The sequence below is a fragment of the Primulina eburnea genome, chromosome 16, assembly GCF_022965805.1.
Source record: "Primulina eburnea isolate SZY01 chromosome 16, ASM2296580v1, whole genome shotgun sequence".
NCBI classification, from domain to species: Eukaryota; Viridiplantae; Streptophyta; class Magnoliopsida; order Lamiales; family Gesneriaceae; genus Primulina; species Primulina eburnea.
The window spans coordinates 10,040,215-10,184,393 of record NC_133116.1 but is presented as its reverse complement, the minus strand read 5'-3'; the positions used below and the strand labels follow the sequence as shown (position 1 = coordinate 10,184,393).

General features: G+C 36.7%; 7 protein-coding genes, 6 long non-coding RNA genes and 3 pseudogenes across 18 annotated transcripts in view; 7 read left to right on the top strand and 9 right to left on the bottom strand.

Annotated features, from left to right (window-relative positions):
• The window catches only part of LOC140816010 (PP2A regulatory subunit TAP46-like), a 43,330-nt gene extending 15,194 nt beyond the window's left edge, over positions 1-28,136 (bottom strand). Inside the window, exons 1-5 of the mRNA XM_073175077.1 lie at positions 28,056-28,136; positions 27,833-27,955; positions 27,531-27,617; positions 27,328-27,432; positions 27,065-27,226 (exon numbers count right to left, since the gene is read on the bottom strand). Of these exons, the coding sequence (XP_073031178.1) occupies positions 27,065-27,226; positions 27,328-27,432; positions 27,531-27,617; positions 27,833-27,955; positions 28,056-28,136 (558 nt within the window). The remainder of the gene's footprint in view (positions 1-27,064; positions 27,227-27,327; positions 27,433-27,530; positions 27,618-27,832; positions 27,956-28,055) is intronic.
• Positions 2,549-4,503, top strand: LOC140817427 (uncharacterized). 3 transcript variants are annotated; one of them, XR_012114763.1, is made up of 4 exons: positions 2,549-2,769; positions 3,818-3,934; positions 4,116-4,161; positions 4,348-4,503. It is a non-coding gene; the product is annotated as an uncharacterized lncRNA (long non-coding RNA). The 3 variants fall into 3 exon arrangements; XR_012114762.1 differs by having other exon boundaries at positions 4,343-4,503; XR_012114764.1 differs by having other exon boundaries at positions 4,111-4,161.
• Positions 16,344-20,269, top strand: LOC140817426 (PP2A regulatory subunit TAP46-like). The gene is made up of 10 exons (XM_073177095.1): positions 16,344-16,665; positions 17,200-17,280; positions 17,381-17,503; positions 17,721-17,807; positions 17,906-18,010; positions 18,112-18,273; positions 18,886-18,921; positions 19,017-19,088; positions 19,461-19,741; positions 19,844-20,269. The coding sequence occupies exons 2-10, from the start codon at positions 17,200-17,202 to the stop codon at positions 20,091-20,093; spliced, it is 1,197 nt and encodes a 398-aa protein (XP_073033196.1). The 5' UTR covers positions 16,344-16,665; the 3' UTR covers positions 20,094-20,269.
• LOC140817536 (phytolongin Phyl2.2-like) lies at positions 24,648-26,051 on the top strand (annotated as a pseudogene).
• Positions 28,137-37,857: 9,721 nt separating the features above from the next.
• LOC140816009 (PP2A regulatory subunit TAP46-like) lies at positions 37,858-41,198 on the top strand. The gene is made up of 10 exons (XM_073175076.1): positions 37,858-37,898; positions 38,181-38,277; positions 38,378-38,500; positions 38,716-38,802; positions 38,901-39,005; positions 39,107-39,268; positions 39,882-39,917; positions 40,013-40,084; positions 40,390-40,670; positions 40,773-41,198. The coding sequence occupies exons 1-10, from the start codon at positions 37,858-37,860 to the stop codon at positions 41,020-41,022; spliced, it is 1,254 nt and encodes a 417-aa protein (XP_073031177.1). The 3' UTR covers positions 41,023-41,198.
• Positions 41,199-45,687: 4,489 nt separating this feature from the next.
• Positions 45,688-46,855, top strand: LOC140816720 (phytolongin Phyl2.2-like; annotated as a pseudogene).
• An 818-nt stretch (positions 46,856-47,673) lies between these two features.
• Positions 47,674-69,347, bottom strand: LOC140816008 (PP2A regulatory subunit TAP46-like). The gene is made up of 7 exons (XM_073175075.1): positions 69,153-69,347; positions 68,536-68,616; positions 68,313-68,435; positions 48,555-48,641; positions 48,352-48,456; positions 48,089-48,250; positions 47,674-47,745 (listed from the first exon to the last, which is right to left on the bottom strand). Exons 2-7 carry the CDS (start codon positions 68,614-68,616, stop codon positions 47,674-47,676), a joined length of 630 nt encoding a protein of 209 aa, XP_073031176.1. The 5' UTR covers positions 69,153-69,347.
• A 26,438-nt stretch (positions 69,348-95,785) lies between these two features.
• LOC140816664 (uncharacterized) lies at positions 95,786-97,876 on the bottom strand. The gene is made up of 3 exons (XR_012114609.1): positions 97,693-97,876; positions 96,288-97,359; positions 95,786-96,153 (listed from the first exon to the last, which is right to left on the bottom strand). It is a non-coding gene; the product is annotated as an uncharacterized lncRNA (long non-coding RNA).
• Positions 97,877-98,494: 618 nt separating this feature from the next.
• LOC140816796 (uncharacterized) lies at positions 98,495-101,355 on the top strand. Of its 4 annotated transcripts, none has more exons than XR_012114647.1 (4): positions 98,495-98,746; positions 99,805-99,921; positions 100,098-100,148; positions 100,325-101,355. It is a non-coding gene; the product is annotated as an uncharacterized lncRNA (long non-coding RNA). The 4 variants fall into 4 exon arrangements; XR_012114648.1 differs by having other exon boundaries at positions 100,330-101,354; XR_012114646.1 differs by having other exon boundaries at positions 100,103-100,148; positions 100,330-101,353.
• A 2,777-nt stretch (positions 101,356-104,132) lies between these two features.
• LOC140817126 (uncharacterized) lies at positions 104,133-105,583 on the bottom strand. Its single transcript, XR_012114719.1, has 4 exons — positions 105,232-105,583; positions 104,615-104,695; positions 104,392-104,514; positions 104,133-104,177 (listed from the first exon to the last, which is right to left on the bottom strand). It is a non-coding gene; the product is annotated as an uncharacterized lncRNA (long non-coding RNA).
• A 5,779-nt stretch (positions 105,584-111,362) lies between these two features.
• On the bottom strand, positions 111,363-113,311 carry LOC140816463 (uncharacterized). Its single transcript, XM_073175751.1, has 4 exons — positions 113,048-113,311; positions 112,147-112,219; positions 112,004-112,059; positions 111,363-111,612 (listed from the first exon to the last, which is right to left on the bottom strand). Exons 1-4 carry the CDS (start codon positions 113,092-113,094, stop codon positions 111,498-111,500), a joined length of 291 nt encoding a protein of 96 aa, XP_073031852.1. The 5' UTR covers positions 113,095-113,311; the 3' UTR covers positions 111,363-111,497.
• Positions 113,312-113,465: 154 nt separating this feature from the next.
• On the bottom strand, positions 113,466-115,481 carry LOC140816743 (uncharacterized). The gene is made up of 2 exons (XM_073176167.1): positions 114,821-115,481; positions 113,466-114,142 (listed from the first exon to the last, which is right to left on the bottom strand). The coding sequence occupies exons 1-2, from the start codon at positions 115,297-115,299 to the stop codon at positions 113,692-113,694; spliced, it is 930 nt and encodes a 309-aa protein (XP_073032268.1). The 5' UTR covers positions 115,300-115,481; the 3' UTR covers positions 113,466-113,691.
• A 4,911-nt stretch (positions 115,482-120,392) lies between these two features.
• Positions 120,393-123,152, top strand: LOC140816960 (uncharacterized). The gene is made up of 2 exons (XR_012114698.1): positions 120,393-120,848; positions 122,948-123,152. It is a non-coding gene; the product is annotated as an uncharacterized lncRNA (long non-coding RNA).
• Positions 123,033-123,711, bottom strand: LOC140816961 (uncharacterized). Its single transcript, XR_012114699.1, has 2 exons — positions 123,170-123,711; positions 123,033-123,132 (listed from the first exon to the last, which is right to left on the bottom strand). It is a non-coding gene; the product is annotated as an uncharacterized lncRNA (long non-coding RNA).
• Positions 123,712-126,241: 2,530 nt separating this feature from the next.
• LOC140816007 (uncharacterized) lies at positions 126,242-129,611 on the bottom strand (annotated as a pseudogene).
• Positions 129,612-140,408: 10,797 nt separating this feature from the next.
• Positions 140,409-140,933, bottom strand: LOC140816006 (uncharacterized). The gene has a single exon (XM_073175073.1). It carries the CDS (start codon positions 140,931-140,933, stop codon positions 140,409-140,411), a length of 525 nt encoding a protein of 174 aa, XP_073031174.1.
• Positions 140,934-144,179: the final 3,246 nt, after the last annotated feature.

The window sequence follows — 144,179 nt, the reverse complement described above, 5'->3', positions numbered from 1 at the left end:
TCATCTTCATCCTCTCCATAATCTCCCTCACTATGAGATTCATACTCCCCATAATTATTCAACGCCATCACCCTTTTATTGGGACATTGGCTAGCAATATGTCCAACTCCTTGACACCTAAAACATTTAATATCTCTAGAACGATTAATAGGAGTTTCAGGTTTACCTTGCATTCCCTGCTTAGGCGCCTCTTGTTTCATGTCAACTTTGGGCTTGACCACTACCTTGCTTTCTTCACGTTTAACAACATTGGAACGCCAAGGTGTTGATGTATTCCCAGCTTGTGTAGTACGACCAACTCCTCTCCTCTTGAGTTGTTGCTCCACTTTTATCGCCATCTGCACCATTTCATCTAGATCCAAGTAATGTCTAAGCTCCACTTGGTCTTGAATTTCCCTGTTCAAACCACACAGAAAACGAGCCATAGTAGCCTCACTATCCTCATCTATGTTTGCTCTAATCATGACTACTTCCAATTCTTTATAGTAGTCCTCAACACTCTTCACACCTTGTCTCAAAGTTTGTAGCTTCTTAAACATTTCTCTATAGTAGTGATTTGGTACAAACCTCTTCCTCATTACGCTCTTCATTTCAGCCCAAGTTTCTATAGGTCGCTCATTGCATCTTCTTTTTGTGGTCACTAATTGATCCCACCAAATAAGTGCATAATTAACAAATTCAACAACGGCCAACCTAACCTTCTTTTGTTCGGAATAATGGTGACAATCAAACACGAATTCAACTCGCTTTTCCCACTCTAAATAAGCCTCTGGATCCGACTTACCATTGAACGATGGAATTTTCATCTTAATACTACCTATGTTATTATCTTCCTTATTCCCATCTTCGTACCTACCACGTAAGGCTTCTCTTCTTCCTCTACCAAATCCTCTACCTCTTCCACCTCTACCCCAGTTCTCGTTTTGACTTTCCTCTTCTCCTCCCAAATCATATTCATACTCTTCTTCTTCTTCGATTCTACCCAAACCTTTAGGCTTAGATTTATTTCCACTAGTACTAGCCTCAAGCTTATCCAACCTCTCATGTATAGGATCAAACTCGGCCCGCATCATTCTACTAAAATATTCAAATATCTCCTCCTTAGACAACCCCTGGTTCGAACCCTCTCCTACTTCCCTCTCCATTTTAATTTCAGATTTTGTACCTGCAATAAAATGTTAGTAGAAATAAAAGATTTTCCTCACCCAAATTCTCATGATCACTCCAAAGAAATAACACTCGCACTCAAATTTTTTTTTTTCACTCGAATTTGATAGTTCTCTCAAAGGTGTGCTCAATCTTTATATTTTCTTTTTATCAAACTAACAAGATTCAACTTGTGAACACTTGCAACTGTTTCACTTGGATTGCACAAAAACAAGAACGACAGAATAACACAGAACAATTTTTTTTTTTTCAATGATTCTGGATTATCAAATAACAAAGGATGATAGAAATAACGTAGATCTTAAAATAGAACAAAGGATAACACAAAACTGAAACAGAATGAATTTTTGTTTTTGTTTTTGATAGATATGACGATAGAAACAAAAAAAAAATACCACAGATCTGAGAACAGAACAAAGGATAGTCAGATCTGAAAATAACAACAAAGATAACTTACTTGAATTCAATGAGCCAAAGCTCTGATACCAAATGATACGAATCCTCGTACGAATGAAAGGCAAGCACGAATATAGAAATCGCACCCTCAATTCAATAACCAACAAGGAACGATTATATTGTCCCGATCTTTTGAAACAAGTAAAGATTTTGTGATATTCACCTCTAAGCGATTTAACTTAGCAACAAATATCAACGATAATAACAATTGAATCAAGAACGAACCTTCAAAGAACAAAGCCTATGACAATCCGAGCGAGAAACAATCGACAAACGCCACAAAGATTAAATCTTTGATAAGTTTGATTTGTTTTGGATACAAAGCACAAAGCCTTGAATGTTGAGAGAATTCTCAATCAATTTTCATATATCATTCAATGTATTTCGTTCATCAATAATACATGCATTATATAATCATTAAAAAACAAGAAAAGTAGTGTGAAAAGCTTAAATGAGATAATTAGCAACTTTGACACGGAAGTGCACTAAAGGACCACGGGTGCGGTGCAACTAGACCGCGGGTGCGGTGTGATTGCGTCAAAAACCGCGGGTGCGGTGAACGACCGCGGGTGCGGTGCATCAAACGACCGCGGGTGCGGTATGGCTTCGGCGAATCTTCTTAAATTCTATTATGTTGGACCGCGGGTGCGGTGCTTGCAGGACCGCGGGTGAACTCTTGCTTCGGCAATTGAACTTGAATAACATTCCAAAAATCTCCAATACTATTTCCATAATTCCCAACCTCCTCCAATTTAGACATCCAACTTTTAGCTCCTACTTGGTAGTTCATTATGAGTCCTTGAAGTTCTTCTTTGAACTTCTTGCTACGTCCCCTCGTTATAGGTCCTTCGGGCAACTCCAACGACTCTCATACTTTCTTTGGTGCTTGATCAACCATGTTTGCATCACCCCCATCGGCCCACGGGCAAACCACTGCTCTTACGCGATCGAGCGATCAATCCCATTTCCCCTTCTCCGTAAAAAACCTCAGATCAAATATTTCACCGTCTCTTCTACAATCCCATTTTGTTTTTTTTTCACAAAAAGATTATTGGAAAAAAAAAACAAAAAGAAGAAGTAACAGGAGTGAGGGTTCATGACAAAGGCACAAGTCTTGAAGAAATCAATAATGAAACATTGGATCTGGTACAATTGTTTTCCCAGTTTGATTCTTGATTATTCAACGAAATCTTGAAGTGGGATTTATGATTTTTTGTTTTGTTTCTGCTTCGAATTGAATCTGTGACGAAAACTGTTATTTCATTATTGCGTTTCCTGGAGATTCGTTTTATTTGCAATTTGGGGATTGACTTTTAGTGGAAAGGTTTTTTTAATCACGTGATTCCAAAAAAAAAAGGTGTGATTTCATATCACCAAAAAGTTTAATCCCTTATTTTTAACCTGTGAGTTGAAAATTCTGAAAGATTTTAGCTTTGCTGACTTAAACAAGAGTTTTTTTGGAAGGAAAAAAAATTTCGCATCCTTTTATATATAAACACAAGTAACCAAAGAATAATCTATGGATTCAGTACCCACATTTTCCTTTAAATCAGTGTTTACTTTCATAAGTTTTGCCTCCTGCGTCATAAAACAATTAGGGTTGCCAATTATCAAGCATCACAAATAAATAGATTATTATTGATCCTTGATCTCAGTTTATAACAGTTGTTTTAGCTGATGGATATGTTCTTGAAATAAAGCATTCTGGCCAAATAAAAAATAAAAAATAAAAAATAAATAGAATTCCAGATTTCATCCATATAATAAACTATGATCAATGCAAAGGAAGTTGAATCAACTATGCATGTCACATTATGGTTCATACAATTAAATGTAATTGAATATAAAAACATATATTATAGCATATGTACTAGACGATTACCACAGCCGAATACATGAATGATAACTCAAATTGATATTGTTATGAAACGAAAACAAATCGATACTGTAACTAATGGATATGGATTTTATACACAACGACATTAACGAGATCACCTTCCTAGCCCTAATTTTGCTTAAACTTTTTCCCAACTGTTCTTCCACATGTACTAACTCTTTAATAGAACACGAATCTATATTTTCTCCCAAGAGTTTTCTGCAAATATTTTTGCAATCATTAGATGCTTTGCTTTCAAGTTTCCGTATGATTTTTCCATACCCCCTCATTAATTAATTTTATATTGATTACAAACAGATTATACTAGCAACCAAAACCTACTGACTTTGCTCCCAACTCCTTTATCGAGATAGCAGAAGGCTCAATCGGACTCACCATTGACTGAATTACTCATCTGGAAGGCCAACAATCCATGTAAGAATCGGCTACACATGTTTGATAAGTTGCAAATTCAAATGGAGTTTTACTTCACTGTCTTAACAAGGAAAAGTAGTACAAAAGAAATCAAGAAAAAGGAACAATCCACACTGCATTCCAGAAGAGTAGAACTTTTAGTTTCAGGGATTTTCACCATAATATTTTTATTCCAGTGCAGGACTCACCATTGACCGAATTACTCATCTGGAAGGCCAACAATCCAGGTAAGAATCGGCTGTACATGTTTGATAAGTTGCAAATTCAAATGGAGTTTTACTTCACTGTCTTAACAAGGAAAAATAAGTACAAAAGAAATAAAAAAAAAAAAAGGAACAATCCACAGTGCATTCCAGAAGAGTACAACTTTTAGTTTCAGGGATTTTCACCATAATTTTTCTATTCCAGTGCAGTTTGGACATCACAAGTTTAAATACATCACAGAAATGCACTAAACCGTTCATTATTCCTCTGAGTTTGCATTCACTCGAGATAGAGCAATCAATGCTCCTTCACCTCAAAAAGGCCATCTGGACCTGCCTTCACAAAATGTATTTTAGATAGACAGTTTCACATTAGTGCTGTGCTTGGTAGGCATGATTAGGTGTGATTCACTAATTTTTTCCAGCCTAATCCCTTGCTTGGTTCAAATTTAATTAAACCAACTCAATCTATTGTGCAAAGGACAAAGTGGGACAAAGCAGGTTAATTTTAACCCATGTCCAATGACATTATTATTAGTCCTCATCTCTATCACACGCCACTTTCCTATAATACCCTTTGACAACCGACGTCAAAATCAAAACATCATAGTACTGGCCCAGCTGAAGAACAAGGTATGGACGAAGACCGGAGTGCACTTTAGGGTTTCTCACTGAATCCGTTCCTCTTCTTCTGAAATCAGGTTCTTTGTGTATTAAAATTCTTTGTCTCCCAATTGAATATGCAGTAGCTGTTTCCGGAAAGCAATTTTCTGAATATTACATTTGTTTGATATACCGTGCTAAATTTTTCGGAAATATCCGGAAGCGCGCAGCGTCTCGTTAAATGCACTTTCTTTCTGTTAAATCTTTTGCGTAAGCAGAAAAATGTTTCTGCTACATTTTCCGGTGGATTATCGACGGAAGATTAACGTGCGGAATACGAAATCCACGCCTTCAGATGTATGATTCAGCAGCAGAAATTCAAGATCCACACATTTTGGGGAAGAAGGCGTACATCGATATATGACGAAATATCTACGTTGCTGTGTGGTAGGGTTTTCTTCGAACAGATTGTGTGGACGAATGTTTTGGAAGGAAATGTGAAAATAGCGTACAGAAGTGGGTGGGAATTTAGTAATGAAACAAAAATAGGAAAGGGTAGTTTTGGTACAATAAAGTTAATGGAGTAGGTAATCACACACATAAAAAACAAACCAAACAGGACAAGGATTTTGGCATAACATATTAATCTGTAAATAGTCATTTATTTTATCATTTACGTGTCAATCATTTAGTAATCCTATCCTTTCAACCAAACGTAGCCTAGAAGCATAAAAAATGACTACTTTATTTTATAACATAAATGTCCCATTAAACTTTGCTCGGATGCACTTTTTCAAGCATTGTGAGCGCGACCCACATGCTGAAATTCTATTCTGTTGAAAGGACGGTAATAAGGCCTGATTGAATATTTGTAGTTGCAATTGAGACTCCACGAAACATGCTTTTCAGACTGATCGTGTTGATACTATCCCAAATAAATAAAAAAATCACACATCCCACAGACACATGTACAATTACGTCAACCACTTCGATCTACAATAGGGGAATTTAGAACAAAGAGTAGGAAATACAAAGGAAGTCTGACGCTAAAAATTAATAATAAGAAGTAGAAGAAGACGACACACAGAAGAAGCCCAAGGTTAGGATTCGTTTGATTCAACATAATGATCATTTAAAGATAGCTTGATACAATAGTTATGATTGAACTTAGAAAAGGTGTCCTTTTCGAAATCCTTCAATAAATAGATTACAAGAGTCTACCTCAATTATCCCATAATCATGGTTTTATAAATTTAAATTAAATATATGTTTTTGGTAATGTTGATAACATTTACTTGGTAACTGCGGCTGCTTCTGCTTGAATGTCCTTATTTCAAGGACAATCTTGGTTGTACTGTTCATTGGTTGTTTGAAACTCAAATAACAAGTGAACTTAGGAAAATTCAATTTATTTGTCGATTGTCTTACTTATTGATGCTTTTCTTTATGATTATTTTTACTTCCTTCAGCATTTTGATACAATTGATGGCAACAATATTGTGCAATTTATGTATCTTGATCATATTTATTTTTGGTTTAGCTTCGCGAAATTCGCTTCAATCTTTCAAATGTTATATCTCAAAAATGTTTAAACTTTCTTTCCTTTGATTTTGTTGGTAAAGATCTTTCACACAAGACTTTCTTTCCTCTGAATTTTTTTCTTTGACTTCACGAATTTCGAATAACTTTTTCAAATAATGTAAGTTTCCTTCCACTTAATCTCACTGGTTTTTCTTGGTTTTCATTTAACATGTAACGATGGTTTATACATTTTTTGGGTTATTATTGTAGAACCCGTAAATTAGACTGCGTATAAGCCATGCATAACTCCTAGTATTTAATTTAAAATGATTTTTATTGCATGAGTATTTAAATTCTTTTCTTTAAATTTATTTATTTTACGCAGTAGTTTAATCGTCATCTTTTCAGTATATAAGTGAGGCCGGACTGGAGATGGAGTATTGAGATAAATTAATAAAGTCATGTTTAATTATTTTATGCATTTTATGCATAATTCATGCATGATAGGATTTGCTTCACGAAATTTTAAAAGTTCGTGCATTAGAATTTTAAGTTGCATTTCACGTTCGAGCGAGGATCGGAGACCGGGAAATTTTCAGGAAATTATTTTAGTTACACGATTAATTTTTTATAAATTAATTTAGAGCATTTTAAGTGTATTGTTCAAAAATAGGATTTTATTAGGGTATTTTTACCCGCGAGACTTTATTTTTAGCGTTTCGTGAATTTTAGCGAATCGGGGGACTTTTTAAGAGTTCGGCTAATAGTTTAAAAATCTTTTCAACTCGTTATATTTTTCGGGAGTGGGTTCGAGCTTAATGGGCCTACTTTTGAGTTGATATGGCTTAATCATCTTTTAATAATTAAATTAAACAATCTAGGCCCATTAACTATTATTATATCTATATAATTAGCACCTAAGTGTCATTAACCTAAACCTAAAAACTCCCATCAGCCGACACCCTCCCCAGCCGCTGTCACTCTCGGTTTCAGCAAGAGGCCCCATAGATTTTGTCTTGCTCTTGCATTAGAATTTCCTCCGGCCTTCATCTCGGGTCCCTCACGAGTAAGCATCATTTAAGGCACGCTTTTGTATCTTTCTTCATGCATCATTCGCGCTGTATATACTGGTTTATGCTTGTGTGTTTTGAAACCTCTCGATCTGTCCATGAACGCTAGTGTCAAAGAAATTTTCATGGGTTTCCTTACATTCTTTTTCGGTGCTCACGATTTTTCTAAGTTTCTTGCGAGGGGCCGCTGTTCTTGGTTGTCTAGGAGTTACTCATGATGGGTCCGAACCATGTCCTGGTATAGTCCTAGCACTGCTGGACCGATCCCTTGAGCGAGACATTGGTACCGAATGCAAGGAGAGTCGGGGGAGTCACTTTTGGTGTCTAGCGGGTGAGGTGTTAGTGGAGGTTGCATGGGGCCGATTGTGTGGTTAAATAAGGTTCATTAGAGTCTAATCTAAGTCCATGTTAGGTGGGTTAAGAGCTGGTGAATCGGTGATTAGCCGATGGAGTGAAATTGGGAAAAGGGTGCATGAAGTGGTGAATTGTGAATGGACCGAGAGCTTTGTTTTTCATTCTAGAATAGTGGCCGAGAGTTTTGGGTCTAATATTATAGTATTAGGAGCTTTTTAGTATTTTTTTAAGTTATGGTAAAAGTCGTAGAAGAATTGGGTAAATTTTCGATTTATTCAGATTAAAACCGGAACCCCGACCCGAGTTTTTAAAACGAATTAGATAAGTTATGATACGGGCTCGAGTTTACATCTAGGAATATTTTAAAAATGTTTCGGAATATTTTAAGGAGTTTGGTAAGCTTCGGATCAATTTTAGAGGTCCAGGGTTGAAACGATAATTTTTGGGTTTATAGGGGCAAAATTGTCATTTTGCACCCGGGGTGAGATTTGAGTCCTAGCAGCGCCCTGAGCACGAATCATAATATTTTTAAATGTTCATGCATCACGTTTACGATTTTTATGCTATTTTAATAATTATGGTGCATGCTTAATTTAAAGGAATTAAGTGAGGAAGAGAAGAGCAATCCGTCTCCGCCGCGCCGCGTCGTTATTTTGTTTGTTTTATGTCAAAACAAACCAAGGCATGTATATACTTTTTCTAAACCTCAATCAAGTCATATAGGTATTTTTAAATATCGCAAGTATATGATTTTAATGCAAGAAAATCGAAGTTGTTCATATTTAATTATGTTATTTAATTATATTACGTGCATGAAAACAGAAAATGATTATTTTTGAGATTTATGCGATACGGCTTGTGGTTCATTCACTATGTGGGAGTGATATTATTTATACGGTCGCCAGTGACCGCTCAGTTCAGGTTGGTACCACCCGGTCGCCAGTGACCGATCAGTTCAGGATGGTACCATCGGGTCTTCAGTGACCGACAGCTCAGTTCAGTTTCAGCCTCCCCGGTAGTCAGTTACCGATCAGTTCAGCTTAGTGCAGTGGCCACAGGCGTAAAACATAATCTCAACAGAAAATTTTATCAGTTATTTCAGTACAGGGCTTCAAGGAGCAAATATTTTTACTGTGATTATCAGTTCAGTTATGCACGTATTATAATTGCTCAGTACAGATTATTTTCAGCAGTTACCGATCAGTTCAGCTTAGTGCAGTGGCCACAGGCGTAAAACATAATCTCAACAGAAAATTTTATCAGTTATTTCAGTACAGGGCTCCAAGGAGCAAATATTTTTACTGTGATTATCAGTTCAGTTATGCACGTATTATAATTGCTCAGTACAGATTATTTTCAGTATGCCTCATGACATGATATTTTACCCCATGCATATTTTTACTCAGATTTTACTCGTTACCTGCGATATATGCATGCTGAGTCTTTAGGCTCACTAGACTTGATTGTTGTAGGTACTGATGAGGTCAGTGCCGAGGGCGGGGACCAGTGAGCCAGCTTGGGTCGGCAGTAGTGGCACCCGAGGACCTCAGCGCAGCAGTGTTTATTTTATTCCGCAAACTAAATTTTTATCAGTCATCGAACATTTTTAAATTGTTGTTGTTGGAAAACAATTATTTTCTTCCGCTGCTTTTATTTTAAACATTGAACTCGATTCATCAGTTGATCTTATGAGAAAGGCCAATTAAGTTCTTTTAAAAAGAAAATTTTTAATTTTCCGCAAATTTTCAAGCAAGAAGTTTTAGGGGCCTTCACAGTTGGTATCAGAGCCTATGTTCTTGTAAAGGGTTACACTACTACTGACCACGAGAAGCTCACGAAGTCACGCCTTCGGTCTGTAAGTTTTACTTTTCAGCATTTTATTTAAAGCACGAATTATTTTGACAGCATGCTTCCATGAAATAATTTCGACCAGATTTTCAGTATTTCAGTGTTCATTTCAAATAAATTATGGAATTATGCATGTTAGTTACGTATGGGTTATGTTGGAACAGTATGCCTCCTAGACGCCTTGTTTAGCGCGCGAGGGATGATGAGTGCCGTCATGAGGACGATGAGCATCAGAGGTAGGAGGGAAATGCACCTCCACCCCCACCAGACATAAATAAGAATTTTGCTATTGGGCATTAGGAGAGGTCGTAAATTATTTGACTATATTAATTTTTGGGTTAGTAGTACTGATGTTCTACTTATGGGCCATAAGTTAAACTTAAAAATTATGAATGCTTCTGAGACTTGTAGAATTTCTAAAAAAATTATTAATGGTTCTTGGTTGCTAGTAGAGTAAATTTTTGAGGATTTCATATAAGCAATAGCGATTCGAAGACTACGACAATCTTTAAGATTATAAATGTACAATTTGAGGATTTTAAGTATCTATGGAAATGTAAGATTAATTATGAGAATTTATTTAGGATGCATGCTCTACATAGTTGGATTTAAGTATTGAATTGTAGGAATTGAGAATTTTAAGGACCTAATTGTAATAACCAATGATTTGAGGACATAGGTTCAAAAATAAAATTCTAAGGGACTATTTTTGAATTTACCAAATTTTGGGATTTAATTTTGAGTTCGAGAATTTAAAAGTTTAATGAGGTAAAGATGGAAAATTTTATGGGGACAATGATGCAAATTTCTAAGAGTTGTAGGGCTAAAATGTAAATTTGGAGAACTGTAAGAGTCAGATTGCAATTTCAAAATTTTAAGGATTAAATGCGAATTTTGAGGAATTGGAATTTTAAGTATTTATAGGAATGTAAGACGTGTTATGGGAATTAATTTTGGGTTTAATAAACTTAAGGCTATTGAACCTTATGATGCGGGAAATCTATAAAAATGAAATTGGGAATACTGAGAACTAATGGGTAATTGTGGAATTTCGAGATTTAGGACAAAAAAAAATTGGATGATATTCGAGGAAAGTAAGAATTAATTTTACAATTTTAAGAAACTTGAGAACTTATTTAGTAGTAAGTGAGAATTGAACGTTTTAAATTATAGGAATTTTCGGTTATTTAGGCTCGAAGGAAATATAGAATATTTAGATATTTGGGTTATAATGTCATAATGAATGGTAACCAAGGACATTGTAAGATGAATCAATCTTAGGCGTGAAAGTTTAAACGTTAGTGAAATAATGTTGTGGCAAATCAAGAATTTAAAGTGATGACGATTTAAGGTAAATTTGATCGGTTAGTTAAGTTATAAGGATAGACATTGAGTTAGTAAATTTTTGGGAACATAAGTTTGATGTGTCACAAGTTTTAGTCATGATCTTAACAGTTAAGATTATACCTTGTGAGAATATAAAATTTTAAAAAATTGGGGTACGATGATGGTTAGTTTAATTGGTAGACGCACGTAAGAGGTGAGGTAGACACCTTGCCTTGAGAAATTTTGGAAGTCATTAACAAACTTGGGACTAAACGGATATGTGTATTGGGATTATTTTATTCAAAGCTATTTGGATTAGGTAAATTTTAATTTCAAATTTATGGGATATTTGCTCATACGGATATTTTGGGTGAAATAAAAACAAAAGGGAATTTGTTGTGTTCAATATAAGTTATCAATGGATGAATATGAAGATTTTTATCAAGTAAGAAATCTAAAAGCTTGATATGGGGATTCTAGAATTTTATGGGTTATAAGTGAAGTTGATTTATTAGAGTTAGTCCAACATTAATGTGGGATGATTTAGTAAGTTTTATACGCTAGTACTAATTAAGAATTAAGGATACGTAAGAATGCGACATTTATTTCAAGGAGAAAGGTCCAAGGGTCTTAGGTCTCAACTTTAATGTAATTGGGAAGATAATAGTTTAAGCATGTAATTGATACTAGAAGGATTTTATTATTAAGGTAGAAGAGCGATATTGTATAATTGGGTTTTATGAATTAACGTTACTCGAGGTTTAAGAATGTGCAACAATTTTACATTCGGGAGGTACTCGTAAATAATTAAGTTATGTGAGTTTGGTGCTGTAAGATAAAGATTCGAATCAAGAATCTTAGCATAATATTATTATGAGGTTGAGATAAGGTTTAACAGTTAAGTATATTATCGAGTATAAGAATCGATCAGTAAATTCTGATGCAAAGGTTTCTTAAGTCGAACTGCATAAATGCTATTATAATAGGTCGATGAAGGTTACGAGTATATTATAAGAAAAGTAAGGTGCGATAAGTTTAGACATCCATCTCTAGTATAAGAAACTGCGGGATAAGTCATAATTCGGGGCTATAGTTCAATAGAACTAAGTTATCATACGTTGTTTTAAGTTGCGATTCACAAACGAGGATTTCGATAGACAAATTTAATTAGGATCGAGGAGGCGTAAGGACAGCTCGGCATTTATTTTATCAGAGTAGCGCAACGGAAGCATGTTTTATTGGGAGGGTAGAATTAAGAGTTTAAACTTTTGTGTATCAAGGATGAGCGAATTTCGAGGACGAAATTTCTTTTAAGGGGGGAAGGATTGTAGAACCCGTAAATTAGACTGCGTATAAGCCATGCATAACTCCTAGTATTTAATTTAAAATGATTTTTATTGCATGAGTATTTAAATTCTTTTCTTTAAATTTATTTATTTTACGCAGTAGTTTAATCGTCATCTTTTCAGTATATAAGTGAGGCCGGACTGGAGATGGAGTATTGAGATAAATTAATAAAGTCATGTTTAATTATTTTATGCATTTTATGCATAATTCATGCATGATAGGATTTGCTTCACGAAATTTTAAAAGTTCGTGCATTAGAATTTTAAGTTGCATTTCACGTTCGAGCGAGGATCGGAGACCGGGGAATTTTCAGGAAATTATTTTAATTACACGATTAATTTTTTATAAATTAATTTAGAGCATTTTAAGTGTATTGTTCAAAAATAGGATTTTATTAGGGTATTTTTACCCGCGAGACTTTATTTTTAGCGTTTCGTGAATTTTAGCGAATCGGGGGACTTTTTAAGAGTTCGGCTAATAGTTTAAAAATCTTTTCAACTCGTTATATTTTTCGGGAGTGGGTTCGAGCTTAATGGGCCTACTTTTGAGTTGATATGGCTTAATCATCTTTTAATAATTAAATTAAACAATCTAGGCCCATTAACTATTATTATATCTATATAATTAGCACCTAAGTGTCATTAACCTAAACCTAAAAACTCCCATCAGCCGACACCCTCCCCAGCCGCTGTCACTCTCGGTTTCAGCAAGAGGCCCCATAGATTTTGTCTTGCTCTTGCATTAGAATTTCCTCCGGCCTTCATCTCGGGTCCCTCACGAGTAAGCATCATTTAAGGCACGCTTTTGTATCTTTCTTCATGCATCATTCGCGCTGTATATACTGGTTTATGCTTGTGTGTTTTGAAACCTCTCGATCTGTCCATGAACGCTAGTGTCAAAGAAATTTTCATGGGTTTCCTTACATTCTTTTTCGGTGCTCACGATTTTTCTAAGTTTCTTGCGAGGGGCCGCTGTTCTTGGTTGTCTAGGAGTTACTCATGATGGGTCCGAACCATGTCCTGGTATAGTCCTAGCACTGCTGGACCGATCCCTTGAGCGAGACATTGGTACCGAATGCAAGGAGAGTCGGGGGAGTCACTTTTGGTGTCTAGCGGGTGAGGTGTTAGTGGAGGTTGCATGGGGCCGATTGTGTGGTTAAATAAGGTTCATTAGAGTCTAATCTAAGTCCATGTTAGGTGGGTTAAGAGCTGGTGAATCGGTGATTAGCCGATGGAGTGAAATTGGGAAAAGGGTGCATGAAGTGGTGAATTGTGAATGGACCGAGAGCTTTGTTTTTCATTCTAGAATAGTGGCCGAGAGTTTTGGGTCTAATATTATAGTATTAGGAGCTTTTTAGTATTTTTTTAAGTTATGGTAAAAGTCGTAGAAGAATTGGGTAAATTTTCGATTTATTCAGATTAAAACCGGAACCCCGACCCGAGTTTTTAAAACGAATTAGATAAGTTATGATACGGGCTCGAGTTTACATCTAGGAATATTTTAAAAATGTTTCGGAATATTTTAAGGAGTTTGGTAAGCTTCGGATCAATTTTAGAGGTCCAGGGTTGAAACGATAATTTTTGGGTTTATAGGGGCAAAATTGTCATTTTGCACCCGGGGTGAGATTTGAGTCCTAGCAGCGCCCTGAGCACGAATCATAATATTTTTAAATGTTCATGCATCACGTTTACGATTTTTATGCTATTTTAATAATTATGGTGCATGCTTAATTTAAAGGAATTAAGTGAGGAAGAGAAGAGCAATCCGTCTCCGCCGCGCCGCGTCGTTATTTTGTTTGTTTTATGTCAAAACAAACCAAGGCATGTATATACTTTTTCTAAACCTCAATCAAGTCATATAGGTATTTTTAAATATCGCAAGTATATGATTTTAATGCAAGAAAATCGAAGTTGTTCATATTTAATTATGTTATTTAATTATATTACGTGCATGAAAACAGAAAATGATTATTTTTGAGATTTATGCGATACGGCTTGTGGTTCATTCACTATGTGGGAGTGATATTATTTATACGGTCGCCAGTGACCGCTCAGTTCAGGTTGGTACCACCCGGTCGCCAGTGACCGATCAGTTCAGGATGGTACCATCGGGTCTTCAGTGACCGACAGCTCAGTTCAGTTTCAGCCTCCCCGGTAGTCAGTTACCGATCAGTTCAGCTTAGTGCAGTGGCCACAGGCGTAAAACATAATCTCAACAGAAAATTTTATCAGTTATTTCAGTACAGGGCTTCAAGGAGCAAATATTTTTACTGTGATTATCAGTTCAGTTATGCACGTATTATAATTGCTCAGTACAGATTATTTTCAGCAGTTACCGATCAGTTCAGCTTAGTGCAGTGGCCACAGGCGTAAAACATAATCTCAACAGAAAATTTTATCAGTTATTTCAGTACAGGGCTCCAAGGAGCAAATATTTTTACTGTGATTATCAGTTCAGTTATGCACGTATTATAATTGCTCAGTACAGATTATTTTCAGTATGCCTCATGACATGATATTTTATCCCATGCATATTTTTACTCAGATTTTACTCATTACCTGCGATATATGCATGCTGAGTCTTTAGGCTCACTAGACTTGATTGTTGTAGGTACTGATGAGGTCAGGGCCGAGGGCGGGGACCAGTGAGCCAGCTTGGGTCGGCAGTAGTGGCACCCGAGGACCTCAGCGCAGCAGTGTTTATTTTATTCCGCAAACTAAATTTTTATCAGTCATCGAACATTTTTAAATTGTTGTTGTTGGAAAACAATTATTTTCTTCCGCTGCTTTTATTTTAAACATTGAACTCGATTCATCAGTTGATCTTATGAGAAAGGCCAATTAAGTTCTTTTAAAAAGAAAATTTTTAATTTTCCGCAAATTTTCAAGCAAGAAGTTTTAGGGGCCTTCACAATTATGTTATTTTATTTCTTGAGTCATTGAAACTTAAACATGTCTACACCAATATCTAAGAGTTGCCTTCTAAATATTGTCAAAGGTTTAAATATTATTTAGCTTCAATTTCTTCTCCTTCTAAATATCGTCTACTTACAATATTTCGGTTTTTTGGACACATAAAAGGAGTTTGCCAATTTCTACTTTATTTGTAATGTATTTATCGAAATCCTTGCAGTAGTTTATATTTTGTTTTGTCATATCGATTTTTTATAGCACACTTTAATAGATCGTTCTATTTATTTTGTTTGTTTATGTTGTACTATGTTATTATTCGATAAAATGAATAATTTCTTACTACGCTTGCCCAAAGAGTGTTTAGCATATGCATAAAATGCTTAAAGATATCTACAACTTGATTTTTTTTTTCAATTTATTAAATGAATGTAGAAATAAATTTTAGGTTTTGATATTCAATAAATTTTAGTGCGATGATATTCTCATGTTTTTTAGACAATATTTTGACTATTTGTTTAATTATTTTTAATGGACTTCTATCATTGTTTCACATTAGATGATATTACTGTTTCAAAAAAATATTATTTTTTATGATCAACATCTATATCATTTAAGGTAACAAGTTGAGTTTGACCTATTTTTTTAAGCTTTGGAATCTCTTGCTTTTCATGGATCAAGTGCAAAAATTTTACTGTCTTGGTGTTTTAAAATCATGAAGGTTTGATATATTAGCCTCATATATTCATGACACACGCAACGCGTGTGCCTCGGTGGCTAGTATATATATATATATTAAGAACTTATTATTAGTTATTGAAATCATATTCGATCATACTTAATGGATTTTATTATATGTACAATTTATGATGAAACCATGATGAGTAGGTCTTTTGTGAAACGGTTTCATGAATTTTTATCTGTGAGACATGTCAACCGTACCGATATTCACAATAAAAAGTAGAACTCTTAACATAAAAAGTAATAATTTTTCATGGATGACCCAAATAAGATATCTGTCTAACAAAATACACCGTGAGACCGTCTCACACAAGTTTTTGTATCACATATGGCCACATACACAATTTGTTTCTTTAGTAGAATCTCTAAATTTTTCAAAAAAAAAAAAATATTTTACTTTGAATTTTTTTAATATATATGCACATAGTCAAATTAAAATGGTATTTGATTTTTTTACAAAGAAAATTTAAAATGGTATTTGCTCAAGAAAATATTAGCAATACATCCATATAGTTTTGGTTTATTATCGATTCAGTCTCTCATTTAGGTCGAGATGCCAAAACGGTCACCTTGTGTTTTTAATGTTGTCCGGTTAAATCCAGCATCAACGGACCCTCCAAAAAATCGAACCCAATTAAAACCCTTTAATAAAAGAACCCAAATTGAGATTCAATATTCACCCATTTGAAACCCTCGACCCTGATCTCCTCACGACCTCACCCACACATCGAATTATCATCCGGAGATTCTAAACCGTAGCTTGTGAAATCGGCGAGGCAGCAGAAGCAGGAAACTTTGCGACTCAGCAGGTAAAATCGACCCTTAAACCTGAAAAATCGTATTAGATAGCTCACAAGTTTTTACATATCTAAAAAGTTGCTTAAATACAAAATTTAATTTCAATTAGATAATGGAGACTACACGGTTGTACCCGAGGAGCTTGAAACTAGGATTTGTATGATTATGGCAATATGATACAAAAGTGCAACCATCAGAGGTGCATGGTTATGGTCGCTCCAACCCCTTTGGTGGAATCGGATTCCATAAGGAATGGAATAACCTGGTTCTCATCGTGTGTATGGGAGGGAGAATTAGGGATTTTTTTAAGGAGATATGGGGATTTTGAGTCTCAATTTGGCGTATTTCCATCATATCATCAAACCCATTTTCACCCAAAAAAAGGAGAAGAAAAAAAAATCCAAACCCTCGAATTTCAGATTTTGAACGTTCATTAATTTACTTAGTCACATACACAAAGTTCTTGGAATCTTGTCTGATTGAAATTCGCGTATTCAATTTCAGAACTTGAGTGACAAAACCTAATCAGCTTTGTGGAATTACAGATGGAGGACATTACGTTGCCGATTCTATTCGAGCAGGCTCAAAAGATTCACCAAATCGCCTCCGATTCTTCAATCGAACAGGTTTTAGAGTGACTGTGTATTAGATGTGTGTTATATTCTGTTATCTTTTCCTTTGAGTATTATTTCATGTATATGTTTCATTCTTAATAATTATTGTCAGGAAACTGTGAGAAACGGTTGCGAGCTTTTGAGGAAATGCGAGGATATGATTGGAAAGTTGGGGTTATTTTCATCTAATGAGACGAAGGATGATATCAGTACTAACAACCTCAAATATCTTCTTGTAGGTGTTGAATATTTTTTTAATCTTCATGAAAGGCAAAGTAATCTAAATGGATGAATGTTCTGGTTTTGTTTTCCGCTTTAATCTTTAAACTCACTTTCTTGCAAATGTGATAAAAAAAAACGTGAGCTGATTTTCGTTTCTGTGATAATCTGATGTATTGTTCGTGTCTGAAAGTTATCGTTTAAAAGTATTTAACTCATGGTCTTTGATGCAGGTTCCATATTATCTCGGTGAGCTAACAGAAAAAAATTCACAGGAGAACCGGATTCAGATTCTTAAAGCTTCACCAGCCAAGCTAAAGGTACTAGATTTAGATTTTGGTCACACGATAAGGCAATGTGCTCAAGGAAGCTATTGATAATTTTTTGAATGTCGAATTTTCATTTGGCCATATTCTAGGAGTTTATTTCATTTTGTGAAGCTATGGAGCTAGTACCAGAAGATGAACTGGAATCATCTATGCAATCAAGGAGCAATTCATCTGCTGATCAAAGAGCTAAGAAGGTTGGCATTCTTCCTCGGACATGTTTCATTGAACTTCATAGTTCCATTTGTTGAATAAGTGATAGTACTCCTCTGCATCTAATACTTGGGATTTACTTCAGATTGCTCGGTTCAAATGCACAAAAGCGGCCGAGTCAAAATTGCTTGAAATAAAGGAACGGAAGGAACGTCGTGGGCGCTCAACTAGAGCATCTGCACTATCTACTCCCATAGAGAGGGAGGAACAAGATTTAGAGGATGATGACGGAGAAGAGGAAAGGGAAGTAAGTTGTTTATTGAGAATTCATTTAATCAATGTGATGTTCTTTATAGAATAGGTTTCTAGCGTGAGTTACACTGTGTCTCCTGGCTCTTCTTAATGCCAAAAGCACATAATATACAATTTTATGATGCACATTTCACTGCTGCTTGTAATTAGAATACATGTGGCCAATCTATGTAGCTGCTCTGAATCATGATAAAGAGGAATAATTCACCATTTTATGGTCGTAATAACTTGAACAGACATATCTGGACTGAGAATTCATCTCTATTTAACACCGGCACTTTCTTGTTGGCTTTAAGGCTTATTTTTTGCTGGTCATTTATTTTTCCTCTGTGTCAGTATTATGAGGAAAATTCACCCTCGCAATTGCCTATGTCACCATCTGATATGTGCTTTCTATTCTATTTTGAAGCATAAACATGTTAAATTGTTTGTTATAACACATTTTTCCCTGATTGTTGTCAAAATTGTTGAAATCAATGCGCTAATTCTAAAAGGCATCCCTCGATGACACTGCTCAATTAAGAACCATTGTTTTTATTTGTTCCTCCCCTTCCCTCCATACCATTGCATGGATCATAATGATGATTGTTTGGTTAGATGCCTGCAGGCATGGATAACCACCATCTCCTTGGCACTATGTAAGGTTGGTCTGGATGTTTCTGATCTTTGGAGACTGTCCTTTGTATTTTTAACTTCTTTCTCTTGTTTCCTTGGTACTTACCCACATGCCTATAACAGTCGTTTGATTTGTCGGAGATGCTTAAGAAAGAGGAAGAAATGCTCTTAGCTGTAAAGGAGAACCAATCCAAGGTATGTAGTCGGTAATATATTTTCTCTCTATCATGTTCATGCATCGTCTTGGGAATGCATTCTTTCATGAAATTATATGCCACGGGTCTGGCAACATTTCCTTCTGTTCCCTTCAGTTCTCTTACAATGTGACTACTGTATAGGTGCTTCCCCGGCCTTCTGTTGTCAAGTTCATGGTTGCTTCGATACTACATTTTATTGTTTTCCTCGCGTGACCTGAATCCTCCTGTTGTCAAGTTCATGGTTGCTTCGATACTACATTTTATTGTTTTCCTCGCGTGACCTGAATCCTCAACTCTGTGTTTATTTCATATACCATATTCAACTTTCACAATTATGTTCTGTGTGCAAGTGATACTACGCCTTTTATAGGAAGGGGACGGCAACTATTCACAATCTACTCTTAATGAGCGCACCCACAAAGCTGAATCCTGGCATCGTGATGCTGCGGCAAGGGCTCGATATACTAAACCTGCAACTCCTATTACATGTGCTACTTTTGCTCAAGATGTTTTAGAAGGTCGAGCAAAGGTGTCACGGTTTCACGAGCACAAGCACCAACGTATGATATTCGGACCCGCTAGCCTTGTTTCCAAAAACCCAACAAGCGAGAGAGAGAGAATGGCAGCCCAGGTTTTCCAACCTCATCACAGGTATGCTGCTGCTAGTCTTAATAACTCAAAAATCACCCGACTCTTCGCTTTGAACACGCACTTGAGGAAAAGAAAATAAATAAATATGGTTCGCATTTACAGAATGCCAACTATGAGTATCGAAGAAGCTGGGCTGAAGGAGATGAATATTATGAACAAATGGCAAGAGAATAATGCAAAGCTCATGGAAGAAGCGAACTCATCATGGTACAAGGATAATCGTCAGTCAAAACCAGGCGAGGACGATGAGGAAGATGATGATGCGGCACAAGAGAAGGCAAGGGTGTGGGACGACTGGAAAGACGACAACCCTCGTGGGGCAGGCAATAAGAAGCTCACACCCTGTGGCTAAGACTGAAGATATTGTTGAAATTTCTTTCATGTCACTAAGTAGAATTACACAAATAAAATTGGCGGATGATTGCTTCGGTTTTCCGTGTCTGCCTAGTGATTCAGTTCCAGTTTTGTGGTGCTGCTGTTATAAATTATGAACATTTCCTTGTATGATAGACGTAGCCGATGAGTACGTGTTTTGTGCGTTCGAAAAATCACCTGATATTTGTTTTCTTGAATTAATATATTTTTCAAAAAGGTAAAATTTGAAATTCAACATGGCTACGGAAAGATATATTTGAGTTTTCTAAATAAATTCAAAATTATGAATTTTAAATATTCAATCCAAATACATCATAAATTACCAATATAATTTGTGTCTGCTTAGATTTAGGCTAACAAAATCTCCATTTACATTTTTAAAATCCTATTGGATTTCCAAAACCTGATAAATTTAAACTTAAAACAAATTCTATTAATAAATCGTCCAGAATTTGGAAGAAAAATAACTAATCGACATAAATAAAAAAGATAATATAGACATCACACAAACTTTGATAACTCCCTGCAAAAATTCATAGACAGCTCAAGCATTTTCATTGTTTTGTACAAATTTCCGACATATTTTATTTTAAAGTTCCATGATATTTAAGCTCCTACTGATTTGTATATATACATGATAATATTGATATTTTATTTCTTCAAATTTGGTCTTTAGTTTTAAAGTTGTATTTGTTTTAGAGATTATATGGCGGATTTGTATCAATCCTTATTTTATTAGCTTAAATTAAAATATTCAAATACAAATTATGTAATAACTCACAATCAATCCGGTTGTTATGGACTATGGTGGACCAAACTCAGGTACTCTTCGAAGTTCTATCCATATGTTTTCATATAATATATTATTATTAAAAATAAATAAATTAATGTAAATTAAAAAATTTATGGATTGCTTTGAATACATTTAAAGATAATTATAAAAATATATTTTAATTAAAATAAGAGAGAAATAATTCCTGATAAGATCGCACCGTCCCCACCAGCCCACGCCAGCCCATGGAGAAGTTGTTCGGGGCCAATTAAAAATCTAACCCTAAGCAAATTTTAATTTTATATATTAGTCTTTTAGAATTCAAAATTTGATAAATAACATCCACTTAAAAAAATAATTAAAACAAAATAAGCATACAATACAAAACAAAAAGAGGAGAAAGAAAATGGGTTTTTGTTCTCTCCATTCTTTTCATCCTTCTTACAACGATTCTTCTTTTCTTCATCCTTCACTCATTGGTCTTCTCTTCAATTTTTTTCTTCCTCTACATTAAGCAAGAGAATATTGTAGTCATTTGTTTTCCTAAAAAAAGTTTCAATTTTTCTCGACATTGTCAAATATTTTAAATCATGTGTAAGTTCTAATGTCATGTCAATTTTTTTATCGATTTACCGGTTTTTATTAGAATGTATATATTGTAAATATAATTTTTCATATATTTCATTCTTAAATATTCTGTCGCCCAAATATTATGGGTTCAGTCGCTTAATTCTGTTTTCAGTCGCTCAATTCTGTTTTCAGTCGTCCACTTTGATATGTTATGTCATCCGATTATATGTTAAATCATTTAATTTTTATGACATATTTATTGCTTATTTTGTACTTTTACTAAAACATATTGTTTTTTGAAAGTGGATGGTTGTATGTATTTTTTTTAAATGCAATTGAATATTAATGATTTAGTATGAATGAATCGAAGATATTTTGTACTATTCAATGTATAAAGGTGATCAAGTTAATGTTTTGTGGACTATTTACTATATTATAGTGTATTATAATCGTGTGAGTATAAAATATAAAAGTGGCGTAAAATAATTAAAAAAGCGACTGAGAGCGACTGAGTGATATATGATTTTTATAATAGAAAATACGAGCAACTTCATGTTTGAGGTATATTTACTCTATTTTAGTATAGTATAATGGAGTGATAGTGTAAAATATAAAAATAATATCATAATACAAAGAGCGACTGAGTGATATATGAGTGATCTAATAGAACCACTTGATGTACTAGAAAATACTGTTTTTTGGAAGTGGAAGTTTGGATGTTTTTTTAAAAAAATGTAATTGAACATTAATGATTTAGTATGAATGAATCGAAGATATTTTATATTATTCAATATATAAATGGTGATCGAATTGATGTTTTGTGGACTATTTACAATATTATAGTATATTATAATCATGTGAGTATAAAATATAAAAGTGGCGTAAATTAATTCAAAGAGCGACTGAGTGATATATGATTCTTATAATAGAAAATACGAGCAACTTCACGTTTGGAGTCTATTTAATCTATTTGAGTATAGCATAATGGAGTGATAGTGTAAACTATAAAAATAATGTCATAATACAAATAGCGACTGAGAACGACTGAGTGATATATGCGTGATCTAATAGAACCACTTGATGTACTAAAAAATATTGTTTTTTGGAAGTGGGAGGTTGGATGTTTTTTTTTAAATGTAATTGAACATTAATGATTTAGTATGAATGAATTGAAAATATTTTGTATTATTCAATGTATAAAAGGTGATCAAATTAATGTTTTGTGGATTATTTATTATATTATAATATATTATAATCGTGTGAGTATAAAATATAAAAGTGACGTAAAATAATCCATAGAGCGACTGAGTGATATATGATTCTTATAATAGAAAATACGAGCAACTTCACGTTTGGGGTCTATTTAATCTATTTAAGTATAGCATAATGGAGTGATAGTGTAAACTATAAAAATAATGTCATAATACAAAGAGTGACTGAATGATATATGAGTGATCTAATAAAACCACTTGATGTACTAGAAAATATTGTTTTTACCTTATTTCACACTATTTTTCATTTTATAATCTCTTATCCATAAAAATATATCATAATATATTAAGTAGCATATAAAACATGAACTTGCTCACTATTTTTTACTATATAACTCAGTCGTCATTCGGTCGCTCCCAGTCGCCATTCAGTCGCCCTCAGTCATTTTTGTCTTATTTCACAATACGTTTAATTTTGTAATTTCTTATACATGAAAAATATCATAATATAGTAAATAAGATATAAAACACGAATTTACCCACTTTGTTTTTATCATATCACTCAATCTTCATTCGGTCACCCTCAATCGCTGTTTAGCTTATTTCACACTATTTTTCATTTTATAATCTCTTATCTATAAAAATATATCATAATATATTAAGTAGGATATAAAACATGAACTTGCTCACTATTTTTTACTATATAACTCAGTCGTCATTCGGTGCCCCTCAGTCGTTTTTGCCTTATTTCACACTATGTTTAATTTCGTAATTTCTTATCCATGAAAACGTACCATAATATAGTAAATGTGATATAAAACACGAATTTACTCACTTTGTTTTTACCAAATCACTCAATCATCATTTGATCGCTCTCAATCGCTTTTTAGCTTATTTCACACTATTTTTCATCTTATAATCTCTCATCTATAAAAATATATCATAATATATTAAGTAGCATATAAAACATGAACTTGCTCACTATTTTTTACTATATAACTCAATCGTCATTCGGTCGTTCCCAGTCGCCATTCGGCCGCCCTCAGTCATTTTTGCCTTAATTCACACTATGTTTAATTTCATAATTTCTTATACTTGAAAACACACCATAATATAGTAAATATGATATAAAACACGAATTTACTCACTTTGTTTTTACGACATGACTCAATCGTCATTTGGTCGCCTTCAATCGCTTTTTAGCTTCTTTCACATTATTTTTCATTTTATAAACTCATATCCATAAAAAATATATTATAATATATTAAGTAAAATATAAAACTTGAACTTGCTCAATATTTTTTTACTATATAACTCAGTCGACATTCGGTCGGTCTCAGTCGCCATTCGGTCGCCCTCAGTCATTTTTGCCTTATTTCACACTATGTTTAATTTCGTAATTTCTTATCCATGAAAACGTACCATAATATAGTAAATGTGATATAAAACACGAATTTGCTCACTTTGTTTTTATCATATCACTCAATCGTCATTCGGTCGCCCTCAATCGCATTTTAGCTTATTTCACACTATTTTTATCTTATAATCTCTTATCCATAAAAATATATCATAATATATTAAGTATCATGTAAAACATGAACTTGCTCACTATTTTTTACTATATAACTCAATCGCCATTCGGTTGCTCCCAGTCGCCATTCGGTCACCTTAGTCATTTTTGTCTTATTTCACACTATGTTTAATTTCGTAATTTTTTATCAATGAAAACATACCATAATATAGTAAATAGGATATAAAACACGAATTACTCACTTTGTTTTTACCATAACCCTAAAAAAAAAAAGAACAAATGAGCAGCCCAAAGGAAGAAGAAGAAGAAAACATTAGTTTAGGTTCTAAGAAAAAAAAAAGGATTTGAAAATATTTAAAATAAGGGTAAAATAGACATTTCAAAAGTGAGTGCTAGTTTTTTAAATATGTTGTTGTTGAGTGTTATTTACCTAAATTTCCCAGTTGTTCGAGGCTTCTTCTCCTTTTCCGGCGGCTGAAGCGACTTCTCGCAATCCCTAGAGTTGTTTCTTTCGGCGTTTTTGACGCCGTTTCCGCATGTTGCCCTACCTCAAAGGGGTTGATTTCGATAAACCCACAATTGTATACGTACTTGAAGCAACCATCCAATTGGATTTTCCTTTTTCAGGAATAGAAGCGAAAAGGGGATTACGAAATAAGAAATTTTTTTTGGGTATTAAGGGTTGCATTGGATTTGTACGATGGTGTTGTATCCGGATGTGCTACACTACGCCTGCATTGCGAAGGGCACCACCGTTTTGGCGGAGTTCAATTCCAGGGACGAGACCCTAGGTGCTCTTGCCGCGAAATGTTTGGAAAAGACTCTGGCTTTTCATTCCACCTTCTCCCACACCGTCCGCTCCCGCACCTACTCTTTCTTGATCGAGGACCCTTTCGTTTATTTCGCGATTTTCGATGTGAAATTGGAGAATTCGGAAGGTTGGGCATTTTTGAAGAGCGTGAAAGACTCTTTTGAGGACGTTTTTAACGGGGATCCGGGGAAAAAGAGTTTGGAACTTTTGAGCTCACATTGTTTTCAAGGTGAATTTAACCCGGTTTTCCATCAACTTCTAGGTCATGCTCTCGGCACAGACGTGGAGGGCTTCGGGTCTCCCAGGGGGATGAGAATGAACCCAAACAGGATGTTGTGGTCGGGGCCCTGTTCGGTGGGAAGACATAATTCGGATGCTGCCATGACGTTCAAGATGATCAAGAAAAAGTGGTTCGGAGAATTCAAGGAAAAGGGAAGAATGAACACCGAAAAAGGAGAAAACCGAGTTTGTGAAGAAAATGAAAATCATGGGAATAGGATCTGGCCGAGAATTTTCTCTTGTTATGCACAAGAATGGAGTTTATTCTACAGAATTATTGGGGCTACACAACCATCACAAGGCAAAGAATGTTTGGAAAAAGCAAGTTTGGATTGTTTTGTCCCTAGATCTGATCATTTGCACCATCTTGTTTGCAGTTTGGTTGTGGGTTTACAGTGGGTTTAAATGCGTTGACCGCTGACAGCTGAACAAATTTGGAAAAAGATCAAAGGTTTTTTTTGTCTTGTTTTTGTATTACACAGATAAGATGCATTGGCATATTTTGGATGCAAATCGACCGCAAAATGTGGTTTTTTGGCGTTTGCTGGTAAAGTTGATTTTTTTTACCAATGACAATCAAATCTATGTGATAGCACAGGACGAGTTGATTTATGCTGCTGTTGTAAACATTTTGTGTTGAAGGCTTCTTCAGTGTGTATAGTAGGTGTTGTATAGAATTCATATGCAAGGCGGTGGATTCTGTATGTTTTCTTGAACTTTGTTGGTGTGCAATGAATTGTTTTTATATATTTTTTATTATTTGTCTGAGTCTTAACTATGGCAGTATTTAGTGTATTTTTAACTTGGAATACCTAAAAATAACACTTTAATCTCCCTTCAAATTCTCTTTTTTTCCCTGCTTACGAATTTACTTTAGATTTTGGATCAATGAAGTGTATTGATTACAGTCGAATCCTAAATCAAATATTTATTCAATTAATATTAAATTTCAGAAGGTTAAGAAAATTCCAGATAATATATACAAGTAAGGTGATAAAAGACTGTAAAACCAGTGTTTATTACAAGTAGTTTACATATTACACACACAAAAATCATCAAAACACCAATATGTACACACAACAAAAAGTATTATTTAATTTTCTTTAAAAAATTCAAAATCGAGTTATATGGGTTGATGGCTTGATTCGGGTTTAGGTTTGGGTTGAGCAATTTTTGAATAATACTTTTGCTCAACCCCACCCAACCCACTCGAATTGACACTCGTGATATGAATTAGAATTATTTGAATAAAAATAGAAAATGCAACATTACGATTTATTAAATCAGTTCACAATCAATGTAATCATTAAAATTTACATGAAAAATGTGTTATAACAAACAATTTAACATGTTTATGCTTCAAAATAGAATAGAAAAGCGCGTATCAGATGGTGACATAGGCAATTGCGAGGGTGAATTTTCCTCATAATACTGTGACACAGAGGAAAAATAAATGACCAGCAAAAAGTAAGCCTTAAAGCCAACAAGAAAGTGCTGGTGTTAAATAGAGGTGAATTCTCAGTCCAGATTTGTCTGTTCAAGTTATTACGACCATAAAATGTTGAATTCTTCCTATTTATCATGATTCAGAGCAGCTACATAGATTGGCCACATGTATTCTAATTACAAGCACCAGTGAAATGTGCATCATAAAATTGTATATTATGTGCTTTTGGCATTAAGAAGAGTCAGGAGACACAGTGTAACTCATGCTAGAAACCTATTCTATAAAGAACATCACTTTGATTAAATGAATTCTCCATAAACAACTTACTTCCCTTTCCTCTTCTCCGTCATCATCCTCTAAATCTTGTTCCCCCCTCTCTATGGGAGTAGATAGTGCAGATGCTCTAGTTGAGCGCCCACGACGTTCCTTCCGTTCTTTTATTTCAAGCAATTTTGACTCGGCCGCTTTTGTGCGTTTGAACCGAGCAATCTGAAGTAAATCCCAAGTATTAGATGCAGAGGAGTACTATCACTTATTCAACAAATGGAACTATGAAGTTCAATGAAACATGTCCGAGGAAGAATGCCAACCTTCTTAGCTCTTTGATCAGCAGATGAATTGCTCCTTGATTGCATAGATGATTCCAGTTCATCTTCTGGTACTAGCTCCATAGCTTCACAAAATGAAATAAATTCCTAGAATATGGCCAAATGAAAATTCGACATTCAAAAAATTATCAATAGCTTCCTTGAGCACATTGCCTTATCGTGTGACCAAAATCTAAAACTAGTACCTTTAGCTTGGCTGGTGAAGCTTTAAGAATCTGAATCTGGTTCTCCTGTGAATTTTTTTCTGTTAGCTCACCGAGATAATATGGAACCTGCATCAAAGACCATGAGTTAAATACTTTTAAACGATAACTTTCAGACACGAACAATACATCAGATTATCACAGAAACGAAAATCATCTCACGTTTTTTTATCACATTTGCAAGAAAGTGAGTTTAAAGATTAAAGCGGAAAACAAAACCAGAACATTCATCCATTTAGATTACTTTGCCTTTCATGAAGATTTAAAAAATATTCAACACCTACAAGAAGATATTTGAGGTTGTTAGTACTGATATCATCCTTCGTCTCATTAGATGAAAATAACCCCAACTTTCCAATCATATCCTCGCATTTCCTCAAAACCTCGCAACTGTTTCTCACAGTTTCCTGACAATAATTATTAAGAATGAAACATATACATGAAATAATACTCAAAGGAAAAGATAACAGAATATAACACACATCTAATACACAGTCACTCTAAAACCTGTTCGATTGAAGAATCGGAGGCGATTTGGTGAATCTTTTGAGCCTGCTCGAATAGAATCGGCAACTTAGTGTCCTCCATCGTTAATTCCACAAAGCTGATTAGGTTTTGTCACTCAAGTTCTGAAATTGAATACGCGAATTTCTATCTATTCTATTTTACTAGAGTGTCGTGAATATGAGAAGCCCTAGGTGGATTTAAAGAGAAGCTTTCTCTCATTCGTTTGGGCCTAGGCCAATCGTATTTCCATTGTGATTGCATTCTAAATGGGCTAGGCTTTTGATAAAAAAAAAAAAACCCAAGTACTATTTGGGGATTGTAATGTGTTTATATATATATAGGTAAGGGCGGCACATCAATTCTTGAGGTGTCTTACCCAGCTCTGTAGTCCAACATATAAGCATTTATATTTATCTCAAGATCAATTAATCATATGTTCATATTTGTTTAGGTCTTATTTAATAATTTAATTTTAAAAACCATAATATTTGGTTATAGTAATTTTTTATTTACTTTTATATTTGTAGTCTATTTCAAGTTGACATTATACTTAACAAAGTAAAAAAAAAATGGAAAAACAAAGAATTTATAAAATTGAAAATAGTTAAGGAAAATATTGAGTTGATATTAAAATAGGAGAATTTTAATAACAAGTCTCGAATTGGACATAACGTATATGTTCATCTTAAAATTTAATAATAGATCTACTCCATAAATTTGTTATCATAAATTCGAAAAAAGAACATCCATAAATAAATCAGGGTAGTGGTTGTAAGGGTGCCTCACTTAATGATATAGTTGACGCTAATGGTTTTACGAACGCGACAACTTTAACTTAAATATTAGTTGTAATATGAATCATTAAACAATCGGTAAGAGCATTTAAAATATTAGTGTCATCAAAGAGCTTTGAAAACTCGTTAATGTAGATAGGATTTCAATAGAAATAACATTTTTTACTTGAGATTTTAGTTGATGTATTTATGAATTTTGTAACTTCGAGTTTTTAAGATATTTAAATATGATAATCAATTTAATTCACAAGATAGCTGAATAGATGATTACATCGAGAGACTAACAAAAGAAATCAAAGTATATGAATAGACAAGAAGGATGATAACAACTCATTTTTGTAAATATAATTTTGATATTTCAAACATCAACGAACATGTCACAAAAAATTAATGTTTCTCACAATATGTTTGTGCGCGACGATAACATAACTGTCAACAAATGCATCCGAACTCCAAGTAAACAACCAATTTGTTCTCGTTACTTAGTAAAGGAGATTACAAATAATTGTGTTGTTCAAACATACGGGTTCTTCCCATGAATTCAAGTTCCGAGGAACACATTTGTGCACTTTTTATTTGCACCCTTTGGTCTCGTCTACATAATTTAATTCAAAAAGTCATATTTTTGTCACTTTTTCGACATAGTTTCATTAAAAAAAAGCTCAAATTTAGGAGCACATTCTGTTTCTCCTTTAAAAAAAAAAAACAAATTTACTGAGAACACTCTTTATGTTTTTGTATCGCTGATTAGCAATGGTCTCAACAATTAGAGCTTGTACCATATTAAAATTTATATTCAAGTGATTAGTAAATAATTAATTTTTTTAAAGCAATGCATAACACTTCATCAACTGATAATCATATCTACAATTATATCCTTTGTGCAAAATAGAGGAATTAAGTCTCAGAAATCAGTAGTAGATTTTAGTCCCTGGAAAAATGTACACCCACTACAAAAAAACGGAAGGATTAGCGACGGTTTTAGTAAAACCGTTGCTCAAATAGCGACGGTTTTTATTTCTCGTCGCTATATAGCGACGGTTCTTATTAGAACCGTCGCATATTAAATTAAGCGACGATTTAATTAAACCCATCGCTACCGTCGCTATTATAGCGACAAATTTTCATAAACCGTCGCTTAATTTAATAGACGACGGTTTTAATAAAAAAGGATGTTAAACGCAAGGTAAAAAAGCGACGGTTTTCTTGCACAAACCGTCGCCGATTCAGATCGGCGACGGTTTGCCTTTACCGTCGCTACTGTAGCGACGGGTTTTTCACCCGTCGCTAATTTAGCGACAGGTTCTCTTTACTCGTCGCTATATAGCGACGGTTTTTGAAACACCGTCGCTATATAGCGACAGGTTTTTACAAACTGTCGCTATATAGCGACGGGTTTTTAAAAACCGTCGCTATAGTTCTTTATATACCGAGCTTCGCGATCATTTTCTAAAACGATTTTTCACCTCTATCCGGTAGTAGCGAAACTTTATCCATTTTTTCAAAGTTTCGATTTTTTTGTTTTGTACTAACAATTTTTCGTAAAATATTTTGTAGATTTCCTCGTCGGTGCGATCTTCCGTTACATAAAGCTGCATGTCTTCGTGCAAATTAGGGTAAAGTTTTTTTTTTTTACAGAAAATTTATTAGTAGTTTTTTTAGTGCGATATTCCGTTCGTAATTTTTTTATATGAATTTTATGTATAAACACCGTCGCTACTTAAGCGTCGGTTTTTTTAAAAAACCGTCGATTAATATAGCGATGGATTTAAAATCCGTCGCTTAATATAGCGACGGTTTAATATAAACCGTCGCTTAAAGTAGCGACGGTATATTAAACCGTCGCTTAAAGTAGCGACGGTGTTTTTATAAACGCCGTCGCTATATTTGCGACGGTATTAACGCCGTCGCTATTTTTACCGTCGCAAATATAGCGACGGCGTTCTTCATAAAAACCATCACTATATAACAACGGGAGTTGAACAACCGTCGCTTTTTGAATGCGACGACGCCTCCTGTTACGGTTAGCCAAACTGTCGTTAAAACCGTCGCCTTACCCTTTTGGCAACGCTGTTGGATAATTAACCAGGGAGTTGTATATATGGGCTTGGACAACCCTCCCCCCTTGAGCTAGCTTTTGGGGTTGAGTTAGGTCAAAGTTCCAATCTTAACATGGTATCAGAGCCCGGGTTTTACCGTTATGTGTTGGACTGTCTAAACCGTCGCTAATCCAATTTTTTTTTTTGTAGTGACCATTAGTTAATTTTCAACAGACGTTAGGCTTTTGAATTTAACCATGATTATTGAATTATAATGCAAGCAAATTAAACAAATTCGATGATTAGGTGCCATGTTTTGTTCTGGTAAACAAGTTTAACTCCCACAATGTACGTTCATGGAATCTGTAGAAGAAAAATATTTTTGAATTGGCAGAAATGACACTATAATATTAAAAGAAATCTGATTTTGAAGTGGTGAACAAGATGCGACATTCTTGAACATAAATATAAAAAAAAAATATACGGTTTTTACTCTCTCATAAGTATTACACTTTACCCATAAACTACTTCATCTAGTACGTACCATTCATCTAAGAAAAATTATACATGGAAACATACACTCACCTCTGCTGAATGAGAAGCAAAAGGAGCAGAGTTACTTTAAAATTTACAAAAAAACAATTATATAGCACACAACCATAAAAAAAACTTCATCATGGTTACCATACATGCACTGAATTTCAAGTTCTTATGGCATAATCACAATATTGAGGCATATATAACTCATAAAAAGCTTGCATTGTTCACCATAAATGACTAACAGATTATGTAAACATGAATTCAATCTTGTAAGTTACGCTGCCAGAGCCGAGCTGGCGTGCATCTTTGGCTACAAAGGAGAAACAACATGTAACAGTTGATCATCCGTCTCTTAAAGCTAAGGTAATTTAAATCTGCAGGGAAAATAAAAGGTTTTGAAAGTTTGCAGGAAGCCAAATCATGAAAGACCGAAGTTTCATGGTCCACCTGACACCGTTGGATCATTCCGTTGTATATTTTTTCTTTTATGGAATATGAAGGATGCGACGGTGTGGGATGGAAAATGACTAATCCAGTTGATCCGAGTTCAATATAGAATTTCCTTCCAAACAAGAGCAATGAAACTCACCAGTAACATCTTATCCATATGCCATTTAATTAACATATATATGTATAACCTGATCGATCTTGGAACGAGATACAGGGCAGCCCCATTTCTGGGCCTTAATTCCATTCAAACAAGACATGCACCCAGCCATGTGCCCACATGGGACACAAGCTCCCTCCAGTGGAGCGTGTAGGCATAATATTGTACAAGATATAGAAACCACACCATTTTCATACATTTCACCTGTACTACCAGAAATGGAAAGCCCAGATGGTGGAGATAAATTGACAGGGCTAGTGTCGATTGAATCAATTGATGGTTGAGGTCGTTTTTTTGGCTGATGTCATCTTTTTGCTGCATTGTTAGGAGTCAACAACTTCTGAATATAGTTGGCTAAACAAGATTCATGTTGAGGTTATCACACGCTTAGGCTTGATCCCCCTCGGTGTACTTATGCTTCATTTTTATAGACAAGTCTCCTTAGTTCCCCATCGCTTGGGGTTCTCTTAAAAAAAGCATATCAACGGAAAAAATCTGCTTCGCTTGATGGATCTCATTAAGAGTTTACATAAAACAACATATTCATATCGTAAAGAAACCAGATATGGTAGACAATATACACTGTTAATGTCTATCCAGGTCTTATAAAAAATCAACAATACTCATTAAAATTGTGTTTAAATAATCTGGCGATCAAGAACGACGCAAAAGGGAAAAAAATAACTCAATAACACGGCCGACTACGATATCAACAATTTCAGGCTTGTACCTACGACGAAATGAAACACACAGATAAGATTACAATTCTCGAGATCAAACTTTTCAGGTGAAAAACAACAATGAAACCTGGCTCTCGACGTCCTAACATAATTTCTTGAAGAAATAGGCAGCTGTATTAACGGCTGGGGTAGTAATTGTGTCAGTAACAATACCACGGCCCAATCTTTCACCTGGACACTTTAATGTAAACATCAAAAGAAAGTACAATCCACGACGATCAACAAAAGCAATTCTACGAAATCCATCTTGGATTTGGACGTTCAACAAATAGTGCAAAAGAGTTCTTACAATGCCACAGACACTTTTCCTGAATAATCAATATACCGAGAATTTTTTTTAAATTATCAGGCATCGGAAAAACTGTTTTACTTCCAAATATGTTTCACAATAATCAAGAAAATAAAAATATGCTAGAAGAAACACACAAATGAGATTTCATAACCGAGAAGTCAAGTAAAGAAAAATCGAAATCAAAGAATATGTTGAATTAATTAAAACCATACCGGCATGAATCGCGACGCTACCATCCAAATTCAAAAAGGAAGCGTATTTGAAAGGACGCGACCTCAAATCGTACATTTTCCCGATCAAAAGTAGTATTTTCAGCCACAATCACCTCGTCAACCGGCGCGGAGGCGGCCACAGCCGCAGCAACGACAGCCTTAGCTGCGAACTTGAAATCCAAGTCACCCTGGTCGTTTAGCCACGAAACAGCCACAACCTGCGCCACACCAATGTTGCTACAGTTCCGTCGCGCCTTGTTGCTCAGCTGCCTAATGAAATTTGGTGGGAATTTTTAAATCCTTGAGGAAAGTCCGTAGACCGACATCGCGCCGTGGAGCATCGGAGGCTTGATTTTCCTACCGGACGGTGCAGCAGTCCGCGTGCAATCAAGATCGGAGCGGCACTCGAAGGCCGGAAACGCCATTGCGTAGCTTGAGATGGCCGGTAGGGCTCGAAATGGAAGATTAGCCGATTATTGAGTATATCGAGCAGGAGACGCGATACTCGTCTCTCCTCTTTATATGCATAAAAGAAAATAAAAGAGAAAACCGAATGCTGTAGGTGACACAAGCGTGGTTTATTGACACCACAGACTTCTGCTGTGTTGGAGAAAGAATGGTAGGCCACGTGTATTTTAGATGACTGAAAACCGTACAAAAACAGGCCCATTTCAATTTATTCATGCTTTCATATATATTATGTAGATTAAGGCTGAGCACCTTATAAAAACTGCCAAGGAGAACACTAATTTATTTATTTCCTTTTTTGCCCCTGATCATCTTTGTTTAATTTGATCCGACATCTTTCAGCCCATAACCCCCCATCGGCCCACGGGCAAACCACTGCTCTTACGCGATCGAGCGATCAATCCCATTTCCCCTTCTCCGTAAAAAACCTCAGATCAAATATTTCACCGTCTCTTCTACAATCCCATTTTGTTCTTTTTTCACAAAAGATTATTGGAAAAAAAAACAAAAAAAAGAAGAGATCTAACAGGAGTGAGGGTTCGTGACATAGGCACAAGTCTTGAAGAAATCAATAATGAAACATTGGATCTGGTACAATTGTTTTCCCAGTTTGATTCTTGATTATTCAACGAAATCTTGAAGTGGGATTTATGATTTTTTGTTTTGTTTCTGCTTCGAATTGAATCTATGACGAAAATCCGATGATTTTCCCTGTTATTTCGTTATTGCGTTTCCTGGAGATTCGTTTTATTTGCAATTTGGGGATTGACTTTTAGTGGAAAGGTTTTTTTTATACACAACGACATTAACGAGATCACCTTCCTAGCCCTAATTTTGCTTAAACTTTTTCCCAACTGTTCTTCCACATGTACTAACTCTTTAATAGAACACGAATCTATATTTTCTCCCAAGAGTTTTGTGCAAATATTTGTGCAATCATTAGATGCTTTGCTTTCAAGTTTCCGTATGATTTTTCCATACCCCATCATTAATTGATTTTATATTGATTGCAAACAGATTATACTAGCAACCAAAACCTACTGACTTTGCTCCCAACTCCTTTATCGAGATAGCAGAAGGCTCAATCGAACTCACCATTGACCGAATTACTCATCTGGAAGGCCAACAATCCAGGTAAGAATCGGCTACACATGTTTGAGAAGTTGCATGTTCAAATGGAGTTTTACTTCACTGTCTTAACAAGGAAAAGTAGTACAAAAGAATTCAAGAAAAAGGAAAAATCCACACTGCATTCCAGAAGAGTAGAACTTTTAGTTTCAGGGATTTTCACCATAATTTTTTTATTCCAGTGCAGGACTCACCATTGACCGAATTACTCATCTGGAAGGCCAACAATCCAGGTAAGAATCGGCTGTACATGTTTGATAAGTTGCAAATTCAAATGGAGTTTTACTTCACTGTCTTAACAAGGAAAAATAAGTACAAAAGAAATAAAAAAAAGGAACAATCCACACTGCATTCCAGAAGAGTACAACTTTCAGTTTCAGGGATTTTCACCATAATTTTTCTATTCCAGTGAAGTTTGGACATCATAAGTTTAAATACATCACATAAATGCACTAAACCGTTAATTATTCCTCTGAGTTTGCATTGCATTCACTCGAGATAGAGCAATCAATGCTCCTTCACCTCAAAAAGGCCATCTGGACCTGCCTTCACAAAATATATTTTAGATAGACAGTTTCACAGTTGAAGCATAAAAAAGGACTACTTTATTTTATAACATAAATGTCCCATTAAACTTTGCTCGGATGCACTTATTCAAGCATTGTGAGCGCGACCCACATGCTGAAATTCTATTCTGTTGAAAGGACAGTAATAAGGCCTGATTGAATATTTGTAGTTGCAATTGAGACTCCACGAAACATGCTTTTCAGACTGATCGTGTTGATACTATCCCAAAGAAATAAAAAAATCACACATCACACAGACACATGTACAATTACGTCAACCACTTCGATCTACAATAGGGGAATTTAGAACAAAGAGTAGGAAATACAAAGGAAGTCTGACGCTAAAGATTAATAATAAGAAGTAGAAGAAGACGACACACAGAAGAAGCCCAAGGTTAGGATTCGTTTGATTCAACATAATGATCATTTAAAGATAGCTTGATACAATAGTTATGATTGAACTTAGAAAAGGTGTTCTTTGCGAAATCCTTCAATAAATAGATTACAAGAGTCTACCTCAATTATCCCATAATCATGGTTTTATAAATTTAAATTAAATATATGTTTTTGGTAATGTTGATAACATATACTTGGTAACTGTGACTGCTTCTGCTTGAATGTCCTTATTTCAAAGACAATCTTGGTTGTACAAAATTTTTTACTGTCTTGGTGTTGTAAAACCATGAAGGTTTGATATATTAGCCTCGTATATTTTGATACATCACAAAATACATCACAGACATCACAACTTCTGCTTGAATGTCCTTATTTCAAGGACAATCTTGGTTGTACTGTTCATTGGTTGTTTGAAACTCAAATAAAAAGTGAACTTAGGAAAATTCAATTTATTTGTCGATTGTCTTACTTATTGATGCTTTTCTTTATGATTATTTTTACTTCCTTCAGCATTTTGATACAATTGATGGCAACAATATTGTGCAATTTATGTATCTTGATCATATTTATTTTTGGTTTAACTTCGCGAAATTCGCTTCAATCTTTCAAATGTTATATCTCAAAAATGTTTCAACTTTCTTTCTTTTGATTTTGTCGGTAAAGATCTTTCACACAAGACTTTCTTTCCTCTGCAATTTTTTCTTTGACTTCACGAATTTCGAATAACTTTTTCAAATAATGTAAGTTTCCTTCCACTTAATCTCACTGGTTTTTCTTGGTTTTCATTTAACATGTAACGATGGTTTATACATTTTTTGGGTTATTATGTTATTTTATTTCTTGAGTCATTGAAACTTAAACATGTCTACACCAATATCTAAGAGTTGCCTTCTAAATATTGTCAAAGGTTTAAATACTATTTAGCTTCAATTTCTTCTCCTTCTAAATATCGTCTACTTACAATATTTCGGTTTTTTGGACACATAAAAGAAGTTTGTCAAGTTCTACTTTATTTGTAATGTATTTATCGAAATCCTTGCAGTAGTTTATATTTTGTTTTGTCATATCGATTTTTTATATCACACTTTAATAGATCGTTCTATTTATTTTGTTTGTTTATGTTGTACTATGTTATTATTCGATAAAATGAATAATTTCTTACTACGCTTGCCCAAAGAGTGTTTAGCTTATGCATAAAATGCTTAAAGATATCTACAACTTGATTTTTTTTTTCAATTTATTAAATGAATGTAGAAATAAATTTTAGGTTTTGATATTAGATAAATTTTAGTGCGATGATATTCTCATGTTTTTTAGACAATATTTTGACTATTTGTTTAATTATTTTAAATTGAGTTCTATCATTGTTTCACATTAGATGATATTACTGTTTCAAAAAAATATTATTTTTTATGATCAACATCTATATCATTTAAGGTAACAAGTTTAGTTTGACCTATTTTTTTAAGCTTTGGAATCTCTTGCTTTTCATGGATCAAGTGGTGTTGTAAAATCATGAAGGTTTGATATATTAGCCTCATATATTCATGACACACGCAACGCGTGTGCCTCGGTGGCTAGTATATATATAAGAACTTATTATTAGTTATTGAAATCATATTCGATCATACTTGATGGATTTTATTATATGTACAATTTATGATGAAACCATGATGAGTAGGTCTTTTGTGAAACGGTTTCATGAATTTTTATCTATGAGATATGTCAAACCTACCGATATTCACAATAAAAAGTAGTACTCTAAACCGTAGCTTGTGAAATCGGCGAGGCAGCAGAAGCAAGAAACTTTGCGACTCAGCAGGTAAAATCGACCCTTAAACCTTAAAAATCGTATTAAATAGCTCACAAGTTTTTACATATCTAAAAAGTTGCTTAAATACAAAATTTAATTTCAATGAGATAATGGAGACTACACGGTTGTACCCGAGGAGCTTGAAACTAGGATTTGTATGATTATGGCAATATGATACAAAAGTGCAACCATCAGAGGTGCATGGTTATGGTCGCTCCAACCCCTTTGGTGGAATCAGATTCCATAAGGTATGGAATAACCTGGTTCTCATCGTGTGTATGGGAGGGAGAATCAGGGATTTTTTTTAAGAAGGAGATATGGGGATTTTGAGTCTCAATTTGGCGTATTTCCACCATATCATCAAACCCATTTTCACCCAAAAAAAGGAAAAGAAAAAAAATCCAAACCCTCGAATTTCAGATTTTGAACGTTCATTAATTTACTTAGTCACATACACAAAGTTCTTGAAATCTTGTCTGATTGAAATTCGCGTATTCAATTTCAGAACTTGAGTGACAAAACCTAATCAGCTTTGTGGAATTACAGATGGAGGACATTACGTTGCCGATTCTATTTGAGCAGGCTCAAAAGATTCACCAAATCGCCTCCGATTCTTCAATCGAACAGGTTTTAGAGTGACTGTGTATTAGATGTGTGTTATATTCTGTTATCTTTTCCTTTGAGTATTATTTCATGTATATGTTTCATTTTTAATAATTATTGTCAGGAAACTGTGAGAAACGGTTGCGAGCTTTTGAGGAAATGCGAGGATATGATTGGAAAGTTGGGGTTATTTTCATCTAATGAGGCGAAGGATGATATCAGTACTAACAACCTCAAATATCTTCTTGTAGGTGTTGAATATTTTTTTAATCTTCATGAAAGGCAAAGTAATCTAAATGGATGAATGTTCTGGTTTTGTTTTCCGCTTTAATCTTTAAACTCACTTTCTTGCAAATGTGATAAAAAAACGTGAGCTGATTTTCGTTTCTGTGATAATCTGATGTATTGGTCGTGTCTGAAAGTTATCATTTAAAAGTATTTAACTCATGGTCTTTGATGCAGGTTCCATATTATCTTGGTGAGCTAACAGAAAAAATTTCACAGGAGAACCGGATTCAGATTCTTAAAGCTTCACTAGCCAAGCTAAAGGTACTAGTTTTAGATTTTGGTCACACGATAAGGCAATGTGCTCAAGGAAGCTATTGATAATTTTTTGAATGTCGAATTTTCATTTGGCCATATTCTAGGAATTTATTTCATTTTGTGAAGCTATGGAGCTAGTACCAGAAGATGAACTGGAATCATCTATGCAATCAAGGAGCAATTCATCTCCTGATCAAAGAGCTAAGAAGGTTGGCATTCTTCCTCGGACATGTTTCATTGAACTTCATAGTTCCATTTGTTGAATAAGTGATAATACTCCTCTTTATCTAATACTTGGGATTTACTTCAGATTGCTCGGTTCAAACGCACAAAAGCGGCCGAGTCAAAATTGCTTGAAATAAAGGAACGGAAGGAACGTCGTGGGCGCTCAACTAGAGCATCTGCACTATCTACTCCCATAGAGAGGGGGGAACAAGATTTAGAGGATGATGACGGAGAAGAGGAAAGGGAAGTAAGTTGTTTATTGAGAATTCATTTAATCAATGTGATGTTCTTTATAGAATAGGTTTCTAGCGTGAGTTACACTGTGTCTCCTGGCTCTTCTTAATGCCAAAAGCACATAATATACAATTTTATGATGCACATTTCACTGGTGCTTGTAATTAAAATACATGTGGCCAATCTATGTAGCTGCTCTGAATCATGATAAAGAGGAAGAATTCACCATTTTATGGTCGTAATAAATTGAACAGACATATCTGGACTGAGAATTCACCTCTATTTAACACCGGCACTTTCTTGTTGGCTTTAAGGCTTATTTTTTGCTGGTCATTTATTTTTCCTCTGTTTCAGTATTATGAGGAAAATTCACCCTCGCAATTGCCTATGTCACCATCTGATACGTGATTTTCTATTCTATTTTGAAGCATAAACATGTTAAATTGTTTGTTATAACACATTTTTCCCTGATTGTTGTCAAAATTGTTGAAATCAATGCGCTAATTCTAGAAGGCATCCCTCAATGACACCGCTCAATTAAGAACCATTGTTTTGATTTGTTCCTCCCCTTCCCTCCATACCATTGCATGGATCATAATGATGATTGTTTGGTTACATGCCTGCAGGCATGGATAACCACCATCTCCTTGGCACTATGTAAGGTTGGTCTGGATGTTTCTGATCTTTGGAGACTGTCCTTTGTATTTTTAACCTCTTTATCTTGTTTCCTTGGTACTTACTCACATGCCTATAACAGTCGTTTGATTTGTCGGAGATGCTTAAGAAAGAGGAAGAAATGCTCTTAGCTGTAAAGGAGAACCAGTCCAAGGTATGTAGTCGGTAATATATTTTCTCTCTATCATGTTCATGCATCGTCTTGGGAATGCATTCTTTCATGAAATTATATGCCACGGGTCTGGCAACATTTCCTTCTGTTCCCTTCAGTTCTCTTACAATGTGACTACTGTATAGGTGCTTCCCCGGCCTTCTGTTGTCAAGTTCATGGTTGCTTCGATACTACATTTTATTGTTTTCCTCGCGTGACCTGAATCCTCAACTCTGTGTTTATTTCATATACCATATTCAACTTTCACAATTATGTTCTGTGTGCAAGTGATACTACGCCTTTTATAGGAAGGGGACGGCAACTATTCACAATCTACTCTTAATGAGCGCACCCACAAAGCTGAATCCTGGCATCGTGATGCTGCGGCAAGGGCTCGATATACTAAACCTGCAACTCCTATTACATGTGCTACTTTTGCTCAAGATGTTTTAGAAGGTCGAGCAAAGGTGTCACGGTTTCACGAGCACAAGCACCAACGTATGATATTCGGACCCGCTAGCCTTGTTTCCAAAAACCCAACAAGCGAGAGAGAGAGAATGGCAGCCCAGGTTTTCCAACCTCATCACAGGTATGCTGCTGCTAGTCTTAATAACTCAAAAATCACCCGACTCTTCGCTTTGAACACGCACTTGAGGAAAAGAAAATAAATAAATATGGTTCGCATTTACAGAATGCCAACTATGAGTATCGAAGAAGCTGGGCTGAAGGAGATGAATATTATGAACAAATGGCAAGAGAATAATGCAAAGCTCATGGAAGAAGCGAACTCATCATGGTACAAGGATAATCGTCAGTCAAAACCAGGCGAGGACGATGAGGAAGATGATGATGCGGCACAAGAGAAGGCAAGGGTGTGGGACGACTGGAAAGACGACAACCCTCGTGGGGCAGGCAATAAGAAGCTCACACCCTGTGGCTAAGACTGAAGATATTGTTGAAATTTCTTTCATGTCACTAAGTAGAATTACACAAATAAAATTGGCGGATGATTGCTTCGGTTTTCCGTGTCTGCCTAGTGATTCAGTTCCAGTTTTGTGGTGCTGCTGTTATAAATTATGAACATTTCCTTGTATGATAGACGTAGCCGATGAGTACGTGTTTTGTGCGTTCGAAAAATCACCTGATATTTGTTTTCTTGAATTAATATATTTTTCAAAAAGGTAAAATTTGAAATTCAACATGGCTACGGAAAGATATATTTGAGTTTTCTAAATAAATTCAAAATTATGAATTTTAAATATTCAATCCAAATACATCATAAATTACCAATATAATTTGTGTCTGCTTAGATTTAGGCTAACAAAATCTCCATTTACATTTTTAAAATCCTATTGGATTTCCAAAACCTGATAAATTTAAACTTAAAACAAATTCTATTAATAAATCGTCCAGAATTTGGAAGAAAAATAACTAATCGACATAAATAAAAAAGATAATATAGACATCACACAAACTTTGATAACTCCCTGCAAAAATTCATAGACAGCTCAAGCATTTTCATTGTTTTGTACAAATTTCCGACATATTTTATTTTAAAGTTCCATGATATTTAAGCTCCTACTGATTTGTATATATACATGATAATATTGATATTTTATTTCTTCAAATTTGGTCTTTAGTTTTAAAGTTGTATTTGTTTTAGAGATTATATGGCGGATTTGTATCAATCCTTATTTTATTAGCTTAAATTAAAATATTCAAATACAAATTATGTAATAACTCACAATCAATCCGGTTGTTATGGACTATGGTGGACCAAACTCAGGTACTCTTCGAAGTTCTATCCATATGTTTTCATATAATATATTATTATTAAAAATAAATAAATTAATGTAAATTAAAAAATTTATGGATTGCTTTGAATACATTTAAAGATAATTATAAAAATATATTTTAATTAAAATAAGAGAGAAATAATTCCTGATAAGATCGCACCGTCCCCACCAGCCCACGCCAGCCCATGGAGAAGTTGTTCGGGGCCAATTAAAAATCTAACCCTAAGCAAATTTTAATTTTATATATTAGTCTTTTAGAATTCAAAATTTGATAAATAACATCCACTTAAAAAAATAATTAAAACAAAATAAGCATACAATACAAAACAAAAAGAGGAGAAAGAAAATGGGTTTTTGTTCTCTCCATTCTTTTCATCCTTCTTACAACGATTCTTCTTTTCTTCATCCTTCACTCATTGGTCTTCTCTTCAATTTTTTTCTTCCTCTACATTAAGCAAGAGAATATTGTAGTCATTTGTTTTCCTAAAAAAAGTTTCAATTTTTCTCGACATTGTCAAATATTTTAAATCATGTGTAAGTTCTAATGTCATGTCAATTTTTTTATCGATTTACCGGTTTTTATTAGAATGTATATATTGTAAATATAATTTTTCATATATTTCATTCTTAAATATTCTGTCGCCCAAATATTATGGGTTCAGTCGCTTAATTCTGTTTTCAGTCGCTCAATTCTGTTTTCAGTCGTCCACTTTGATATGTTATGTCATCCGATTATATGTTAAATCATTTAATTTTTATGACATATTTATTGCTTATTTTGTACTTTTACTAAAACATATTGTTTTTTGAAAGTGGATGGTTGTATGTATTTTTTTTAAATGCAATTGAATATTAATGATTTAGTATGAATGAATCGAAGATATTTTGTACTATTCAATGTATAAAGGTGATCAAGTTAATGTTTTGTGGACTATTTACTATATTATAGTGTATTATAATCGTGTGAGTATAAAATATAAAAGTGGCGTAAAATAATTAAAAAAGCGACTGAGAGCGACTGAGTGATATATGATTTTTATAATAGAAAATACGAGCAACTTCATGTTTGGGGTCTATTTACTCTATTTTAGTATAGTATAATGGAGTGATAGTGTAAAATATAAAAATAATATCATAATACAAAGAGCGACTGAGTGATATATGAGTGATCTTTTGGGGTCTATTTACTCTATTTTAGTATAGTATAATGGAGTGATAGTGTAAAATATAAAAATAATATCGTAATACAAAGAGCGACTGAGTGATATATGAGTGATCTAATAGAACCACTTGATGTACTAGAAAATACTGTTTTTTGGAAGTGGAAGTTTGGATGTTTTTTTCAAAAAATGTAATTGAACATTAATGATTTAGTATGAATGAATCGAAGATATTTTATATTATTCAATATATAAATGGTGATCGAATTGATGTTTTGTGGACTATTTACAATATTATAGTATATTATAATCATGTGAGTATAAAATATAAAAGTGGCGTAAATTAATTCAAAGAGCGACTGAGTGATATATGATTCTTATAATAGAAAATACGAGCAACTTCACGTTTGGAGTCTATTTAATCTATTTGAGTATAGCATAATGGAGTGATAGTGTAAACTATAAAAATAATGTCATAATACAAATAGCGACTGAGAACGACTGAGTGATATATGCGTGATCTAATAGAACCACTTGATGTACTAAAAAATATTGTTTTTTGGAAGTGGGAGGTTGGATGTTTTTTTTAAATGTAATTGAACATTAATGATTTAGTATGAATGAATTGAAAATATTTTTTATTATTCAATGTATAAAAGGTGATCAAATTAATGTTTTGTGGATTATTTATTATATTATAATATATTATAATCGTGTGAGTATAAAATATAAAAGTGACGTAAAATAATCCATAGAGCGACTGAGAGCGACTGAGTGATATATGATTCTTATAATAGAAAATACGAGCAACTTCACGTTTGGGGTCTATTTAATCTATTTAAGTATAGCATAATGGAGTGATAGTGTAAACTATAAAAATAATGTCATAATACAAAGAGTGACTGAATGATATATGAGTGATCTAATAAAACCACTTGATGTACTAGAAAATATTGTTTTTACCTTATTTCACACTATTTTTCATTTTATAATCTCTTATCCATAAAAATATATCATAATATATTAAGTAGCATATAAAACATGAACTTGCTCACTATTTTTTACTATATAACTCAGTCGTCATTCGGTCGCTCCCAGTCGCCATTCAGTCGCCCTCAGTCATTTTTGTCTTATTTCACAATATGTTTAATTTTGTAATTTCTTATACATGAAAAATATCATAATATAGTAAATAAGATATAAAACACGAATTTACCCACTTTGTTTTTATCATATCACTCAATCTTCATTCGGTCACCCTCAATCGCTGTTTAGCTTATTCCACACTATTTTTCATTTTATAATCTCTTATCTATAAAAATATATCATAATATATTAAGTAGGATATAAAACATGAACTTGCTCACTATTTTTTACTATATAACTCAGTCGCCATTCGGTGCCCCTCAGTCGTTTTTGCCTTATTTCACACTATGTTTAATTTCGTAATTTCTTATCCATGAAAACGTACCATAATATAGTAAATGTGATATAAAACACGAATTTACTCACTTTGTTTTTACCAAATCACTCAATCATCATTTGATCGCTCTCAATCGCTTTTTAGCTTATTTCACACTATTTTTCATCTTATAATCTCTCATCTATAAAAATATATCATAATATATTAAGTAGCATATAAAACATGAACTTGCTCACTATTTTTTACTATATAACTCAATCGTCATTCGGTCGTTCCCAGTCGCCATTCGGCCGCCCTCAGTCATTTTTGCCTTAATTCACACTATGTTTAATTTCATAATTTCTTATACTTGAAAACACACCATAATATAGTAAATATGATATAAAACACGAATTTACTCACTTTGTTTTTACGACATGACTCAATCGTCATTCGGTCGCCTTCAATCGCTTTTTAGCTTCTTTCACATTATTTTTCATTTTATAAACTCATATCCATAAAAAATATATTATAATATATTAAGTAAAATATAAAACTTGAACTTGCTCAATATTTTTTTACTATATAACTCAGTCGACATTCGGTCGGTCTCAGTCGCCATTCGGTCGCCCTCAGTCATTTTTGCCTTATTTCACACTATGTTTAATTTCGTAATTTCTTATCCATGAAAACGTACCATAATATAGTAAATGTGATATAAAACACGAATTTGCTCACTTTGTTTTTATCATATCACTCAATCGTCATTCGGTCGCCCTCAATCGCATTTTAGCTTATTTCACACTATTTTTATCTTATAATCTCTTATCCATAAAAATATATCATAATATATTAAGTATCATGTAAAACATGAACTTGCTCACTATTTTTTACTATATAACTCAATCGCCATTCGGTTGCTCCCAGTCGCCATTCGGTCGCCTTAGTCATTTTTGTCTTATTTCACACTATGTTTAATTTCGTAATTTTTTATCAATGAAAACATACCATAATATAGTAAATAGGATATAAAACACGAATTACTCACTTTGTTTTTACCATAACCCTAAAAAAAAAAGAACAAATGAGCAGCCCAAAGGAAGAAGAAGAAAACATTAGTTTAGGTTCTAAGAAAAAAAAAGGATTTGAAAATATTTAAAATAAGGGAAAAATAGACATTTCAAAAGTGAGTGCTAGTTTTTTAAATATGTTGTTGTTGAGTGTTATTTACCTAAATTTCCTAGTTGTTCGAGGCTTCTTCTCCTTTTCCGGCGGCTGAACCGACTTCTCGCAATCCCTAGAGTTGTTTCTTTCGGCGTTTTTGACGCCGTTTCCGCATGTTGCCCTACCTCAAAGGGGTTGATTTCGATAAACCCACAATTGTATACGTACTTGAAGCAACCATCCAATTGGATTTTCCTTTTTCAGGAATAGAAGCGAAAAGGGGATTACGAAATAAGAATTTTTTTTGGGTATTAAGGGTTGCATTGGATTTGTACGATGGTGTTGTATCCGGATGTGCTACACTACGCCTGCATTGCGAAGGGCACCACCGTTTTGGCGGAGTTCAATTCCAGGGACGAGACCCTAGGTGCTCTTGCCGCGAAATGTTTGGAAAAGACTCCGGCTTTTCATTCCACCTTCTCCCGCACCTACTCTTTCTTGATCGAGGACCCTTTCGTTTATTTCGCGATTTTCGATGTGAAATTGGAGAATTCGGAAGGTTGGGCATTTTTGAAGAGCGTGAAAGACTCTTTTGAGGACGTTTTTAACGGGGATCCGGGGAAAAAGAGGTTGGAACTTTTGAGCTCACATTGTTTTCAAGGTGAATTTAACCCGGTTTTCCATCAACTTCTAGGTCATGCTCTCGGCACAGACGTGGAGGGCTTCGGGTCTCCCAGGGGGATGAGAATGAACCCAAACAGGATGTTGTGGTCGGGGCCCTGTTCGGTGGGAAGACATAATTCGGATGCTGTCATGACGTTCAAGATGATCAAGAAAAAGTGGTTCGGAGAATTCAAGGAAAAGGGAAGAATGAACACCGAAAAAGGAGAAAACCGAGTTTGTGAAGAAAATGAAAATCATGGGAATAGGATCTGGCCGAGAATTTTCTCTTGTTATGCACAAGAATGGAGTTTATTCTACAGAATTACTGGGGCTACACAACCATCACAAGGCAAAGAATGTTTGGAAAAAGCAAGTTTGGATTGTTTTGTCCCTAGATCTGATCATTTGCACCATCTTGTTTGCAGTTTGGTTGTGGGTTTACAGTGGGTTTAAATGCGTTGACCGCTGACAGCTGAACAAATTTGGAAAAAGATCAAAGGTTTTTTTTGTCTTGTTTTTGTATTACACAGATAAGATGCATTGGCATATTTTGGATGCAAATCGACCGCAAAATGTGGTTTTTTGGCGTTTGCTGGTAAAGTTGATTTTTTTTACCAATGACAATCAAATCTGTGTGATAGCACAGGACGAGTTGATTTATGCTGCTGTTGTAAACATTTTGTGTTGAAGGCTTCTTCAGTGTGTATAGTAGGTATTGTATAGAATTCATATGCAAGGCGGTGGATTCTGTATGTTTTCATGAACTTTGTTGGTGTGCAATGAATTGTTTTTATATATTTTTTATTATTTGTCTGAGTCTTAACTATGGCAGTATTTAGTGTATTTTTAACTTGGAATACCTAAAAATAACACTTTAATCTCCCTTCAAATTCTCTTTTTTTCCCTGCTTACGAATTTACTTTAGATTTTGGATCAATGAAGTGTATTGATTACAGTCGAATCCTAAATCAAATATTTATTCAATTAATATTAAATTTCAGAAGGTTAAGAAAATTCCAGATAATATATACAAGTAAGGTGATAAAAGACTGTAAAACCAGTGTTTATTACAAGTAGTTTACATATTACACACACAAAAATCATCAAAACACCAATATGTACACACAACAAAAAGTATTATTTAATTTTCTTTAAAAAATTCAAAATCGAGTTATATGGGTTGATGGCTAGATTCGGGTTTAGGTTTGGGTTGAGCAATTTTTGAATAATACTTTTGCTCAACCCCACCCAACCCACTCGAATTGACACCCGTGATATGAATTAGTATTATTTGAATAAAAATAGAAAATGCAACATTACGATTTATTAAATCAGTTCACAATCAATGTAATCACTAAAATTTACATGAAAAATGTGTTATAACAAACAATTTAACATGTTTATACTTCAAAATAGAATAGAAAAGCACGTATCAGATGGTGACATAGGCAATTGCGAGGGTGAATTTTCCTCATAATACTGTGACACAGAGGAAAAATAAATGACCAGCAAAAAGTAAGCCTTAAAACCAACAAGAAAGTGCTGATGTTAAATAGAGGTGAATTCTCAGTCCAGATATGTCTGTTCAAGTTATTACGACCATAAAATGTTGAATTCTTCCTCTTTTTCATGATTCAGAGCAGCTACATATATTGACCACATGTATTCAAATTACAAGCACCAGTGAAATGTGCATCATAAAATTGTATATTATGTGCTTTTGGCATTAAGAAAAGCCAGGAGACACAATGTAACTCACGCTAGAAACCTATTCTATAAAGAACATCACATTGATTAAATGAATTCTCCATAAACAACTTACTTCCCTTTCCTCTTCTCCGTCATCATCCTCTAAATCTTGTTCCCCCCTCTCTATGGGAGTAGAGAGTGCAGATGCTCTAGTTGAGCGCCCACGACGTTCCTTCCGTTCCTTTATTTCAAGCAATTTTGACTCGGCCGCTTTTGTGCGTTTGAACCGAGCAATCTGAAGTAAATCCCAAGTATTAGATGCAGAGGAGTACTATCACTTATTCAACAAATGGAACTATGAAGTTCAATGAAACATGTCCGAGGAAGAATGCCAACCTTCTTAGCTCTTTGATCAGCAGATGAATTGCTCCTTGATTGCATAGATGATTCCAGTTCATCTTCTGGTACTAGCTCCATAGCTTCACAAAATGAAATAAATTCCTAGAATATGGCCAAATGAAAATTCGACATTCAAAAAATTATCAATAGCTTCCTTGAGCACATTGCCTTATCGTGTGACCAAAATCTAAAACTAGTACCTTTAGCCTGGCTAGTGAAGCTTTAAGAATCTGAATCCGGTTCTCCTGTGAATTTTTTTCTGTTAGCTCACCGAGATAATATGGAACCTGCATCAAAGACCATGAGTTAAATACTTTTAAATGATAACTTTCAGACACGACCAATACATCAGATTATCACAGAAACGAAAATCAGCTCACGTTTTTTTTATCACATTTGCAAGAAAGTGAGTTTAAAGATTAAAGCGGAAAACAAAACCAGAACATTCATCCATTTAGATTACTTTGCCTTTCATGAAGATTAAAAAAATATTCAACACCTACATGAAGATATTTGAGGTTGTTAGTACTGATATCATCCTTCGTCTCATTAGATGAAAATAACCCCAACTTTCCAATCATATCCTCGTATTTCCTCAAAAGCTCGCAACCGTTTCTCACAGTTTCCTGACAATAATTATTAAAAATGAAACAAATACATGAAATAATACTCAAAGAAAAAGATAGCAGAATATAACATACATCTAATACACAGTCACTCTAAAACCTGTTCGATTGAAGAATCGGAGGCGATTTGGTGAATCTTTTGAGCCTGCTCGAATAGAATCAGCAACGTAATGTCCTCCGTCTGTAATTCCACAAAGCTGATTAGGTTTTGTCACTCAAGTTCTGAAATTGAATACGCGAATTTCTATCTATTCTATTTTACTAGAGTGCCGTGAATATGAGAAGCCCTAGGTGGATTTAAAGAGAAGCTTTCTCTCATTCGTTTGGGCCTAGGCCCAGCGCATTTCCATTGTGATTGCATTCTAAATGGGCTAGGCTTTTGATAAAAAAAAAAAACCCAAGTACTATTTGGGGATTGTGATGTGTTTATATATATAGGTAAGGGTGGCACCTCAATTCTTGAGGTGTCTTACCCAGCTCTGTAGTCCAACATATAAGCATTTATATTTATCTCAAGATCAATTAATCATATGTTCATATTTGTTTAGGTCTTATTTAATAATTTAATTTTAAAAGCCATAATATTTTGGTTATAGTAATTTTTTATTTACTTTTATATTTGTAGTCTATTTCAAGTTGACATTATGCTTAACAAAGTAAAAAAAATATGGAAAAACAAAGAATTTATAAAATTGAAAATAGTTAAGGAAAATATTGAGTTGGTATTAAAATAGGAGAATTTTAATAACAAGTCTCGAATTGGACATAACGTATATGTTCATCTTAAAATTTAATCATAGATCTACTCCATAAATTTGTTATCATAAATTCGAAAAAAGAACATCCATAAATAAATCAGGGTAGTGGTTGTAAGGGTGCCTCACTTAATGATATAGTTGACGCTAATGGTTTTACGAACGCGACAACTTTAACTTAAATATTAGTTGTAATATGAATCATTAAACAATCGGTAAGAGCATTTAAAATATTAGTGTCATCAAAGAGCTTTGAAAACTCGTTAATGTAGATAGGATTTCAATAGATATAACATTTTTTACTTGAGAATTTAGTTGATGTATTTATGAATTTTGTAACTTCGAGTTTTTAAGATATTTAAATATGATAATCAATTTAATTCACAAGATAGATGAATAGATGATTACATCGAGAGACTAACAAAAGAAATCAAAGTATATGAATAGACAAGAAGGATGATAACAACTCATTTTTGTAAATATAATTTTGATATTTCAAACATCAACGAACATGTCACAAAAATTTAATGTTTCTCACAATATGTTTGTGCGCGACGATAACATAACTGTCAACAAATGCATCCGAACTCCAAGTAAACAACCAATTTGTTCTCGTTACTTAAACCGAATCATGGTGTTAGTAAAGGAGATTACAAATAGTTGTGTTGTTCAAACATACGGGTTCTTCCCATGAATTCAAGTTCCGAGGAACACATTTGTGCACTTTTTATTTGCACCATTTGGTCTCGTCTACATAATTTAATTCAAAAAGTCATATTTTTGTCACTCTTTCTACATAGTTTCATTCAAAAAAGCTCAAATTTAGGAGCACATTCTGTTTCTCCTTTTAAAAAAAAAATATTTACTGAGAACACTCTTTATGTTTTTGTATCGCTGATTAGCAATGGTCTGAACAATTAGAGCTTGTACCATATTAAAATTTATATTCAAGTGATTAGTAAATAATTAATTTTTTTAAAGCAACGCATAACACTTCATCAACTGATAATCATATCTACAATTATATCCTTTGTGCAAAATAGAGGAATTAAGTCTCAGAAATCAGGAGTAGAAAAAAAACGGAAGGATTAGCGACGGTTTTAGTAAAACCGTTGCTCAAATAGCGACGGTTTTTATATCCCGTCGTTATATAGCGGCGACCGTTTAATTAAACCCGTCGCTATAATAGCGACTGTCTTATTAAAGTCGTCGCTATATTAGCGACGGTTTACAATACACCATTGCTATTATTGCGACTGTTCCACAAACCCATCGCCATTTTGTGCGATTGGTATTTTACACGTCACCACGTGCGACGGTCTTGTATCCTACCGTCGCTATTATAGCGACAAATTTTCATAAACCGTCGCTTAATTTAATAGACGACGGTTTTAATAAAAAAAGTCGCTAAAGGGGAGGTTTGGGCAAGGTAAAAACGCGACGGTTTTCTTGCACAAACGGTCGCCGATTTAGATCGGCGACGGTTTGCCTTTTACCGTCGCTAATTTAGCGACGGGTCTTTTTTACCCGTCGCTATATAGCGACGGGTTTTAAAAATCCGTCGCTATAGTTCTTTATATACCGAGCTTCGCGAACATTTTCTAAAACGATTTTTCACCTCTATCCGGTAGTAGCGAAACTTTATCCATTTTTTCAAAGTTTCGATTTTTTTGTTTTGTACTAAAAATTTTTCTTAAAATATTTTGTAGATTTCCTCGTCGGTGCGATCTTCCGTTACATAAAGCTGCATGTCTTCATGCAAATTAGGGTAAAGTTTTTTTTTTTTACAGAAAATTTATTAGTAGTTTTTTTAGTGCGATATTCCGTTCGTAATTTTTTTATATGAATTTTATGTATAAACACCGTCGCTACTTAAGCGTCGGTTTTTTTAAAAAACCGTCGATTAATATAGCGACGGATTTAAAATCACCGTCGCTTAATATAGCGACGGTTTAATATAAAACCGTCGCAAATATAGCGACGACGTTCTTCATAAAAACCGTCACTATATAACAACGGGAGTTGAACAACCGTCGCTTTTTGAATGCGATGACGCCTCCTGTTACGGTTAGCCAAACTGTCGTTAAAACCGTCGCCTTACCCTTTTGGCAACGGTGTTGGATAATTAACCTGAGAGTTGTATATATGGGCTTGGACAACCCTCCCCCCTTGAGCTAGCTTTTGGGGTTGAGTTAGGTCCAAGTTCCAATCTTAACATGGTATCAGAGCCCGGGTTCCACCGTTATGTATTGGACTGTCTAAACCGTCGCTAATCCAATTTTTTTTGTAGTGACCATTAGATATTAATTTTCCACAGACGTTAGGCTTTTGAATTTAACCATGATTATTGAATTATAATGCAAGCAAATTAAACAAATTCGATGATTAGGTCCCATGTTTTGTTCTGGTAAACAAGTTTAACTCCCACAATGTACGTTCATGGAATCTGTAGAAGAAAAATAATTTTGAATTGGCTGAAATGACACTATAATATTAAAAGAAATCTGATTTTGAAGTGGTGAACAAGATGCGACAATCTTGAACATAAATATATAAAAAAAAAATATACGGTTTTTACTCTCTCATATGTATTACACTTTATCCATAAACTACTTCATCTAGTACCGTACCATCCATCTAAGAAAAATTATACATGGAAACATACACTCACCTCTGCTGAATGAGAGGCAAAAGGAGCAGAGTTACTTTGGGTTTTTTAAAAATAATTTAATTTTAAAAAACTTTTTCAAAAATAATTAAAAAAAACATTTTCAAAATTACTGTAATTTGCGCTCCGTGACAGCGTCCGCGCTTACGAAGCGCGGACGGTGGTCCATGTCAGCAGCATATTATTTTAGCGACGGAATTTATAATACAACCGTCGCTAATTTGCAACGGTTTTAGAATACAACCATTAGCGCGGACGGTGGTCCATGTCAGCAGCATATTCTTATGAAATTATGCGTTTTTAGCGACGGTTGTATATGCATTTAGCGACGGTTTATAACCTGTCGCTAATTAGCGACGGTTTACAACCGTCGCTAATTCAATTTCAGCGACTGTTTTATTATAAATTCCGTCGCAAATTAGCGACGGTTGTATTATAAATTCCGTCGCTAAAATAATATGCTGCTGACATGGACCACCGTCCGCGCTTCGTAAACGCGGACGCTGCTCCACGTCAGCAGCGTCCGCGCTCACGGAGCGCGGATTACAGTAGTTTTGAAAATGTTTTTTTTTAAATTATTTTTGAAAAAGTTTTTTAAAATTAAATTATTTTTAAAAAAACCCAGTTACTTTAAAATTTACAAACAAACAATTATACAGCACACAACCATAAAAAAACTTCATCATTGTTACCATACATGCACTGAATTTCAAGTTCTTATGGCATAATCACAATATTGAGGCATAGATAACTCATAAAAAGCTTGCATTGTTCACCATAAATGACTAACAGATTATGTAAACATGAATTCAATCTTGTAAGTTACGCTGCCAGAGCCGAGCTGGCGTGCATCTTTGGCTACAAAGGAGAAACAACATGTAACAGTTGATCATCCGTCTCTTAAAGCTAAGGTAATTTAAATCTGCAGGGAAAATAAAAGGTTTTGAAAGTTTGCAGGAAGCCAAATCATGAAAGACCGAAGTTTCATGGTCCACCTGACACCGTTGGATCATTCCGTTGTATATTTTTTCTTTTATGGAATATGAAGGATGCGACGGTGTGGGATGGAAAATGACTAATCCAGTTGATCCGAGTTCAATATAGAATTTCCTTCCGAACAAGAGCAATGAAACTCACCAGTAACATCTTATCCATATGCCATTCAAACAACATATATATATGTATAACCTGATCGATCTTGGAACGAGATACAGGGCAGCCCCATTTCTTGGCCTTAATTCCATTCAAACAAGACATGCACCCAGCCATGTGCCCACATGGGACACAAGCTCCCTCCAGTGGAGCGTGTAGGCATAATATTGTACAAGATATAGAAACCACACCATTTTCATACATTTCACCTGTACTACCAGAAATGGAAAGCCCAGATGGTGGAGATAATTTGACAGGGCTAGTGTCGATTGACAAGTCTCCTTAGTTCCCCATCGCTTGGGGTTCTCTTAAAAAAAGCATATCAACGGAAAAAATCTGCTTCGCTTGATGGATCTCATTAAGAGTTTACATAAAACAACATATTCATATCGTAAAGGAACCAGATATGGTAGACAATATACACTGTTAATGTCTATCCAGGTCTTATAAAAAATCAACAATACTCATTAAAATTGTGTTTAAATAATCTGGCGATCAAGAACGACGCAAAAGGGAAAAAAATAACTCAATAACACGGCCGACTACGATATCAACAATTTCAGGCTTGTACCTACGACGAAATGAAACACACAGATAAGAATACAATTCTCGAGATCAAACTTTTCAGGTGAAAAACAACAATGAAACCTGGCTCTCGACGTCCTAACATAATTTCTTGAAGAAATAGGCAGGTGTATTAACTGCTGGGGTAGTAATTGTGTCAGTAACAATACCACGGCCCAATCTTTCACCTGGACACATTAATGTAAACATCAAAAGAAAGTACAATCCACGACGATCAACAAAAGCAATTCTACGAAATCCATCTTGGATTTGGACGTTCAACAAATAGTGCAAAAGAGTTCTTACAATGCCACAGACAATTTTCCTGAATAATCAATATACCGAGAATTTTTTTAAAATTATCAGGCATCGGAAAAACTGTTTTACTTCCAAATATGTTTCACAATAATCAAGAAAATAAAAATATGCTAGAAGAAACACACAAATGAGATTTCATAACCGAGAAGTCAAGTAAAGAAAAAGCGAAATCAAAGAATATGCTGAATTAATTAAAACCATACCGGCATGAATCGCGACGCTACCATCCAAATTCAAAAAGGAAGCGTATTTGAAAGGACGCGACCTCAAATCGTACATTTTCCCGATCAAAAGTAGTATTTTCAGCCACAATCACCTCGTCAACCGGCGCGGAGGCGGCCACAACCGCAGCAACGACAGCCTTAGCTGCGGGCTTGAAATCCAAGTCACCCTGGTCGTTCAGCCACGAAGCAGCCACAACCTGCGCCACACCAATGTTGCTACAGTTCCGTCGCGCCTTGTTGCTCAGCTGCCTAACGAAATTTGGTGGGAATTTCTAAATCCTCGAGGAAAGTCCGTAGACCGACATCGCGCCGTGGAGCATCGGAGGCTTGATTTTCCTACCGGACGGTGCAGCAGTCCGCGTGCAATCAAGATCGGAGCGGCACTCGAAGGCCGGAAACGCCATTGCGTAGCTTGAGATGGCCGGTAGGGCTCGAAATGGAAGATTAGCCGATTATTGAGTATATCGAGCAGGAGACGCGATACTCGTCTCTCCTCTTTATATGCATAAAAGAAAATAAAAGAGAAAACCGAATGCTGTAGGTGACACAAGCGTGGTTTATTGACAGCACAGACTTCTGCTGTGTTGGAGAAAGAATGGTAGGCCACGTGTATTTTAGATGACTGAAAACCGTACAAAAACAGGCCCATTTCAATTTATTCATGCTTTCATATATATTATGTAGATTAAGGCTGAGCACCTTATAAAAACTGCCAAGGAGGACACTAATTTATTTATTTCCTTTTTGCCCCTGATCATCTTTGTTTAATTTGATCCAACATCTTTCAGCCCATAACCCCCCATCGGCCCACGGGCAAACCACTGCTCTTACGCGATCAAGCGATCAATCCCATTTCCCCTTCTCCGTAAAAAACCTCAGATCAAATATTTCACCGTCTCTTCTACAATCCCATTTTGTTCTTTTTTCACAAAAAGATTATTGGAAAAAAAAAAGAAAGAAGAAGAGATCTAACAGGAGTGAGGGTTCGTGACAAAGGCACAAGTCTTGAAGAAATCAATAATGAAACATTGGATCTGGTACAATTGTTTTCCCAGTTTGATTCTTGATTATTCAACGAAATCTTGAAGTGGGATTTATGATTTTTTGTTTTGTTTCTGCTTCGAATTGAATCTATGACGAAAATCCGATGATTTTCCCTGTTATTTCATTATTGCGTTTCCTGGAGATTCGTTTTATTTGCAATTTGGGGATTGAATTTTAGTGGAAAGGTTTTTTTAATCACGTGATTCCATAAAAAAAGGTGTGAATTCATATCACCAAAAAGTTTAATCCCTTATTTTTAACCTGTGAGTTGAAAATTCTGAAAGATTTTAGCTTTGCTGACTTAAACAAGAGTTTTTTTGGAAGGAAAAAAAATTTCGCATCCTTTTATATATAAACACAATTAACCAAAGAATAATCTATGGATTCAGTACCCACCTTTTCCTTTAAATCAGTGTTTACTTTCATAAGTTTTGCCTCCTGCGTCATAAAACAATTAGGGTAGCCAATTATCAAGCATCACAAATAAATAGATTATTATTGATCCTTGATCTCATTTAATATCTGTTGTTTTAGCTGATGGATCTGTTCTTGAAATAAAGCATTCTGGCCAAATAAAAAATAAAAAAAATAAATAGAATTCCAGATTTCATCCATATAATAAACTATGATCAATGCAAAGGAAGTTGAATCAACTATGCATGTCACATTATGGTTCATACAATTAAATGTAATTGAATATAAAAACATATATTATAGCATATGTACTAGACGATTACCACAGCCGAATACATGAATGATAACTCAAATTGATATTGTTATGAAACGAAAACAAATCGATACTGTAACTAATGGATATGGATTTTATACACAATGACATTAACGAGATCACCTTCCTAGCCCTAATTTTGCTTAAAATTTTTCCCAACTGTTCTTCCACATGTACTAACTCTTTAATAGAACACGAATCTATATTTTCTCCCAAGAGTTTTCTGCAAATATTTGTGCAATCATTAGATGCTTTGCTTTCAAGTTTCCGTATGATTTTTCCATACCCCCTCATTAATTGATTTTATATTGATTGCAAACAGATTATACTAGCAACCATAACCTACTGACTCCTTTATCGAGATAGCAGAAGGCTCAATCGAACTCACCATTGACCGAATTACTCATCTGGAAGGCCAACAATCCAGGTAAGAATCGGCTACACATGTTTGATAAGTTGCAAATTCAAATGGAGTTTTACTTCACTGTCTTAACAAGGAAAAGTAGTACAAAAGAAATCAAGAAAAAGGAACAATCCACACTGCATTCCAGAAGAGTAGAACTTTTAGTTTAAGGGATTTTCACCATAATTTTTTTATTCCAGTGCAGGACTCACCATTGACCGAATTACTCATCTGGAAGGCCAACAATCAAGGTAAGAATCGGATGTACATGTTTGATAAGTTGCAAATTCAAATGGAGTTTTACTTCACTGTCTTAACAAGGAAAAATAAGTACAAAAGAAATAAAAAAAAAGGAACAATCCACACTGCATTCCAGAAGAGTACAACTTTCAGTTTCAGGGATTTTCACCATAATTTTTCTATTCCAGTGCAGTTTGGACATCACAAGTTTAAATACATCACAGAAATGAACTAAACCGTTCATTATTCCTCTGATTTTGCATTCACTCGAGATAGAGCAATCAATGCTCCTTCACCTCAAAAAGGCCATCTGGACCTGCCTTCACAAAATGTATTTTAGATAGACAGTTTCACAGTAGAAGCATAAAAAAGGACTACTTTATTTTATAACATAAATGTCCCATTAAACTTTGCTCGGATGCACTTATTCAAGCATTGTGAGCGCGACCCACATGCTGAAATTCTATTCTGTTGAAAGGACAATAATAAGGCCTGATTGAATATTTGTAGTTGCAATTGAGACTCCACGAAACATGCTTTTCAGACTGATCGTGTTGATACTATCCCAAAGAAATAAAAAAAATCACACATCACACAGACACATGTACAATTACGTCAACCACTTCGATCTACAATAGGGGAATTTAGAACAAAGAGTAGGAAATACAAAGGAAGTCTGACGCTAATGATTAATAATAAGAAGTAGAAGAAGACGACACACAGAAAAAGCCCAAGGTTAGGATTCGTTTGATTCAACATAATGATCATTTAAAGATAGCTTGATACAATAGTTATGATTGAACTTAGAAAAGGTGTCCTTTGCGAAATCCTTCAATAAATAGATTACAAGAGTCTACCTCAATTATCCCATAATCATGGTTTTATAAATTTAAATTAAATATATGTTTTTGGTAATGTTGATAACATATACTTGGTAACTGCGACTGCTTCTGCTTGAATGTCCTTATTTCAAGGACAATCTTGGTTGTACTGTTCATTGGTTGTTTGAAACTCAAATAAAAAGTGAACTTAGGAAAATTCAATTTATTTGTCGATTGTCTTACTTATTGATGCTTTTCTTTATGATTATTTTTACTTCCTTCAGCATTTTGATACAATTGATGGCAACAATATTGTGCAATTTATGTATCTTGATCATATTTATTTTTGGTTTGGCTTCGCGAAATTCGCTTCAATCTTTCAAATGTTATATCTCAAAAATGTTTAAACTTTCTTTCCTTTGATTTTTTTGGTAAAAATCTTTCACACAAGACTTTCTTTCCTCTGCAATTTTTTCTTTGATGACTTCACGAATTTCGAATAACTTTTTCAAATAATGTAAGTTTACTTCCACTTAATCTCACTGGTTTTTCTTGGTTTTCATTTAACATGTAATGATGGTTTATACATTTTTTGGGTTATTATGTTATTTTATTTCTTGAGTCATTGCAACTTAAACATGTCTACACCAATATCTAAGAGTTGACTTCTAAATATTGTCAAAGGTTTAAATACTATTTAGCTTCAATTTCTTCCCCTTCTAAATATCGTCTACTTACAATATTTCGGTTTTTGGACACATAAAAGGAGTTTGCCAATTTCTACTTTATTTGTAATGTATTTATCGAAATCCTTGCAGTAGTTTATATTTTGTTTTGTCATATCGATTTTTTATAGCACACTTTAATAGATAGTTCTATTTATTTTGTTTGTTTATGTTGTACTATGTTATTATTCGATAAAATAAATAATTTCTTACTACGCTTGCCCAAAGAGTGTTTAGCTTATGCATAAAATGCTTAAAGATATCTACAACTGATTTTTTTTTTCCAATTTATTAAATGAACGTAGAAGATAAATTTTAGGTTTTGATATTCAATAAATTTTAGTGCGATGATATTCTCATGTTTTTAGACAATATTTTGACTATTTGTTTAATTATTTTAAATTGAATTCTATCATTGTTTCACATTAGATGATATTACTGTTTCAAAAAAATATTATTTTTTATGATCAACATCTATATCATTTAAGGTAACAAGTTGAGTTTGACCTATTTTTTTAAACTTTGGAATCTCTTGCTTTTCATGGATCAAGTACAAAATTTTTTACTGTCTTGGTGTTGTAAAACCATGAAGGTTTGATATATTAGCCTCATATATTCATGACACACGCAACGCGTGTGCTTCGGTGGCTAGTATTCGATCATACTTGATGGATTTTATTATTAGTTATTGAAATTACTAATAACTTATTATTAGTTATTGAAATCATATTCGATCATACTTGATGGATTTTATTATATGTACAATTTATGATGAAACCATGATGAGTAGGTCTTTTGTGAAACGCTTTCATGAATTTTTATCTGTGAGACATGCCAACCCTACCGATATTCACAATAAAAAGTAGTACTCTTAACATAAAAAGTAATAATTTTTCATGGATGACCCAAATAAGATATCTGTCTAGCAAAATACAACCGTGAGACCGTCTCACACAAGTTTTTGTATCACATATGGCCACATACACAATTTTTTTCTTTAGTAGAATCTCTAAATTTTTCAAAAAAAAAAAATATTTTACTTTGAATTTTTTAAATATATATGCACATAGTCAAATTAAAATGGTATTTGATTTTTTTACAAAGAAAATTTAAAATGGTATTTGCTCAAGAAAATATTAGCAATACATCCATATAGTTTTGGTTTATTATCGATTCAGTCTCTCATTTAGGTCGAGATGCCAAAACGGTCACCTTGTGTTTTTAATGTTGTCCGGTTAAATCTAGCATCAACGGACCCTCCAAAAAATCGAACCCAATTAAAACCCTTTAATAAAAGAACCCAAATTGAGATTCAATATTCACCCATTTGAAACCCTCGACCCTGATCTCCTCACGACCTCACCCACACATCGAATTCTCAGCCGGATATTCTAAACCGTAGCTTGTGAAATCGGCGAGGCAGCAAAAGCAAGAAACTTTGCGACTCAGCAGGTAAAATCGACCCTTAAACCTGAAAAATCGTATTAGATAGCTCACAAGTTTTTACATATCTAAAAAGTTGCTTAAATACAAAATTTAATTTCAATGAGAAAATGGAGACTACACGGTTGTACTCGAGGAGCTTGAAACTAGGATTTGTATGATTATGGCGATATGATACTGTAGTGACCCGTTCCAGAATCACCTACTAATCAAGAACTAAGCATGCTATTAACTTAATTAATAATAATCAGAGATAACAGCGGAAATATGGCCAACGACAATAGTTATACAACCCAATCGAAAACAGAACAACTCAAAACATATTCGGTACAACCATATCGAAATAGAATAGCACTGAAAACCAACCAGCTACTCACTGTCCTCCTCCTGCTCTTCCTGAGCCCTCCAACCTGAGGCCTGCCCCGTGGGAATGGGGTGTCCAAGATAAACAAAAACCGAGGACGTGAGCGATAAGAACGCCCAGTACAAAAGCATGAGTATACAAACCTATATGAAATGCACATGCTATGATATGATACCAGGGTAGTCAAGAAACAGGAGTAACAAAGGATCTCAAAATGCTCAGTCTAGAGGCGCCAAGTGGATAGTGCCGCGCGATACTCCTCTGGGTCACTGCATCCACTACAAGAACAGACGTGGACCTAAAATGTCCCGGATCACCGAAGCCCTCCCGACCCGTCGGCCACTGTGTACTCTCGGTGTCCATGCGTCCACAAGACAAGACAGGGCTGAGCGGCCCCACAAGATATAGCTTATCTCGAAAGAGATACAGCTCAACAGTAAAGGCTATCTCGAAGGAGATACGGCTCAACATGAAATGCAACATGCATCATACAGCGTGACATAATAGCATGCATCATATGACATATAATAATGCAGCAGATAATCATGCAACACATATAAGGATGTATACTCGACCAGGATATCTCGGATAGTACTTTCGTACCTCTATCACAGCAAGCCTAGCCTTACGCAACACCGCTAATCAGGTCTAGAACAAGCCTACGCATCAAAAGCATACCCAATGAACAATACTACCATGCTCAACTAGCAAAACCAGTACTACCAAAGGTTTAGGGTTTACCTTCGTCCGTCGACAGCCCTTTGATGTCGATTGCCTCGTAACTCAGGCGTCGCTACACTACCAATCCTGGCAGCTCTTGGCTATCGCTCGACCGACAACTAACCCTAGAAACCTTCCAAACCTCTCAAATATGAGACACAACTTCAAGAACTTGCAATGCAAAATGAGGAAATCCGAGCACTATTTATAGGCTATGTTCGGATCCACCGAACCCACTTCGGAACGTCCGAACTCCTACGTGTCCATCAGCTCTTGACACCTCATGATCGGATCCACCGAACCTACACTTCGGATCATCCGAACTTCTACGTGTCCATCGGCTCTTGACACCTCATGATCGGATCCACCGAGCATACACTTCGGATCATCCGAACTTCTACGTGTCCATCGGCTCTTGACACCTCATGATCGGATCCACCGAACCCACTTCGGATCGTCCGAACTCTTCGGTGCTACCGAACCATCTTCGGTCCGTCCGATCATGACCACGGTCAAAATTACACATTAAACCTTCTTAATTACCATTAATCCGTTAATTACCCAATTTGGAATTCGGGCTACTACAGATACATAAGTGCAACCATCAGAGGTGCATGTTTATGGTCGCTCCAACCCCTTTGGTGGAATCGGATTCCATAAGGAATGGAATAACCTGGTTCTCATCGTGTGTAGGGGAGGGAGAATCAGGGATTTTTTTAAGAAGGAGATCTGGGGATTTTGAGTCTCAATTTGGTGTATTTCCACCATATAATCAAACCCATTTTCACCCAAAAAAGGAGAAGAAAAAAAATCCAAACCCTCGAATTTCAGATTTTGAACGTTCATTAATTTACTTAGTCACATTCATTAATTAAATGAATTCTCAATAAACAACTTACTTCCCTTTCCTCTTCTCCGTCATCATCCTCTAAATCTTGTTCCCCCCTCTCTACGGGAGTAGATAGTGTAGATGCTCTAGTTGAGCGCCCACGACGTTCCTTCCGTTCCTTTATTTCAAGCAATTTTGACTCGGCCGCTTTTGTGTGTTTGAACCGAGCAATCTGAAGTAAATACCAAGTATTAGATGCAGACGAGTACTATCACTTATTCAACAAATGGAACTATGAAGTTCAATGAAACATGTCCGAGGAAGAATGCCAACCTTCTTAGCTCTTTGATCAGCAGATGAATTGCTCCTTGATTGCATAGATGATTCCAGTTCATCTTCTGGTACTAGCTCCATAGCTTCACAAAATGAAATAAATTCCTAGAATATGGCCAAATGAAAATTCGACATTCAAAAAATTATCAATAGCTTCCTTGAGCACATTGCCTTATCGTGTGACCAAAATCTAAAACTAGTACCTTTAGCTTGGCTAGTGAAGATTTAAGAATCTGAATCCTATTCTTCTGTGAATTTTTTTTTGTTAGCTCACCGAGATAATATGGAACCTGCATCAAAGACCATGAGTTAAATACTTTAAATGATAACTTTCAGACACAACCAATACATCAGATTATCACAGAAACGAAAATAATCTCACGTTTTTTTTATCACATTTGCAAGAAAGTGAGTGTAAGGATTTCGCAATACATACAAACCTGAAACCGTAAACTAACAATAAAAGGAGAAAAGGGAAGAAACAACCAAATACGTGGTTCAACCAGAAAAGGAACGCCGATCTACGTTCACAACGAGCTCAGACTCAAGCCAATGCACTACCGATCTCAGATATCTCGGTACTCTCTGTCACAAGATACCTCAGACATCAACGCACATGAACCCTAGTAAACACGGTCTCACAACCTGCTTCTCACAAGGAAGCGCAGACAAGAAAGCAATACCGCTAATGCCTGATGATCAAGATGATCAACCGGAGAGCCGATCAAACCCTAGGAGTACAGAGGAGAGGAGAGTATCCTTTTTGGGAAAGAAGGCGCACCAAGAGAAAACCAGAAGAATCGAGAGTGTTGAAAAAATTATATTTCCCCCAACCCAAGAGCCCAGGTAATATATAAGAGTTCTAAATGGGCTTAGGAAACGTACACAGTACACCACTTGGGCCCAAAGATGAAGCCAGCAAAAATATGGACTTGGGCTTCCATCCAGACCAGCAAGGTAGGAGACTTGGGCTTCGTTACTAACATACTCCACCTTGAGGCAGAAGTCTCCAATCTATCATCGATCCAAAATAGTGCATTAAATGGCTCATGAGTATCATCATCGCTCTTAAACCAGCCCGAGGTAGGAGATTATCCCATGCCCAGTAGATTAAGACAGTGTCTAAACTTAGGGGCTGGAACAATCTTAGTCCCCATGTCTGACGGGTTGTCCTCGGTGGGAACCTTCACAACCTTAACTTTACCTGCAGCAATCATGTCTCTAACATAGTGGAATTTTATATCTACATGCTTAGTCCTATCATGGTAAACAGGGTTCCGGCTAAGATGAATTGCACTTTGATTATCACATAGTACAGTAGGAGTATCAGAAATAACATCAATTTCAGATAGCAAACCATGTAGCCAAGCAGATTCTTTAATGCAATCACACATAGCAACATATTCAGCCTCAGTAGAGGATAAGGCTACTAAAGGCTGCAGCTGTGATTTCCAAGAAATACAACTATTCCCTAGCATGAAACAGTAAGCAGTGGTAGATTTCCTAGAGTCACGATCCCCAGCAAAATCAGAATCAACATAACCTTTAAGATTAAGGACATCTGACTTACCATAGACCAAACCAATATCCACTGAAGAATTAACATAATTCAAAACCCATTTCAAACCACGCCAGTGATCAATACCAGGATTAGACATGTATCTTGACAGCACTGATATAGCAAATGATAAATCAGGGCGAGTACAGATCATTGAATACATGAGAGATCCAATCAAATTGGCATAAGGCTTATCTTGCATTTTAGCTAACTCACTATCAGATTTAGGGCATTGACCCTTATGGAGTATAAAATGATTAGCTAATGGCAACTTAACAGGTTTAGTTTCAGTGTTACCAAACAGAGATACCACCTTCCTTAAGTAAGGTGTTTGATGCAGCTTTAGGTAATTCGTTTCCCTATCTCTTTCAATATACATCCCCAAAATCTTCTTAGCATGGCCAAGATCCTTCATGTCAAACACAGAGCTAAGAGAATTTTTCATATTAGTAATAAGAGACATAGACTTACTAATCAATAGCATGTCATCAACATATAACAGTAAATACAAAGGGATGTTATCAACAGATTTATAGTAGAAGCAGCTGTCATAGCTACTCCTTTTAAAGCCAATTCCAATCACAAATGAGTCAAACTTAATATACCATTGTCTAGGAGACTGTTTTAAGCCATACAATGACTTTTTCAGCAAACACACAAAATCAGGATGATCTTTATCAATAAAACCTTCAGGTTGAGCCATCACAATAGTCTCATTCAAATCACCATGCAAGAAGGCAGTGGTAACATCTAGTTGTTCAAGTTCAAGATCAAATTGGACAACAAAAGCAAGCATAATTCTAATGGTTTTGTATTTAACAACAGGGGAGAAAATCTCATTAAAGTCAATGCCTTCCCTTTGAGTGAATCCCTTAGCAACTAACCTAGCTTTAAATCTAGGTGGATCACTGGGATTCAGACCTTCTTTGATTTTAAACAACCATTTACATTGAACAACTTTCTGATTTTTAGGCTTTTGAACGAGCACCCAAGTTTTATTTTGTTTAAGAGACTCAAGCTCACTTATCATGGCATTCATCCACTGATTTTTGTCCTTAGACTCTATGGCTTCTTTATAGGTGTTTGGCTCAGAATACTGGACATTTTGAGCTGCTATGAGTGCTGTATAAACTAAATCAGCATAGGTGAATCTGGGGTTAGGTCTCCTAGCCCGGGGTTCCCTATCTCTAGTCAATTGATAGTTGTTTAACTCATCATGAACTAGTTCCTGAACCTCTACCTCATGGTCCACAGGTTCTTCACCATCATTAACCTCAGGTGTTGGGTTCTCATTATCCACAGCCTCATTATCCCTATGATGATTATCCCCTAAGGGAATGTCACCAAGAACAGCCCCTTGTTGAGTCTCCACCTCAAAAGGTGTAGTCTTAGCATCTCTCAAGTTCTCACTCTCTGGTTTAGCAGCATTGTCCTGCAGCTTACACGGAAAAGAGTCTTCATTAAAAATCACATCTCGGCTCACAATGATCTTGACACCTCTAGTGTTTCTATCCCACAATCTATATCCCTTAGTCCCATGTTGCTGTTGGTAGCCTAGAAAGACACACTTTAAGGATCTGGGATCCAGCTTACCATCTTTGGTGTGTGCATAGGCTGCACAGCCAAAGATCCTAAGGTGACTAAGGCTAGGTTTCCTGTTAGTCCATCGTTCTAAGGGAGTTTTGAAGGCTATAGAACTGTTAGGACTCCTATTGACAAGGTAGGTGGCAGTATATAGGGCTTCCCCCCAAAAGCCCCGAGGTAAACCAGCAGTAAACAACAAGCACCTAACCTTTTCTAATAGAGTTCTATTCATTCTTTCAGCAACACCATTTTGTTGTGGTGTGTTCCGAACAGTCCTATGTTTTAAAATACCATTTTCAGAACAAAACAAGTCAAACTCATTGTTACAAAACTCTAAGCCATTATCAGTTCTCAAAATCTTGACTTTACAGTCAGTTTGATTTTCCTCTAAGGTTTTCCAGCTTTTAAATTTTTCAAGAGCCTCATCCTTAGTTTTTAAAAGGAAGGTCCAAACATAACGAGTAAAATCATCCACAATACACAAGAAATACTTGTTATTACCATGTGAGGGACTCTTTTCAGGGCCCCTCAAATCAGCATGCACATATTCCAGTTTGGACTTAGATAAATGAGTACCCTTAATGAATTTAAACCTATGTTGTTTACCTAGCACACAAGTTTCACAAAAGGGAACTTCTGAAAAAGAATCTTTTCCTAGTACTCCACTGTTGTGGAGTACTTGAAGCCCCTTGTTGCTCATGTGTCCTAACCGAAGATGCCATCTTTGTGTATCTGCAGGATTAGTACTAACAACAGTATTTGCACAGGTATTTACATGAGAACCATTCAATATATACAGGCCAGAGACTTTTGAACCATACAAGATTAACTTGTCACCCTTATAAACATTCAATAAAGATTTTTCAGCTTTATAACAGCAACCTATATCATCTAGGGTACCAAGGGAGATCAGATTACGTTTCAAACAGGGGATATATCTCACATTAGTCAGCCTAATCTTCTTATTATTATCAAGACAGAGAAGTACATCACCAATTCCTTTAACTTTACAGGAATTGTTATTTCCCATGAACACCGTTTCATTACACGATTCATTCAAGTTCTCAAAGCAAGAAAGATTAGGAGACATGTGAAAAGAACAGCCAGAATCAAGAATCCAGCGGTCACTAATAGGAATATCAGAAACATTCAGAACCTCCTACACATCAGAATGACTTCCTGATATACAAGCAACATTAGACCCTTTAGTTTCCTTATCTTTTCCTTTTTGAGTAGAAAGAAACTTATAGCATTGTTTTTTAAGATGACCCTTTTTACCACAGAAGTGACAATTTCTAGTTTCTTTCTTCTTATTCTTCTTATCCTTTCCGGGTTTGTCATTAGAAATAGTTTCTACCTTATTGGTTTTAACAAACAGATTGTTCCCTGTTCTTTTCTGAGTCTTAAGTTCATGTTCTCTAGCCCTAAGCCCATTCACAACTAATTCAAGCTTAGGAACTACCCCAGTGTATTGCAAGGAGTCTTTAACAACCTGATATTTTTCAGGCAAAGAATTTAACAGAATCATAGCAAGGCTAGAATCATCAAGTTCTTGCTGAGTCCCTTTAAAGAGCAAAGTCAGTTTCAAAAATTCATCAAGATTATCATCAAGAGACTTAGAACTGTCCATTTTATAAGAAAACAGAGAACCCTTTAAATATATGAGATGAGAAGCAGATAGCGTGGTATATAGGGAATCGAGTTTACCCCAGATGGCTATGGGGTCATCACAGCCATCTACCTGTCTCAGGATGGCATCGGAAAGACTGAGAACAATAAGATTGTAAGCAATCTCATTGATCTCAGTCTTCTTTGCTTTCTGAGCATCGGACCACCTTTTCTCATCAACTTCTAGAGCAATCAGCACCTTGTTATAGGACAGTAGGGCCTTCATTTTCTTTTTCCAGGAACCGAAGTCCCCTTTTTCCATCAAATGGGAGTGTCTCAACTCTTGATGCCATGGCAGTGCCTCGCAAGCACCAAAAGACAAAACCAAAATTAAAGAGAACAAGACACTGTACACAGTAAGACTCACAGAACCGAACAAATCTTGGGACAAGAACTGAAACAAGAACAGTCAACCGGTAAAGAACTCATAAACGAGAATATCAACCAGTAAGGTACCGAAATCCTAGTTCTCAACGGAAGTCAAGAAACCGAACCAAGAAACCAAACCTGGCTCTGATACCACTGTAAGGATTTCGCAATACATACAAACCTGAAACCGTAAACTAACAATAAAAGGAGAAAAGGGAAGAAACAACCAAATACGTGGTTCAACCAGAAAAGGAACGCCGATCTACGTTCACAACGAGCTCAGACTCAAGCCAATGCACTACCGATCTCAGATATCTCGGTACTCTCTGTCACAAGATACCTCAGACATCAACGCACATGAACCCTAGTAAACACGGTCTCACAACCTGCTTCTCACAAGGAAGCGCAGACAAGAAAGCAATACCGCTACTGCCTGATGATCAAGATGATCAACCGGAGAGCCGATCAAACCCTAGGAGTACAGAGGAGAGGAGAGTATCCTTTTTGGGAAAGAAGGCGCACCAAGAGAAAACCAGAAGAATCGAGAGTGTTGAAAAAATTATATTTCCCCCAACCCAAGAGCCCAGGTAATATATAAGAGTTCTAAATGGACTTAGGAAACGTACACAGTACACCACTTGGGCCCAAAGATGAAGCCAGCAAAAATATGGACTTGGGCTTCCATCCAGACCAGCAAGGTAGGAGACTTGGGCTTCACTACTAACAGTGAGTTTAAAGATTAAAGCGGAAAACAAAACCAGAACATTGATCCATTTAGATTACTTTGCCTTTCATGAAGATTAAAAAAATATTCAACACCTACAAGAAGATATTTGAGGTTGTTAGTACTGATATCATCCTTCGTCTCATTAGATGAAAATAACCCCAACTTTCCAATCATATCCTCGCATTTCCTCAAAAGCTCGCAACCGTTTCTCACAGTTTCCTGACAATAATTATTAAAAATGAAACATATACATGAAATAATACTCAAAAGAAAAGATAGCAGAATATAACACACATCTAATACACAGTCACTCTAAAACCTGTTCGATTGAAGAATCGGAGGCGATTTGGTGAATCTTTTGAGCCTGCTCGAATAGAATCTGCAACGTAATGTCCTCCATCTGTAATTCCACAAAGCTGATTAGGTTTTGTCACTCAAGTTCTGAAATTGAATACTCGAATTTCAATCAGACAAGATTTCAAGAACTTTGTGTATGTGACTAAGTAAATTAATGAACGTTCAAAATTTGAAATTCGAGGGTTTAGATTTTTTTCTTCTCCTTTTTTTGGGTGAAAATGGGTTTGATGATATGTTGGAAATACGCCAAATTGAGACTCAAAATCCCCAGATCTCCTTCTTAAAAAAAATCCCTGATTCTCCCTCCCATACACACGATGAGAACCAGGTTATTCCATTCCTTATGAAATCCGATTCCACCAAAGGGGTTGGAGTGACCATAACCATGCACCTCTGATGGTTGCACTTTTGTATCATATCGCCATAATCATACAAATCCTAGTTTCAAGCTCCTCGGGTACAACCGTGTAGTCTCCATTATCTCATTGAAATTAAATTTTGTATTTAAGCAACTTTTTAGATATGTAAAAACTTGTGAGCTATCTAATACGATTTTTCAGGTTTAAGGGTCGATTTTACCTGCTGAGTCGCAAATTTTCCTGCTTCTGCTGCCTCGCCGATTTCACAAGCTACGGTTTAGAATCTCCGGATGAGAATTCGATGTGTGGGTGAGGTCGTGAGGAGATCAGGGTCGAGGGTTTCAAATGGGTGAATATTGAATCTCAATTTGGGTTTTTTATTAAAGGGTTTTAATTGGGTTCGATTTTTTGGAGTGTCCGTTGATGCTGGATTTAACCGGACAACTTTAAAAACACAAGGTGACCGTTTTGGCATCTCGACCTAAATGAGAGACTGAATCAATAATAATCCAAAACAATATGGATGTATTGCTAATATTTTCTTGAGCAAATACCATTTTAAATTTTCTTTGTAAAAAAATCAAATACCATTTTAATTTGACTATGTGCATATATATTAAAAAAATTCAAAGTAAAATATTTTTTTTTTGAAAAATTTAGAGATTCTACTAAAGAAACAAATTGTGTATGTGGCCATATGTGATACAAAAACTTGTGTGAGACGGTCTCACGGTTGTATTTTGTTAGACAGATATCTTATTTGGGTCATCCATGAAAAGTATTACTTTTTATGTTAATTTGTACTTGATCCATGAAAAGCAAGAGATTCCAAAGCTTAAAAAAATAGGTCCAACTCAACTTGTTACCTTAAATGATATAGATGTTGATCATAAAAAATAATATTTTTTTGAAACAGTAATATCATCTAATGTGAAACAATGATAGAATTCAATATAAAATAATTAAACAAATAGTCAAAATATTGCTTAAAAAACATGAGAATATCATCGAACTAAAATTTATTGAATATCAAAACCTAAAATTTATCTTCTACGTTCATTTAATAAATTGAAAAAAAAATCAAGTTGTAGATATCTTTAAGCATTTTATGCAAAAGCTAAACACTCTTTGGGCAAGCATAGTAAGAAATTATTCATTTTATCGAATAATAACATAGTACAACTTAAACAAACAAAATAAATAGAATGATCTATTAAAGTGTGCTATAAAAAATCGATATGACAAAACAAAATATAAACTACTGCAAGGATTTCGATAAATATATTACAAATAAAGTAGAAATTGGCAAACTCCTTTTATGTGTCCAAAAAACCGAAATATTGTAAGTAGACGATATTTAGAAGGAGAAGAAATTGAAGCTAAATAGTATTTAAACCTTTGACAATATTTAGAAGGCAACTCTTAGATATTGGTGTAGACATGTTTAAGTTTCAATGACTCAAGAAATAAAATAACATAATAACCCAAAAAATGTATAAACCATCGTTACATGTTAAATGAAAACCAAGAAAAACCAGTGAGATTAAGTGGAAGGAAACTTACATTATTTGAAAAAGTTATTCGAAATTCGTGAAGTCAAAAAAAAATTGCAGAGGAAAGAAAGTCTTGTGTGAAAGATCTTTACCGACAAAATCAAAGGAAAGAAAGTTGAAACATTTTTGAGATATAACATTTGAAAGATTGAAGCGAATTTCGCGAAGCTAAACCAAAAATAAATATGATCAAGATACATAAATTGCACAATATTGTTGCCATCAATTGTATCAAAATGCTGAAGGAAGTAAAAATAATCATAAAGAAAAGCATCAATAAGTAAGACAATCGACAAATAAATTGAATTTTCATAAGTTCACTTGTTATTTGAGTTTCAAACAACCAATGAACAGTACAACCAAGATTGTCCTTGAAATAAGGACATTCAAGCTGAAGCAGTCGCAGTTACCAAGTATATGTTATCAACATTACCAAAAACATATATTTAATTTAAATTTATAAAACCATGATTATGGGATAATTGAGGTAGACTCTTGTAATCTATTTATTGAAGGATTTCGCAAAGGACATATTTTCTAAGCTCAATCATAACTATTGTATCAAGCTATCTTTAAATGATCATTATGTTGAATCAAACGAATCCTAACCTTGGGCTTCTTCTGTGTCGTCTTCTTCTACTTCTTATTATTAATTTTTAGCGTCAGACTTCCTTTGTATTTCATACTCTTTGTTCTAAATTCCCCTATTGTAGATCGAAGTGGTTGACGTAATTGTACATGTGTCTGTGTGGTGTGATTTTTTTATTTCTTTGGGATAGTATCAACACGACCAGTCTGAAAAGCATGTTTCGTGGAGTCTCAATTGCAACTACAAATATTCAATCAGGCCTTATTACTGTCCTTTCAACATAATAGAATTTCAGCATGTGGGTCGCGCTCACAATGCTTGAATAAGTGCATCCGAGCAAAGTTTAATGGGACATTTATGTTATAAAATAAAGTAGTCCTTTTTTATGCTTCTACTGTGAAACTGTCTATCTAAAATACATTTTGTGAAGGCAGGTCCAGATGGCCTTTTTGAGGTGAAGGAGCATTGATTGCTCTAACTCGAGTGAATGCAATGCAAACTCAGAGGAATAATGAACGGTTTAGTGCATTTATGTGATGTATTTAAACTTGTGATGTCCAAACTGCACTGGAATAGAAAAATTATGGTGAAAATCCCTGAAACTAAAAGTTGTACTCTTCTGGAATGCAATGTGGATTGTTCCTTTTTTTTGATTTCTTTTGTACTTATTTTTCCTTGTTAAGACAGTAAAGTAAAACTCCATTTGAATTTGCAACTTATCAAACATGTACAGTTGTTGGCCTTCCAGATGAGTAATTCGGTCAATGGTGAGTCCGATTGAGCCTTCTGCTATCTCGATAAAGGAGTTGGGAGCAAAGTCAGTAGGTTTTGGTTGTTAGTATAATCTGTTTGCAATCAATATAAAATCAATTAATGAGGGGGTATGGAAAAATCATACGGAAACTTGAAAGCAAAGCATCTAATGATTGCACAAATATTTGCAGAAAACTCTTGGGAGAAAATATAGATTCGTGTTCTATTAAATAGTTGGTACATGTGGAAGAACAGTTGGGAAAAAGTTTATGCAAAATTAGGGCTAGGAAGGTGATCTCGTTAATGTCATTGTGTATAAAATCCATATCCATTAGTTACAGTATCGATTTGTTTTCGTTTCATAACAATATCAATTTGAATTATCATTCATGTATTCGGTTGTGGTAATCGTCTAGTACATATGCTATAATATATGTTTTTATATTCAATTACATTTAATTGTATGAACCATAATGTGACATGCATATTGATCATAGTTTATTATATGGATGAAATCTGGAATTCTATTTATTTTTTATTTTTTATTTGGCCAGAATGCTTTATTTCAAGAACAGATCCATCAGCTAAAACAACAGGTATAAACTGAGATCAAGGATCAATAATAATCTATTTATTTGTGATGCTTGATAATTGGCTACCCTAATTGTTTTATGACGCAAGAGGCAAAACTTATGAAAGTAAACACTGATTTAAAGGAAAAGGTGGGTACTGAATCCATAGATTATTCTTTGGTTACTTGTGTTTATATATAAAAGGATGCGAAATTTTTTTTTCCTTCCAAAAAAACTCTTGTTTAAGTCAGCAAAGCTAAAATCTTTCAGAATTTTCAACTCACAGGTTAAAAATAAGGGATTAAACTTTTTGGTGATATGAATTCACACCTTTTTTTATGGAATCACATGATAAAAAAAACATTTCCACTAAAAGTCAATCCCCAAATTGCAAATAAAACGAATCTCCAAAAACGCAATAATGAAATAACAGGGAAAATCATCGGATTTTCGTCACAGATTCAATTCGAAGCAGAAACAAAACAAAAAATCATAAATCCCACTTCAATATTTCGTTGAATAATCAAGAATCAAACTGGGAAAACAATTGTACCAGATCCAATGTTTCATTATTGATTTCTTCAAGACTTGTGCCTTTGTCACGAACCCTCACTCCTGTTAGATCTCTTCTTCTTTTTGTTTTTTTTTTTCCAATAATCTTTTTGTGAAAAAAGAACAAAATGGGATTGTAGAAGAGACGGTGAAATATTTGATCTGAGGTTTTTTACGGAGAAGGGGAAATGGGATTGATCGCTCGATCGCGTAAGAGCAGTGGTTTGCCCGTGGGCCGATGGGGGGTTATGGGCTGAAAGATGTCGGATCAAATTAAACAAAGATGATCAGGGGCAAAAAAGGAAATAAATAAATTGGTGTCCTCTTTGGCAGTTTTATAAGGTGCTCAGCCTTAATCTACATAATATAATATATATGAAAGCATGAATAAGTTGAAATGGGCCTATTTTTGTAGGGTTTTCAGTCATCTAAAATACACGTGGCCTACCATTCTTTCTCCAACACAGCAAAAGTCTGTGCTGTCAATAAACCACGCTTGTGTCACCTACAGCATTCGGTTTTCTCTTTTATTTTCTTTTATGCATATAAAGAGGAGAGACGAGTATCGCGTCTCCTGCTCGATATACTCAATAATCGGCTAATCTTCCATTTCGAGCCCTACCGGCCATCTCAAGCTACGCAATGGCGTTTCCGGCCTTCGAGTGCCGCTCCGATCTTGATTGCACGCGGACTGCTGCACCGTCCGGTAGGAAAATCAAGCCTCCGATGCTCCACGGCGCGATGTCGGTCTACGGACTTTCCTCGAGGATTTAGAAATTCCCACCAAATTTCGTTAGGCAGCTGAGCAACAAGGCACGACGGAACTGTAGCAACATTGGTGTGGTGCAGGTTGTGGCTGCTTCGTGGCTGAACGACCAGGGTGACTTGGATTTCAAGCCCGCAGCTAAGGCCTGTCGTTGCTGCGGCTGTGGCCGACTCCGCGCCGGTTGATGAGGTGATTGTGGCTGAAAATACTACTTTTGATCGGGAAAATGTACGGTTTGAGGTCGCGTCCTTTCAAATACGCTTCCTTTTTGAATTTGTATGGTAGCGTCGCGATTCATGCCGGTATGGTTTTAATTACAGTCGAATCCTAAATCAAATATTTATTCAATTAATATTAAATTTCAGAAGGTTAAGAAAATTCCAGATAATATATACAAGCAAGGTGATAAAAGACTGTAAAACCAGTGTTTATTACAAGTAGTTTACATATTACACACACAAAAATCATCAAAACACCAATATGTACACACAACAAAAAGTATTATTTAATTTTCTTTAAAAAATTCAAAATCGAGTTATATGGGTTGATGGCTTGATTCGGGTTTAGGTTTGGGTTGAGCAATTTTTGAATAATACTTTTGCTCAACCCCACCCAACCCACTCGAATTGACACCCGTGATATGAATTAGATTATTTGAAAAAAAATAGAAAATGCAACATTACGATTTATTAAATCAGTTCACAATCAATGTAATCACTAAAATTTACATGAAAAATGTGTTATAACAAACAATTTAACATGTTTATGCTTCAAAATAGAATAGAAAAGCACGTATCAGATGGTGACATAGGCAATAGCGAGCGTGAATTTTCCTCATATTACTGTGACACAGAGGAAAAATAAATGACCAGCAAAAAGTAAGCCTTAAAGCCAACAAGAAAGTGCTGGTGTTAAATAGAGGTAGAATTCTCAGTCCAGATATGTCTGTTCAAGTTATTACGACCATAAAATGTTGAATTCTTCCTCTTTATCATGATTCAGAGCAGCTACATAGATTGACCACATGTATTCTAATTACAAGCACCAGTGAAATGTGCATCATAAAATTGTATATTATGTGCTTTTGGCATTAAGAAGAGCCAGGAGACACAATGTAACTCACGCTAGAAACCTATTCTATAAAGAACATCACATTGATTAAATGAATTCTCCATAAACAACTTACTTCCCTTTCCTCTTCTCCGTCATCATCCTCTAAATCTTGTTCCCCCCTCTCTATGGGAGTAGATAGTGCAGATGCTCTAGTTGAGCGCCCACGACGTTCCTTCCATTCCTTTATTTCAAGCAATTTTGACTCGGCAGCTTTTGTGCGTTTGAACAGAGCAATCTGAAGTAAATCCCAAGTATTAGATGCAGAGGTGTACTATCACTTATTCAACAAATGGAACTATGAAGTTCAATGAAACATGTCCGAGGAAGAATGCCAACCTTCTTAGCTCTTTGATCAGCAGATGAATTGCTCCTTGATTGCATAGATGATTCCAGTTCATCTTCTGGTACTAGCTCCATAGCTTCACAAAATGAAATAAATTCCTAGAATATGGCCAAATGAAAATTCAACATTCAAAAAATTATCAATAGCTTCCTTGAGCACATTGCCTTATCGTGTGACCAAAATCTAAAACTAGTACCTTTAGCTTGGCTAGTGAAGCTTTAAGAATCTGAATCCGGTTCTCCTGTGAATTTTTTTCTGTTAGCTCACCGAGATAATATGGAACCTGCATCAAAGACCATGAGTTAAATACTTTTAAATGATAACTTTCAGACACGACCAATACATCAGATTATCACAGAAACGAAAATCAGCTCACGTTTTTTTTATCACATTTGCAAGAAAGTGAGTTTAAAGATTAAAGCGGAAAACAAAACCAGAACATTCATCCATTTAGATTACTTTGCCTTTCATGAAGATTAAAAAAATATTCAACACCTACAAGAAGATATTTGAGGTTGTTAGTAGTGATATCATCCTTCGTCTCATTAGATGAAAATAACCCCAACTTTTCAATCATATCCTCGCATTTCCTCAAAAGCTCGCAACCGTTTCTCACAGTTTCCTGACAATAATTATTAAAAATGAAACATATACATGAAATAATACTCAAAGGAAAAGATAGCAGAATATAACACACATCTAATACACAGTCACTCTAAAACCTATTCGATTGAAGAATCGGAGGCTGATTTGGTGAATCTTTTGAGCCTGCTCGAATAGAATCGGCAACGTAATGTCCTCCATCTGTAATTCCACAAAGCTGATTAGGTTTTGTCACTCAAGTTCTGAAATTGAATACGCAAATTTCTATCTATTCAATTTTACTAGAGTGCCGTGAATATGAGAAGCCCTAGGTGGATTTAAAGAGAAGCTCTCTCACATTCGTTTGGGCCTAGGCCCATCGCATTTCCATTGTGATTGCATTCTAAATGGGCTAGGATTTTGATAAAAAAAAAAACCCAAGTACTATTTGGGGATTGTAATGTGTTTATATATATATAGGTAAGGGCGGCACCTCAATTCTTGAGGTGTCTTACCTAGCTCTGTAGTCCAACATATAAGCATTTATATTTATATCAAGATCTATTAATCATATGTTCATATTGTTTAGGTCTTATTTAATAATTTAATTTTAAAAGCCATAATATTTTGGTTATAGTAATTTTTTATTTACTTTTATATTTGTAGTCTATTTCAAGTTGACATTATGCTTAACAAAGTAAAAAAAATATGGAAAAACAAAGAATTTATAAAATTGAAAATAGTTAAGGAAAATATTGAGTTGGTATTAAAATAGGAGAATTGTGAGGACCCGGACGCTAATCCAGTTCTTAATCATCATTGGGACTAATTAATCAATTATAAAACATGGTCTAATTTTTTTTTTTAAATGCGGAACGTAGTGAAATCAAACTCATATACATATCAGTATAAAATACAATACAAGTCCTGTACTGCATGCATTCAAACTAAACTAAGGCTTAACAACTAATGTCAAGTGTTCAAATCCTATTATACATCATAATCAAAGTCCGTAGTCTCCACTCTAATCACGATCTCTCTCTTCATCTCCTGGACCCTGATCCTGTCCCACCTGTTGTCATGTACACATACAGACAAGACAACAGCCGGATAATTCCGGTGAGAATATAATCCCAGTATAAATCAACGAAACATGCAATCATATAAATAAATATACAGCATGTAACAGGTAAAAGAAATATGTATCAAAATCTGAAACATAATCAATCACAGACTGTCGACAATGCTCGTAACTCTATAATTTAGACTAGACTCGATCCTAGTCTAGGGATCCCGGTTTCCAGATGTGGTGTTCCTATATCGAATTCCGTAATAGAAGGAACAGTGATTCCATTACTCGATATAACCAAATATGGTGTTCCTATATCGAATTCCGTAATAGAAGAATTCCAATTCTATTTACTCGATATAACCAAACATTCGGTGTCCTGACCTAACCGTCATGGACTGTAGCTCTATCGCTAATATCCTATCTTGAGACATCGTGCAATGTGCCCATGGCGATACCACCACTATCAGGCACTTATGTCACAAGATTACTTGTCTAACACCTGTCATCTATAATTCAAGAAAACAAGTACATCAGTAAATTCACTGCAAATGTCAATGCAATAAAATAAAGTATGTGATTTAGGGAAACTCAAGTCTAAACCGACTTAAGTCGATCTCCCAATACCACATTGACTTATACCTTTCGTTTGTAGTCTCGGTCTGAAGCAATCTCAGTTCTGAACTCAAGACTGTCTCTGCAAATCTGAAACGACATAACGAGAATACTAATATCAATATTCCAATCTCAATTCAACACTGAAACTGATTAATCTGGATTTAATTCAAATCATCGGCATAACGGTACAAACTCAGTATCCCCGTCAATACCACATCACCAGATAACAATTCCCTCAATTCATAATCGATACCAATACAATCTGATATCATATCTCAATCAATTAACTTCAGAAAATCATAACAATTCCATAATCAGTCCGTTTCTTAATCTGACTTCGATTCTATGATGTCTAATATGTCAAGAACAACATATATGAGTTCCATTCAATTTTGACAATATCATAATTCCAAAACATGTCAAAACGTAGTAAAACTTACGTCCAGTTGTAGCCTACGTTGCTAGGAACTCAGTACCGAAGTCGGATTCAAAATAAGACGGACGGATTTCTCGCGAATCGAATTCGAATATTAAGGATCAAAGTTTCCCCTGGAATTCCGTTTTCTGAAGCTTAAACGTATGTACATATATATATATATATATATATATATATATATATATATATATATACATACACTTACATGCATCAAGGCAAATTGCGCACCCTTCATGCAACACGTCTCGCGCATATGTGCGACATCTATCGGCGCATATGCGCGAGACACTAAATCTCGGCGCGTGACTGGCACCTCGCCTCGCGCATATGCGCGCCCCTGATCGGCGCATATGCGCGAGTAATTCTTCACAACTCTCGGGTTGTGTCGCGCATGTGCGCGAATCCAAGTCGCGCATGTGCGCCAACCTTTCTGGACCTCTCGCGCATGTGCGCGCATAAAGTCGTGCATGTGCGCCGATGCTACTGTCTTGCATCATGGGCTACTGCCTTACTCGCGCATATGCGCGCCTACTCTTCGTGCATATGCGCGAGACCTTCGGCTCTCGCACATATAATCTCACATAAACAATTTAATTCGTGTCTCGGTTAATCCCATCGTAATCGTATCAAATTATAAATCAATAATTATAGATTACTAGGATTACATTTCCGGGCATTACATTTCTCCCCCCCTAAGATACGATTTCGTCCTCGAAATCACAGATAGTCAAATCATATCATACAGAAGGAATGTAATCCAAACTGAACAAATATTTACATCACTGAAATAATGCTGGGAATTCTTGTCTCATGTCAGATTCAGTCTCCCAAGTCGCTTCTTCCACGCCATGACGAGTCCATTGCACTTTCACAAGAGGAATCGTCTTTGTTCTGAGCTGTTTTTCTTTACGATCGATAATCCGAATCGGTTTCTCGACATAACTCAATGTCTCATCCAGCTCGGTCTCGTCTGGCTGAATCACATGAGAATCACTAGGGAGATACTTCCGCAGCATCGATACATGAAAGACATCATGTATTCCAGATAATGAAGGTGGCAAAGCAAGTCGATAGGCACGATCTCCTATCTTTTCGAGAATCTCATATGGACCAACGTATCTTGGAGACAATTTCCCCTTCTTGCCAAATCTGAAAACACCTCTGAAAGGAAAAATCTTCAAGAATACTCGGTCTCCTACCTCAAATACCAACGGTTGTCTTCTGAGGTTGGCATATTTGGCTTGTCGGTCCTGAGCTGCCTTCATTTTCTTCTGAATCAATTTCACTTTTTCAGTCATATCTCTGATCATATCAGGTCCAGTCTCAGAAATTTCAGAGATATCATCCCAGTAAAGAGGGGATCTGCATTTCTTTCCGTACAACGCTTCGAATGGAGCCATCTCAATATTCGTTTGATAACTATTGTTGTACGAAAACTCGCAAAGAGGCAATGCATCTTGCCAATTATTGCTAAAATCAAGCACCATGGCTCTCAGCATATCCTCCAGTATTTGGATAGTCCGCTCTGACTGTCCATCGGTCTGTGGATGATACGCGGTACTCAGATGTAACTTCGTACCAAGAACCTGCTGTAAACTCTGTCAGAAGTGCGAAGTAAACCGAGGATCTCGGTCTGAAACAATCGATTTCGGCACTCCATGCAATCTAACCACTTCTCGGACATAGATATCAGCCATCTGATCATATCTATACGTCATTTTGTATGGAATAAAACATGCAGATTTGGTCAATCGATCAATCACGACCCAAATTGCATCATTACCTCGGGAGGATCTTGGTAATTGTGTCACAAAATCCATGGAAATGTGATCTCATTTCCATTCAGGAATCGACAAACCCTGTAATAACCCTCCTGGTTTCTTTCTTTCAGCTTTCACCTGTTGGCAATTCAGACACTTGGCTACAAATTCAGTAACCTCAGATTTCATCTGTTTCCACCAATACCGTGTCTTCAAATCATTATACATTTTCCTGCCACCAGGATACCTGTTGTGCGCTTCTGTCATTATTCGTTGTCTCAATTCTGAAACATTTGGCACAACCAGACGATTATTCACATACAAAATGCCTGTCACAAATTCGATATTCCGATTGATGACCAGCCCTGACCATTGCAATCGAATTCTGTATATTCTGATCAACCTTCTGTGCCTTTTTGATTCTCACTATCAATTCTGGTTCAGCTCAATCGCACATAATCTCAGAGGCTGACAATCCGTTCCAAAAGCTAATCCAGACAAACAGCAGTCTTCTTTCAAATTCGAAACACCCATAGTCGATAAGGATAAAGAACATATCTTTTGACTTAGTGCATCAGCTGCTGCATTGGACTTCACTGGATAATATTTAATCTCACAATCAAAGTCCTTCAATAAATCCAGTCATCTTCGCTGTCTCATATTCAACTCTGATTGTGAAAACAGATATTTCAAGCTTTTGTGATCAGAATAAATCTCGAATTTCTCAACGTACAAATAATGTCGCCATATTTTCAATGCAAAGACTATGGCTGCCAATTCAAGATCATGAATTGGGTAACGAGATTCATGGGGTTTCAGCTGTCTCGAGGAAGCAATCACATGCCCCCGCTGCATCAAAACACAATCCAATTCGCGGTGAGATGCATCACAATAAACGACAAAATCACCAGTACCTGAAGGAATCGTCAACACAGGCACACTGGTCAATCTCTTCTTCAATTCGAGAAAACTGGTCTCACATTCTTCAGACCAAACAAATGGAGCATTTTTCTGAGTTAACTGTGTAATTGGTTTCGCAATACTCGAAAAATCTTTAATGAATCTGCGATAATATCCTGCCAAACCCATAAAACTGCGAATCTCGGGTGCTGATGTCGGTCTCGGCCAAGAAATCACTGCCTCAACCTTACTGGGATCAACGGATATCCCGTCTCCGGATATAATATGTCCCAGAAATATCACATGTTTCAACCAAAACTCGCATTTCGACAGTTTAGCATATAACTTCTCCGCCCTCAAAATTCTCAACACAGTTCTTAAGTGCTCAGCATGCTCCATCACATTCTTCGAATAAATCAAAATATCATCGATGAATATGATAACAAAATCATCCAGATATCTCTGAAAGACGCAGTTCATCAATCCCATAAACACCGCCGGTGCATTCGTTAACCCAAAAGGCATGACAATAAATTCATAGTGTCCATACCTGGTTCTGAATGCTGTCTTTGAGATATCAGAGTCCCTGACTCTCAATTGATGGTATCCAGATCTCAAGTCGATCTTGGAATACACCGAAGAACCCTGCAACTGATCAAATAAGTCATCAATACGAGGCAATGGACAGTTATTCTTTATTGTTGCCTTGTTCAGTTGCCTGTAGTCGATACAAAGTCTCATCGACCCATCCTTCTTTCTCACGAACAGTACCGGAGCACCCCAAGAGATACACTCGGTCTGATATACCCCTTGGCCAGTAAATTCCTCCAACTGTTCTTTCAACTCTTTCAATTCGATCGGTGCCATCCTGTATGGAGTCCTCGAAATCGGAACTGTTCCTGGCATCAACTCAATGCTGAAGTCTATCTCTCGAATCGGAGGCAATCCAGGAATCTCATCCGGAAATACATCAGCAAACTCACACACCACTGGCAAGTCCGCCAATGATGGGCTCGACTTCAATAATCAACTGAATATACTAGGAATCCATCCGCTCCCTTCTGCAATAATCGAGTCATATTTATTGCAGATATCAAAGGAATTCTGGCACGAGAACCCTTACCATAAAATTTCCACTCCTCAGCCATTTCAGGTCAGAATCGAACTATCTTGTGGAAACAATCAACTGTAGCTCGGTACTTGGTTAACATATCGATACCGATAATACAATCAAAATCAGATAACCCAAGCACAATACAATCTAATTCAATCGTATATCCATCGTAATGCAGTATACACGATTTAACAGATTTTACTGATATCAAACATGTTCCTAACGGAGACGTGACAGATACTACAGTGGCTAAGGACTCAACAAGCAATGTATGCATTAATGCAAATCTCTCAGATATAAAAGTATGAGATGTACCAGTATCAATCAATACATACGCAAGATAACCAGAAATAAAACAGTTACATGCAACTACATCGTCAGGTGCATCCTGTGCCTGCTACTCGGTCAAAGCAAAAACTCGGGCCTGTTGTCTCGGAGGCTGGCTCACTGTCTGGCCTCCTTCAGGCCTCTGCTGTTGTGGGGCCCTTAGCTCCTAATCGTTATTACAAGGCAATCTGATTATGGTTAATTAATCACAGCGGAAAACGAGTTTAAATTTTCTTTACAATGAGCCCAAATCATTTCATTTGAATACTAAAAATAGTATTTCATCTCACGTCATAAAACACGCCCACACGTAATCAAAACCAATCACATACAAACAACTCATATCCTCGGGACATGCCTCGGTATATAGATACATATACGTATATACTGGGAACAAAATATAAAACCTCAACTCAACAGTGGCTACCTCCAGAAGTACCCTCTCCGGTCTCCTGATATCCTGGAGTACCTACCATTGTCCACACACAAAGACAACAACAGCCCCCCTTGGGGGTGAGCAAAGCTCCGTATGGAACAACCAATCATATATACCACAGATATCTAAACAATGATATATGGTATGCAATGCATGTATGTCGTGGAGGTATTAGGTCAAATGCCCATCCACTGAGCACATGTCAGAATCAATCGAATCGCTATCAAATCAATGCTCGAGCTGGCACACCGGCCGATATGGGAATCAAAGTATGATAGCTTCGGCAAAGCGCCATCAAATCCCACATCTCATATCCAATCATATGGGGCCACAATTGTCTATGCTTTACGGGTCATATAATACCGGCATAGCGATTGTGTTCACAAACCCCGGAATCCAATCCAATCATATCAAGGTATCCAAGGATCATAGCTCAACGTGCATGTCATGTATCGATGTATGCATAAAATGATGTGTGTTAACAAAAAATTTATTTTATACATCGATATCTCGAATCTCAATGTCATGTATGCCACATAAATCACAAATAGGGCATATAGACACATAATCTCATTCCAATCAATCCGACATATATCATATAATACAGATACCTGTCGTATGTTACCCGGTCGCAACATACCTCAATTCTTCGTTCCAGTTGATGTAGCCTGAAGATATTGATATTACACTTTATCTACATCAATAACATACTCATTCCAATCAATAACATATTCCAAAATCATTAATATGAGTTTCAAATATCATTTGAAACTTCAAAAATTCATATCAAATCAAAATCATATCATAATTCAATTCCGACTTCGAATATGAGTTTCTTGTCGGTTATTCTACTACATATCAGAAATTCAATTTCAAATACATGCTATTCCAGCACTTTGATATTTAGAACTGCTGGAACTAGAAGAAAATTACCTCCGTCAGAAGCCCTCGACGCGACAATCACAAATATATAATGTGTTTCGCGTTTAGACGACGTTTCGAAGTCGAATCGGAAGAAAGAAAATCGAATTCTCTCGAAGCCTCTCGAATTATACGATAAACATTGACGGAGGAAGGAAAGAAAGAATTTATTCTTCTCCCACCGCCTCTCGCGCTCGGGCGGTAGAATTCTCGCGCCCGAGTGCGAGATGTTCTACCCCCGAGTGTGATTTATGCCGCGCTCGAGCGGTCAAAAGTTACCGCCCGGGCGCCGCAAGTTCTGCCCGAACACTCTCATATTCTACATTGGCGCTCGGGCGGTCATTTTCTACCGCCCGGGCGCCACATGTTCTGTACCAAATGTTGATTTTGGTATTGCATTGGCTGTCCAGCCTCTTCAATCGAGCTCTTACAACGTCAATTCATATTCAATATTCATTTCTCAATTCCATTGTCACGATATACATCAAATACACAATCACATGACAGTTTCATTAATTATCGATAATCACACAGGATTTACGATAATACGATACACGATCCTTACATTTCTCCCATTCTTAAAAGATTTCGCCCTCGAAATCTCAAACATCACTTATACATAACATTGGCAAACATATATATGTCATCCTGTTATAGTACATATCAAAGCTAAAATCAGAAAAATGATCATAATACATCGAATACAATGGAACAGATGTCATAGAATCAAACAAATGCGGATACGAATCTCGCATCTTGCTCTCCAATTCCCACGTCGATTCTTCAACACCATGTCGTGTCCATTGCACTCGTACCAGAGGAATCGATTTATTTCTCAATATCTTCTCCTTTCGATCCATAATGCGAACAGGTTGTTCAACATAGGAAAGAGAAGGATCCAGTTCAACCTCATCAGGCGCAAGCACATGTGATGGATCAGGTTCATATTTCCTCAACATAGAAACATGAAACACGTCATGAATAGCAGATAGAGCTGGTGGCAATGCCAATCGATACACAAGATCACCAACTCGATCGAGAATCTCGTATGGACCAACATAACGAGGAGATAACTTCCCTCGCATGCCAAATCGAACAGTGCCTCTAAAGGGAGATATTTTCAAAAACACTCTGTCACCTTTCTGGAATTCCAAGGGTCGTCTTCGTTTATTCGCATAACTCGTTTGACGATCCTAAGCAGCTTTCATCCGCTGCCGAATTAACTGAACCTTATCGTTCATTTCCTGTATCATTTCAGGTCCAGTCAATTGTCTCTCACCAATCTCATCCCAGAATAACGGTGAACTACATCGTCTCCCATATAGAGCTTCAAACGGTGCCATACCGATACTCGTCTGAAAGCTATTATTATACGAAAATTCAACCAATGGCAAGGCATCTTGCCATCCCATTCGGAAATCCATCACAATCGCACGCAACATATCCTCTAAAGTTTGAATAGTACGCTCAGTCTGGTCATCAGTTTGAGAATGATAAGCAGTACTCATAGCCAAACGCGTACCCATCGCTTCTTGAAAACTACCCCAGAATTTAGAAGCAAATCTGGGATCACGATCAGATACAATTGAGACTGGCACACCATGCAGTCTCACAACATTCTCAATGTATAAACGGGCCATTCTTTTATAAGGATAAGTCCGCTCATACGGAATGAAATGCGCAGATTTTGAAAGCCGATCAATAATGACCCAAATAGCATCACAGCCCTTGGGCGAACGAGGTAAATGAGTCACAAAATCCATAGCAATATGTTCTCAATTCCATTTCGGGATTTCAAGACTATGGAGCAATCCTCCAGGTTTCATTCTCTCGGCTTTCACTTGCTGGCAGACAAGACATTTCGAAATAAACTCAGCAATGTCCTTCTTCATACGTTTCCACCAGAATTGAGGTCTCAATGTCAAATACATTTTTCGACCTCCAGGGTAAATACTGTATTTGCTACAATGTGCTTCTCGAAGAAGGGCAGATCTCAAATCAGAGTCATCAGGAACTACCAGCCGACCATTAAGTCGTAAAGAACCATCAGAAGAAATCTGAAATCCAGACTGATGTCCAGCCGATACAAGTTCTTTCGAATTTTGGATCTGAGCATCGCTTCGTTGGGCCTTTCGTATCTTCGATATCAAATTCGGCTCAATTTGCAATGATGAGACAGTGACAGAATTCCAATTCGAGTGAAAAGTTCAGCCAGAAGTACATATATCCTCATGTACCTTGGCGACACTGACAGAAGCTAAAACAGAATCATAAACTTTACGGCTCAGGGCATCCGCAGTAACATTCACCGATCCAGGGTGATATTGAATCTCACAATCAAAATCCTTCAGGAGATCCATCCACCTGCGTTGCCTCATAGTCAAATCAGATTGAGAAAAGAGATATTTCAGACTCTTATGGTCCGAATATATAACAAACTTTTCTCCGTACAAGTAATGGCGCCAAATCTTCAAATCAAACACAATGGCAGCCAATTCGAGATCATGAACAGGATAACGAGTTTCATGAGATTTCAATTGACGAGACGCATAAGCAACCACTTTGCCATGTTGCATCAGAACACAGCCTAAACCTTTACCAGACGCATCTGTACAAACCACAAATCCTCGGGTACCTGAGGGAATAGTAAGCACAAGTGCTTGTGGTCAATCTCGTCTTCAATTCAAGAAAACTAGCTTCACATTCATCTGACCAAATGAATCGCTGATTCTTCTGTGTCAGTTGAGTAATAGGTTTAGCTATCTTCGAAAATCCTTCAATAAAACGACGATAGTATCCCGCTAAACCCATGAAGCTACGGATCTCAGGAACATTCGTAGGTCTTGGCCAATTCAACACAGCTTCGACCTTCGAAGGATCAACAGATATGCCATGTCTCGAAATGACGTGGCCCAAAAATACCACTTTGTCCATCCAGAATTCACATTTGGACAATTTGGCATACAAATGACTAGTACGAAGAGTCTGAAGTACCAGTCTCAGATGTTCAGCATGCTCCTTTTTTCGATTTCGAATAGACAAGAATGTCATCGATAAACACAATAACGAATCGGTCAAGATAATCTCGAAAGACACGATTCATTAAATCCATAAAAATAGCAGGAGCATTCGTAAGACCAAAAGGCATAACCAAAAATTCATAATGGCCATACCTCGTACGAAAAGCAGTTTTGGGTACATCTTCGTCTCGAACACGTACTTGATGATACCCAGAACGAAGATCAATCTTCGAGTATACAGAAGTACCCTGAAGCTGATCAAACAAATCATCAATACGAGGAAGTGGGTACTAGTTTTTCACAGTAGCCCGATTCAACTGCCTATAATCGATACACATTCGCATAGTACCATCTTTCTTTCGAACAAATAAAACCGGAGCTCCCCAAGGTGATACACTCGGTCGAATATATCCCTTATCGAGAAGATCCTGTAATTGTTCTTTCAATTCTTTCAATTCCAATGGTGCCATGCGATAGGGAGCTTTCGAAATAGGCGCAGTCCCCAGCACAAGATCAATACCAAACTCAACTTCTCGATGAGGAGGAAAATCAGGAATCTCATCGGGAAATACATCCGGGAATTCTTTCGCAACAGGAATCTCAGATAAAGAAGACTCCTTTTTCGAAATATCAATAGCGTAGATAAGATAACTCTCATCTCCGCCAGCCAACAATCGGGACATTTCCAAGGAAGATACCAATGGAATTTTGGCTTGGGAACCTTTGCCATAAAAATTCCACTTGGGTCCATCAACTAATAACAAGTGCCAAACATACCTCGATACGGCTCAATAGTATGTTTACCTCCACAATGGCTACAGTAGGGAGCAATCACAGGACTCCCTCTCTGTGATCCACTAGAGCTCAAAGAAGACGAGGAAACAGAACCAGTCTTCTTGAACTTCTTACCTCTCGGCCGCAAAGTAGGCTGTTGAGCTGACACCGGTGGTGGAGGAGTATACTGTGGACCTCCTCACCTAAGTCCAGCCTCGGCTGCCTTAGCTCGTTCCACTGCCTCTGCGTAGCTGGTAGGCAATCCAGAAACAACATATGTATATAAAGCAGGATGTAAACCATTTACAAACCTGTTATATTTTGCCCTCGCATTCCCAGCCACGTGAGGTGCATACTTCAATAAAGTAGAAAATTTTGAAGCATACTCTGCAACAGACATCGTTCCTTGCTGCAGATTATTGAATTCATTCTCCTGGGCAGTATAATAAGAAGGAGGAGAATACTGCTCCAAAAACTGAGCTTTGAAGACATCCCATGTGACTTCAATCCCAACTTCTTTCAGTCCAATCTCAGCGGCTTCCCACCAAGACTTAGCTCGGTCCTTCAACTGATAAAGAGCAAGTTTCAGTCTCCGAGCCTTAGAATATTCCACAATATTAAACAAGTGCTCGATATCCTTCAGCTAGGCCTCAGCTCTTTCAGCACTCTCAGTGCCAAAGAACCTCGGTGGTTTCAGATCCTGGAATCGAGCCATTACAACATCCATGGACAATCCTTCAAATTTCCCAACAATTCTCTCAGTACTGCTACTCGCAGTTTCATTTGTGGGATCCATCTACAAATTAAAAGATGAATATCACAATTTCATATCAATATCACATCATCATCATCTCATATCATCAATCTCATCAAATACTTACTCAATTCAAATCAAATAAGAGCAAGTAACACAAATAAATCAAACTCATGCGCACAATTCATTCGTGCCTATTCAAGTGTACACAAGACTCAATAGAGCATTCCCAGCTATGCTCTGATACCATCTAGTGTGGGGCCCTTAGCTCCTAATCGTTATTACAAGGCAATCTGATTAGGGTTAATTAATCACAGCGGAAAACGAGTTTAGAATTTCTTTACAACGAGCCCAAAACATCTTTTCTAGATTTATAATACTAAAAATAGTATTTCATCTCAACTCATAAAACACGCCCACACTAATCAAAGCCAATCACATACAAACATATCATATCCTCGGGACATGCCCCGGTATATAGATACATATACATATACACTGGGAACAAGACATAAACATAAACCTCAGCCCAAGCTGTGGCTCCCTCCAGAAGTACCCTCTCCGGTCTCCTGATATCCTGGAGTACCTGCCATTGTCCACACACAAAGACAACAACGGCCCCCCTTGGGGCTGAGCAAAGCTCCGTATGGAACAACCAATCATATATACCACAGATATCTAAACAATGATATATGGTATGCAATGCATGTATGTCGTGGAGGTATCGGGTCAAATGCCCATCCACTGAGCACATGTCAGAATCAATCGAATCGCTATCAAATCAATGCTCGAGCTGGCACACCGGCCGATATGGGAATCAAAGTATGATAGCGTCGGCAAAGCGCCATCAAATCCCACATCTCATATACAATCATATGGGGCCACAATTGTCTATGCTTTACGGGTCATATAATACCGGCATAGCGATTGTGTTCACAAACCCCGGAATCCAATCCAATCATATCAAGGTATCCAAGGATCATAGCTCAACGTGCATGTCATGTATCGATGTATGCATAAAATGATGTGTGTTAACAAAGCATTTATTCTATACATCGATATCTCAAATCTCAATGTCATGTATGCCACATAAATCACAAATAGGGCATATAGACACATAATCTCATTCAATCAATCCAATCAATCCGACATATATCATATAATACAGATACATGTCGTATGTTACCCGGTCGCAACATACCTCAATTCTTCGTTCCAGTTGATGTAGCCTGAAGATATTGATATTACACTTTATCTACATCAATAACATACTCATTCCAATCAATAACATATTCCAAAATCATTAATATGAGTTTCAAATATCATTTGAAACTTCAAAAATTCATATCAAATCAAAATCATATCATAATTCAATTCCGACTTCGAATATGAGTTTCTTGTCGGTTATTCTACTACATATCAGAAATTCAATTTCAAATACATGCTATTCCAGCACTTTGATATTTAGAACTGCTGGAACTAGAAGAAAATTACCTCCGTCAGAAGTCCTCAACTCGACGATCACAAATATATAATTTATTTCGCGTTTAGACGACGTTTCGAAGTCGAATCGGAAGAAAGAAAATCGAATTCTCTCGAAGCCTCTCGAATTATACGATAAACATTGACGGAGGAAGGAAAAAAGAATTTATTCTTCTCCCACCGCCTCTCGCGCTCGGGCGGTAGAATTCTCGCGCCCGAGCGCGAGATGTTCTGCCCCCGAGTGTGATTTATGCCACGCTCGAGCGGTCAAAAGTTACCGCCCGGGCGCCGCAAGTTCTGCCCGAACACTCTCATATTCTACACTGGCGCTCGGACGGTCATTTTCTACCGCTCGGGCGCCACATGTTCTGTACCAAATGTTGATTTTGGTATTGCATTGGCGTCGGCCTCTCCAATCGAGCTCTTACAACGTCAATTCATATTCAATATTCATTTCTCAATTTCATTGTCACGATATACATCAAATACACAATCACATGAAAATTTCATTAATTATCGATAATCACACAGGATTTACGATAATACGAAAGACGGTCCTTACAGCTGTGACTGAGTAGACGGTGCTGGCTGAAAAGAATGACCGGCAGATGGTCGTCTACCTGCCTGAGCCATTGATCCCGATGACTCAGCTGCCTGTGATCCCTGGGCACTCCTCTGTGGACACACTCGGGCAAAGTGTCCCTGCTGTCTACAGATACGACAGCTACCAACCACTCCTCGGCACTGCTCTGTGGAATGCCTCCCTCCACAAGTGCTACAGTATGGTCCTGTATAACTCTGGCCCTGACCAGTCTGTCTCGAGCCACTTGAACTGGACGAGCTAGTTTCCGATTTCTTGAACTGCTTCCCTCTAGCCTTCAAGAAATCCTTCTTCCTGCCACCACTACCACTCTCGAATCTAGGAGGTGGTTGATGTGGTGCCAGTACTGGAGGCTCAAACAAAGCTTCTCTCTGTCTCAGTAAACCGGCTTCAGCTCCTTTAGCTCGGTTCAGTGCGTCAGTAAAATTGTTCGGTCTCCCAGTGTTTACCAACATAAAGATTTCAGGATTCAGGCCATTTATGAACTGGTCAGCAACGGCCTCATCATGTTCAGCTACATGGGGAGCAAATCGGAGCAGTGTAGAGAACTTGGCCACATAGTCCTCAATGTTTAGTTGGCCCTGTCTCAAGTTTGCAAACTCAGCTCCCTTGTCCTTCCTATAAGAAACTGGAAAGAACCGTTGATAAAATTCAGTCCTAAATACACTCCAGGTAATGACCGTACCTCGTTGTTCCAATGCCCGTTTCGCTGTGATCCACCAGTTTTAGCAACATCCAGCAACTGGTGTCCGATCAATTTCACCCTCTTCTCATCAGTATACTCTAAGGACTCGAACAACATCTCAATGTTATCCAACCAACACTCACATTCCACGGAATTCTCCGTACCTTTCAAAGTCGGTGGATGGAATGACTGAAATCTTTTCAATAATTTCTCCATTGGTGTGGGTGTCACATCCATGGGAGGATTCGATGTACTCCCTTGTTCTGGTATTCTTCTCGGAGGCATATCTGAAACCAAAAGGATTAGCAACCCCAAACCAAAGTTCTATTTCAGTCCTCCTCTGATCATCTTACTGCTGATCCAAAATCGGCTCTGATTCGTTCTCAATAACACATGTCTCCAAATCAAGTCAGATAAACAGATAAAAATGTATTATAAAGCAGTAAATCATGCTAGCAATCAAAAGCAGGAAAGAAAACACATTCTACCCCGCTCACTAGCTCATATTTCAGTCTAAAGGATCTATCACTCTGATACCACCTGTTGTGGGGACCCGGACGCTAATCCAGTTCTTAATCATCATTGGGACTAATTAATCAATTATAAAACAGGGTCTAAATTTTATTTTTTTTTAAATGCGGAACGTAGTGAAATCAAACTCATATACATATCAGTATAAAATACAATACAAGTCCTGTACTACATGCATTCAAACTAAACTAAGGCTTAACAACTAATGTCAAGTGTTCAAACCCTATTATACATCATAATCAAAGTCCGTAGTCTCCACTCTAATCACGATCTCTCTCTTCATCTCCTGGACCCTGGTCCTGTCCCACCTGTTGTCATGTACACATACAGACAAGACAACAGCCGGATAATTCCGGTGAGAATATAATTCCAGTATAAATCAACGAAACATGCAATCATATAAACAAATATACAGCATGTAACAGGTAAAAGCAATATGTATCAAAATCTGAAACATAATCAATCACAGACTGTCGACAATGCTCGTAACTCTATAATTTATACTAGACTCGATCCTAGTGTAGGGATCCCGGTTTCCAGATGTGGTGTTCCTATATCGAATTCCGTAATAGAAGGAACAGTGATTCCATTACTCGATATAACCAAATATGCTTGTTCCTATATCGAATTCCGTAATAGAAGAATTCCAATTCTATTTACTCGATATAACCAAACATCCGGTGTCCTGACCTAACCGTCATGGACTGTAGCTCTATCGCTAATATCCTATCTGGAGACATCGTGAAATGTGCCCGTGACGATACCACCACTATCAGGCACTTCTGTCACAAGATTACTTGTCTAACACCTGTCATCTATAATTCAAGAAAACAAGTACATCAGTCAATTCACTGCAAATGTCAATGCAATAAAATAAAGTATGTGATTTAGGGAAACTCAAGTCTAAACCGACTTAAGTCGATCTCCCAATACCACATTGAATTATACATTTCGTTTGTAGTCTCGGTCTGAAGCAATCTCAGTTCTGAACTCAAGACTGTCTCTGCAAATCTGAAACGACATAACGAGAATACTAATATCAATATTCTAATCTCAATTCAACACCGAAACTGATTAATCTGGATTTAATTCAAATCATCGGCATAACGGTACAAACTCAGTATCCCCGTCAATACCACATCACCAGATAACAATTCCCTCAATTCATAATCGATACCAATACAATCTGATATCATATCTCAATCAATTAACTTCAGAAAATCATAACAATTCATAATCAGTCCGTTTCTTAATCTGACTTCGATTCTATGATTTCTAATATGTCAAGAACAACATATATGAGTTCCATTCAATTCTGAAAATATCATAATTCCAAAACATGTCAAAACGTTGTAAAACTTATGTCCAGTTGTAGCCTACGTTGCTAGGAACTCGATACCGAAGTCGGATTCAAAATCAGACGGACGGATTTCTCGCGAATCGAATTCGAATATTAAGGATCAAAGTTTCCCCTGGAATTCCGTTTTCTGAAGCTTAAACGTATGTACACATATATATATATATATATATATATATATATATATATATATATATATATATATATATATATATATATATATATACATATACATACACTTACATGCAGCAAGGCAAATGGCGCACCCTTCATGCAACACGTCTCGCGCATATGCGCGACATCTATCGGCGCATATGCGCGAGACACTAAATCTTGGCGCGTGACTGGCACCTCGCCTCGCGCATATGCGCGCCCTGATCGGCGCATATGCGTGAGTAATTCTTCACAACTCTCGGGTTGTGTCGCGCATGTGCGCGAATCCAAGTCGCGCATGTGCGCCAACCTTTCTGGACCTCTCGCGCATGTGCGCGCATAAAGTCACGCATGTGCGCCGATGCTACTGTCTTGCATCATGGGCTACTGCCTTACTCGCGCATATGCGTGACTACTCTTCGCGCATATGCGCGAGACCTTCGGCTCTCGCACATATAATCTCACATGAACAATTTAATTCATGTCTCGGTTAATCCCATCGTAATCGTATCAAATTATGTATCAATAATTATAGATTACTAGGATTACATTTCCGGGCATTACAAGAATTTTAATAACAAGTCTCAAATCGGACATAACGTATATGTTCATCTTAAAATTTAATCATAGATCTACTCCATAAATTTGTTATCATAAATTCGAAAAAAGAACATCCATAAATAAATCAGGGTAGTGGTTGTAAAGGTGCCTCACTTAATGATATAGTTGACGCTAATGGTTTTACGAACGCGACAACTTTAACTTAAATATTAGTTGTAATATGAACCATTAAACAATCGGTAAGAGCATTTAAAATATTAGTGTCATCAAAGAGCTTTGAAAACTCGTTAATGTAGATAGGATTTCAATATATATAACATTTTTTACTTGAGAATTTAGTTGATGTATTTATAATTTTGTAACTTCGAGTTTTTAAGATATTTAAATATGATAATCAATTTAATTCACAAGATAGCTGAATAGATGATTACATCGAGAGACTAACAAAAGAAATTCAAGTATATGAATAGACAATAAGGATGATAACAACTCATTTTTGTAAATATAATTTTGATATTTCAAACATCAATGAACATGTCACAAAAATGTAATGTTTCTCACAATATGTTTGTGCGCGACGATAACATAATTGTCAACAAATGCATCCGAACTCCAAGTAAACAACCAATTTGTTCTCGTTACTTAAACCGAATCACGGTTTTAGTAAAGGAGATTACAAATAATTGTGTTGTTCAAACTTACGGGTTCTTCCCATGAATTCAAGTTCCGAGGAACACATTTGTGCACTTTTTATGTTTTTGTATCGCTGATTAGCAATGGTCTGAACAATTAGAGCTTGTACCATATTAAAATTTATATTCAAGTGATTAGTAAATAATTAATTTTTTTAAAGCAACGCATAACACTTCATCAACTGATAATCATATCTACAATTATATCCTTTGTGCAAAATAGAGGAATTAAGTCTCAGAAATCAGGAGTAGATTTTAGTCCCTGGAAAAATGTACACCCACTACAAAAAAACGGAAGGATTAGCGACGGTTTTAGTAAAACCGTTGCTCAAATAGCGACGGTTTTTATATCCCGTCGTTATATAGCGGCGACCGTTTAATTAAACTCGTCGCTATAATAGCGACGGTCTTATTAAAGTCGTCGCTATATTAGCGACGGTTTACAATACACCGTTGCTATTATTGCGACTGTTCCACAAACCCATCGCCATTTTGTGCGACGGGTATTTTACACGTCACCACGTGCGACGGTCTTGTATCCTACCGTCGCTATTATAGCGACAAATTTTCATAAACCGTCGCTTAATTTAATAGACGACGGTTTTAATAAAAAAGTCGCTATAGTGACGGTTTGGGCAAGGTAAAAAAGCGACGGTTTTCTTGCACAAACCGTCGCCGATTTAGATCGGCGACGGTTTTCCTATTACCGTCGCTCATTTAGCGACGGGTTTTCTTTACTCGTCGCTATATAGCGACGGTTTTCGAAAAACCATCGCTATAATTCTATATATACCGAGCTTCGCGAACATTTTCTAAAACGATTTTTCACCTCTATCCGGTAGTAGCGAAACTTTATCCATTTTTTCAAAGTTTCGATTTTTTTGTTTTGTACTAACAATTTTTCGTAAAATATTTTGTAGATTTCCTCGTCGGTGCGATCTTCCGTTACATAAAGCTGCATGTCTTCGTGCAAATTAGGGTAAAGTTTTTTTTTTTTACAGAAAATTTATTAGTAGTTTTTTTAGTGCGATATTCGTTCGTAATTTTTTTATATGAATTTTATGTATAAACACCGTCGCTACTTAAGCAGTCGGTTTTTAAAAAAAACCGTCGATTAATATAGCGACGGATTTAAAATCACTGTCGCTTAATATAGCGACGGTTTAATATAAACCGTCGCTTAAAGTAGCGACGGTGTTTATATAAACGCCGTCGCTATATTTGCGACGGTATTAAAACTGTCGCAAATATAGCGACGGCGTTCTTCATAAAAACCGTCACTATATAACAACGGGAGTTGAACAATCGTCGCTTTTTGAATGCGACGACGCCTCCTGTTACGGTTAGCCAAACTGTCGTTAAAACCGTCGCCTTACCCTTTTGGCAACGGTGTTGGATAATTAACCTGGGAGTTGTATATATGGGCTTGGACAACCCTCCCCCCTTGAGCTAGCTTTTGGGGTTGAGTTAGGTCCAAGTTCAAATCTTAACATGGTATCAGAGCCCGGGTTCCACCGTTATGTGTTGGACTGTCTAAACCGTCGCTAATCCAATTTTTTTTTGTAGTGACCATTAGATATTAATTTTCCACAGACGCTAGGCTTTTGAATTTAACCATGATTATTGAATTATAATGCAAGCAAATTAAACAAATTCGATGATTAGGTGCCATGTTTTGTTCTGGTAAACAAGTTTAACTCCCACAATGTACGTTCATGGAATCTGTAGAAGAAAAATAATTTTGAATTGGCAGAAATGACACTATAATATTAAAAAAAATCTGATTTTGAAGTGGTGAACAAGATGCGACAATCTTGAACATAAATATTAAAAAAAACGGTTTTTACTCTCTCATAAGTATTACACTTTACCCATAAACTACTTCATCAATAGTACCGTACCATCCATCTAAGAAAAATTATACATGGAAACATACACTCACCTCTGCTGAATGAGAAGCAAAAGGAGCAGAGTTACTTTAAAATTTACAAACAAACAATTATACAGCACACAACCATAAAAAAAACTTCATCATCGTTACCATACATGCACTGAATTTCAAGTTCTTATGGCATAATCACAATATTGAGGCATAGATAACTCATAAAAAGCTTGCATTGTTCACCATAAATGACTAACAGATTATGTAAACATGAATTCAATCTTGTAAGTTACGCTGCCAGAGCCGAGCTGGCGTGCATCTTTGGCTACAAAGGAGAAACATGTAACAGTTGATCATCCGTCTCTTAAAGCTAAGGTAATTTAAATCTGCAGGGAAAATAAAAGGTTTTGAAAGTTTGCAGGAAGCCAAATCATGAAAGACCGAAGTTTCATGGTCAACCTGACACCGTTGGATCATTCCGTTGTATATTTTTTCTTTTATGGAATATGAAGGATGCGACGGTGTGGGATGGAAAATGACTAATCCAGTTGATCCGAGTTCAATATAGAATTTCCTTCCAAACAAGAGCAATGAAACTCACCAGTAACATCTTATCCATATGCCATTTAAACAACATATATATGTATAACCTGATCGATCTTGGAACGAGATACAGGGCAGCCCCATTTCTTGGCCTTAATTCCATTCAAACAAGACATGCACCCAGCCATGTGCCCACATGGGACACAAGCTCCCTCCAGTGGAGCGTGTAGGCATAATATTGTACAAGATATAGAAACCACACCATTTTCATACATTTCACCTGTACTACCAGAAATGGAAAGCCCAGATGGTGGAGATAAATTGACAGGGCTAGTGTCGATTGAATCCATTGATGGTTGAGGTCGTTTTTTTTGGCTGATGTCATCTTTTTGCTGCATTGTTAGGAGTCAGCCACTTCTGAATATAGTTGGCTAAACAAGATTCATGTTGAGGTTATCACACGCTTAGGCTTGATCCCCCTCGGTGTACTTATGCTTCATTTTTATAGACAAGTCTCCTTAGTTCCCTATCGCTTGGGGTTCTCTTAAAAAAAGCATATCAACGGAAAAAATCTGCTTCGCTTGATGGATCTCATTAAGAGTTTACATAAAACAACATATTCATATCGTAAAGGAACCAGATATGGTAGACAATATACACTGTTAATGTTTATCCAGGTCTTATAAAAAATCAACAATACTCATTAAAATTGTGTTTAAATAATCTGGCGATCAAGAACGACGCAAAAGGGAAAAAAATAACTCAATAACACGGCCGACTACGATATCAACAATTTCAGGCTTGTACCTACGACGAAATGAAACACACAGATAAGAATACAATTCTCGAGATCAAACTTTTCAGGTGAAAAACAACAATGAAACCTGGCTCTCGACGTCCTAACATAATTTCTTGAATAAATAGGCAGGTGTATTAACTGCTGGGGTAGTAATTGTGTCCGTAACAATACCACGGCCCAATCTTTCACCTGGACACATTAATGTAAACATCAAAAGAAAGTACAATCCACGACGATCAACAAAAGCAATTCTACGAAATCCATCTTGGATTTGGACGTTCAACAAATAGTGCAAGAGAGTTCTTACAATGCCACGGACACTTTTCCTGAATAATCAATATACCGAGAATTTTTTTAAAATTATCAGGCATCGGAAAAACTGTTTTTCTTCCAAAAATGTTTCACAATAATCAAGAAAATAAAAATATGCTAGAAGAAACACACAAATGAGATTTGATAACCGAGAAGTCAAGTAAAGAAAAAGCGAAATCAAAGAATATGTTGAATTAATTAAAACCATACCGGCATGAATCGCGACGCTACCATCCAAATTCAAAAAGGAAGCGTATTTGAAAGGACGCGACCTCAAACCGTACATTTTCCCGATCAAAAGTAGTATTTTCAGCCACAATCACCTCGTCAACCGGCGCGGAGGCGGCCACAGCCGCAGCAACGACAGCCTTAGCTGCGGGCTTGAAATCCAAGTCACCCTAATTGTTCAGCCACAACCTGCGCCACACCAATGTTGCTACAGTTCCGTCGCGCCTTGTTGCTCAGCTGCCTAACGAAATTTGGTGGGAATTTCTAAATCCTTGAGGAAAGTCCGTAGACCGACATCGCGCCGTGGAGCATCGGAGGCTTGATTTTCCTACCGGACGGTGCAGCAGTCCGCGTGCAATCAAGATCGGAGTGGCACTCGAAGGCCGGAAACGCCATTGCGTAGCTTGAGATGGCCGGTAGGGCTCGAAATGGAAGATTAGCCGATTATTGAGTATATCGAGCAAGAGACGCGATACTCGTCTCTCCTCTTTATATGCATAAAAGAAAATAAAAGAGAAAACCGAATTCTGTAGGTGACACAAGCGTGGTTTATTGACAACACAGACTTTTGCTGTGTTGGAGAAAGAATGGTAGGCCACGTATATTTTAGATGACTGAAAACCCTACAAAAACAGGCCCATTTCAACTTATTCATGCTTTCATATATATTATATTATGTAGATTAAGGCTGAGCACCTTATAAAAACTGCCAAAGAGGACACCAATTTATTTATTTCCTATTTTGCCCCTGATTATCTTTGTTTAATTTGATCTGACATCTTTCAGCCCATAACCCCCCATCGGCCCACGGGCAAACCACTGCTCTTACGCAATCGAGCGATCAATCCCATTTCCCCTTCTCCGTAAAAAACCTCAGATCAAATATTTCACCGTCTCTTCTACAATCCCATTTTGTTCTTTTTTCACAAAAAGATTATTGGAAAAAAAAACAAAAAGAAGAAGAGATCTAACAGGAGTGAGGGTTCGTGACAAAGGCACAAGTCTTGAAGAAATCAATAATGAAACATTGGATCTGGTACAATTGTTTTCCCAGTTTGATTCTTGATTATTCAACGAAATCTTGAAGTGGGATTTATGATTTTTTGTTTTGTTTCTGCTTCGAATTGAATCTGTGACGAAAATCCGATGATTTTCCCTGTTATTTCATTATTGCGTTTCCGGAGATTCGTTTTATTTGCAATTTGGGGATTGACTTTTAGTGGAAAGGTTTTTTTTATCATGTGATTCCATAAAAAAAAGGTGTGAATTCATATCACCAAAAAGTTTAATCCCTTATTTTTAACCTGTGAGTTGAAAATTCTGAAAGATTTTAGCTTTGCTGACTTAAACAAGAGTTTTTTTGGAAGGATAAAAAAATTTCGCATCCTTTTATATATAAACACAAGTAACCAAAGAATAATCTATGGATTCAGTACCCACCTTTTCCTTTAAATCAGTGTTTACTTTCATAAGTTTTGCCTCCTGCGTCATAAAACAATTAGGGTAGCCAATTATCAAGCATCACAAATAAATAGATTATTATTGATCCTTGATCTCATTTAATATCTGTTGTTTTAGCTGATGGATCTGTTCTTGAAATAAAGCATTCTGGCCAAATAAAAAATAAAAAAAAATAAATAGAATTCCAGATTTCATCCATATAATAAACTATGATCAATGCAAAGGAAGTTGAATCAACTATGCATGTCACATTATGGTTCATACAATTAAATGTAATTGAATATAAAAACATATATTATAGCATATGTACTAGACGATTACCACAGCCGAATACATGAATGATAACTCAAATTGATATTGTTATGAAACGAAAACAAATCGATACTGTAACTAATGGATATAGATTTTATACACAATGACATTAACGAGATCACCTTCCTAGCCCTAATTTTGCTTAAACTTTTTCCCAACTGTTCTTTCACATGTACCAACTCTTTAATAGAACACGAATCTATATTTTCTCCCAAGAGTTTTCTGCAAATATTTGTGCAATCATTAGATGCTTTGCTTTCAAGTTTTCGTATGATTTTTCCATACCCCCTCATTAATTGATTTTATATTGATTGCAAACAGATTATACTAGCAACCAAAACCTACTGACTTTGCTCCCAACTCCTTTATCGAGATAGCAGAAGGCTCAATCGGACTCACCATTGACCGAATTACTCATCTGGAAGGCCAACAATCCAGGTAAGAATCGGCAACACATGTTTGATAAGTTGCAAATTAAAATGGAGTTTTACTTCACTGTCTTAACAAGGAAAAGTAGTACAAAAGAAATCAAGAAAAAGGAACAATCCACACTGCATTCCAGAAGAGTAGAACTTTTAATTTCAGGGATTTTCACCATAATTTTTTTATTCCAGTGCAGGACTCACCATTGACCGAATTACTCATCTGGAAGGCCAACAATCCAGGTAAGAATCGGTTGTACATGTTTAATAAGTTGCAAATTCAAATAGAGTTTTACTTCACTGTCTTAACAAGGAAAAATAAGTACAAAAGAATCAAAAAAAAGGAACAATCCACACTGCATTCCAGAAGAGTACAACTTTTAGTTTCAGGGATTTTCACCATAATTTTTCTATTCCAGTGCAGTTTGGACATCACAAGTTTAAATACATCACAGAAATGCACTAAACCGTTCATTATTCCTCTGAGTTTGCATTCACTCGAGATAGAGCAATCAATGCTCCTTCACCTCAAAAAGGCCATCTGGACCTGCCTTCACAAAATGTATTTTAGATAGACAGTTTCACAGTAGAAGCATAAAAAAGGACTACTTTATTTTATAACATAAATGTCCCATTAAACTTTGCTCGGATGCACTTATTCAAGCATTGTGAGCGCGACCCACATGCTGAAATTCTATTCTGTTGAAAGGACAGTAATAAGGCCTGATTGAATATTTGTAGTTGCAATTGAGACTCCACGAAACATGCTTTTCAGACTGATCGTGTTGATACTATCCCAAAGAAATAAAAAAATCACACATCACACAGACACATGTACAATTACGTCAACCACTTCGATCTACAATAGGGGAATTTAGAACAAAGAGTAGGAAATACAAAGGAAGTCTGACGCTAAAAATTAATAATAAGAAGTGGAAGAAGACGACACACAGAAGAAGCCCAAGGTTAGGATTTGTTTGATTCAACATAATGATCATTTAAAGATAGCTTGATACAATAGTTATGATTGAACTTAGAAAAGGTGTCCTTTGCGAAATCCTTCAATAAATAGATTACAAGAGTCTACCTCAATTATCCCATAATCATGGTTTTATAAATTTAAATTAAATATATGTTTTTGGTAATGTTGATAACATATACTTGGTAACTGCGACTGCTTCTGTTTGAATGTCCTTATTTCAAGGACAATCTTGGTTGTACTGTTCATTGGTTGTTTGAAACTCAAATAAAAAGTGAACTTAGGAAAATTCAATTTATTTGTCGATTGTCTTACTTATTGATGCTTTTCTTTATGATTATTTTTACTTCCTTCAGCATTTTGATACAATTGATGGCAACAATATTGTGCAATTTATGTATCTTGATCATATTTATTTTTGGTTTAGCTTCGCGAAATTCGCTTCAATCTTTCAAATGTTATATCTCAAAAATGTTTCAACTTTCTTTCCTTTGATTTTGTCGGTAAAGATCTTTCACACAAGACTTTCTTTCCTCTGAATTTTTTCTTTGACTTCACGAATTTCGAATAACTTTTTCAAATAATGTAAGTTTCCTTCCACTTAATCTCACTGGTTTTTCTTGGTTTTCATTTAACATGTAACGATGGTTTATACATTTTTTGGGTTATTATGTTATTTTATTTCTTGAGTCATTGAAACTTAAACATGTCTACACCAATATCTAAGAGTTGCCTTCTAAATATTGTCAAAGGTTTAACACTATTTAGCTTCAATTTCTTCTCCTTCTAAATATCGTCTACTTACAATATTTCGGTTTTTTGGACACATAAAAGGAGTTTGTCAATTTATACTTTATTTGTAATATATTTATCGAAATCCTTGCAGTAGTTTATATTTTGTTTTGTCATATCGATTTTTTATAGCACAATTTAATAGATCGTTCTATTTATTTTGTTTGTTTATGTTGTACTATGTTATTATTCGATAAAATGAATAATTTCTTACTACGCTTGCCCAAAGAGTGTTTAGCTTATGCATAAAATGCTTAAAGATATCTACAACTTGATTTTTTTTTCAATTTATTAAATGAACGTAGAAGATAAATTTTAGGTTTTGATATTCAATAAATTTTAGTGCGATGATATTCTCATGTTTTTTAGACAATATTTTGACTATTTGTTTAATTATTTTAAATTGAATTCTATCATTGTTTCACATTAGATGATATTACTGTTTCAAAAAAATATTATTTTTGTGATCAACATCTATATCATTTAAGGTAACAAGTTGAGTTTGACCTATTTTTTTAAGCTTTGGAATCTCTTGCTTTTCATGGATCAAGTACAAAATTTTTTATTGTCTTGGTGTTGTAAAACCATGAAGGTTTGATATATTAGCCTCATATATTCATGACACACGCAACGCGTGTGCCTCGGTGGCTAGTATATATATATATATATATATACATATATATATATATATATATATATATATATCAGTATATATATATATAAGAGCTTATTATTAGTTATTGAAATCATATTCGATCATACTTGATGGATTTTATTATATGTACAATTTATGATGAAACCATGATGAGTAGGTCTTTTGTGAAACGGTTTCATGAATTTTTATCTGTGAGACATGTCAACCCTACCGATATTCACAATAAAAAGTAGTACTCTTAACATAAAGAGTAATAATTTTTCATGGATGACCCAAATAAGATATCTGTCTAGCAAAATACAACCGTGAGACCATCTCACACAAGTTTTTGTATCACATATGGCCACATACACAATTTGTTTCTTTAGTAGAATCTATAAATTTTTCAAAAAAAAATATTTTACTTTGAATTTTTTTAATATATATGCACATAGTCAAATTAAAATGGTATTTGATTTTTTTACAAAGAAAATTTAAAATGGTATTTGCTCAAGAACATATTAGCAATACATCCATATAGTTTTGGTTTATTATCGATTCAGTCTCTCATTTAGGTCGAGATGCCAAAACGGTCACCTTGTGTTTTTAATGTTGTCCGGTTAAATCCAGCATCAACGGACCCTCCAAAAAATCGAACCCAATTAAAACCCTTTAATAAAAGAACCCAAATTGAGATTCAATATTCACCCATTTGAAACCCTCGACCCTGATCTCCTCACGACCTCACCCACACATCGAATTCTCAGCCGGAGATTCTAAACCGTAGCTTGTGAAATCGGCGAGGCAGCAGAAGCAAGAAACTTTGCGACTCAGCAAGTAAAATCGACCCTTAAACCTGAAAAATCGTATTAGATAGCTCACAAGTTTTTACATATCTAAAAAGTTGCTTAAATACAAAATTTAATTTCAATGAGATAATGGAGACTACACGGTTGTACTCGAGGAGCTTGAAACTAGGATTTGTATGATTATGGCGATATGATACAAAAGTGCAACCATCAGAGGTGCATGTTTATGGTCGCTCCAACCCCTTTGGTGGAATCGGATTCCATAAGGAATGGAATAACCTGGTTCTCATCGTGTGTAGGGGAGGGAGAATCAGGGATTTTTTTTAAGAAGGAGATCTGGGGATTTTGAGTCTCAATTTGGCGTATTTCCACCATATCATCAAACCCATTTTCACCCAAAAAAAGGAGAAGAAAAAAAATCCAATCCCTCGAATTTCAGATTTTAACGTTCATTAATTTACTTAGTCACATACATTAATTAAATGAATTCTCAATAAACAACTTACTTCCCTTTCCTCTTCTCCGTCATCATCCTCTAAATCTGGTTCCCCCCTCTCTATGGGAGTAGATAGTGCAGATGCTCTTGTTGAGCGCCCACGACGTTCCTTCCGTTCCTTTATTTCAAGCAATTTTGACTCGGCCGCTTTTGTGCGTTTGAACCGAGCAATCTGAAGTAAATACCAAGTATTAGATGCAGAAGAGTACTATCACTTATTCAACAAATGGAACTATGAAATTCAATGAAACATGTCCGAGAAGAATGCCAACCTTCTTAGCTCTTTGATCAGCAGATGAATTGCTCCTTGATTGCATAGATGATTCCAGTTCATCTTCTGATACTAGCTCCATAGCTTCACAAAATGAAATAAATTCCTAGAATATGGCCAAATGAAAATTCGACATTCAAAAAATTATCAATAGCTTCCTTGAGCACATTGCCTTATCGTGTGACCAAAATCTAAAACTAGTACCTTTAGCTTGGCTAGTGAAGCTTTAAGAATCTGAATCCTGTTCTTCTGTGAATTTTTTTCTGTTAGCTCACCGAGATAATATGGAACCTGCTTCAAAGACCATGAGTTAAATACTTTAAATGATAACTTTCAGACACGACCAATACATCAGATTATCACAGAAACGAAAATCAGCTCACGTTTTTTTTATCACATTTGCAAGAAAGTGAGTTTAAAGATTAAAGCGGAAAACAAAACCAGAAATTCATCCATTTAGATTACTTTGCATTTCATGAAGATTAAAAAAATATTCAACACCTACAAGAAGATATTTGAGGTTGTTAGTATTGATATCATCCTTCGTCTCATTAGATGAAAATAACCCCAACTTTCCAATCATATCCTCGCATTTCCTCAAAAGCTCGCAACCGTTTCTCACAGTTTCCTGACAATAATTATTAAAAATGAAACATATACATGAAATAATACTCAAAGGAAAAGATAGCAGAATATAACACACATCTAACACACAGTCACTCTAAAACCTGTTCGATTGAAGAATCGGAGGCGATTTGGTGAATCTTTTGAGCCTGCTCGAATAGAATCGGCAACGTAATGTCCTCCATCTGTAATTCCACAAAGCTGATTAGGTTTTGTCACTCAAGTTCTGAAATTGAATACTCGAATTTCAATCAGACAAGATTTCAAGAACTTTGTGTATGTGACTAAGTAAATTAATGAACGTTCAAAATCTGAAATTCGAGGGTTTGGATTTTTTTTCTTCTCCTTTTTTTGGGTGAAAATGGGTTTGATGATATGGTGGAAATATGCCAAATTGAGACTCAAAATCTCCAGATCTCCTTCTTAAAAAAATCCCTGATTCTCCCTCCCATACACACGATGAGAACCAGGTTATTCCATTCCTTATGGAATCCGATTCCACCAAAGGGGTTGGAGCGACCATAACCATGCAGCTCTGATGGTTGCACTTTTGTATCATATCGCCATAATCATACAAATCCTAGTTTCAAGCTCCTCGGGTATAACCGTGTAGTCTTCATTATCTCATTGAAATTAAATTTTGTGTTTAAGCAACTTTTTAGATATGTAAAAACTTGTGAGCTATCTAATACGATTTTTCAGGTTTAAGGGTCGATTTTACCTGCTGAGTCGCAAAGTTTCCTGCTTCTGCTGCCTCGCGGATTTCACAAGCTACGGTTTAGAATCTCCGGCTGAGAATTCGATGTGTGGGTGAGGTCGTGAGGAGATCAGGGTCGAGGGTTTCAAATGGGTGAATATTGAATCTCAATTTGGGTTCTTTTGTTAAAGGGTTTTAATTGGGTTCGATTTTTTGGAGGGTCCGTTGATGCTGGATTTAACCGGACAACATTAAAAACACAAGGTGACCGTTTTGGCATCTCGACCTAAATGAGAGACTGAATCGATAATAAACCAAAACTATATGGATGTATTGCTAATATTTTCTTGAGCAAATACCATTTTAAATTTTCTTTGTAAAAAAATCAAATACCATTTTAATTTGACTATGTGCATATATATTTAAAAATTCAAAGTAAAATATTTTTTTTGAAAAATTTAGAGATTCTACTAAAGAAACAAATTGTGTATGTGGCCATATGTGATACAAAAACTTGTGTGAGACGGTCTCACGGTTGTATTTTGTTAGACAGATATCTTATTTGGGTCATCCATGAAAAGTATTACTTTTTATGTTAAGAGTACTACTTTTTATTGTGAATATCGGTATGTTTGACATGTCTCACAGATAAAAATTCATGAAACCGTTTCACAAAAGACCTACTCATCATGGTTTCATCATAAATTGTACATATAATAAAATCCATCAAGTATGATCGAATATGATTTCAATAACTAATAATAAGTTCTTATATATATATATATATATATATATATATATATATATATATATATATATATATATATATATATATATATATATATATATATATATATATACTAGCCACCGAGGCACACGCGTTGCGTGTGTCATGAATATATGAGGCTAATATATCAAACCTTCATGATTTTACAACACCAAGACAGTAAAAAAATTTGTACTTGATCCATGAAAAGCAAGAGATTCCAAAGCTTAAAAAATTAGGTCGAACTCAACTTGTTACCTTAAATGATATAGATGTTGATCATAAAAAATAATATTTTTTTGAAACAGTAATATCATCTAATGTGAAACAATGATAGAATTCAATATAAAATAATTAAACAAATAGTCAAAATATTGTCTAAAAAACATGAGAATATCATCGAACTAAAATTTATTGAATATCAAAACCTAAAATTTATCTTCTACGTTCATTTAATAAATTGAAAAAAAAAAATCAAGTTGTAGATATCTTTAAGCATTTTATGCAAAAGCTAAACACTCTTTGGGCAAGCGTAGTAAGAAATTATTCATTTTATCGAATAATAACATAGTACAACATAAACAAACAAAATAAATAGAACGATCTATTAAAGTGTGCTATAAAAAATCGATATGACAAAACAAAATATAAACTACTGCAAGGATTTCGATAAATACATTACAAATAAAGTAGAAATTGGAAAAATCCTTTATGTGTCCAAAAAACCGAAATATTGTAAGTAGACGATATTTAGAAGGAGAAGAAATTGAAGCTAAATAGTATTTAAACCTTTGACAATATTTAGAAGGCAACTCTTAGATATTGGTGTAGACATGTTTAAGTTTCAATGACTCAAGAAATAAAATAACATAATAACCCAAAAAATGTATAAACCATCGTTACATGTTAAATGAAAACAAAGAAAAACCAGTGAGATTAAGTGGAAGGAAACTTACATTATTTGAAAAAGTTATTCGAAATTCGTGAAGTCAAAGAAAAAATTGATAAGTTGCAAATTCAAATGGAGTTTTACTTCACTGTCTTAACAAGGAAAAATAAGTACAAAAGAAATCAAAAAAAAAGAACAATCCACACTGCATTCAAGAAGAGTACAACTTTTAGTTTCACGGGATTTTCACCATAATTTTTCTATTCCAGTGCAGTTTGGACATCACAAGTTTAAATACATCACAGAAATACACTAAACCGTTCATTATTCCTCTGAGTTTGCATTCACTCGAGATAGAGCAATCAATGCTCCTTCACCTCAAAAAGGCCATCTGGACCTGCCTTCACGAAATGGATTTTAGATAGACAGTTTCACAGTAGAAGCATAAAAAAGGACTACTTTATTTTATAACATAAATGTCCCATTAAACTTTGCTCGGATGCACTTATTCAAGCATTGTGAGCGCGAACCCACATGCTGAAATTCTATTCTGTGGAAAGGACAGTAATAAGGCCTAATTGAATATTTGTAGTTGCAATTGAGACTCCACGAAACATGCTTTTCAGACTGATCGTGTTGATACTATCCCAAACAAATAAAAAAATAACACATCACACAGACACATGTACAATTACGTCAACCACTTCGATCTACAATAGGGGAATTTAGAACAAAGAATAGGAAATACAAAGGAAGTTTGACGCTAAAAATTAATAATAAGAAGTAGAAGAAGACGACACACATAAGAAGCCCAAGGTTAGGATTCGTTTGATTCAACATAATGATCATTTAAAGATAGCTTGATACAATAGTTATGATTGAACTTAGAAAAGGTGTCCTTTGCGAAATCCTTCAATAAATAGATTACAAGAGTCTACCTCAATTATCCCATAATCATGGTTTTATAAATTTAAATTAAATATATGTTTTTGGTAATGTTGATAACATATACTTGGTAACTGCGACTGCTTCTGCTTGAATGTCCTTATTTCAAGGACAATCTTGGTTGTACTGTTCATTGGTTGTTTGAAACTCAAATAAAAAGTGAACTTAGGAAAATTCAATTTATTTGTCGATTGTCTTACTTATTGATGCTTTTCTTTATGATTATTTTTACTTCCTTCAGCATTTTGATACAATTGATGGCAACAATAATGTGCAATTTATGTATCTTGATCATATTTATTTTTGGTTTAGCTTCGCGAAATTCGCTTCAATCTTTCAAATGTTATATCTCAAAAATGTTTCAACTTTCTTTCCTTTGATTTTGTCGGTAAAGATCTTTCACACAAGACTTTCTTTCCTCTGAATTTTTTCTTTGACTTCACGAATTTCGAATAACTTTTTCAAATAATGTAAGTTTCCTTCCACTTAATCTCACTGGTTTTTCTTGGTTTTCATTTAACATGTAACGATGGTTTATACATTTTTTGGGTTATTATGTTATTTTATTTCTTGAGTCATTGAAACTTAAACATGTCTACACCAATATCTAAGAGTTGCCTTCTAAATATTGTCAAAGGTTTACATACTATTTAGCTTCAATTTCTTCTCCTTCTAAATATCGTCTACTTACAATATTTCGGTTTTTGGGACACATAAAAGGAGTTTGTCAATTTCTACTTTATTTGTAATGTATTTATCGAAATCCTTGCAGTAGTTTATATTTTGTTTTGTCATATCGATTTTTTATAGCACACTTTAATAGATCGTTCTATTTATTTTGTTTGTTTATGTTGTACTATGTTATTATTCGATAAAATGAATAATTTCTTACTACGCTTGCCCAAAGAGTGTTTAGCTTATGCATAAAATGCTTAAAGATATCTACAACTTGATTTTTTTTCAATTTATTAAATGAACGTAGAAGATAAATTTTAGGTTTTGATATTCAATAAATCTTAGTGCGATGATATTCTCATGTTTTTTAGACAATATTTTGACTATTTGTTTAATTATTTTAAATTGAATTTTATCATTGTTTCACATTAGATGATATTACTGTTTCAAAAAAATATTATTTTTATTATCAACATCTATATCATTTAAGGTAACAAGTTGAGTTTGACCTATATATATATATATATATATATATATATATATATATATATATATATATATATATATATATATATATATATATATATATATATATATATATGAGCTTATTATTAGTTATTGAAATCATATTTGATCAAACTTGATGGATTTTATTATATGTACAATTTATGATGAAACCATGATGAGTAGGTCTTTTGTGAAACGGTTTCATGAATTTTTATCTGTGAGACATGTCAACCCTACCGATATTCACAATAAAAAGTAGTACTCTTAACATAAAAAGTAATAATTTTTCATGGATGACTCAAATAAGATATCTGTCTAGCAAAATACAACCGTGAGACCATCTCACACAAGTTTTTGTATCACATATGGCCACATACACAATTTGTTTCTTTAGTAGAATCTATAAATTTTTCAAAAAAAAAAATATTTTACTTTGAATTTTTTTAATATATATGCACATAGTCAAATTAAAATGGTATTTGATTTTTTTACAAAGAAAATTTAAAATGGTATTTGCTCAAGAAAATATTAGCAATACACCCATATAGTTTTGGTTTATTATCGATTCAGTCTCTCATTTAGGTCGAGATGCCAAAACGGTCACCTTGTGTTTTTAATGTTGTCCGGTTAAATCCAGCATCAACGGACCCTCCAAAAAATCGAAACCAATTAAAACCCTTTAATAAAAGAACCCAAATTGAGATTCAATATTCACCCATTTGAAACCCTCGACCCTGATCTCCTCACGACCTCACCCACACATCGAATTCTCAGCCGGAGATTTCAAACCGTAGCTTGTGAAATCGACGAGGCAGCAGAAGCAGGAAACTTTGCGACTCAGCAGGTAAAATCGACCCTTAAACCTGAAAAATCGTATTAGATAGCTCACAAGTTTTTACATATCTAAAAAGTTGCTTAAATACAAAATTTAATTTCAATGAGATAATGGAGACTACACGGTTGTACCCGAGGAGCTTGAAACTAGGATTTGTATGATTATGGCGATATGTTACAAAAGTGCAACCATCAGAGGTGCATGGTTATGGTCGCTCCAACCCTTTTGGTGGAATCGGATGACATAAGGAATGGAATAACCTGGTTCTCATCGTGTGTAGGGGAGGGAGAATCAGGAATTTTTTTTAAGAAGGAGATCTGGGGATTTTGAGTCTCAATTTGGCGTATTTCCACCATATCATCAAACCCATTTTCACCCAAAAAAAGGAGAAGAAAAAAAAATCCAAACCCTCGAATTTCAGATTTGAACGTATTAGTCACATACACAAAGTTCTTGAAATCTTGTCTGATTGAAATAAATTTATGGTGCACACCTTTGTGAGCACCAGTGATGTGTCACTCACCCATTGGATAGCTCGAGTTTGAGTCGTTTAGGTGGCTCGTAAGCTTGAGCTTGACTCATTTGTTGAGTTGACAAATAAAAATATTATTACTAATGTCAATAGAAGGAATTGAATACAAGATATGTTTGAAAAAATGATGAACTCACATCATTTAGTCCCAATTACATTTTTAATCCTATTTGCATATCATTATGCTAAAATGTTCTTTAAAATACAATAAATAAAATAAATTAACAGAAATACATCAACTTATTCTTTTTCCCTAAAAATTTACATAAGCAAGTCATATACAAGTTGAGTAATTTTACAAATTATTATACTAAAATATTATATTAAATTGACTTTGTTTGGATCATTCATCATTTACTATTAGTCTATGAAGGTTAATTAAAAATTTTACATGTAAATTGATATGCCATTTGACATTAATCAATAATTTAAGTTAATTATGTCGAATTCATTTCACAATGATGTGATGTCTTCTATCTATTATATTTAAATCTCTACTTCCAAAATATAAAGAGTGTAATATACTGATTTATGTTTTTTTAGCTCTTATTTGTGCCGTTTTGGTTATTTATGAATGAATTTACATTTTTATGTCTGATTTAAAATTAGCTTATAGATATATTTAATTTTTAACAAGCTCGATTCAAACTCAAACTCGAGCTCAATTCTATGCTTATCGAGCTCGAAAACGAGACGAGCTCAAGCCAGACTTGTTAAACATGCTAAACGAGCTATTAATGAATCAAACTCAAGTTTGGCTTGATTAACATGTTAAACGAGCTTTTAACGAGCCGAGCTCGAGCTTTTCTCGAGTCCGGTAATTTCAATACAAACCGAGCTCGAGCTTTATAATAGAAGCTCAAATCGAGCTCGAGCTCGAGCCTCAAACAATCTTAAACAAACCAAGCTCAAGCCTGATACTGTTTGGTTTGGTTTGGATTGTTTACATCCCTAATTATTGTAGTACTTCCCGTCACCCGCCCAAACATTCTGAAATCTTTGACAATTCCATGCTAAGACGTATTTATCATCAAGAAACATAATAGGCATCCGTACTGATTATCAGCCAATGTCAATATGCAATAACAAGTTCATCTACCATGAAGGCACGAAATTTTTAAACAACACGACATAATCCATATTACAATGTCATTCCTTGCCCAAATTCTTCAATAGTCTTTGAAGCAAGCGTAAGAACATCAAGAAAAGCACTGTATGACGCACGGAGAAACCTCGCTTCAACTGCCTCGAAATGCCTGTGCATAAAATGAAGAAGGATGTAATAGCTCTCTTCAATTTAAACTTCTTCCAGCAAGAAAATGTGAAAGAAAAAAAAAGAAGAAAATTTATATTCTATGTGACTTTGGTAGTCCATTATGTTTATGCACGAGGACTCCATAGTTGAGCCACATGCATCTTGCATAAAATTTTCAAGTGTACATCAAAATGCATGTGAACACTGTCACCAATCTTTCAAACAATTATGTACTAAATCATGTCCACCTGTCCTTGTGTCTAAATCTTTCACCCATCATAGCACACATATTTGAGCGATACAGCACACAAAACGACTAAGACCGATGCTTTGTAAGCAACATAGAAAAAGCTATGAAAAGAAGAGGCGTCACATAGAGGAAAGAAACTTACACCGAAAGCTTCCCATTGGAGACTAACATATGTCTTTTCACCTTGTCAGGTTGTAACTGTTATCACAAACAACTGATTGTCTCAATCTGAATATATTAAAGCTTGAACATAGACTTTGAAGCAGAGATGATATGCAATGTTACCTCCTTATCAACTGCCAATGCAGTATAGACAATTCGAGCAATTTCCTCAGACCCATAATCTACTTCCAAATTGCTGCAAACAACTCTTGAAGTTAAATTACAATCATGATGCACTTCATGTATTGATCTATTGGATAATAAATAGTCGGCAATGCCATGAAGCAGGCGTTGTCTGCATTACCCGGCATACATAATATTCTCATTCAAAGGATCCAATTAAAACAGAAAATAGGAGTACAATAATAAAAGAAATATTTATGCTTTAAACAGTGAGGTTAATAACTTAAAAGCAACAGACATTTTTGAGCTAATTTTAGCTCATTTCCCGATCAATTATGTACAGCCTTTGGTCGTTCTGGCAACGCAAACTGCTGTCTTTGATCCACTGTGAAGAAAACGGGATCAAAAACCTTAATTCATTGCTTTGGTCTTAATACAAGATTGAAAAACAAAATAAAGTGATTATTTTTCTACATGAATAAATTGTCAAAATAATGCGTGAATGTTCGGAGTCATTGTTTATTGTCATATACTTCTCAAGAAAAGTGAGGATTCTGGGGGTGGGGTAATTCAATATTTAGCAGAAATCTCCGAAGCCCATAAGTGGTGACAATTACCCGAATATTCATCAAATCACATGGCCCACAATCAGAAAGCGACCAAACCCCCACAAAATTCAAGAACATCAACAGCACGCCAAAGAACAACTTTCTGCAATACTAACTAATTGGATCGAAAACCTCCCATTAATCACACACTGAAGCTCCGAAAGAAGAACAATTAGATGCTCAGAAAATGTCACATCAGAAATTACATTCAGAACCGTAGGTGCCAATAAAACAAATCCCACAAACCTCAAAATACAGATACACAGAGCACGCACAAGGTTAAGAAAACTGACCAGCTAAATTCCCATTTGCTTGGAGAGATAGAAGCTGTTGTTTCCATATCTCAACAGCACACCGAACGAGCTACTTCGGAAATTAAGATATGGAGTCCTGTGTCTGTCTGTGCTGGAACCTTTTTTGGATGTCTAGGTCACCGGGGTATGTTAGGTGGAATTGAGGTTCTTTTTCAAGTTTTGGGCTGGACCTCTGTTTATATGAAATCAAATGGGCCGTAACTTTTTTGAAAGAATTGATTTAGAACGTCTGTGTAATCGCTTATTTCACCGATAAGGTGTTACTAATCTATTGGATGCGATCAAATATAGAAAGTAATTTGCAAGATTATGAAAAAAAATTATTACTGGAAATAAGAACTGATATAATGAAACATAGAAAGCAAGTTATATAACATTATGTTTAACAAATAAAGTTACATCCATATATTTGCAACACAAGCATACGTAGTAATTCTAAACATGAATGTTCAAAATGGCAACTTTTTTCCCATTACAAGCCAAACGAGACCAATTCCCAAAGCAAGCCAAACATATGAACAACCACACTCCATATCATCTATACACAGTAATATTACCCAACATCCACATCCGTACGTTACATATTAGTGACAAAGAAACTGGATTTACACAGAATCCATGGTTTAGAAAGCTGAAAAAATCCATCCGATGGTCCAACCGACAAGTAAACCAGTACCAACGAGGCTCAATCCTAGTGCGAAAGCAAAAGCACGGTTGCATATGCAACACCCACCTTTACCCGGCTTCTTTTTTCTGATCTTATGTCTGTTCTTTCCCAATAACATGTTTTTAACTGATGGGAGGTGACTTTTACTCGCATGTTCAAAGCAAAGTGTCTCGATTTTCAAAATTCGGATCCACTGCTTATAAGCAAACAGGTAAGATGCCTGTCTGAAAAAAAGTTCGATTATGTGGCCCTTCTCGTCACAAGCATCCTGTGCTAACTTCTCAGCTTCTCTTGCACGTGTTTGAGAATGGCAGAGTGCCTCTAAAAGCTGATTATTGTTGAGGTCAAAACTTTCTTGTCCCAAGGTAACTGATGAATCGACTTCGATTGTACCCGAGTTGCCATTGCTGTTGGAACGACCGAGAAATATATTACAGAGTTAGTAACTAACATGGATAACCAAGGTGGCAAAAAGAAAAAAAATCACCTTCAATTTCTTTCTCATGATTCAATTCGTGCATGGGAAGAGTGCGGGAGGTGCTTTTCAAATTGCAATTATTAACTCAGCGAAAGAACAGTATTGGCTTGAACAACACTCGAAAGTTTTCTAAAAAACGATATACATAAAACCTGGCGCAAAAAAAATCTAAGTAAAATGTAATTATACATGTCAAGTGTGAGCCTGGGTCAGACTCCATGTCATATAATCAATTTCCTTTTCCCCATACATAATTTCGACCGTCCCCTCTTTTAATCCCAAATTTCACGACAAGCAAAGCCATAATATTATCTCCAGTGTTAGATAAAGCTAATAGCACTTGAAGCATCCCTGTTTTATGCATGGAGGGGTGAGGGGGGGCATAAATTTGATAGCAGCTACAAAAAATTAGAAATCTTATCATATCCATCAAAAGAAAGAAAAGGAAGAATACCCATACATTTTAGGCAGGCAATGAACCATACACCAATCTAGACTAGTAAGAGTAAATACCAAGTCATCAAACTTCTAACTGCAGATCTAACTTCACACTAAAGTAAAAAGGGGCAAACATTGTCACCTCAAACGTAAATTTCCTGAGTCTTACCTGAATGTTCCATCCGAACCTTGAAATGTACCCTCCACTAATCCTGCATCTTTTCCTTGAGAACAGTCGGCCACACGCAAAACCTTCGCCTTTGTATTTGCCATTTGTTCTTTTACCTGGTCAAAACAGCTTAAAAAATTATCTGACCCCTTCTCAAAATGCAAGGCCTGAGGTTCTGGAAGATCACGAGTTCTGATGTGGGAAGATGACCTCCGAGAAATAAAGGATGCTACGTCATCTTTATCAGCTGAATGCCACCATGGTTCAATCTTCATAAATTCGCTCCACTGAGAATCCAGATCAGAGCAATTTTTCTCTGGCCGTTCACGGTGCAAGTACATTAAATTAGCATTTGAGTGCCAGGACTCTTTCAAGTCCTTGCTCATTGGCACCCTTTCAAAACTCTCATCAGCAATGGACTCGTCCAAGTACATTAAATTAGCATTTGAGTGCCAGGACTCTTTCAAGTCCTTGCTCATTGGCACCCTTTCAAAACTCTCATCAGCAATGGACTCAAGTTCCTGCAACCAACTATCTTGATTGCTTTTGGCATTAGAACAACAATTCTCTGATGGCTTGTCCAAACAACAAGAACCAGAATTTTTGGAAAAGGTTGCATAATATTCCTCAATAAGCTGGTTCTCTTCACTTACTTTGCATTTTCATCAACATACCAAGCACTCATAAGTGTGATATCCGGTTCCGACGCGTTTATTTGGTCACAGGAATAAATTTTCCCAAGATTTTCATGGTTTAACAACAATTTGTTGCCATGCAAAAAATCTTGACTTGAAGAATTACATGTACAAGGCATTTGATCCCGGGAAAAACCATATGACTTATCGACTGACTCATCGGCATTGCCACGTGATAATGGTTTCAACATAGACATGGAGCAGCAATCTAACAGAGATATTATAGCAAAATCTTATGATAAGACACAATGTTTTCAGGTTATCTTCACAAAACCTTGATAGCACGAAACTGGAACAAAATACAACTCAACTCATAACCACATATAGCTGCAGCAAAGTAAAAACAACCAAAATTAGTTGCAAAACAACTTTTATCTCTTGTATGCAAATAGGAAATCGATATAAACAAGACTAGAAGAATCCTAAATAAATAAAATGGTTCAGAATTTATAAACAACAGTATCAATAACAGCAATAATACCAATTCCAGAGTAATTCACTCATTACATAGCTTTCCAACATGAATTATTGTAATACAAAGAGCAAAAACATTACCATCGCATAAACATAAATCTCAAAGGACCATAGAGAAATTTCAAAATAATTAAGGTACCAGCGGACAGTTTCAGATATTCACTCAAGGATCAAGCTCTACGCAAAGAGAAGCAGGAGATATAAGCTACACCATACAACGAAGGCAAGAGGAAGTTTATATCTGACTGGAAAATCACCACATTATCTCACATGAATTTTACTCCTCTCCAGCACACTATCCCCATGTCAAATTAAAACCACAAGCTCTATTATTGCAAATACGATCCAATAAACCACCAAGAACAGCACGACTGAGTGCAATCTATAAGATCAAGCAAATCTTGCCAAAAAAGGAAAAACCCACAAAGAAATTAAAATTAGCTAAAAATCAATAGATCAAACACAGAAGGCTACTCTTTTAATAAACCAAAAATCGCAAACTTCAACTAACGATCACAAGTCACCCGAAATTAACATAAAAATAGAAAGTAACTCGAGATGCATCAGTGTAACACCTAACGCTACGAAAATTCGACGAATTGGAGACGGACAATTGATTTTGAGATCTGTTATAACAGATAAAATCTAGGACAACGATACAGTTTACATTCTCTTTCTTTTTGAGTGTAACAAACAACTAATTAATTACATCTGTCCCAGTCTTCTAGATTTCTTACCAACTTACAAAAAAATATTAAATTTCAAGAAAGTTGCTATTTCACAATACGTTTTTTAAGTACAAGTAGCCATGAAGTCGGCTTTCTATGTGATTCATACCTATCCCCGTTTTTTAACCTATTAGGACCCAAAGCCCATCTTTTGAATACAATTACGCCCACATACAAACCGAGGCCCAGAGGTAGTTCAACTTGAATCTAAACCGTTAGATCAGTTAAAATAAGACCCCATATCAATCATCATACATTGAAACCGAAACCGGTCAACCGTTCAAATCAATAGTTTTTTCACGTTTTTTGTTTTATTATGTTGAAAATTTGAACCAAATTAAGTGTTTGAATAAAAATTATTTCTTGGAGAGTCAAAAACGTGTCTCGTTATTGTGGAAGTGTTATTTGACTTTCCACATCATTGAGTTAATTGAACACTTTTGGTTCTTCGTATTATTGAGTTAATGAGAAAATTATTCTTGCATGACTATTGGTGTGCACTTTGAGGCTTATAAATAATGTGTTCATTTCCTCATTTCATATACATGAGAATCTTATCTCTTTCAAGCATTCTCCTCCATTTCATATTGTTTACTTTTCATTTAGCCTCCATTAAATTTATGTGATAAAGTAAATGTACGTTTTCATTTCGCCGTAATTGTAACGTCCCGAAAATTTGAAGGTCCACGTGAAGCACATACATACAAGATTATCAAATTTCTTATGTATTTTAATTAAATTATTTTAATTGCATATGGTAAATATGGTAGTCATGTTTACATGTTTAAAATATGGTTTTCAACTAGAATGCATAAAACTGTGTTTTAAAGGTTATTCGAGATGCGATCCAGGAACGGAGAGTCGGGGCCATATGAGAGAAAAATATTTTTATTAACTAATTATTTTAAATTGTCTAATGAATGATATATTTTAAATGGTATTTTCGAAAATGACAATTTTTTGGGTGTTTTTATACGTCGAGTCTTATTTTTAACGAGTATTCAATTTTGTTGACGAAAATATGAACTTTTCGAGAACTCGGCTAATATTTTCATGAATTTTCCTAAAAAATATTTTAAATATTTACTAATGAGCTTAATGAACCTATTATACTATGATTAACGGGCCTAAGCTTGGACTTATGTTTTAATTATAAAATAAAAAAGCCCTAAACCCTACCCCAACCTCCACAAAACTCACGCCCCGCCCCATCCCATGAAATTGTAGTATGACTTTTATTCTCCATCAGCAGCACACACCACACGAAATTCTTGAAGGAAAGCCATGAAAGTTAAAGGAAAAATCAGCATTGTTGCATCCCTCGTCTCCCCACCGACGTTCTTCGCATCGCAAACCCTTTTTCGTGCATAATAAACGCAAAGACACGCCTTAATTCTATTTTTTCTCATCTATCATACCATTATATATATTTGATGCATGTTTGCTTGAAAAGAATGTCGAGTTTGTATATATTTTCGTTTTTATGCCCACCTATGCTTAGAACATGTGTTTTTGAAACCCAAAACTCTTCCCAATTATGCACAAAAGGGATGCCATGGTAGGAGATCTTGAAGGAATGTTTTTCCACATGTTTAAGTACCCTTAGTAGCATTCTTGAAGGCTGTACAAGGGAAACAACTATGTTGAGCGAAAATTAGATGTTTTGAGGACTAGGGTTTCGGCTAGAGTTTTCTAGAGGGTTGCGGCTTCTAGCTACGGTAGGGTCACGTCCAGGAGGTCTAAGGTGATGGTATAAGGGTCCTAGGGTGGTTGTGCAAAGGTGGGAAGCAATTTAGGAGAGGGTCACTCGGTGACAGGGGTTTCTACGGCTAGAGCTTGCGGTTTTGCTTCCTAGGTGCACGCGGCTTCTAGATACTGTTAGGTCACGTCCAAGGATCTTAAGAGGGCTGAGCCATGGTCCTAAATAGGCTGCATGAGTGCCTGGTTCAAAAAGCAAGGGGCTGGACGCAAGGGCATGGTCGTTTATGGCACGAAGGTGATGGGTTGAGTGGCTGCGGCTCCTAGGGTTGTTAGGTCCTGTCCAGAAGCTTACCTATGGTCGGTTAGGGTCCTGAGGGGGTGGCCGAGGCTCTAGATATGTGGCTAAGGGGCTGGAGTCGAGGTTAGCTTAGGATTGAACCAAGTAGGGGCTAGGGTTTGTGCAGAAATTTTCAGCAGTGTGCTAGGCTTGATCGAGGATCTTAATTGGCTTGATTTGGGTTGAATATGATTAATTTAGATGTTATTAAGTTTTGGTTCAAGTTTGGTTATATTTCGAGTCAATACGAGTCAAAACCGGCATGTATGTCTAAGTTTTAAAAAGATTTGGGAAGTTAGTCGAGGAGCATAAGTTTACGTCTAAGAAATATTTATGGGAGTGTTTTAAGGTTATATGTTAAGTTTGGAATGATTTGGGACGTCGTTTCGAGGTCCGAGGAAAAATACGAAAGTTATGCTTCTAGAGGTAAAACGATCATTTTACACTTAAAAAATGTTAGACGTTCTGGTAGTGCCCTGAATGTTGTAAATAATGTTAAAATGTTTTTTTAAGTGTTTATGACGAAACGTTAACGCTAAAAGACGGGTGAGAGTGTCGCTGATGTCCCGCCGCCCAGTGTTGTGGTGACACGTAGATGGATCAATCGACCTTCAGCTTATACGAAAATCACAATTAATGATCTGAATTCAATTAAGAAAAAATATTGTTATGTAAAAATTGAAAAAAGAGCAAAATTGAAGGTATTTGGACAATTGATAATCTAGGTCGAAGGTTTAATAATTTGGGGGTTAATATCTTGTTTTTTATTTTTTGATTTTACAACTTTTTTGTACTTTGATTTTATAGTCTTGTAGTAATTTACCCGGTGAAACACGTTACATTCTATGGCAGAGTGATATATTTGATTTGTTTGCATGGGAAGATCCACCGATGTATTGTTGGTCGATCACTATACTTTATGATTTGAAATGAAAATTAGTTATGCTCGAAGTTTATAAGAAAGAAACTGAAAAATAATAAAAATTTGAAGTTCTTACTTGCTGGTCCATGACGGATTTTCATTTTTTATGTTTGATTTATTAGACAATTTTTAAGATGAAGATCAAACAAAACTCGAATATGCAGTTACTGTAAAGTATTTTTCTTATCCCAGAAAAATGAGAAATTTTTCAAAGATAAATAGAGGCTTATTTCTTTATCCACATAAATGTGGATGGATATGAGAGGGAAGATGTACTCACCTTCTCTTGAATTAAAACTGATGTATATGTTAAATTTTATATTATGTATTATGTGATAAAACCATATAATTTTTTCTCGAATTAAAACTGATATATATGTTAAATTTTATATTACCTAATGTGTGATAAAGCCATATAATTCAAAATTTATGTCACTAAAAAAATAACACTAGTAACTTGCGGAATAAAACATCGGACCCAAATAAAATATTAGATATCGGATTAAAAACAAAAAAAAAGAGTATATATTTTGTGAGACGATATCATAAATCTTAATCTGTAAGACGAGTCAATTATACTGATATTCACAATAAAAAATAATAATCTTAACATAAAAAATAATATTTTTTCATTAATAAACCGAATAAAATATCAATTTTATAAAATACAACCCGTAACATCGTCTCATACAAATTTTTGGGTAGAGACAAATGGGGGCTCATGGAATCCGGACAAGAAATTGTCAAATGAGAGAAAATAAAAATTGATTGATTTTACATTAAAGTAAAACAATTGCGCTAATATTGGCGATTTCCCCCAAATCTTCGAACTTCCCTCAATCAGAAGTTCGAAATCATAGAACCACAACAGATGGAGGATTCCGGGGTGAATACGGCTTCGTATTACGAGAAGGTGGACGGCCTTGCGCGGTGGTTTGGGACTAGCGTCGCGGCTGCGTTTTTCGCCTCACTCGAGCGATGTTCTTGTGTTAATCTTACCACCTCGGACACCGACGACGAGGACGAGGAGGCGAAAGATCGCCCGCTCATGTTGACCAATCTCCGCTCCAGCTCCACGTCTTCTTTTTCATCCGTGAATCTCAATGTCAACAATTCTCGCTCCGTCGATAATCTTCCGGTCTGAACCCGATCCAGCGTCCCTGGATGATTGGTAAAATAATTAATCTTTCTAGAGTTTGATTATGCGTGATCTGTTGTTCGTTTTAATTTTTGGGTGCGTAAGACTTGGTTAAAGTAAGGGATTTTTAATTCAATCCACGCGCCCTTTCGATGAAGGATCATTTGAGTTGATTTTGAGAGTTTCGCCAAATTGAGTCAATTTTAGTTATTTTTTATGTCATCATTAAACAAGTTAAGTTTCTTTTTTCCTAGTCGATTCTGGATTGCCAACTTGTACAAAATATGACATTTTTAATGCAGTGAATTATTGTGCACCTGCTCTAGTGAATCTCAGTTTCGACGTTGCTTTAAAAATATTGATGCATTTTATCTTCTACATTCTAATGCTATTATTCTCATTGAATTGGATGAGGATTAAGTTTAGCAGTATTATGATCAAATGAAGACAACCTCAAACGTTTCTCTAATTTTTATGGGTAAAGGAAGCAGGAAGTTGACATTTTTAGACCGGAAATGAAAACTTCATGATTTGCGATGGCTCACTGATAGCACACATAACATCCTTGCTTATCGTTATTAAAATGGAGTTGCTGGCATTTGACAAAAAATGCATAATAAGATACTAGACACTAAAATGGGTTTTTTCTCCACACAGCTCTCTGAAAAGTTTTTGTCGTACCCCATGTTTGGTAATTCGTGGCTCTGAGATTCCTTGGTTTTTTTTGGGTTACTTTTAAAATTTTCTTGCTTGAACACTTGGTGAATGAAAATTTTGATTGAGTAATATGATTTTGTTAGGACCATGTTCTTATGTTTAAATACATTATGTGATGTATGATTGTATGCACAGGACATACCAAATTTAGGTACCACATCTTCTCTTAAAATTTTGAGTATACTACTATCAGAATAAAAGTTCAACCAATCGTGGTAGTATGCTGTATTGTTCTTATCACCTGATAATCGTGGTAAAAAGCATTATGATTATGCATGATATCATGGTTACTTTTGGACCCCACGCCCAGTTAATCGATCACTTATCTTGTTGCTCTATGATGCCACTAGAACGTTTTTTCCCTCCATCGAGCTGGTTTCTAAGCAGTTTAAAACTCTTACCTTTTGGTGTGTCCTGTTATGGTTGCTTCTGTAGATTTGGCTGGTATGATATCATTTAAAGTCGTTATCCTTTTCTTGGGGCTGTTGATGTTTTGGTATAACACGATGTTCTTATAACTGCCTCACACTCCCTGAAAATAACCTTGCCATTATGTATAAGGAATTTAAATTGTGGAAATGGCAACAGTTGTTTGCCTTTAACTTGTGCTAGAGAATGATCATCCCTTTAACCGTATTATTTATGGACAAATTAGTTTAGGGTTTGGCAAGCAGTAGTAATAGACCTTTGTTACTGTAGTTTTTGAAACATTTCAAAGTCAGAGTCAGCAAAATATATTGTCTATATATTTTTGGACCTTTTAGTTGATTTTCTTTGTCCAGCAGGTTTGTGAATCACGATTTTATCCTGAAATGTGTTTTCTATACTGTCTGAGTTATGTAATGCTCCTTGACCGTCTCACCATGCAAGTATGCATGTCTGCATGCTAATGTCACCTCCCTTATCCGAGAACCCTTTTTATTCTCTGAAAATGTAAGTTTGGTCCCGTTTCTTAACATGTACTTACAATCATTTTGAGGAATTTTATTCTTAATTCTTGATGGAGTATGGATCATTTGATAAGCCGTGTATATTAAATGGAAATCAGCCCATTTCTGATTTGCTGATACTGGCCCAGCTTGTTGTGTATCCCAATGTATCAGTTACCTGTAACGTGGACAAGTTTAAAATGAAATTCAAAATGAATAGCTATTGTGATGACGAAATTTGGTGATATTCAATGATGCTTCTCGGATAAAAACAACTATGACGGATACATTTTCTAAAGCTTTAACCTGAAAATCAGGCTACATCATTGGTGCACAATGTTCCTTTTGCTTTGATGAATTTGATTTGTTTATGGTATTGCAGAAACAACGGAACCATCATGGATAACTAATTAATTTGTTTGTGTTCACATGTTGAGCATATAGTTTGATAGTATTCGCTTAAGTTAACTTCAATTTTATCTTCAGGTACTATGGTTACGCAAGTTCCAATTTGGTGTCTGGATGTAGGGATTCCAAGTATCCTATATTTTTACTGTGTTCACATTTGTAATTTGTTTGTTCTGTTACAAACATGGAGATTTGCTCTTTCTTCCTGTATTTGTTAAAACCGCAGATGTTTTTTCATACAGTAATCTTCCAATCTGCACCTGCTGCGAGATTAGTCTCATTATCATTCTTTTTTCACACTTTCTTTGCATGCCTCATTTTTCTGGAGTCTGAAGAACTGACAAGGGATCGTCCATAAAATCATTTGTTTGATCCCAAACCCTGTAGAAATTATGATGTGATTGCTTTGCTCAACGAAGCTCTATTCAGGCTCTGTGTCATGATCATTCTTTCCCTTAAATGTGTGGCAAGAATCTCTGTCGACACAGATGAGACTGCAGGAGAGCCAAAACAATTGCTATAGCCTGCATCGAGATTGGCTTAATATTGGCAGAGTGAGAGTTGAGATTCAGTTAGTTCGTGTTCCGATAAATGTATCGGATTTGAGTTAAAATCCCGACTCAACCTTATTCTTGATTATTTCTATTGAAATTTAGATGAAGAATGATGAGTCGAGGAAACTTTTAACTCAATCTCCATGTGGAAAGGCAATGCGATTAACTACTCGTTTTTACATTAATAATCAAATTTTAGTTTAATATATTTTGTAATGCAATTGCAAGGTACCTAAATTTAATCATTTTGAGGATCTTACCAATCATGCAATTATTTTTGCTTGAAAAGTCAAGAGCAATAAAGTTGATCGAATTGATGTTGTTTGATTTCATTTTCATGATATAGGGTCAAGTTTACAAATATGAAGTATGATTCAACGTAATTCACTATATCTACGTTCATTGACCTCAGAATAGAGGCAGGGAACGACGACTACTACCGTCACGCTGTATCTTCAATTTCGTTCTATACTTGATTTTATTTGTTTATATAATGACGTGATCTGGGTAAATCGAGTGAGCTGGGTCGGACAATTTATTGGATCATGTATAAAATTAATAGGGAATGAGAGCACAACGAGATGTGTCCAAACCACATGTTTTTTCCTCGGGAAGGGCTGGGGTGATGACCTGCAAACACGAAGATAATCACGTGAATGAGCGTCGGAGAAGTGTCCGGCGTGATCATTCCGATGCTAAAGTCGGCAGGTGAACGAAGAGAACCAATGTAGCAAAGAGAATAATATGCCAATAGTGATAGTGTATGAAAAATCTAGAGAGTAAAATGATGTGGGCAATATATATGTGAATGTAAATGCTATATAAAACCTAGTATTTATAAGAAGAAAAACAATGATGACATTGTTTTCGGTGCCCATTTACTAATTATAGCAAGATGATTGCTCATACCTTATTTTTCTGAGACCCAACTTTCTTACACGCACAACTGTCCATTTCACCTTGTCAAATCCATATGATTTGACAATAATGATTACCGAGATAAGGTATCACATGCTTGTGTACTTGAGTGTAGTGCTATTGTCGAGGTAACCCGGGTAAAGGACCATCTCCCGGAACTCGTCTGAAAGCCCGGGCTTTAGGAGCCCGGAGAAATTATGTCTCAAGCATTCATGTGCCCGACAAGCTTGTCATGACCTAATCCATGACCCAAAATCATTTAGTATCCATGACCCGAACCTCCCCGAGGGTATCATATAATAATTGACAAATAACATATAAGTATAATTCGATCTACACTAGATAAATTTTCATACTAATGTAACAATATGCAAAATATGTTTGTTTGGTAAGTCGTCGTAGGCAAATCATGTCTGATAGGTTTTTTCGAAAAGATATTGATTAGAGAAATCAAACTCATGAATATTATCTAACATTCAAATACTCTATCAACTCGAACACATTCGAACATTAATTATTATTATTGTCATTATTATTATTATTATTGTTGTCATCGAGAAGACATCGTGTTTTAAAATTCTACCAACAATTTGAATTGTCTGGTGGGTATCTTCCGGGTCCTCGCATCACGTGCTATGCTCCAATAATTCACAAGAGACTATATTTTTATGTCCCTAGCTATTAATTTTGATTTTTAAAGTTATAATTAATCATGCAAGTAATAAACAAGGCATGCACAAGATACGTGCAACCGCTTCCAGCTTTAGATTAAATTATTATTATACTTGTTAATTCTAACATTAAAATTTAATTACGAATTTATTATAATTTCTAAATGAATAGTCAGGTTTAAACAATTTTAGAATTGCAATCGACTATTTTATTTTGATTTTTTACGAATTATTTCATTTTGATTTTGCCTTGTAAGATGAACAGAAAAATCAGTCTAGTTACCAAATCACACTCGAGACAGAATCCAAGGCCCCAATTTCGATTAGTACTAATTTATGTAGGATTTAATGTAATTTATTCGTCAGAAGTTTAAAAAACATTAAAAAAAAAAAAAAACTCTAAAAATGTAATAAGCTCACGTATATTTTATTTTCTAAATAGCAAACACATTCAACTTTGAAAGGCAAAAATTATTTGAGATAGTATTACGGGTCGTATATCTATGAAAAAATATTACTTTATGTTAAGAGTATTACTTTTTTATTGTGAATACCGATAGGATTAACTCGTTTCACATATAAAGATTCGTGAAACCGTTTCACAAGAGATCTACTCTAAAAAAAATATTGAGCAGTTTTTAAGGTTTTTCTTTCTTTCTTTTTTTTTTTTTTTTGTTTTGTTATTAGCCCATTTATTAACGACTTCAAGTCCAACACACGAAGAAATTAGATGCTCCTACTCACACATAAAAATGTGACTATAACATTAAAATTTTATTAGCAAAAATCACTTAAATTTGTAATATTTCTGAATTCTGAACGCTACAACCAGAAGCGATCCAAAAACTGGTTACCCCCGGAGACAAAATCATAAGCCACCCCACTGGAAAACGTCTCCCGGCCCCTCCCCGAGCCGTGGCCAGCAACCTTCTGAGTCGCGATCAAAAAAATGGCAGACAAACCAACCAACATAACATAAATATGGGATTCCCCACTAAAATTTTCCCCAAACAAATCTCAGCCACCGGCTTTGCTCTCGGAGCCCCACCAGAAAGAATAAATGGCACAAATTCTTCGAGGTCCCGCGAGCAATTCCATCGTGCATATCAGTCTCTAGCTGACGTCTCGTAACACATGATTCCATTTCTTTGCTGGGCCAGAGGCAAAATATATCGCATTAACAAATGAATGGATAAAACATACTGAAAGCTGCATACAGATAACGCAAACCTCAGCTATTTCTTTAAATGGAGTGTTTGATTCCATCCAACTGTCGTCGCCTATACAAACTTCAATTTGTGTGCAGAATTTGAAAGGGACCTTTAATACAGAGCAAGAAAATGGATTGGGGCCGGTCAACGGATTTTCAAATATGTGACAGCCTAGATTGAAATGACTAGCAAAAAACATGCCCATCAAGGTAGATCGCACAGAAGTTTTAGATATTTACAGATCCTTGGGTTATGGGGGAATCGGTAAACCATAATTGAGGAAAGATTTTATTTTTCCATCCCGACTTGCCGTAACAAGTACTAGACCCCATGCATGAGAAGTTGATGAACTCTGGCAAGAAGTCTTGAGGAGTTTGTACTGAGGTTTACACATTGGAGACGATGCAGCCCGATAAATGGTACTTGGAAGCTTTTCCTCAGGCCAAGTGGCGGATCCCAAGTGGCGAAGCTTCGGGTTTGATTCGAGGAAAAAATCTTGCCCCGAAGAGAAATAAGTGGATGGTGAAAAAGGCAATGAATTTATAGGAGTATCGTGTTTTCTTGATTTCGACTGGCTTTCTGAGTTTCTGATTTTCAGGCCGGGCCAAGGTATGACAACGGAGGCATTTGAGGGGAAACTCTCGAAAGACCTAATGTATTTTGACTGCGACCAAGTAGATGTACCAGCACAGATGTAGTTCCACATATAGACATTTGAATCCTCAGACACGGAGACAATGTGTTTGCTGTCTGAAGTAAATGAAGCGGAGATCTGGTTCCCAGCATTTCGTAGACCTGAATAATAAAGAAAATAATCTGATTTTCACAAAATGCATGATTTTATATTATCATGCAGGTCGTCAAACAACATGAATGAATCAAGAGCGTACCTTTGTACTTGATGATCACATCCATCCCATTAAGAACTCTGACTTGTGAGTCGGCACATGTAACCAATAGTTTGCTCGGGTCTTGTGGTAAAAACTGCTCCACAGAATGACAAAATTAGTAGGAATATTGAAAAAATCTACCAAAAAAAGAAACTGAAACGAATTCAAAACAGATTAGCAATCTTTGAAAGTTAATAACAGCAACCTGGAAGCCAGTTATTCTTCTACAGGGTGATTTCTTCTTACCACCTAAGCATATCTGAGCTTCCAATAGAATTTGATTATCTGATAGAATCAACATAATTTCATCCAACAGTTGTTAGTCACAGCATGTAAATGGCGATTTAGTGACAAAATCAGGGCTCTCCCAGTAAAGCATTAATTAAAAAGCATTACAATTATCAAAGAATTAACTTAAAAGCACCTGATATGTTAAAATATGACAGGTTCCGGTAATGGAGCCAATAACACCACTCTTCATAACAAGAAAATATATACTGAATCAGTATGCCTCCTGATATATAAGCTAAACCTGTTAACATGAAAACAAGCAATGCAAACAGACCTGACCATCAGGGTGGTAAGAAACGGCAGTTATTATGTCCTTTGTTTCTGTCCAATTCACAACATGACAGCCATTTATTTCCCAAATTCGAACCTTTCCGTCGATTGAACCACTGATGAAGTAATCATCATTCACAGGGTTAAACTGAATGCAGGTTACTGCATAGAATGAATATTTGAGAAATTCAGCACTTCTGAGTCATGTGCAATATTAAATTTTTGGGCAATTCAATAGACTACAGATTATATGTACATACCATAGTCGCTATGAGAGAAAACCTTGAGACACTGATCAAGTCCAACCCGCCACAAACGAACAGTTTTATCAACCGATGAAGAAAGCAAACACTGAGAGAAAACAAGTAAAAAGGCCTTAATTCATAGAAACCAGTTTCAAATAGTTCAATATGTAAAATAAATTTGCAATGATTGGGCAGTACATCATTCTTTGACCAAGAAAGATCCAAGATCTCTCCTTTGTGTCCTTGGAACACGTGCAGTGGCTTCTCCAAGATTCTGAAAACCTTTGGAGGGAAGATAACACATGCCGAATCTGGTGTTTTTTTATGATTCTTGGATTTGTTAACACTATCATTCTGCGCCGTAAGAGGTCCTGGCTCAGACAAATGGTTTACTGAGAAGTACACACATGACGGATCCACATCTGCAACGTCAAATGTCTTGGATCTTTCATCTTCAACCACTTGCCATACTCGCACAAGCTTATCTTCTCCTGCACTTGCCAGGTACTGACCGTCAGGACTAAATTTCATAGCCAATATGGAAGATTTGTGGGCTTGGAAATCTTGTCCCACAAAAAGGGCTGAAAGTTCTTTCAACCTTCTTCGATAATGGCGAACTCCAACTCTTTGAGCCCCAGTCTCTCGACCTTTTCTTAAGTTATTTTTGACTCCAAAGTACCATTTCTCGTGTTCACACTCATCATACAAGCCAGGGAACGCAATTTTCTGAACCACCTATCCTTTGACCTATTCATTGTTCTTGTTGCATTTCCATTTCCCTCCAGCTCTCTTTGTACAAGTTTCTGAACCAATTTAGGCGATTGAGAATCGTTATTAGACTCCCCGAATATCGGAACTCGGGAATTTGTGTCCCGAATTTTTCCTAGCTTCTTATGTCCTCCCCATTGGTCCACACAGTATTCACTTACACCATCAGAAATCCCACAGCAGATCCTACCTTCATTTAAATCCACTCGGCTGAACAAATCCAAATCATCAGTAGACCAAGTAGATAAAGAAGACCGGCTCGAAGAAAATTCGTCTTCCACACCCGAAGTTCTCAGAACAGCCCCACTATTCTGCATAATTCTCCCGACGTTTCCTCTAAACACACGACCATCGTCACTGTTGTCGCGTATATCAACCGAATCACCTCCTTCTAACCCATTTTCATTCAATCCCATCCATCTAACAAATTTCCTTCGACGTTCATCAATACTTTGGGACTACTAATCCATACGCCGTATTCCCAATCTTTGTAACCATGGCCACTGATACTATCCGGATGAAATGGATGAGCAGGGTCGGGTGTTCCACCGGATCAAATCAAAAATTTATAGTGTTGTTTAGGAAATTGAACAAGATAAATGGCTTTCCACTGTGACCTGCAAACAATGAAGGGAACTCGTGAATGGGCGCCGGAGGGGTGTCCGGCGTGACCACTCCGATGCTTAAGTCAGCAGGGTTGTCAAGGAAGAAAACTTGAGTAAATATGTATGAATGCTTGTGAATGAAGAGATTCTCGACCTTGTAAATGACAATTATACATGTTATTTATAGGAGAAGAAGCTAGGGTTACCTTGATGCGTGTGCTCACCTACTACTTGTACCCTCGGACGTTGACGGCCCGTCGGGTCTCTTTCTTCCCGATAGCTTCGTGGGTACTCCAAGAATAAGGGACGTTGACTGCATGTCCAGTCCCTTTCTTCTCAATATTTTCGGGGATACGTTCAGGCTAAAGACGTTGACTTCCCGCCCAGTCGCTTTCTTCCCTATAATCTATGAGATCCTCTAAGTAAGTTACTCGGGTATTGAGCCCTCGGCTTTAGCAGGAAAGCCCGGTCCCTAGCTGCCCAAAACGGAGGTAAGTAAATACCCGGCTATGCATGAAGTGCCCAGTCGGGTAGGTAATAATCGCCCTCTTGGTTTCTATACGGGCTACCCAATGAAACTTCCCGGGTCATCCATGACCCGGGCCCTTATAGGGGTATCACCACCCATCCCTAAAATAGTCGGGCTAGAGTCTCACTCGCTGTCCCGATTGGTGCGAAATAATTCATGGTGTATGATAGCATCGGAGCCTTCAAATATCCCGTAGGGGAGATGTCACGCCTGGATGATTTGTCTCCCGGACCCGAATGGATTGTTATCCAGCCTCCCTGAATTTCGCATTCGTTACAATGAGATGCACCCAAAATTAATTCCTACTAGAAAACGCTCCACATCTCGAGAAATGGATAAGTCTGACACCTCGACAGCTGTGCACGCCTTTTCACCTCCCAGCACAATTTCCAAAACTTATCTCAACCGTTCAGGCATTTTGAAGATCAACGGTCATTATTAATTTGTTCTTATCATAAATAGTGCCTTACCGATCCGCCATCATACCAGCAAAGTGTTGTTAGAAAGATATAATGGCAGGTGCTAGCGATCCCAACGTCCCCGATCTGGCGGAAGAGTTCATGAATGCGTCTGCGGAGAGACAAAAGACGGAAATAGAAGAGAAGGTCTTTCACAAGATTCTTGCCTTCTGGGAGGCACTGCAGGAGTTACAACTTCTCTACTACTGTGGTGAGGCTAATACTCCCCGGCTGCTGGCGAAATTGGAGAAGTATCGGGAGTACCTACATATTTCCGAGTTGGGGGATCCTTTTGAAGAGGATCACATGTACGAACTGATGCTCCGTAAAGAGAGGAACACTCTCAACGATATCACTGACACCAAGAGCTACGAAGGAAGGGCTACACGAGAAGTGAGACGTTGGATGTATTTGTGGAAAGCCTTCGTAGAGGAGGCATATTTCGATGTAATCCGAAATAATTTCTTTAAATAAAATTATTATCCGAGTTTACTGTCTTTGTACTACTTTATCTGATGCATATCTCACGGGCTGCACAACTTAAATGACAAGATTAACTAATAATAAGTAACAACCGGAGACGTGAGGATTTCGTATTTCTACCAAAAAGGATGCCCGAGCTCCGCATCTCTCGGGTTTCGGAGGGAATACCGGGGTCCCATCTTTCTCAAGTCTTATCGAAAAGACCTAGGGATGCGACACCCCGGGCGTAAAAAACGTTGATTCGTACTGATTAGTGCATTAATGACACACGTCTATTCCACCCAACTATCGCCATCGTTTATCATCTTGAGAAGGATTATTTAGGATACCTTAATTTGTTCGATTCAAGTATATCCGCCGGGCTTAAAAGTAGTCTGCCGGGGCGTCGTATCTCCCGAGCTTGCAATAATATGCCGGGGCCTCGAACCTCCCGGTTTCGAGAGAAAATACCGGGGCCTTAAACCTCCCGGACTCAAGAGAAAATGCCGGGGCCTTAAACCTCCCGGACTCAATACAAATGTTACCCCCTTTACCTGGATGTCCCGATTGTTATAATGACAGGTGTCAGCCTTAATTCCTTCCTGGAGACGCTTCGTATTTCGGGAAATGAATAAGTTTGACACCTCGATAATCGCGTATGTCCTTTCTTCTTCTGACGACTAGTGCCTTAGTACCTCGATATTCGTAACAATCTCTTCGCCTACCTCAATAATGAATGCTACGTGCTTATAAATACAGGAAGGCAATGGGAGGTAAGAAATAACACCTTCGACATGGCTAGTTCGAGCGAATCTACGGTCTGCAGTGGCATATACGTCCCAGCGCCCAATACCCTACATCCTCATATGGAGGATCTGAGGAGGACCATTGAGGAGTTGGTCCTGTCGAAGGTGATGTCCACTTGGCATAAGATTCAAGATCTTAATGCCACGCTCCAGGAGGGTTTGGCCTTCACTCGGGCACAAAGAGCGGTGGCGAGGAGGTATAAACGGGAGCTCGAAGTGAACCATGTTGCAGAGCTAGCTACTGATGAAGTCCTGCTTCATGCGATGCTGCTGAAGGAAAGGCGTCAACTGGAAAAGATTTCATCCTCTGAGTCCTTTAACATCGCCCAGTCTCCTGAACTAACCCACTGGATCCACGAGTGGCAGGATGTCGTAGGTGTACTAATAATTAGTGCTAGGCATGAGCGATTCCTTTATGAATAAAATCTGTTTATTTGTCTCATTTTCTTCTTCACACGTTAATCAATGATGAACCGAATATAATTCGTAAATCTGCGATTGGATCATCCAGAACAAAAATCTCACCTTCTTTAAATAAAGTATTAGAGCTCTGTTTGGAATAAAATGCCGGGGCTTTAAACCTCCCGAGCTTAAAGTAAAAATACCGGGGCCTTAAACCTCCCGGGCTTAAAGTAAAAATGCCGGGGCCTTAAACCTCCCGGGCTTAAAGTAAGATAACACTTCGTACCCCTAGGTGATTGACGCAGGGTTAAAATGATATGGGCCCTACTGAACAACCGCCACAGTCGATTCGCATTCCGAGTAGATAAGCCATCATGACGCCTCGCTCTGCGTAGCAGTCCCTTCATTCTGCCCGTTGTGATTTCTGGGGCGCATCAAGACCGCACACGTGTTTTCAGTCGACGGTCCAGATCGTCCTTCATCCCTTATATATAGCAACCCTAGGGTTTTCCAAAAATCACTTTCTCGAAAATTACTCTCAAATTATCCCTCTCGGCGAAGCCCTTGCAAATTCTTTACTCGCAGTTTTCAGGCGCTCCAAGTTTTCCCATTCCGACGATCTTCCACCGCACTTGTAAGTTTTCTCTTTTTATCAGTCTAATTCCACTTCTTCCACTTCTGGTGCTAACGTACGAGGTTCACTGGAATACGAATCCACTGCCTTCCGTTCTGATTCCTCTCCTTCCCCTACTTCTCGTCGCCCTTCTACCCAGACTGTCCCGAAACCTATAAGCTTAAAACCCCAACCTTCTTCGAGATCTTCTAAACCTTCTTCGTCGGGCATATCCCTGATCCCCAAAAAAGATAAGGGTAAGGGTAAAGCCCGGGTACCTGCCCAACCTTCAGCCGACCTCCCCGAGATTCCCTGGTTTTCTTCTCTGCCAAGCTCCTTGCGTCCAGGAGCAGAGGAAGAACTTCGAACCCTGGGGGTCATTCCTTCTTCCTACCCTATTCTCATACCCAAGTCCTCTGACCGGGCTGATCAACCCCCCTCGGGTTATATTACTTTCTTCCGGGACCAGCTTCGAAATGGTCTCCGATTTCCTATTCCCTCATTTTATATCGAGGTTGCCAAATTCTTTGGTGTACCTCTTAATCAATTCCATCCCAATTCTTTCCGGATTATGGCTTCGGTTTTTGTCCTCTTCCGAATTCATGACCTGGTAATGAATTCCAAAGTTCTTCATTACTTTTTTATTTGTAGATTAGGTGATAATGCTTTTTCCCTTTCCGTTCGGCTTAATGCCCGCTTCCTTGATGATATCCCCTCCTCTCAAAAGGGATGGAAAGGTAGATATTTTTTTATCAAACTCCCGGCTAGTCTCGATTGTCCGACCGGGTTCATTTCTTCTCTTCCTCGTCAGCCAGAGCTTCCCCAAGCATATAAATTTGAGGAGTTTTATATCCGAAGCCTAGCCTTGGTGGAGGGTCAAAAGTTTTCTTCCTCCACCATTATAACCCAAGAGCATCTGGCCACCTATCACCTAAGTAACCGGGCTGAAGATCCGATTGACCGAGTAGTCGACGAAGTTGCTGGCTCGGGCCTTCAGCCCGGTAATTCTCATTTACCTGTTATGCCATCGTCTCCTTTATTGATATTTGCACGTGGATTCTAACCTCCTTTGCTTTATATGCAGATTTAATGGAGGAGGCTTTTGCTAGGAAATGGGCAGCCGAAAAGGCAGCCAAGGAAAGGAGGATGGCGGCTCGGAAGGCTGCAGCCGAAAAAAGGGCTGAGGAGGTGGCAGCTCGGACAAAGAAGGCGGCCCGGGTAGAAGTTGAACAGAAGAGAGCGGCGCCTGACTCTCGGGAAGAAGAAGAGGACCTCCTGCCCCTCTGCCAGAGACAAAAAAGAGTTACGACCATCCCGGTTTTGACTCTTAGCGAAGATGACCAAGTGGGAGACCAGGCTTTCTCCCAAGCGAATCAAGCATTTTCTCTTTCGCATACTGATCAGGCGCCTCTCCAGAAGCCTTCCCAGGAATCCTCCCAGGAGCTTCTTCCAGAATCTATCCAAGGGCCCTTGCCAGGGCCCCTCCTCTCTTCGCAGCCCAGCGGGTCTGTCTTTTTCACCGAAGGAGCCTCCCGGGTCGGGGCAGACCTCCTTAAGCAAATGCTCCTTCCTACTGACCAGGCCTTCCTGAAAAGCATGCCGCCGACCCCTCGATGCCTAGATGGCTTGAACAAGCTTCTGGCTGTAAGCTTTTTTCTTCCCTTCTTTCTCTCTCTCTTTTTTTTTTTTTTTATTACCTTGTCAACCCTGCCTTTTCTTTGAAAAATAGGCTGCACATATGTTAATGTCAGCCTATGAAGAGGTGTCCTCCTTAGCCAACCACCAGGCCCCCCAACTCCAGGTCTTCCAAGAAACGCACGAGCTTATTCAAGCGGAGCTTGCTCAGTTGAAGGAATTTCATTCAGAGACGGTGGCAACCCTTCGGGGTTCTGTGGAGTCTGCCCAGGCGGAGCTGGCCAAAGCCCGGGAGGAACTAAATGAAAGTCATATCAGGGAGGAAACTCTTCAGAGGCATCAATCGATTCTTGATCATAAGAACGCCTCCCTGATGGATGCCATAGAAGAACAAATGTCCCGGGCCGAAAGAGCGGAGAAGGCCCTAGCCGAGTCTGAGCGCCAGAAAGAGCAACTGCGGACTTCCTTCCTGGAATCCTCAGAATTCAAGGCGGCCGTGGAGGATCGAGCCTATCCTTTCTTTAAGACCGGCTTCAACAGATGTCTTCAACAATTCCAGGAAGCCGGGCTTATCCCCAAGGACAGGGCCAACTTTCCAGACTTCGGGCTAGCCATTGCGTCCCTTGCAGGAGCTTGGGTGGAAGATAAGGAAGAAGAATCCGGAGAGGAGGAAAAAGGGGAGAAACCTGTAGAGGAGGAAGGAGAAGAAAAAGAGCGGCCGACGGAGGAGGAAAAAGAGCCGAGCACCGGCCCTGTTGATATAGAATAGGATTGTAATTTCTTTCTTATTTTCAAGTTCATTTCCTGTTTTTCGGGCCTCTTAGTAATGCAATATTCTCTGTCCACTTATCCTTCTTTGCAATTTTCATAAAAGCTGAGCATCTGATCTTAACATGAATAGGATATTCCTGCTTTAATAATTCTTAGAGATTTTCCAAGTGTTGCGAACTTCACTGAGATAGAAAACCCAGGCATCGGTCTTCTGTTTTTTAACTGATTATTTGTGATGTAACTATCTGAAATAAACAAAAATTTAAACCGGGGAACCGGTTCTGGGACCTTGGAATAGTCGAGGTACGGATCCCCGAGTCAGGGTGTAATGCCCTGGGCTTATGTAGAGCTAAGGTACGGAACCTTAGGCCGGGGAACAGGTCCCGGGACTTTGGAATGGTCGAGGTACGGAGCCCCGAGCCAGGGAGTAGTACCCTGGGCTTATATAGAGCTAAGGTACGGAACCTTAGGCCGGGGAACAGGTCCCGGGACTTTGGAATGGTCGAGGTACGGAGCCCCGAGCCAGGGAGTAGTACCCTGGGCTTATATAGAGCTAAGGTACGGAACCTTAGGCCGGGGAACAGGTCCCGGGACTTTGGAATGGTCGAGGTACGGAGCCCCGAGCCAGGGAGTAGTACCCTGGGCTTATATAGAGCTAAGGTACGGAACCTTAGGCCGGGGAACAGGTCCCGGGATTTTGGAATGGTCGAGGTACGGAGCCCCGAGCCAGGGAGTAGTACCCTGGGCTTATATAGAGCTAAGGTACGGAACCTTAGGCCGGGGAACAGGTCCCGGGACTTTGGAATGGTCGAGGTACGGAGCCCCGAGCCAGGGAGTAGTACCCTGGGCTTATATAGAGCTAAGGTACGGAACCTTAGGCCGGGGAACAGGTCCCGGGACTTTGGAATGGTCGAGGTACGGAGCCCCGAGCCAGGGAGTAGTACCCTGGGCTTATATAGAGCTAAGGTACGGAACCTTAGGCCGGGGAACAGTTCCCGGGACTTTGGAATGGTCGAGGTACGGAGCCCCGAGCCAGGGAGTAGTACCCTGGGCTTATATAGAGCTAAGGTACGGAACCTTAGGCCGGGGAACAGGTCCCGGGACTTTGGAATGGTCGAGGTACGGAGCCCCGAGCCAGGGAGTAGTACCCTGGGCTTATGTCTCCTCAGTTTTCCGAATTATCACTTATAGTAGGCAAAAGTATGAGGAAAGCGATCCTTTATTATTTCTTCAAAGTGAAAATTACATCTATACATTGGCTAAGCATAATATTTCTTCAAATGAAGTACATTCCAAGGTCTCTTAAGAAGTTTCCCCTGAGCATCTTCCAGGTAAAAAGATCCTGAACTAACTCTCCTAATGATTTTGTAAGGCCCCTCCCATCGAGCTCCGAGCTTGCCCACGTCCCCAGCTGGATTAACCTTCTTCATAACCAAGTCCCCTATCTGCAAGTCTCGAACTCAGACCCTTTTGTTGTAGGATTTCATGACCCGGTTCCGATATGCTTCCATCCGGATCATGGCTTGATCCCTCTTTTCTTCTAATAGATCCAGTTCCAATGCACGGCTATCCTCATTGTTGCTCGGGTAAGATTCTACCCGGGCAGATGTTTGACCGATCTCAACAGGAAGGATGGCCTCAGATCCATATACCAGGCTGAACAGAGTTTCTTGAGTAGGTGCCCGGGGAGTAGTCCTGTATGCCCATAGTACACTAGACAATTCTTCTACCCAGTCCTTTCCTTTGCCTTGTAGTCTGGTCTTTAAAGCCTGCACAATGATTCTGTTTACAACTTCTGTCTGCCCATTGGCCTGAGGGTACGCAACAGAAGTGAAGGACTGGGTGATCTTCATTTCCCGGCACCAAGATGTTATTTCCTTTCCTTGAAACTGTCTCCCATTAACCGAGATCAATCGCCGGGGTATGCCGAAGCGACATACTATATTCTTCCATAAGAATTTTAAAACCTCTTGTTCGGTGATTTTAGCCAAGGGTTCGGCTTCCACCCACTTAGAGAAATAATCCACAGCCACCAACAAGAATTTTTTCTGAGCTCGAGCAACCGGAAATGGACCGACTATATCCATCCCCCATTGATCAAAAGGACAAGATGCCCAAATAGGCTTCAGAGGAGTGGCTGAGCTGTGTTGAAAGTTTGAATGATGCTGACAGCCTTCACAAGTCCGGACCACTTGAGCCGAATCATGGTGAAGAGTCGGCCACCAGAACCCGGCTAGCATCGCTTTCCGAGCTAAAGACGTTCCCCCTAAATGCTCACCACAGTATCCTTCATGAATCTCTTGAAAAACATAAATCACTTCCTTCCCGCTCAAACACTTCAATAATGGTCCCTGGAATGATCTCCGGTATAAAATATTATTTAAGAGAACAAACCTGGGGGCTTGTCTTTTTATTTTCTGTGCTCGAGCTTTCTCCTCGGGCAATTCATTGTCCCGGATGAATTTGATCAGAGGGGTCATCCAAGAATCCTCGAGTATTGTCAACATTTCCTCTTCTTCAATAGTTAAAACTACTCGGGAAACAAACAAAACCTCTCGGGTGCTGTCTTCCGACAAAGAAGCAGCCATTTTTGCTAGGGCATCAGCCTCTCCATTTTCTTCTCGGGGTATCTGTTCGATGCTCCAATCCACAAATACGACTGCCTGGGCTTTGATGAGATGCAAATATTTGAGCATTTTGTCGTCCTTGACCTCATACACGCCCTTGATCTGCTGAGTAATCAACTGTGAATCGGAATACAATATAATTCTGGCCGCTCCAATTTCTCGGGCAGCTCGGATGCCGGTTAGAACAGCCTCATATTCTGCTTCATTATTTGTCACCCGGGAATCAATTTTGACTGCCAATTTAATCTTCTCTCCCGATGGGGAGATTATCACGACTCCGACTCCACATCCAACCAGGCAAGAAGCCCCATCTACAAACACCCTCCATCTTTCTTCCTCAGCAGGTTGAATCATCTCAGATAGGAAATCGGATAAAGCCTGTGCTTTTATGGCCACCCGGGGCTTATACTCAATATCGTATTCCCCCAATTCCACATTCCATTTGATCATCCATCCGGATACTTCAGAGTGAGTCATAATTCTTCCAAGCGGGCTGTTAGTAAGAACGATAATAGGATGTGATAGAAAATAAGGCCGCAATTTCCGAGCAGTGACAACTAAAGCCAGGGCCATCTTCTCCACTTCACTATACCGCAGCTCGGGACCTCTTAGAGCGTGACTGACATAATAGACAGGCTTTTGATCCGAACCTTCTTCCTTTATTAAGACAGAGCTGACAGCATATTCAGTAGTGGATAAATAGACGAACAACTTATCCCCGGGCTCGGGCTTTACCAGAACTGGGAGCTCAGCCAGATGCCTTTTAAGATCTTGGAAAGCCTGCTCGCACTTGTCATCCCATCCGAACTTTTGGGCTTTTCTGAGAAACTGAAAGAAAGGATAACTTCTGTGGGCTGACCGAGACATAAACCAAGTTAGAGAGGCAATCCTCCCGGTCAGCTTCTGCACTTCTTTGACAGATCGGGGGGAAGACATACATAAGACGAACTTCACTTTTTCTTGGTTGACCTCGATTCCCCGCTCTGTCACTATAAAGCCCAAGAACTTACCACTCTTGACTCCGAAAATACATTTAGCAGGATTGAGCTTGACTCCATAAGATGTCAAAGTGGTAAAGGTTTCTTCCAAATCAACAATAAAATCCATCACCTCCTTTGACTTTCCCAGAATATCATAAACATAAACCTCCAGATTCTTTCCCAGCTGCTTCTGAAAGACTTTATCCATTAAACGCTGATATGTGGCCCCTGCATTTTTGAACCCGAAAGGCATCACAACATAACAAAATGTACCTCCCGAGGTGATAAAGCTGGCCTTTTCTTGATCATTTTTTGCCAAAGGAATTTGATGATATCCCTGATAGGCATCCATGAAACTGAGCAGTTCGAAACCTGAGGTGGAATCCACCAACTGATCAATCCGGGGCAATGGGTAATGATCTTTTGGACAGGCTTTATTGAGGTCTCGGAAATCAACACACATCCTCCATTTCCCGGCGGCTTTGGGTACCAGCACCACATTCGAGAGCCAGGTGGGAAATTGTATCTCTCGGATGTGGCCGACTTGCAGCAACTCTTTCACCTGTTCATCAATAACTTTGTCTTTCTCGGGACCGAAGTGTCTCTTCTTCTGTTTGATCGGGTGAGCTCCCGGGAGAATGTTTAATTGATGCTCAGATATCAGGGGTGAAATCCCTGTTAATTCCTGCTGGGACCAGGCAAACACATGAATATTAGTCTTTAAACATTTAAATAAACTGACCCGGGTGGATATATCGAGGTCTCGGGCCACCTGGATCTGTTGGCCTGGTCCTATCTCCACAGCTTCCTGCTCTTCCTCTGCCACAAAGTGGACTTCTCCTCTCTCCACTCCACCCTTCCAAATTTCCTCCACCCTGGCTTTCTTCCCCTCCTTTCTCGACTTGCCTTGATCTGCCCGGATACCTTCCACATAACACTTTCGGGAAGAGGGTTGATCTCCACGAACTTCTCCCACCTGGCTTCCCACTGGAAATTTGATCTTTTGATGATAAGTAGATGCTACTGCCCTCAACTCATTCATGGCCGGCCTCCCCAGAATGATATTATAAGATGATGGGGAATCCACCACTGTGAAGGTGGTCATGACCGTTTTCTTGATGTCCCGGGAGCCTAGAGTGAGCGGCAGAACAATTTCTCCCTCCGGATAAACCGCATGTCCAGCAAAACCAAAATGGGCAGTCTCCACAACTTCCAACTTAAACCCTTGCAAATCCATCTGCACTAAGGCATCTTTGAAAATCACATTGACTGAACTGCCAGAATCCACAAAGACTCTCAGAATGTCGTAATTGGCCACCCGGGCTTGGATAACCAAAGCATCATTGTGGGGCATGTTTATTCCCTTTAGGTCTTCCGGGCCAAAGCTGATCACTGCCTCGTTCCTCCTAGATCCTTCCACCTCCAGACACTCCCGCCTACTTCTTGATTTTCTGGCCCGATTTGAATCCCCATCGGTAGATCCTCCCGATATCATCTTAATCAGTCCAGCAGCAGGGGACGAAGGGCTCCTCTTCTCGGGTTCTGGCTCCTATTTCCTACCCATATCGTTTCTCGGGTTGTTTCTTGAGTCTACTCGAGCATTAGGTACTGGTGGCCGGGAGGTCCAAGGTGGACCTCTTGACCTCTTGGTGTACTGGTCGTGCCCCTTATTGGTGGGTGGGACATAACTTCTTTTCAAAACTTTACAATTCTCGGTGCTATGCTGACACACACCATGCCTGGTGCAAAATCCATTTTTCTCGGGTTGGGACAGCTGATGACTGGGAACCGGATCCCTACTGCATTCCTGCACTTCTATTTCACGGATAATTTTCAGAGGCACATGCGGGGAAAAGTGCCCTGGATTACCCCGCCGCGGTCCTCTCTCCTCGGGCTTAGGTGCCCGGTCCCTCTTTCTTTCCTGATGGCTTCCCTCTTTTGTTTCTGGGCTTCCTCCATGTTGATATACTTATCTGCCCGAGACAGCAAATCCTCAAAGTCTTCAGGCACTTTTTTCGTTAATGACTTGAAAAACTCACTCTCTTTTAAGCCTTGAGTGAAGGCAGTAGTTTTTGTCTCTGCAGCACAAGTAGGCACATCCAAAGCCACTTTGTTAAACCTCTTGATATACATCCTCAAACTTTCCTCCGGCCCCTGTCTCACCTCGAACAAACTGAAAGCAGTTTTCTTATACTTCTTACTGCTGCTGAAATGGTGTAAGAAGGCTTTCTGAAAATCCTCAAATGATTTAATACTCAATGGAGCCAACCCATCAAACCATCTCTGAGCTGAGTCCACCAGCGTAGTCAAAAACACTTTACACTTGATCCTATCGGTGTAACAGTGCAGCATAGCCATATTCTCGAACCTGGCCAAGTGTTCTTCCGGGTCCTCGTTTCCATCATACGCCCTTACTTAGCAGATTTAAAGTTTCCAGGAAGAGGTTCCCGAATAATTGCCTCGGCAAACGGGCGTCCCTTGACAGACGCTCGAGAAGTTCCACGATTTTCCAGCTGTCCTTCCAAGACTTTCATTTTCTGTTTTAACTCCAACATCTCCTCGACTATCGTTGGTGACTTAGATCCAGCAGAGGATTCCTCCACTTCTCCCCCCTTCTCCTCCTCCCTCAATTCCTGCTGCTGCTCCTGCTCTTTTTCTGGTTCCTTCTCGAGTGGTATATCATGGTGGGAAGCTTCCCGCCTAGCCATAGCTCTCTCTACGGCTTCATTAATACGCTTATCCAACTCCGCTGGAGTCATAGTAATAAGATCAGGGGGAGCATCCTCTTGTCTTGAATGATTTGCGTCGGCTCCTTGAACCCGGGAATTATTCTGGTTAGTCTTCCTCGTGTGAGCCATATCAACGCCTTAGTCTCAATTTCCCACAGACGGCGCCAATGATACGATCCGGATGAAATGGATGAGCAGGATCGGTGCTCCACCGGATCAAATCAAAAATTTATAGTGTTGTTTAGGAAATTGAACAAGATAAATGGCTTCCACTGTGACCTGCAAACAATGAAGGGAACTCGTGAATGGGCGCCGGAGGGGTGTCCGGCGTGACCACTCCGATGCTTAAGTCAGCAGGGTTGTCAAGGAAGAAAACTTGAGTAAATATGTATGAATGCTTGTGAATGAAGAGATTCTCGACCTTGTAAATGACAATTATACCTGTTATTTATAGGAGGAGAAGCTAGGGTTACCTTGATGCGTGTGCTCACCTACTACTTGTACCCTCGGACGTTGACGGCCTGTCGGGTCCCTTTCTTCCCGATAGCTTCGTGGGTACTCCAAGAATAAGGGACGTTGACTGCATGTCCAGTCCCTTTCTTCTCAATATTTTCGGGGATACGTTCAGGCTAAAGACGTTGACTTCCCGCCCAGTCGCTTTCTTCCCTATAATCTATGAGATCCTCTAAGTAAGTTACTCGGGTATTGAGCCCTCGGCTTTAGCAGGAAAGCCCGGTCCCTAGCTGCCTGGGAGGTAAGTAAATACCCGGCTATGCAATTGTGTTGATGGTGGCCCTTATAGGGGTATCAACACAATCAAATGTTGGTGAAATTTGATCCAATGCATCAAAAAATCGTGAACCTTCCGCTAAGACGCTGAAGCTATCCATCATTCCTAGACTTCAACCCATGGATAAACTGAAATCCACGAAAACGAAACCAACTTTAACAAACAGTACGAAACGAAATGTGGCTAATACCATTCCAATATAACACCTTTGACAACAAACAAAGCACAGCAGACGTCAGAAAAAATAACAAACAATCAACACGGTAATCAAGGTTTCAGAAACATTGAATATTATTTAAATAAAGGGTTAATTGGGTATCAGTACCCAAAACAAATGAAATTTGGTTTTAGTACCTGGAGAGAGAAAATTTCTTTAAAAATGCCAAAAATACCCTTGCCCTCTATTTTGATTTTAATTGATCCCCGCGCTCCCGAAAATGGTATCAGAGCATGGTTAATTTATTTCAAACACAAAAATTTTATTATTACTAGCAACTAAATGTATGAGAAGGAGAATTTCGAAAATTATGAATCCGAACTTTAGTTCGAGAAAATTAATTTACAAGAACTATTCCAATATTTTGGAATTTACACAAGTTTATCTAACTATGGTTAGAAATCAGAAACGGGGGAACAAAAAAACTCATCCCCTGATAAAAGAAAGCAGTGTTTGCAAAACGATTGCATACACAAAAGGTAGACTCTTACAGGCCAAACAGACCAGATCTTCATTGATCTGTTAAATATGCCAGGAACTACCATCCAGTTCGAAATTGAACTTATTTCGCTAGAAATAATTCAATTAGAGCAAGAATTACAGCGAAGTACATGCTTCACTGAACTCAGCACAAAAGGTATGCGTTTACAAGGTCTAAAGAACCGTAAAAACATACTTCAAAATCTACTTAGAAGAAATTCTTCAGAGAACAATGGATCTGTATAGACAACAGATTTACAAAGGGAAGCTACTGCACCCTCAGGTAAAATCTCAGGTAAACTTATGATACAAAATAATAAGTTTCTGGAGATAGTTCCAGACTCCTCTAAGCTCTCTTTAGATCTTAGAGAAATTCAAAAGACAGTCCAAAATTATGGCAATATGCTGTATTTTGTACCACAACGAGTTGAGAAAATCCTTGAAACCCAAGAAGAGATTCTGGGATTAATAAAGGATATTCAAACAAGAATTCAGAAACTAGAACAACAACCAAGTTCTAGTAGAAGAACTTCAGGAGGATGGTTACCACCATCTTTTGGCACTGAACCTTTGTTACATCAACAAGGGAAGGCCAGAGTGGTGTCAAAACCTTTGACTGAAGAAGAAAAGATGATCAATCTAATCAAGTCTGTCTCAGAAAAGAAATTCATCTGATGACAACTTTAGAAAGGATTGGTTTGGAGGATCTACAAGAGCTTGCGGAATCTTTCGCAAATCTCAAAGTAGTAGATTTAAAGATGAATACAGCAGTAGGTGAAGCACCACCTGCAATAACCTGGTCATCTTCTCAGGAACCACCAAGGGAAAGTATGGGATTTCATAATGTAAATATGAGAGAATCTCAGACTGAGTTCCATACTGGTGGAGGATCACACCCAGCGGGAACAAGGGTAAGGAGAAGTCAAATTCCCTTGCACCAAACACCCTATGGGAAAACTGTTTTAGATCCTATACATCCTTACGGGGTTATGCTTAACCTTGATGTATTGGACTTCAAGAACAGAGAAGATCTCTTAGACGATTGGACATCTGCTATGAGGATTGCAGCAGGAACACTTGATCTCAACAAAGAAGGATTCATTAAACTTTTGGAGATGAGTCTTATGGGATCAGTGAAAATTGCTTGGCACATGAATTCACCAGACATGAAAGAGTCAGTCCTAGTTGGGGAATCTCTTAGTGAGATCGCTGGAAAGATGGCTACCCTATTCAAAGCACACTTTATAGGAGTAGACTATTTCAATAGTCAAGATACAGAGAAGAAGAAGAAATATACGCAAGCTCTGTATAGTCTTGAATTACATGATATATGTTTGGTAGATGAATACATTATGTTATTCACCAAATATAGATGGAATTCAGGAGTC

Bases quoted from the DNA above. Each gene is read 5' to 3' on its own strand.
- LOC140817426 (XM_073177095.1), top strand. From the start codon at position 17,200: ATGGAGGACATTACGTTGCCGATTCTATTCGAGCAGGCTCAAAAGATT. The intron at 17,808-17,905 runs GTACTAGATTTA...GCCATATTCTAG, and splicing joins CTTCACCAGCCAAGCTAAAG to GAGTTTATTTCATTTTGTGA. The intron at 19,742-19,843 runs GTATGCTGCTGC...TCGCATTTACAG, and splicing joins GTTTTCCAACCTCATCACAG to AATGCCAACTATGAGTATCG.
- LOC140816009 (XM_073175076.1), top strand. From the start codon at position 37,858: ATGGTCGCTCCAACCCCTTTGGTGGAATCAGATTCCATAAG. The intron at 38,278-38,377 runs GTTTTAGAGTGA...AATTATTGTCAG, and splicing joins CCGATTCTTCAATCGAACAG to GAAACTGTGAGAAACGGTTG. The intron at 39,006-39,106 runs GTTGGCATTCTT...GATTTACTTCAG, and splicing joins CTGATCAAAGAGCTAAGAAG to ATTGCTCGGTTCAAACGCAC.
- LOC140816008 (XM_073175075.1), bottom strand. From the start codon at position 68,616: ATGGAGGACATTACGTTGCAGATTCTATTCGAGCAGGCTCAAAAGATT. The intron at 48,642-68,312 runs GTAGGTGTTGAA...TCTTTGATGCAG, and splicing joins ACAACCTCAAATATCTTCTT to GTTCCATATTATCTCGGTGA. The intron at 47,746-48,088 runs GTAAGTTGTTTA...TCTGTGTCACAG, and splicing joins ACGGAGAAGAGGAAAGGGAA to TATTATGAGGAAAATTCACC.
- LOC140816463 (XM_073175751.1), bottom strand. From the start codon at position 113,094: ATGGAAACAACAGCTTCTATCTCTCCAAGCAAATGGGAATTTAGCTG. The intron at 112,220-113,047 runs GTCAGTTTTCTT...AGTTGTTTGCAG, and splicing joins AGCAAATGGGAATTTAGCTG to CAATTTGGAAGTAGATTATG. The intron at 112,060-112,146 runs GTAACATTGCAT...TTGTGATAACAG, and splicing joins CATTGGCAGTTGATAAGGAG to TTACAACCTGACAAGGTGAA.
- LOC140816743 (XM_073176167.1), bottom strand. From the start codon at position 115,299: ATGAGCAAGGACTTGAAAGAGTCCTGGCACTCAAATGCTAATTTAATG. The intron at 114,143-114,820 runs GTAAGACTCAGG...TCGTTCCAACAG, and splicing joins GGTTCGGATGGAACATTCAG to CAATGGCAACTCGGGTACAA.
- LOC140816006 (XM_073175073.1), bottom strand. From the start codon at position 140,933: ATGGCTATGCTGCACTGTTACACCGATAGGATCAAGTGTAAAGTGTTT.